This window comes from Emydura macquarii, unplaced genomic scaffold (genome assembly GCF_026122565.2).
Source record: "Emydura macquarii macquarii isolate MOO-44397 ecotype Brisbane River unplaced genomic scaffold, CSIRO-AGI_Emac_v2 contig_1254, whole genome shotgun sequence".
Classification (NCBI taxonomy): Eukaryota; Metazoa; Chordata; order Testudines; family Chelidae; genus Emydura; species Emydura macquarii.
The window spans coordinates 2513604-2635499 of NW_027131391.1; the positions used below are offsets into that span (position 1 = coordinate 2513604).

Sequence of the window (121896 nt, forward strand, 5' to 3'; positions counted from 1 at the left end):
GCCCTACAAAGCCTCCAGGAGTCCCACTAGCTGGAACAGCAAGCCTTGCTGACCTGGCAGGCAGACCAGCAGAGTCCTACAGGACTTCATTAAGGAACAGGCTGGGGTCCAACAACAGCTCATCCAGAGACTGGTGAGTTCTGGGGATGGCACCTGGGACTAGGGCTGTGCAAGATGGGCCTGGGCAATGATCAAGACGCGTTCCTGGGAACCTTCAAACGGGTCGCCCTGGGGGACAGCTGGGATAAGGCGACCAGGGCCTTGCGACGGGCTCCCTATTTGGCCGGGGAGGCCCAGGTCGCCTATATGGCCTTGTGTGATGGACAGCCCCGGGACTATGAGGCTGTAAGGTGGCCATTTTGGACCGGGTCAGGCTGTCCATGGAGAGGTACCAACAGAAACTTCAGGCAGCGAGGTGGATGGGGAATCTGCCACCACAGGCAGTTGCCCAGAGATTGAAGGAATGGGCCACTTGGTGGGTGCAGCCCTCCACCCAGTCAGTTGTTGAGATTATGGACACAGTAGTCCTAGAACAGTTTTTGCAAGGACTCCTGGACAATGTACAGGTATGGGTGCAGAGGCAACAGCCCAATACTGTGGAGGCAGCCGTATGCCTAACAGAGGAGTTTATGGAGGCGGATACTCCCAAGAGGGCGGGCCAGCCTGAGAGAGGTCCCAAGGCAGTAGCGAGGCCCAGAGAACCCCTATCTTGGAAGACCCTGAAGAAGAAAGGGGGGAGGGGGAGACAGTCGGGGAGCCTCTGCAGGGCCTCAGGTGTTTGTCTGTTGGCAATGTGGCCAATCAGGACATAAGCAGCAGGACTGTCCACAGATGGATTGTGGGTTGGACAAGTTTTGCAGCTGGAGTAGGATAATGGGAAGGAGGGAGGCAAGGAATGTGCCCACCATCCCTGTGAGAGTGGGGAGAAAGTCCCAGAGTGGCCTAGTGAACACAGGTCCACCCACACCTTGGTCCGGAAGGGCCTGGTAAAGCCTCGGTGGATGATCCCTGGGACGGGGTTGACTGTGGAGTGCATCCACAGCGACACAAAACAGTACCTGTTGGCCCAGGTGTCCCTGGAGGTTAGGGGCCAGTGTCAATGGAAGCAGGTAGCGGTAGTGGAGTGATTGCCCTTCCCCATGGTGCTGGGCACAGATTGGGAGCCCTCCAGAATAAGCTGGGTGGGGGGAACCTAGAGTGCCCACTGGGGGAAACTCCAAGAGTTTTCTCTAGAGAGGGGTTAACATTCCCTCGGGTGGGAAGGTCCGTAAAAACCAGACACCCCTAGACAACAACTGAGACAGGAGGGAGAGGAAGGCCCCGCCGAGCTTGAGCGGGAGGAAAAGGGGCCTAGAACAAAGGAGAACTGGAGACCCAGACACAGGAGTGGTAGGCATATGGGAACCCTGGACGCTGATGGAAACCGTGCCGGGACCAGACCACTCTGGGTCCAACAGAACTGGTGTCCGGGGGGCCAGGGTTTAAAGGGCCCCCGGAAATACCCACATTCCTAAAATGCCTGGCCAAGCCAGAGCCCCAGCGAAGGGGCTTGGAGAGGCAGGGAAAGGAGCATCCCAGGACAGAAGCTGGGTGCTGGATTTGTGGGGACCTGGAGCATCTAGGAGCACTGTACCTGTACTGAGAAGATGAAGGGGGATCCCAACAGCCCGAGAGCTCCGGTGGCCATGTGAAGGAGGGAGAAGCCCCCGGTTGGGATCCCCTCGTTGGAAGAGAAAGGAGGGGATGGAGAAACCTGATGGTTTTATGAGGGGGGGAGGTGTGTGACAGGGTGCTGGGGGGGGTTAACCCCCTTGTCATCCCCCTGCCACACTAGCATAGCTAGCAGAAGGGCAGAAGAGCAGCTAGCTGTGTTGGGGTTGATTGCTTGACAGGAGGCAGCTGGGCAGAGGTGCAGCTTTCCAGGGGAGTAATTAGCCCACGAGCGGCAGCTGTCTAAGAAGCTCTAGAAGGCTTATAAACCAGGCCAGTGGGTTTGGGAAGAAAGAGAGGGAACAGGAATCAGGTGAGAGACAGAGGGATTGCCTGTCTCCATGGCTCTGAGCAGCCCTGGTGAGGACTGACGTAGCCAGGGCACTGTAGGGTGGTAGGTACTTCTGATGCACGCCGTAAATAAACCATGGGTGACTGCAAGTCTAAGGGTCCTCCCCTCCTTTTTGGGCCGGGGGAGGAAGAGGGAGGCGGCAGCACGGAAACCATTACACAAATAAATAGAACTTCAAATGTTTGACATTTTAAACATCTCATGATTTTTAAGCCAATCTCGTTAAATTTTATTCTCTACCTCATGAATTGTGAATGTTCATTTGGGGCTGGCAATATCTAAAATCCTACACCTATTTAAAATGGCACCCTCGTGTAACTACCCAACTTCTGCCATGAGCAACACATAATTGAGGGTGTTTTGCATTGTGATGGGGGATGAGTTAAAGGGAACAATCAACCTCCATCTGGAGGTATGTCTCTAGTATAGAAAAATGCAATGTCAGCATATCTAGAAATAATCAGTTATCTGAGCCAGCCAGTTCCTCACACTCCTATAAATCTTCAACACTCATTACCACCCTACCAATATAGGGTCATCATTACATTTTCTAGAAAAGGTTTGGCATTTGGTGCTCAGAAGTTGTGGTGTGGGGGTCCATATAAATAGACAGGATGAGATGGACAAGTTTTCTCCAACCCTGTTGTTGCAACAGCAAGTGGCCGATATATAATTTACCTGCCAAATTCTTGAGACTGAGATAAGTGTAAGAGGAGTCACTGTGTGAAATGCAGCACTGGGTGAAAACTTTGCCACATGTGTGCATCACAGAGCGAGAAAAGCCTTCATTGGCTTTGGGTTAGATTCTGGATCCACCCCTATATCCTGGCTTTGAAATGAATCTGGTGCACAGCATAGATTCTTGATCTGGATTTTCCATCCTAACTGGGTTGTACTGTGAGCACTGGGTTCCTTGCAGAGGATGGTTCTCTTTGGTTGCCTTTCACTGAGACACAGGCAGCCATCAGTGCTGATGTGCAAAAGCACATACTGAAATGTGTGAAAAAGTGAGCTCTGCCAGGACAGAAGGAAAGTGAAATCAGATATCCCCTGTGGTATAAGAGCAGAAGTTTTCAAACTGTAGGACACCCTCCCAGGGGGACGCGAAGGAACATTTGCACAGGGTAGTGGCGACACCAGGCGGATCAGGTCAGCCCCGTGCAGGCGGGCTCACAAAGAGAGTGCCACCTCCACCCCATAACTCACCTCAGTGGGCCACTCAGCCTGTGGGTCAGTACAGACCACCCACCTCCACACCCAGCGATGGCTGTGACCCTCAGAGACCATCGCATGTGCCTTCCCCCACCCTGAAAACCCAAGGGGGGAGGGGCAGATATTAGGGGGTGCAACTAAAAATTGTACTCAAAGGAGGGGCTCAGCTCAAAAATTTTAAAAACCATTGTAGCAGAGAGAAGAAACTAGATCTGGGGCTTCAGTTGACTTGAAGGAAGCTGGTCATATTTGGAGATATTAGGGTCAAATTCATCCCTGGTAAAGGCACTGGATTTTACCGAGGATGAATGTGGCCCTTCAAGCAACTCAGATGTGGTGCTCAGTCACATAGCATCAACTGTTAGAGTTTCACAAGGTACTGTGGAGGCTCCAGCTTAGGTGGCATGGGCTAGATGCCTTGGATCTTTCACCCCCCAATTACCTCTCTTTGGGAGAGGACATCTAGTGTGTCCATCACTGGAGACCCTGGTCTAGGACCAGCCACCAGCAGCAGGAATCATCCCAAGTGCCACTCAAACTCCATCCCCTGGGGGGCTGCTGGTGGAGTCAGTCAAGCAAAGGCAACAAGACTTTTTTAGTTTGTTCCTATCCTTGTGAAGTGCAAAGCTAGAAAAGTGACAGCTATTTCCAGCCCCTTTGACTCAAGTGCAAACACATCTTGAAAAAAACTGATAATATTAAACACACAAAAAGCCCACAAACCCTCAGAAATGGGTCAGCTGCCTCTGGAGCTCTCTGTCTCCTTCAATTTAATTACAGCAGATGCCCCCAGAAAACTGTTTCCTCTGCACCGGACCCAATTGGGTTCTGGCATGTGTCCCCAAGAGCTGTCCAACCGACTCTGCAGCAAGGAAAGGTGAAGCTGCATTCACATACTGCACCCTACTTTCTTCCCCAGGTTCTCATTTGTTGTGGTCAGTAGGATGTTGCAACTGGAATTTGATCAAAGTTGGAACAGACAGATGGGCAGCTCTGTCAGAGAGGGTCAGCCATGAAATTTAGATCTGTGCACCCCAACTAGTCAGTGATTGGCATGCTCTTGGCACCAACCTGACACCAGCACAAGCTGAGACCCTCCAGCGGCCAATCAGAGTCCCATCCCTACACAGCCAATCCACTGCAGCGCCCCTCCTGCCTACCAAAGGTTGCTGCTGCCATGCCAAATCTCATGTAGCGAACAGATTATATAAGGTCACCCCAGGATGCCTGTCCTTGTGCCATTACCCCCAGAGCTGCCTGAATGATGGATGCATGGGCAAATGGTTTTCATTGCCTTCATTAGGGAGAGAAGCAGTGTTGTGTGGAAGGAATCGCTGATGCTGGGCTGCAGCGGCTTGACACAGAGCTGCTAAGAGAGGACTGTCCAGCTTTCAGTGATAGCAGGGGACCCATTCTGCCCTGCATTAGGACCCCCTCCTAGTATCCATATGGGAATTTATGGGAGGAAAAACAGAGGGCAAAAATCTGTGAATTCCCTGCTTCAGAAGACTAAGCCCCTTAACTCCAACCCAAACATGATGGAGAAGGGACATGCTGGTCTATCTATATATCTTAAATACTTATATGGCCTCCCCATTAGCACAATATCCAAGCATCTCATGATCAGAGTATCCTTTAATGTATTTACCCTCACAACATCCTGTGAGGTATGGAAGTGCTATTATCCCCATTTTACATATAGGGAACTGAGGCACAGAGACACGAAGGGCAATGTCTAAATCCTAGGTGCCCTGCCATCCAGTGGAATTCACAGCCCTGAGTTAGGCACCCTGGCTCCCCATGCATTGTATGGGGAGAGCTAGGTGTCTAAGCAAGGGATTCTCAGAAGTCAGCAAGCTGAGTGGTGAGCCACCTAAGCTAGCCTGGAGTAACATGCAGAGGAAAGAGGTAGGATCCAAGGCCCAGATCCACAAAAGCACTTAGGCACCTAACTCACATTGATCTGGGCCTTTGGTGCCTGACTGAGTGGCTGGAGGGAGCTGCCTGTCTCTGTTTGGGATTCTCTTCCATGAACCCTCTCCTGGAGTAGTGGTTCTGTGAATGTCAGTGCCATAAATGTAAGGTTTAGTTGCCTAAAGAAGCAGTTAGGCACCTAAGTGATTTGCCCAGGGTCATACAGGAAGTCTGGGGTGGAGCAGGGAACTGAACCCTAGGCTTCCAGGCTAGCACCCTAAACACTGGACCATTCTTCCTCTCTAGGTTGGGGAGCTCATCCCTCCTGAAAATAATTGGTAACTTAACAACTTGCCCTTGATTTAAGAATCTCAACCTGTTACCATGGCAGATATCTCTGTTTTCTGCCTTGAACCAATGGGTGATACGTTGATGCCAAGGAGTTCTGCATCAGGGGACCTCATACAAAAGCTATCTTCCTGGACAGGCAGACAGTGCTTCTTTGGAATCTGTTCCCATGAGTTATCTCTTGAAGTAAAGCCTTAAGCCTTCTTCATAGGACAGTTAATCAGCTTTAGCAATTGCATCTGCACTGCTCTGGTATCCATTTAGCACTGACCAAGATCTCAGGGTCCTGTCCCACCAGCAAGCATTGAGCCCAGGGCTATCTGAGAAGCTTGTTCAAGAAGGGAATTTCTGATGACATTACAGCATGCTGGGTCTGTGGGAATCCTCCCAGTAGCATCACTGAAGTGCTGTACCCCAACCTTACAGATAGCAAGAGGTAAAAGGGCTCCAATTTCTGATGGAGGCTGTGGAGAGGAGCAATGTTGGAAGTCCACATAATTAATAGCTAGGATTTATCTTCAGAGCCATGAACAAAGATAAACTAATTAATTCTTCTAACACCACTGTGACTTACTTACTTACTGCCTGCGACGCCAGTGGCGCATAGGGCAGCAACAAAGTCCTTCCACTTCTGCCGGTCGCAGGCCAGAGCGCCTATTGTTCCCCAGGTGTGGTGGTGGTCTTTTAATTCTTGTTCTACCGTTCGGCGCCAGGTTGTCTTTGGTCTTCCTCTCTTTCTCTTCCCGTCTGGTTTCCAGTGGAGTGCAATTTTGATAATGGATCCGTCCTCTCTTCGTAGCACATGACCTATCCATCGCCAGCATCTTTTCATAATTATAGTGGCCATGTCTTCTTGTTTGCACTGAGACAGTAGATCTTCGTTGGAAATTTTATTTGGCCAAAATATCCTGATTATTCTTCTGAGATTCTTGGTATGGAATGTGGACAGCTTAGTAAGATCCCGTTGTGTCATGCACCAGCATTCTGCTCCGTAGAGAAGCACTGGGAGAACACAGCTGTTGTATAGTTTCAGCTTGGTGCGCACGCTGTACTTCGAGGATTTCCAGATGTTGTTCATGCTGATGAAGGCATTCCGTGCTTTACTCAGTCTATTCTGAATGTCTTGCTTACCTCCGCCATCTGGGGTGATGATGCTGCCCAAGTATACAAATCTGTCAGTAAAGGGAAGATCGTTGTTATTGATCTTGATGGGGATTTGTGTTGTGGTGTTCAAGGTCATGACTTCTGACTTCTTCTGGCTTATCTTAAGGCCAACTTGTGAACTGTACTGGTTTAATTTGTCTGTTTTGTCTTGCATATGCCAATGAGTGTGAGAAAGAAGTGCCAAGTCATCGGCAAAATCCAGATCTTCAAGTGTGGAGAAGAGCGTCCATCTGATGCCGGTATGCCCCTCCTCAGTCGTGCGTCGCATCACCCAGTCAATGACAAGATTGAAGAGCAGTGGCGACATTACGCAGCCTTGACGGACTCCGGTCTTAACTTCAAACCATATGTCGCTTCCTCCGACACAGCAGCTGTAGTTTTTGTAGAAGCTCCTGATGAGCTCCACCATGTGATGCGGTATTCCATAGGCCCTCAGAATCTGCCATAATCTGTCTCTGTCTACACTATCGAAGGCCTTTTCAAAGTCTACAAAGTTCACGTGGAGTTGTCGTTGCCATTCTGCACTCTGTTCTATGATGTTACGCAGAGCAAAAATCTGTTCTGTACAACTCCTGCCTTTTCTGAAACCTGCCTGCTCCTTTCTCAGCGTTTCATTAACTGCTGTTGATAATCTACCTATGATGACTTTGGCGAGGATCTTGCTGGGTATTGACAGAAAGGTGATTCCATGCCAGTTGTTGCAGTCACTGAGTGTGCCCTTCTTTGGGATCTTGATGATCACCCCTTTGGTCCAATCCTCCGGTACGCAGGCTTCTGTCCAAACTGTTCTGAAAAGTGGTTCCAGTATTCCAGCTGCTGTCTCTGGGTCTGTTTTGAAAAGTTCTGCATTCAAGTTGTCCTTTCCTGGGGCTTTGTTGTTCTTCAGTTTCTTGATTACTGATATAATTTCTTCTTTGGTAGGTGAATCGATGTTGATATCTAAATCTGTCTCCCTTCCTGATATGTTAGCACCTTCTTCCGATGATTCTCTGTTGAGTATTTCTTTGAAGTGTTCAGCCCAGCGTGCGTCTTGTTCCGCTTGTGTTGTGAGGAGTTTTCCTTGCTTGTCCTTGATGGGTGGGCTGACTGTGGAATGGTACTTGCCGCACACTTGCTTAGTAATTCTGTACAATTGTCCTTGTTCTCCTCGAGCTGCAGCACTTTCTGCCTCTTTTGCGAGGTCGTCGACAAAAGCACGGCGGTCAGCGCGCACCATTCTGGTAAACACCACTGTGAGGCAGGTATTAAATATACAGTGTATGTACATAGGCTAAACTGTAGACCTGATAAGTTGCAAAATTCCCATATTGGGAACCATGATCAATCCTACACTATTGCAAGTATCCTAGCCTTTGCCCTAAGTGAATTAACTAGTTGGGAAACAACTATGAAGAAGAGCAGCTTGAGGCTGCAAATGAGAAGTGTGCTGCCCCTCCATTCCTGCTTAAATCTCTCACTATGAAATAGTTGTTCTATGCTTAATAGAAATTAAGGCTATCCAAGAGGGTGCTTTATGTCCCTTCAATATATACCAATGAGTAAAGTATTACTATTATTCCTATTTTACGCATGGAGAAACATGAGGCTCCACAGTTTAGGCTCAAATTGTCAAAGTGGTCTCTAATTTTGAAAGTCTCAATTATTGAAAGCCCAATTTTAAACAGCCTGAAACTGATATTCACAGATGCTGAGCACATATACCATTCCCTTGAACTGGCATTTAGGATGCTCAGTCCTGTTAAAATAAATGGTAACTTTTGAATCTTTTGGCCAAAGTGGTGAGCCCGAGACCACATTTTAAGTCAGTGAAAGCAGAAATAGAAACGCGAGCCCTGACTCCCAGCCCCCTACTCTAACCACTAGGCCATGGCCTCTTAAATAAACCTTGCACATGGCAAGATAAAAGAGAAAGGCTTTGAGGACGCTCTGATCAACATCTTTGGCAGATCCAGCAGATAAACCAATAAGTACAGGCCCTTAGCAGTCTAGGCAGATGCTCTCTCTGCTCTGTCACTATAACAGAAAGGGGGCAAAGGAAAAATGGGTGTTGTGCCTGTTTTAAAAAAGAAATCATAAGACATCACATCCCCTTACACCTAAAGAAGATTCCTGTTAATTAGTGACTAGCTTGAAAGAATAATGAGGCAGTGAGCTGATTAGCAGGAGCTGCTTTTATTACTAAATGTAAAGGTCAGGACAGAGTTGTTATTGATCTAAGGACCCTGAACTCAATGGAACAGGGTGAGTGGGGAGAGATGGGGAAGGAAGAATGGAGAGAAAGGGAATGGAGAGAAAGAGACCAGAAGGACTTCCCAGCCCTTAAAATGAAAGGGTCTGTGCAGAAGCCAATGTGCCTGAAGAATGTGCTCTTCTGTCTTAGTGACCTTGCAAAATGAGAAACAGAACAAAAAGCTTCAGGCAACAGCAGACGGAGGCTTTAAAAGGCAGTTTTAATTTTAGCCAGATTGGTTTATATGTTCAGTCATGCGGTTATTTTGGGATAAAATATACTTACAGTGGAACAATATGAAGGAGTTAGTCTCCCCCCGCCTCTCTCCCCCCCAACATACCTGGGACTTAAAATGATAACAGGGCCTGCAAATCCAAGCTAATTCTTCCCACCCTGGAAGCACACCCTCAGCCTACTGAGGTGACAGCAGCCCTTACTGGTACAAGAAAAAATTCCATTCTCCACCTTCTGCTCTCTCAATGTTAATACTATACTGCACTGCACTCAGAACACACCCTTAATTCAAGGATCTCAAAGCCCTTGACAATCTTTAATTAAGCCTCACAATATCCCTTTGAGGCAGACAAGTTTTCTTAGCTCAACTGTGAACATGGAAAACGGAGACATAAAGATGTGCGTCCCAGCAAGACAGTGATAAAGCTAGGAGCAGAACTTAGATCTCCTGTTCCTAGTCCTGTGCTGTACCCATTATACTTGCTACCATTTCCTTTTTCAGCCCTATTCTGCTGTTATGAGGAAGATGTGCATTATGTTACACCACACTGCAACCCTTCTGGGATTCTTTTCTCCTTGAACTGCCAGCTCATCCCATGCTGATGAGTGCTGCCTCTGACCTTTTTGGGCTGGGTAGCTCAAAAGGGTCCAGATACAGCTGACAGGAATATCACACAGGTGAGGAATCTGGTATTGATCCCCAAGCTGATCTCTCCCCTCCCACCTCACAACAAGCTCAGAAGCAATCGATTGGACAGAGAGAGGAATGCATTGCTGGGCAGGATGGGCATACTGATTGGAGGGGCAGACGAATTAGAAATACCAATCTGAAAATCCCAGACAGAGCCTAGCTGCTATTTTCAACAGCTGTCCTGGACCAGTCACTTACCTGACACTGGCCTGGTCTACACTACAGAGTTAGGTTGACGTAAGGCAGCTTACACTGACCTAACTCTGTCAACGTCTACACTAAAATGTCACTCCCGCTGATGTAACTTGCCCACTACACCGACTTATCTTCACGTTCACAAGAGGTGTAAAGTCAATGTTGATGTAGTTAGGTCAATACAGTGTCAGTGTAGATACTGCACTACTTACATCGACTGTTGCTGCCTTTCAGAAGTCGTCTCACAATGCCCCACACTGACAGCATTCCTGGTAGGATGCACACCACCGCCACAAAGAGAGTACTATGGACATGCAAAAGCAATTTAATTAGTGTGGTGCTGTTCGTTGACGTACCACAAGTCAACATAATTTTGTAGTATAGGCATACCTTAGGCCTTGTCTACATTAGAACTTTCTTCAGCAGTCAAATTTATGGCACTATAGGGCAGGAATAATCCACACCCCTGAGTGACATAAATTATACCGGCCTCCCGCTGACATAGCTACCACCTCTCATGGGAGGTGGAGTAATTAAACCAACGGGAGAGCTTTCTTCCGTCGGCTTAAAGCGTCTTCACCAGAAGCTCTATAGCAATGCAGCTGCTTCAGTGCAGCTATGCCGCTGTAGCACTTCTAGTGTATATGTAGCATTAATCTACAGAACCAAACTGGCTGAGTCAGATCACATTTTAACACCATTTGATCTTACATTATGACCATGTATGTTAAAGACTTATATAAAAGGACAAAGCTCTAATACAGCTTGGTGACATGGTTATTACATGGTTTAGTTCTAACTATACAGGGAAGGTCAAATTGCATTATAACAAGGACGTTACAACCTGACTCCTAAACCAATAACTTTGGCTCCGTAGATGGGAGCCAGGAGATGTTATGAGGGATGCACAGAACAGATACTGTCATCTCAAAGCTGCTCCAGTTCTGCCTTCTTCCTCTCACTATGTCACTGTGTGATATTCCCAGCTCTGCCTCTAAGGGCTAGTTTACACTTAAAACTTACAGTGGCACAGCTGTTTCAGTACAGCTGTGCCACTCTAAGAGCACTCGTGTAGTCGCATTATGTCGACGGGAGAGAGCTCTCCCGCTGACATGATAAAACCACCTAAACGAGTGGCAGTAGTTATGTCAGCGGGAGAATGTCTCCCGCCGACACAACGCTGTCCACACAAGCGCTTATGTGGTTCAGGGGGGTGTTTTTTTCACACCTCTGAGTGACAAAAATTTTGCTGGCATGAGTGCTAGTGTAGACAAGACCTAACTCACTGTGGACAACTCACTTAGCCTTTTTGTGCTTCAGTTTCCTCATCTATAATGTGGATGCTTAGCTGCCTCAGAGAGGTGTGACGATTCATTAACTAATGTTTAGAAAGTGCCTGGAGTTGAAAGGAACTCATTTCTAATCCTGGCACTGAAACTGACCCTTTCTGGAACTCAAACAAGTCACTTATAGTCTCTGTGTACCTCAGTTTTTCCTTCTATAAATGAGGACAAGAATAACAGAGCTGAGCTAATAATGTGGAAAACATTCACAAATATTTATTCAAATTTGAGTGAATTTTGATTTAGCCATATTCACATCTCTTCACATTTATTGCCAATGAATACTTTACCACCACAAATCCTCATGAAAAATGGATTTTTAATAGTATATTTACTCATAAATTTCACATTTTGCACTGGTTTGGTTAGTTACATATGTCATCCAGTCAGGGAACAGAAACAATACCACAAGACTTGTGGAAACAGACCACAGAGCACAAATTGCAAATTTTGAGTTGAAAGTATTTCACAATTCACAAACCACACTGAGACCAGGAATTTTTCCACTGAAGACATTTGTCAATAATTTCAAGTAGCAAATACACTTGCTAATTCTGAGATCGGTTTGTGAATAGAGAAAAAGTATAAATTCAACACATAAATTGTTCATTACAATTTATTCACACAGCTCTTCCTAATACAAATCAAATCCAACCCTTTACCTCCTAAACAAGGATGGCCTGAGGAGTAATTAGGTCTATCTGTAAAGCTTCCTGAAGATGAAAAGTGATATATAAACCAGGGATCGGGTCCTAGATCTTGCAGTCAGCTGTGAAAGGTTAGATCATGAATGCAACTGGTAACACCACACTCAGAACTAGTTGGGTCTATTTGGAGGTGAGCTTTTCTTGAGAACCCCTGCTGGACTGAAGTTGGGGAGTTAAGAGACTTCAGCCTCCCCTATTCACTTTTTCAACATCCAGGCAAATGCCATAAAGACTCATTTTTAGTGTCCCTAAATGCAGGCTGATATGGTATTGAGTCACAAGAAGGTCAGAGCCAGTTTGCATCGGCCCATCCTCCTGAGGCCCTGAGCAGACACAGTGAAAAGGTGAAGCGCGTTATGTCAACTCCTGCAGGCCTGGCTGAGGGCCTAGGCTGCTAAGCACCAATGTTCTGACTGCCTGTCTCTGGAGTGGAACTGCATAAAAGGTCAAGGATGACAGAGGATGCTAGAGCTCCATCCCACAAGCACACTCATCCTCTGCCTGCTTCCATCCTCGCTCTGCATTTCAGGGAGTTTCAGAATTAGAAAGGGAAGGCCAATGGAGTCCAGGATACTCTGAGATATGTTTAATAGATTTAGATACTTTGGCGGAAGATCACTGGGCTTTAGATAGAATATATCTAACTGCTGTCCTGGGAGAAGCCCTGATGCTCGCTTATGGGAAACAGCTCTGGGACCTGCTACAGTAACTCTGAAACACTCCTCCTGCTACTCCCCAGAGCATGTAGATTTATATCAGCCACTTCTACCACACTCTGTATTATTCATGAGATAGAATCAAAATACAGATTACAACTGTATATTGATTCCATCTGTATATTGAAGACATTCAGCATGATGACCTTTCCCAACTAACCAGAGTTCTCAAAGTGCTTTACAAAACATTTACAATGTGCTTAATAGGCAGGACAGAGAGGGCACACTGTTGTCCCCCAACTGCCTTATCAGTGGGTGACTCCACTCCACTTTGAGGAGACACCCCACCCCAGAATAACTTGTCTCCTCTAGAATCTCTTTTAAGGTCTCCCTCTGCAAGGCACCCCATACCCACTGACACAGCAACTCTCTGGATTTCGACTTTATTCTGAATTTCTTTCCTGCTGAAGTTTTCTATCTTTGACTTCCCTTTCTGAGCAGACACCTCTCTCCTCATAGCTTGTTATCCCATCCTTCATCTGTGTCCACAATGGTGCATGAATTCACCAGTTAGTGAAGTGTTTGTTGAACTTGACTTTGAAAAGCAAACAGTGGTGAACAACTATCTTCAAGGTCAACATGCCCAACTACATTGGTACCTGGATTTGAAGTTATATAGAAAACATGGCAACTGTAAATGTTCCTGTGAAGAGGGAGCAGATATTGCCATGGCACAGACATACCAAATCTAAGAGGATCCATCTTAGCCCTATCAGCAGGTTCAGTGGAGGTTTGTAGCATCTTCACACATTCACAGGAATTACATTATGGCCTACAAGGAGCATTCTCTCCTGATTAGAAGTGGACTGGAAATCAGGACTCCTTGCTTCTATTTCTGGCTATCTCACAGACTTGTATGCAAGTTATTTAGCTTTTCTCTGACTCAGTTTCCCTCTCTGCAAAATGGAGATCACACGTACCTCACAAAGATACTAAGTGGCTTCCTAATTCATTATTTCTTGTAAAGTGCTTTGAGATACTCAGATAAATGGCACTATATAAGGACAACATTTCATTATCATCAGAAAAAATGTGATGCTCAAAGCTATAGGGTGAAGGGGTGTAAATTGGATTAATAAAGGAAGTCTGGTTGCAACCTAAACTATGAAGAGATTATCAGTCCCTCCATAATCATGACAAAGTGATGAAAAAATGAACAGAGCCCAATGCAGCCAGGCCAGGGTTGTTCTGCCAGTGACTTTTTCTTGGATCACAGATGCTGATCGCAATGTTATGTTGATGGGGGTGCTGTGCAATGAACATACTACATACTATCATGGTTTCCCTCAGAGATTTCTTACACTGAACTCTCCTGTTCAAAGCAAGTTCAGTCCCCTGTCAAGCCTGGCCAGAGTCAGAAAGCATGTTCTAACATGGACATTAATTGCAGATGGAACAGGGATGGCTCAGGGCTGTTCTGTGTATCTCTACGTCAGCAACAGTGAAGCACAAGTGACATTCAACAGGAAATGTAGCAGGACAAGGCTCTCTCTAAACACTTTTTCCTCTTTGCTTTCTATGTCTCTCGTAATCAGCCTTCTGGACTGAAAACAGAAGCGTTCACTATGCACAGGATCCAGCCCTGAGTATGCACAGTGAACATGTCCTATTAAATTACAGGCAGAACACACTCAGTGGTGCAGTTTATCAGAGTCCCAGCTGTGTCTCTGCAGAAAGTATGGGGAATGAGGGGGGTATGGGTGAAAACAACCTGCGTCTGCAGATTACAGTCAGAAAGCTGGACACAGGGCTCCAGTTAGGGCTGTATAAATAAGATGTATCCTGGGGCCTTCTGCATCAGGGGAGGGGCACATCAGGATCCCAGTCTATAGGCAGCGAACACACAAGTCTTGGTTTATCTAAAGCAGGAACCTGGCTGAGAATACCGGAGACCTTGATGAGATCTAAAAGTGGAGATGACAGATCAATATCACTTGGGAGCTCCCTGTACCTAGAGGTGGGGTGGGTTGCAGACACGGTGAATTTCTCTGAGAGCCCAGGAGATGGGAAGACTAGGTGATATTGTCTGGGTACTGAAACATGAGGTAATGCAGCAAAGACGTGCTCAACACATTCCCTCTCATGAGGGAAGCAGGCTCTATCCATGACAGTGTCAGGGCAAGATAATGCACTCTCATCAGTCCCATCACCTGCAGAGGGCAAAGGTGAAGGCTCTCAATAAACCCATATTGGACTCCATGCTCCACTCAATCCTATACACATCACAATCGGTAACTGCCATAAAATCATGGCCCAAAAACATGTGATGCCAGGTGGAGAGGAGAGGAGTGAAGAAAGAAAAAGCAGATCAAGGGAGCTGGCATCCATTTCAGAGGGCAGGAGTTTATCATCCCGGACAGTATTTCCACTGGGTTTATCACTGTTCTGTCTGTCTAGAATTCAGGTCATTAACAGAGATGTTTCCACATTGAATTAGCAATGAGCTCAGCTGAAGGCCTGAGACCTAAGTACAGTATCTTCAAAGAGGCTATGATGGGGTCAGAGGCACAGTTAACATGAGAACTGTGACCCCTCCCATTAGCTTTAATAGGTACCAGGGTAAAGCTTGCAGGATCCATCTTTCACAGTCTTTAATACCACCTCAAACTAGTTATGTTTGTATTAATCATATGGAGAGTGTGTAATAGCGAAAGCAACAGAACAGAGAGGCCCAAAGGCTGCATGCAGGGGACGGCACGACGAGGGCAATGGATAGGGGTGACTCATATGCAATGTCCTGTGGAGTCATCTCACTCCTCAGGCTTTTATGAAAATTCCAGGCTTTGTGCAATCCAATCTGGACTTAGTGAGGAGGGAGTGAATGGCAGAGAAGCATCCTTTTGTGTCTGCAGATCAGTAGCACAAGCATAGACAAGCAAATTTTGAAGTGTAAATGAGTTTCCCCACAGGTCCTGGCAGACAGGGGAAATTGAAGCCACAGGACACTGCCTTCCTCCCACTCCTCTTGCTCAGCCAATAGTCTCTCTCAAAAGGGAGCAGTAAGCTTCTCTTGTATGGAACCACCAGGATGCACAGCAGGCAGCCTGGGAAACGGAGGAAACAGGAAAGAAATGGGAATCATTTTGCTTGACTACCAGATGGGTGCCACTGACCATCAAACCGAAGACTGAAATTTAGGGCTGAAGCTGAAACATCTTGTGTAATTGAGTTCCAAAGACTAGTCACAGAGTTTAAGGGCAAAAGGAACCACCAAATCATCTAGGCAGGCCACCTGTATGTACCACAGGCCACTGACCACCACCCAGCCACTCCCACATCATGCCAACAACCAGAATTAGACTGAAGTATTACAATACACAGAAGACAAACTATTATGTGCCATAGGCAGAGAACAGGAGGGACTGAGGTATTGACAGCAGTTGGAAATAGAGCTGGTTGGAGCTGGAACCTGAGAATGGGATGGGTCTAGATATAGTTTATGAACAAGGGACCCTCTTGCTCACTGTGCTAACTGGAGTGTCTTGTTACTTTATGTTCTTGTTCTCATTCAGTTAAATTCAAAGACCAATTAGATTGTGGAAAGCATAACAAGTGGGACCTTGGAAATGGAGCTTGGGAGCTCTACAGGCCCAAACAAATATAAGTTGGGGAACTGGTCGGGATCCCTTCAAAGCCAAATCCTCTCCCTGTCATCCAAACAGGAATTACAAACAGATGGCACATCTCTCTTTGGTTCTTTGTCATCAGTATAACCTGCAATGACAATGTCTCCTCCTCTGCCCCAGCAAATTGGTGACAGCACTATAGCAATGTTTGGCTCCTGCAATAAAAGCCTGGTACCTCTCAATCTGCTTTGAATAATGAATCCTTTAGCAGGTTTAATACAAAACAGTGCAAAATAAAGGAAAGCCACAGAAAAGCCAATCACACTTCATCCATCAACAGGACCAGGGAATTCCCTGTCCAACACCATCCACATCCACCCATTGCTCAATGCCATGGAGCACCCCACTCAGCTCTTACCTTTCATGACTATAGAATTCCCCACTCAGTGCCATTCACACTATGGCCATTGTCTGGAGACACAGAGCAACTGGACTAGTGCAATCCATGCCCAGTGCCCATCACTCACGGTCACAGAACTCCCTGCTAAGCACCATTCATAACCCATGCCTATTGCTTGAGGCCACTGAGCTCCTTACCCTATACCACCCATACATGCCTGTGACTTGGAACTAAAGAGCTCCCTGCTCAGGACCACCCATCTTGCACTGGTTGCCACAGTGCTCTCTGCCTGGCCCCATGCACTTCAACACAGGGAGCACAATAGAGTTCACACTAAGGCTCTTTCCCGGACAGTGGGATCAGTTTCTATGCCTTGGACATATATCTCTATTTGAGACCCCTTTGGCTTTTCACTGCCTTCTTCTCAAACTGGTGTCAGCAGCATGGCCGAACGAGGCATATGGTTCCCATGATAGAGCAAAACAGCAGAAGAATTACCCTCATCAAATCCAAACTGCTCCAAGTCCCAGGCTTCTGGGCAGTCTCCTACTCCTTCAGAAATTCTTCCACTAACCACCCACTGTGCATTAGGAACTTTACTTACATGTTGGAAAACAGAGATTAGGAAAACTTGATTTACATAAATCCCTGTAGTTTCCCAGAGTGAGGGCACAAAAGTTCTGAAGTTCCAAGGATCAGTTCCCACCATGTGTTTGTGACCTCCAGTAGCTGCCTGAACTGTTACCAGGAAAAGAGCTGAGGTCTGCCATAGCTTTCATCTTTATCAGAAAATAAGTGGACAGGCGAGAAATCCATGCCAAATCATGGATGGGACCAGATCCGAGGAGAGTGGGGGCCTCCCCATCCAAAGCCAGAAACATTTTCAGCTTTTATTTTTTGCACTAGAACCAGACAAGCTGTCATGAAATCACGTATCAAAAATGAAACGAACTTCTCTAGAGGAAAGAACTTACTTGCTAAGGGCTTGCTCATTCTTTCCTTCCTGCTTCTCAACATTTCCTTTGTCCTGATGCTTTTCTTTGAGCTTTTTCAAGCCTAGTGTTTTCTCTACATTCACACTTCTCTCCATTTTCATGCCTTTATCGTCACAATTTATTTTCCTTCCTGATTCGTCTTCTCTCCCTTCCTTTTTTCCCCTTCAGTATTCCTTCCCCCCACCCCAGCCTCCCATCACCATCTCTCACCTGGTGCTCTTATTCCCTTGTTCCACTCTACTCCATTTTTCACCCAAGGTCCTCACACCCCACCCCATGGCTCCTCTGGGCTGGGAGAGGTCGCACCTCCCCTTCCATACAGGGGTGACAAGAGTCTTCCTGAAGGTGAATGGGCAACAGTGGCTAAGGTTCCATGGGCAAGCTGAGAGCTATATCCTTGGAGGGGCCCTAGTGCAGATCTAAGCCTCTCACCGTGGAGAAGGGCCTATGTCTGAGGGGCAGAGCTCGGAGGGCCCCCCACCAGCACGGCAGGGGCCAGGCTTGGCAAAGGGGCTCCAAAAAGAAGATGAGAGAGAGACAGAGGCCGAAGAGGGCAGGGATGGGTAGGGTGAGGGGGGCAGGGGTAGATGAGGACAGAGGCCAACCGAGGACCATGGGGGCAGATGAGGACAAAGGAGGAGGCAAGGACGGGGGGATGACGAGATGGGACAGGACCCCAGCCCACTCCTCAAAGCAACGGACCAGCTTTGCCCCGGCCGGAGAGGGACGGGGCTGAGGGCGGCGGCGGGAGCCGGCCCGGGACCACGGGAGGCGCGGCGCTCTGCTGCCACCCCGTGGGGCTAACGCTGCGGGTGGGTCCGACTCCTCAGGCGGGAGCGGGAAGGCAGCGGCCGTGCTGTGAGGCCCTGCCCGGAGCGGTGACGGGGTGGGGGAAGGGGGACATAATCCGCGGGCAAGTGTCCCTGCGCTACCAGCTGCCACTCCCGCCGGCCGCGGGACACTTCGCGCATGCTCCTCTGGCCGGCCGCGGGAAGAGGGCAGCAACGGGCGGCGAGGATAACGAACGCCTCCGACCGAGAGGAGGGGGAGGGGGAAGGGGAGGAGGAGTATAAGCGCGCGCCCCGCCTCAGTCCGAGCCTTGGTTGGGCACGGTACGAGAACGAGCGCGCACTCAGGCAACGCACCCATAGGTCGCGCTGCTGTGGGATGTTTCTTGTGCCTCTGTTCCGCCCCTGCTGAATGTCTATTGGCTGTAATGCCCCGAGACGACACTCCCATTGGTTGAGCTGGGCGGGAGGGGGCCGGGTCGGACTCGGCTTCCGCTGAGGTGAGGAGGGAGGGATCCCGGCGCGCGGCCGCCTGTCTCGGAGACGATGGTGCGGTTCAAGCACAGGTAAGACTGAGCGCTCTGCTCCGCGCGGCCGCCCCCTCCCCCTCCCAGCTCTAAGGCGGTGCCTTGCGTTGTAGGTACCTGCTGTGTGAGATCCTTTCCGAAGATCCCCGCTGCCGGCAGTGCATCGATGAGCGGGCGGTGGGCGCCGCGGCGAAGGATGCCGTTGCCCGGGCCCACGGGGACTACGGGCTGGCCTGTTGCTCCATCTCCTTCACAGGTCTCCACCTGCCTCCGCCTTCGCGCCAGCGCCGACCCCCGCGCCGGGCCGGACACCGTTTCTGAGAGTTTTGCGCGGGCAATGGAGCCGGGGTGGGGGGCTGCCCGTACATTACAGGGTGCGGGTGGAGGGTCCTTCGTTTTGCGTGTTTGTGTCAGTGTTCCAAGCGGTGGGGGCCTTCTCATTTCTGGACACCCCCGTTGTGGTAGCCGGGGTCTCCGACGATCCGGTATGGGCCTTAGCCCCCACGTCTCAAAGCACTGCCCAGGGCTAGAAAGAGATTAAAGTGCGGTCCTTTTGCTCTTGGCAGTTTTCCCGCTATACCATCCTCTGATGAAAGTGTAAAGCGTTGTCTTCCCCCTCCTCCTGACTGGAGGTGAGAGGCTATCAAGTGATGAAGGTTGGGGAAAATCAGCAGACCCCTTTGCAATGCCTGGTCTCCTACAGCCTTTCATTCTCTGGGTGCATCGCTGCAAAGCCAGCAACTATGTAGTTAGTTCTGTAGAACGTATGAGTCTTTACTTCTATGTAAGCTGCCTGGAAACTTGGCAATGTAAGAGACACGGTTCTGTAAATAATCCAGAATTCCCAAAATACAATCTAATGTTCAAGGGGGCAATGAAAGATAAATTGTTTTAATCAGCTGTTTTGTGTGCCCAGTGAAATACCTCAATGCCTATACAGGCATAGTTCTCTTGCGATGTCGAAAGGACTTCTACAGGCTCCTCTGGTCAGCTCTTCCCTTTGTCACATATTTAGAGAACAGGAACCAGCGTTATTCCTGTTGCTTCAACACAATACATGTTGGAGGTAAGGTTTTTAAAAGCTTTTCTGTGGGGGCCTGTGGCACTTCTTACTAATTCCTCCTTGTGTAGTGAGATCTTGACCTTCCTACTCTTGTAACTATTAGAAAGGAGGGAAGATGAAGCCCCTGTGATTCCTCATTAAATGGAAGGTAATCCAGAAGCCAAGCTCTTCTTTGTTCTGCTGTGAACTCTTACCAGCTCACGTAGTTTGGTGGGGGAGGGGGGGTTTCCCCATTATGTTGAGTTGTTCACTGCTCTATTTTCCATTATACTGCTATCTCTTTAAAAAAAAAGCCCTTCTAATATGTAGGTATGACTTTATTCCCCACCTTCTAAGAATTCACCACTTACAGCAAAGAGCTGGTCCCCCCCCCTCACAATTTGGTACTCTGCCCTCAAAGAGCAGTTTTGATCACCTCTCAAGTGGAGTAAAGTGGCAGTTATTTGAGCTGCAAGCTGGGGCAAATGAGTCTCTGTCAAGAAGTTTCAAACCGAGAGGGAAGGCTCTGGGATAGTAAGAGTCCTTTTCTTGCTGTTCAACACAATTTATGTTTAATAACATTATAGCCTGTAATGATCTTATGCTCCTACTTCCTAGATGAGTAGGGGGGAATACATTGTAGCAGCATTAAAATGGACTCTTGCCCTGCTTTGTTGCATTTAATTTGCTTCAGCCCTCAGCTAATACACAAACTTGTTCCCTCAACAGGGACAATAAGAACCTGTCAGAAGTTCCTAGTCCAGTACAATAGGAAACAGCTGCTACTATTATTGCACAACTGCACCAATGAAGGTAAGTAGCTGCTCCATTCATGCCTTCTAAAAGGGGCCTTCTGACACATGACTTTGCAAGACTTGTGTTGCATGATGCATTTGTCATTTCTCTCCTGTCAGTCTGGTTATTTGGTAGAGCTGTGCTCCTCTGTTGATGATGTGGTTATATGAACTTCTTTGTACTGCCCTTGGTGTGAAGGCATGTTGAATAGTGATATTTTTCATTGTGTGCCTTACCCTCATTGTTGCAGAGGAAAGACAGTCCATCCAGAAGTCAGTGTTAAGCTGTTCCCTTAAGGAAGTGGAGGAGGAGCAGTCTCCAAGTGGGGATGAAGAAGACGACTGTCCAGAAGCAGACTGAACATAAACCTAAAACTAATGCAGTGCCTTCTGAGAGACAATCTGATAACTTCCAGTTAAAAGAGGGCCTGGGCTTTCTGCCCTGTGCTGAGCAAATAAGGATCAAGGCATCCCTTACCCCAAATTTTTTAAACACTTACTTGATTTTGTGGAAATTAAAGCAAAGGGTAAAACATGTTGCTTTCTTGTAAGTCATTGTTCAGGAGCCTTAAAACTCAAATACTACAGCACTATTTAGTGAAACTATTTAAGCAGTAGCCTGACTCTTTTCAAGCCAGAAGGGAGAAAGGGAGTGGTGACTTTCAACTGGTTGTAGGGCACAAGAAGTTAGCTGGCGTTTTAAGGTGAGGGGAGACATAAGCAAACTAATCAGATAAGATTTATTTTTATTTGGAGAAGGATGGAGCAGTAGTTTTAGAACATAGATCCAATAACTTTTGTAGGTTAAGCTCCTCCTATCTCATGGATTGGTCTATGTGCATATCCTCCTACCACTAGGTCAGCACTAAAAGTGACAGGGAGTTGCTATTTTATTATAATAAAGATTCAGCTGATTTAGTATCAGGATATTTCTTTTAGGATGGCTAAACATGTTGCCCTGCATGAGTGATCTGTAGTTAACCTGCTTGACAGTTTAAAAAAAAAAAAAAAAAAAGGAGCTTGAGCAGCTGCCCTACTTCCCTAAACAAAATACCAAGACCTACACCTTTGGGTTTTGATTAAAATGTGGGTATAATGTATTGATTCATGTGGAGTAAACTGAGACAGGAAAGGTGCACCATTTCTACTTGGAGAATAAGGGGCGCCCCTGTGCTTTTTCAGTATCTATGGAATCCCACTCTTAGTAAGGGTTAGAGTGGGGAATACTCAAGTTAGAGGACAGTCAGGGAAGAACAGGAGTTGATGTAAAAGGAAAATTTTTATGCTTAAAGCAGAAAAATTGAGAAGTTCCAACTTCAAAGAAATTTGTGTTTAGTAGCTATGAAACATTACTCCACCCTTCAGCCACTAATACAGTAAGCTATTGATGCTCACCTGAAAATAGTGATAATTGTACTAGCCCCAGAAAGAATTATGTTCATATCTATAGTAGTAATTAACATAATAGCTTTTGCTGGTTGAAAATGTTTCTAGTATATGTTGCTGAGTAAAAGATCCACTGCCAAAGCTTTTTTTTTTTTTATTATTAAAGATAGATCTAGCTACTGTTCTGTTAAATAAAGTGGATAGCAAAGGAAGGGTGTGGGTTTGACCTGTGCTGCTTCATAAAGACCTGAAATGTTATTGGAAAAGACTTCTTTTAGCAGCAGAAAAATAGATGGGAAGATGGATATGATATTAAAGAACTACTAAATAGGAGATAGACTAGTTCTTATTTAGATTGTTTGATATGGTGTCAGGTGTTAGAATGTCTTTCTAGCATATTAAGAATCCAACATCTTCACTTCTTCTTAAGGTGAGAACTCACTGCATAGTGAATCTTCCCTTTTTCTTTTGGATATGCTGGAAGACTTGACTGTCCTGAGAGTTAAGGAATTTAAAAACAAAACAGCAAGGGGCACAGCCCCATTCTTCCCCTTTACCAACTACCTGTAAAGGAAGTCTTCCCCTTCCTGTAGTGTAGAAAAGTTTATAGTAAGGTTTGATTTGGAAAGTCGAACAGATGGGGTAGAGTATAGCAGAGGATGGACACCCCTCCCCAAAAGCACTATAGTTCCAGTTGTGCATATGATTTATTGCCACTGGTTACCTTTGCTGGTGCATTACACCTACTGTTCGTTTTATTTAATGAAAATCCACATCACTGAACTCAGCTTCAAAAATTAAACCACAGGCAGTGCAGAATGAGACCACTCCAAAAAAAAAAGTGGGGGGAGGAGAAAAAGAATGCAGAAAGATTTGTTTATAAGTAAGCTGAGCCTTCAACAATCCAATTTACATCCTAGCACCAAGCAGAATGACACCCCTCTCCTGAAAGGACAGTACATCCTGGTTCCCTGCTGCAGACTTAACATTTCTGCAGATTTTTTACATCTTACATATTGCTCTGATTCAAATGCAGCTGATCTCAAGACCCACCCAGCCTACTTAAAGAGCTGTAAGGTGGAATGTTTACTCCAGCTCATGCAGGCAAAGAAATTCACTTTGTAGCCTCTGCCAACTAAAAGATCAGTCTTACCACCTCCATATTAACACAACAGCTGTATAGTACACAGTAGTTAAGCTAAGTCATTTGTTCTGAAATGCAGGGAGTCCAGTATGTATTGTAATGTGAGTTACGTAAGGAAGTGCTACTTCATTCCCACCCTAGGTCTACTCCTTAGCCACCAGAAGGAATTAGTAACTGCTATTCCTGTTGTTTTAAAGAGTAAGAACCTTCCTTACTCTCATCTGGAACCAGCAATCTTTGCTATTGCCAGTTTCCAGCAGCAGGCAAACTGCAGTTGCTAAGAAAAAAGATGTTGCAGCTTTCCAGCGAACTGCATCTACTGCCAGATCTGGTGTGCTGGTTTCCTCTCTAGACACACTGATAGGGGGAGTAGAGGTTCGGTGCGTTTTGAGAAAGGCACCACATTGCAACAGACTGGCGGTGCCTTAGACAACAGTGAACACATTCAAACTGCTGATTGGGCCAAATAAATTGGACTTGGCACAGACTAGAAACTTTGGCTAAAGCTTGCCAGGTTCAGTTTCTCAATACTTTAATTTTGGTATAAACCAATTGAATGCGCTAGAAGAAGGTGGAAATCCATGGTTTTCTCCCTCACGGCCTAGCAACATGGATTTAGTCTATTCAAGCTCAAATACTTAACCTATAGCAGCAAAACAAAGCAAATGAAAACCAGAAGACAACTTTCTTGAACAGCAGCATCACTTTGTGTGGACAACTGAGGTGCTAAACAGCAGCTTCTGCTTCTGTTTCTTTCTTTTCTTGCCTCCCTTTTCCTCTGTAAAGAAAAGATATTTATAATTTTTTTTGTCTTAGATTAAGCCATGTATTCTCCCAGCTACAGTGATCTTCCCATTTAATGCCATACAATGCTATGGCATTTAGGACTGTTAAATACATTAAGCCCTTATGGCAGCTACAGAGAAAGCTGTCCAAGGGTGAAACATGAAATCTGATGGACTGTGTTGAATCGCTAGAGAGTCTGAAATAGCCAAGCAGTATGAACTGTTCTTACTGTGGTCATTTTAGTAGCTCTGAACTAGGATGCTGGCAGATATTGGGTAGCAAGTGGTGGAGTAGTTCACCTCCAAAGAAGGGGTCACTTTAACCCCCATTCATAAGGGTTAGAAATAAAAGTACATCTCCTTCTCACTGCCAAAAAAACACTTCAGTTATCCATATGAGTCTGCAATACACTGCAAGTTTGGTGGCAGCATGAAACTGAGCTTAAGAACAAGGACTAGTGTATCAATTGATGCACATGGATTTAAATCCAAACATCGATTTGAATTCGTTTGAAACTTCTACATGTCTATAGTTGGCTGCAGAATTCATCACTGGAGTACCAGATGCCACAAAACTCTGGGGTGAGCTAGGTCCACCTCACCACAGAACACAAATCCTTGCACATAGGGAGAAGTCAACAGAAGATGCTAGAATATCCAAGATGCAATTGTATGCTGTACCTTGGAGGTCCAACTCAGGTGCACCCCAGCGAAAGAGGGCAAAGGTGGCTTAAAGCGTGGCACCTTCTATAAGCCTTATGCAGTGCCAGCAGTAGGGGAAACTCACCCAGCCATCAAGGGGGCTTTTATGGTCCCTGTACATGGGGAGTGAGGACTCCCCTCCTAGTGTCCAGGAGCTTGCATGGTAGTTGGCAGACTTTTAGGCAGCTTTGTGCTTACCAGAGAGGGGGTCAGATGTGGACGGCTTGTCTAATTTTAGAAAGGCTGCCTCAATAGCTTGGCTAAAGGAATTCTGGAAGCTGGGCACAGGTATACGTTCAGAGTTGTCACTCTCTCCATCACTATCCACTGGAACAGGAGGTGCTAAGGTATTCTGATCTGGAAGAGACAATTTCTAGAAATACCAAAGTCGATAAAAGAGCTCTTGTACAACCTCAGCAACACAACTATTCTATCCAAAAGCCATTGTACCAGAAATTATGCAATATAATCACTGAAGACAGGGTTTCAATAGAGCCTGAATATGGTTAAAAGGGTTTCCTTACCTCTTGTGTTTGAGGCAGCTTTAGGCCACATGTCTGGCTTTGCTTTTCCAACTCTCAACATCTATGGAAAAAAAAAAAAATGTATGCTTAAGATAGCAGACCAAGACTTATCTGTTAGCATCTCCTCCCATACCTCCACTCCAGAAGTGAAAAGGAAATCCAGGCAGTTTGTGGAATACAACTTTCAAGCCAGAACACTGGACTTTGCCTGGTATTATGGCTGTTTTGCCAAACATTCTCTCTGCTTAACCAAAGGATCACCATTTTAGCAGCCACAAGGACTTTGTTTTGTGGTCTTAGACTTCAGACCAGTGAGGAGACAGCAAGGAGGATAGTCAGATGGGTGTTACATTTGCTACTTTAAAGAGGATTTACCTGTGCAAAGGAGGGGAAGGGAGACTCTTCTTCCAGGCTCCCAATACAGGGTGATGGGCTAGCCAGGCTGGCAGCATTTGACAAGGGAGTTGAGAAAGACTCTGGAGAGACAAGATTCAGTCAATTAACAGGAGAGCTAAATTATGTTAGCAAAATTTCACATTTGCTGAACTGAGGAGAAAAATGTTGAAGCCAGCCAAGTCAAATGCATTATAACCTATCATTTTCAGCTTTCATCTCAACACATCTTGCCTATAGATCAGTTTCCCCCTCTGCTATTTAGGATCTTATACAGACTGTCCCAAGATGTTTTTATACAAGGACATTTACTAGAAAGCAGGTGACCAGGAACTGTCCCTGAATGTTGAAAAGGAGGCACACCTAAGGTGGTGGAGTCACTGAACTTGATCCTTCACAGGAGTAACTCAGGAAAGCATATATATTCAGTGCTAATGGCAGCATTTCAGGTCATGATACACAAAAGAAAAACAAACAGTGGTTCACCTGTAGCAAAATTATACAGTTTCAACCTTCCCAGCTCTCCTTGGGAGTGGGGTGGGTCCACTTCAGGGAAGTAGGCATTCCTTTTCCTCCAATACAAGGCTTCTTGTAAGTGGTGGCTGCAGTGCAAACCTCAGATCCAGGATACAGACAAGATATAGTTGAAGATAGGCAACACCTATGAGGATGTACTTTAGTCCTCTATTTCAAGGTGTTAAACTTTTGGATTTCACCACTAATACAGAAATGTGGCATGGCCAGCAGTGGAAGTCTAGCTTGATGTTCTGAGTCGGAAAGCCCTAGGGAGGGACTGCATCAATCCATCCATGCATTCTCCCAGCTGCTTACCTGTTTGAGACACAAGGCTGCTGCCAAGAAAAGACAAAGAGGAGCTCTGGTTATCACTGCTGGTGAATTCTCCTGTGCAGGCGCTGAAGGCAGGGAACTGCTGCAGGTTCTCTAAAGCAATGTGGACCTCTGGATCTAGAGAGAAGGCCAGAGATAAAAGGTTTTAAGAAGAACATGGCTTAATAGGGGATAAAGTGCACTAGTATGCAAATGTCAAGTTGTTTCAGGGGCTGTGGGAGTGGTCTACTTGGAAGAGAAAGAAACAATATTGCCACTGCCATTTCTGAGAAATGCCCAAATAGAAACCTTGCTGCTGAGCAGAGGTAATCCTATACAGATGTTTGTTCCTTCTTCACCTTCCTACTTGAAGGGATTAATTTGGATTTAGAAACAATCCTGGGAGCTACCTCAATACAGTAGATCCTTTCCATGGCCAGCCCCCATCACGTTCCTCAGCTTCAATGTGTTGGGCATGGTACAAAAGTGTTAAGTGTGTTTAAACAGAAACTGCACACCTTTGAGCCAGCTAATGCAACTCTTCTCACCATATAAGGAAAGGGTACTAGAGTTCTACTGCAAGCCCACTTTATGGCAAGGTTACAAGTGAACCACTGATTTCTGCAATACATATTACTCATGGCTGGCCCAAACTTTACCCCAATATATTAACCCCTAATCCTCAAACTCACACCTTACCAGCATTTGAAGAGAAGCAGAAACCTGTCAGTTGTGTCTAAGTGAGACTTACACTTGCCCTGCTTCTTATTCTCCTCCATCTCAATTCTGCGTTCCCGACGCCGCTCATCACGAGCTTTCTTCTGCCGCAGGCGTTTCCTCTTTTCAATATCATCTAAGAGTTGAAAAAGAAAAGGATACCAGGTTTAAAAAAAAAAAATCCATAAAAAAAAAAAAAAAAAAAAAAACACACACACACACACACACACACACACAGCTTTTTCCAGCTCTGGAGAAACTTAGTTGATTAACTTATCTAAGCAAGTTAGTGCATTGTCCATGTTCCTTTGGAAATCCACCCTTCCCACCCTAGTCCATGTGTCTACCTTAAATATTTGTCTAATCCACACAAATAGAAACTCACCTGTGGCAAGCAAGTTAGAGGAGTTCCCTAGCCTCAGAGCAAACTAGTTTTAGCCAGGATCATCCTAAACTAGTGTGACTGAGAAACAGGATAATTTTTATATTCCTGTCATCCATTTGCCCTTCTAGCCACAGAAACAGACACCCCTTCTTCCAAGCTTTTCATGGTATGGCATCATCCCTACTGGGAAAAGGAATACAAGCACTAACCAGAAAATGTCTCTAGGGTCTCCTTGGATATGATAGGTGGCTTGAGAGCTAGTTCACAGATGCTGAACTCACAGGTGAGAGGCAAGTGACACAGGTAACGATGGCGCTGTCGCACATCCTGAAAGGAGGGAGAGAGATTAAATATCTAATTGCAGCAGAACCCATAGGCCTTCAGGTAAGTCTCTCCCACTATGATATGTCATCCTAAAAAGCAGGTGACTTATTACATTCACCCACCAGCCACTGTTTCCAAGACAGGGTCCTAGAATTTCCAACTATGCCAAATGCTCCCCATTCATCTGTTCTCAGAAAGAGGAAACAGAAGCAATACCAATAAACCCAGTCAATTCAGGAGAATTGATACTGCAGGTACTGCTACTTCCAAAGGTGTCCTACAAGAATTAAGTGGATCCCAACTGTACCCCCTGCCTAGAAGAGTACTTCAGCAAGTACTAGAAAGTGCTTGACAACCCCTCTAGTTACATTTCCTAGTATCTTACCCACCATCAGCCCTCAACTGCCCTGCCTGAGAAAGGGGCCATGATTGCTAATACAAGGGAAAGCTGGAACAATTACCTCTGTCATAGAGTAGCCAGTTATCTCTACCACAGCTGCAGTGATCTTGTCTGGACTGTTCTCCAGGCTGCCATACTCACGAACAAGACAGCGAACATTCACAGGGTGAAGATACATACACTGTCCATCTTCCGCTACAAGGGACAAGATTCATTTCAGTTCCCACTCACCCGTCACTCTCCTAGAACCATTGATTTCTCAAAGCTATTCACCCCCATCCCAGAATCTCAAGCATTAATGGTAAGAAAGTTCAGATTCTCTTGTGAAGGCGTTCTGTTTCATAGGGGTTAATTATCAAGCTCATGAATCTAGTGAAGCAACAAATGCCTCCTGTGACTTTTTTGGTGAACATTCGCCTCTCCCTCCACAGACTCCATCGCACTAACCTTGATAGAAATAGTAAAAAGGAGAGTTGTTGCTCAAACGTCCACTGCTGGCTGTAACTTTAAATTCCTGGTAGCCACTTTCAGTTGGCCTCTCTTTTGTAGTGTTCTCATCTGTTACCCCCCCAGAGTCCACCTCAGGTACCTCCTCTTCAGCTTCAAGGGGAAGAGGAAAGGAGCTTCCAGAATTAGAATGGGCTTCCGCCATCTCTTCATCAAATGAAGAAAGATGTTCCAGAGCACCCTGTTACAGAAGTTTAAAAAAAAAAAGTCAGTATCCAACTCTCATCATCCCATTCAGAACCCCCTAAATCTCTGGTACACAAATGCTCTTAGAAGGCTAGATATCCTCAGTGCCTGCTCATCCTAACTCCACCTCCTCACTGCAGTGTAAGTACAATTAGGGTCTGTCCTGGAGCAAGAAAGCAGAGGACCAAAAAACCCACCTCTCTCTCCTGGGAAGCTGCAGACTCCACAGGGTTCTCCATCAGGACTAGTTCTTCTACAGCTGCTGTGACTCCTGTGACATCACTGTTGCTACTCTGGTCAGATAGAGACAGAGCCTTCTCTCGCTCCTACAGGCCATGCCAAAGAACACATTTTAGCTTCTTATTTAGTTCAGGAGACTAACACTATAAGTTTTTCTATTCCCTCACCTTGTGTCTCAGACTGCCACAGATCAAGATTCCCTCTATAACAGAAGTGGTCATTGGGTAAGGGAGGGATACCAGTTTACTTGCAAGTGTGGCCTTTGCAGCCATCTGCCACATACTGGTTTGATACACACAATATCCTACAGGTTTGTTAGGTGTTTTACAGAGAAAAGCATCATTAGCCCAAGAATTAGCTATTCCTGGGACAAGGAAAGCCAAGCTTCACTAATAGTAGGCTTCCACACCACTTTCTCTACAGTTCAGACACCATTCAGAGGCTGGTGGCATTCCAGATGGCAGAGTTCTGTCAAAGATAGTGATTCTTACTCATTTCAATGTTCATATTACTATTATCATCACCAATATCAAACTCCTTGCCAGTATTTAGTGCCCCAAGGGAAGAATAATATTTGAGATTTTAACTATTCTCTTGCTTAAGCATCACTAGTTGCAGATACTGAATCACATCTCCATAAATAAGCTCAATATTGAAAAAGGATTCTCATCTCCCAAAAAAGTGAAATTGTGGATGCTTTGCCTCCATTTAAAAACATAAGCATCAAATAACTATTAACATCCACTACAACTGGGATCCTCACCTTCAGTTCCTGGATGGCTGCCTCAATAAAGCAAACCTCAGGGGTGTGCTTTTCCTCCTCATGCTGTTGTAGTAATGCTGCTTTCTCTTCCAAGATTACCCACTGCAGCACCTGCTCCCTGGATGCCAGCAGCAGCTTGGAGAATTGGCTGTGCTGCTCATCTGGCCAGGGAAAGAACATCAAGATGACAACCTTTGTAAGCACCAGGTGCAGCAAGCTCCAATTTCAAACTTAGCCATTTCTATTAAAATCTCATCTACTCCCTCTTTGTGGGGAAGTCTACTAGAAAGACTAGATCTCTGCATAAGCAATGTTGTTGGTGAGAAGTTAACATGACAGGAGGTAACTTCATATCTTGCTATGAGGCATTTATGATAAGCGTTACAGTCTCCATACATTCAGCTAAAATTTCTGCACTAGATATTTGTTTTTAGTGACTTCATCACATCAAATACTTGTAGGGTGAGATTCTGCACATTTATAGAACCTACGAAGAGGTTTTTTTGGTTAAAAGCAGGGGCTTTTGTCTCTAAAAAAGGTTTTCATCCTAGGTGAAAATAAACCATAAAGCAGTAGTGATAATATGAAGAATCTTGTCACTGGTCCCACAAGTTGTATCACTGTCCTACCCATTAGTGTTATAAGCATAGGACACTATATAGATAACTGTATGAAGCTCATGATCAAGCCTCAAATAGGAAACAGGTTCCCAAATATCTAAAAATTCTCCTATTACCCACCAGGAGATTCCACTAGCAAAAATCATGCATATACTGCTGCACACACAGCATTGCTGAAATAATCTAGCATGAACTACAGAATAAGTCAAGTCTAAAATAATTCGCTCTGCTGCTGAGCCATGGGTTGAGGAGGAAGAAAAAAGATGGGGAATAAAGAATGACCAACCAAAGGAAGCGAGATCTACAGTGATGAGCTAATAGTTATGAAACACACAACAGTACATTATTCTGGGATGGCAGGGTCTTGCAGCATAGCAACTAGAAGGGGAGAAATACAATGTCCTGATGGAAGTTTCAGGGAAGGAAGTTATGGGTTAGGAGACAGCATGTTAGTCATTTGAGATGTGGTAGTTAACTTGATTGGTATTGGTATCTGAAAACTACAAAACCTTTAAGGACTAGGTTTGAGTTATCTGCCATGTATAAATTCACCCAAAGTGAGGTTTCCCATAGCAACCAGCTTCCACATTCAAGTTTTAGTCAGACATGCAGCCAACGTTCCAAGAGCCAGTCTTCATGAGTACTCACCTCCAAGGTGAATGGGTTGCTCTACGTTCATCCACTTGGATTTGGGCAATGCTACCAAAACACTTTTCTCCCTTCTCATTAACTGCATTGTAATGGTGTCACCAATTGCATACTGGTGTGTTTCCATAGCAACAACACTGCAATACAGGAACAGGCTAAGTAGCAAGAATTAACTTAACAGAAAGATGAAGGGATTTGAATTGGCTTCAAGTCTTACCTCTTGAGATCCTTCTTGTGAATAGACCCATAACAGATGGGACATTTGCTCCAGGTCTTCTCACTCAGTGAAAGATAGTGCAGAATGCATGCCCAGCAGAAGATATGCCCACAACGCGTGATCTTGGCTGCAGTAGGTGGATACAGGCATATTGGGCAGGAGGGCACTTCATGGCTACAAATTCGCTGGATGACCATAAGAGAAGCATAATACAAATAAGTTATTAAAGCTAGAGACTATAAATTGAGGTATTTGGGAATTTGTTGCAAAGTTGTCACTTTCTCTAGAAGGTACAAATATTTGGCCAAGGCAGACTGGGACATTTTCAACAAGGCAGGGAGAATAGATTCCTTCATTCACCAAGAAATCAGATGGTTTAGCAGGAACAATTTTTAAAGTGTGCATATGGCAGTCTGTAGCGTCATCTACAAGGTATTACTGTCAGACTCTTGATTTGCTTCCTTTTTCAAATATTCATTGGCCCCCCATCTCCAGGATTACTAGCACTGTAATGTGAATGCAACTAATCTTGCAGCAGATAACAGTGGACTTTAGTGTCACCTTATTGACTTTACACCCTAATTACATCACTTCTCTGCATCTCCTCTGATTAGACATTTAGGACCCATACTTTTACACATTATTAATAAATTAGACATGCTTCTTTAGTAGTGTATATGTAATCTGTTTAAGACTACTGGTGTGCACATGCATGAGTTTCCCAAAGAGGCATCAAGCTCAGGATAACAGTAAACATACCTCCCTCCCAAATGCATGCTCTGCATCATAGATGGAGTATCTTGAGAGAGCTAGTTTGTAGATCTGGTTGGAATCCAGGGATAATTCAAGTAAAGATTTGTTGTGAGGCAAAAGATGGTTGCCCATGCACAGGGTAAGAGTCTCCCCCCCTCAACAAAAAAAAACAAAAAACACAAAAAAAAACCCACACACACACACACACACACCCCCCACACACACACACATTCTACACAGCACACTTCTGTCAACTCCATCCCTGTGACCTTGTCAGGAGGCTGACAACATTTCTGCATAAGACTATGGAAAGTGTCAAAGTAACACTTAATATTCCTAATCAACTTCCATCTATAAAGCAAGGAGGAAGATCTCTTCCTCCTAACAAACTTTGGCAATCTTACTCTGTACTTGACCAGCTTATTTCAAAAATAATTCCCTGTCAGATCCCCCTTTGTCACAGTACTGGGGAGGAATGAGACTTAATGGCCGCTAAACTCACATTATATCCAAAGCAACCAGAGCATTAGATAGGAAGATAAATAAGTTTTTAAAACCCATCCCATCACTACTGACCACTTGCTCCACAAAGTCCCAGTTGACCAAGGTATCTGGGTCAGCAAAGTGCACTGTGTAGTCCTGCTCCTCAGACACCACAAACTGGCAGCTGAATGGAAGACATAAAGGCATCATAACTGATAAGTCACCTATTTCAACATGTAGCAGCCCTGAGGCTCTTAATTCAAGGAGTCCAAGTCAGTCCTGTCCTTAAAGGCAGTACCCAAGAATGCTCAGTACAGCCACCTGATGGATAAGTGGAAAGACTTGGCATCTAGCTGACTGTAGCCAGCATTTACATCAGTGAACCGAACAGGGCTAAATTCAGCCCCAGCACATTCCTTGGACACACTTTCTCCTTGCAGTTTTGCTATTCTGCCTGGAGTTCTTGTCTGAAGATAGATTAAACAAAAGGGAACAACTTATGCAGAGAACAGAGACAGTTCCTGCCTTGTTCTGTCTATTTCAGCAGTTTCCTTTATGGGGAAGTCACATACTATTCAGAAAAGTGCCATAAGTCTGTGTGAGCATAAAGTCAATTCACATTTTACCATAGTTCATAAAAAAGTTAGCATCAATACTTTTAGCCATACTTTTCATGGTCTTAAAGGTGGTGATCAATACAGAAAATGTTGAACCTTCCTCAAATTACAGAGGTAATTAATACATTAGCTTGAAAAAGATGAGTTCATCTGCTAAATTACTTTGATTACTGATGCATTTCAAAGTGTAAATTAAAATTATACAAGTCACCTTTAAAGACAAGGATGAGTAACTTTAATTTCTGTTTAAAAACAATGAACTCTGCACATAAGGACTTAAAAGTTGAGACTTGCTTTGATCCCAAAAGGGACACCTTCTAAAATCAACTGTACAAAGATGAATTGAGTTTATTTTGTTTACACCACATTACTTAAGTAATTCACATTTCCTTTCTAACTCAAGTGGCAAAAGGGACTACAGGTCTTCCTGGACCCATGAGAGGATATTAAATTTTGCAGGTGGTGCTTGAGTATTTGGACAGAAGAGTGTGTTAGCCTTTCCTTCCTTCCCACTTAGCTCATTTAACTGCATTTCCTTTGTTTTCTCTCAGGTACAAACATCTCCTTTTATAAGCAGGAGAAGAACATACCTCACCTTTCTATATACACTCAAGGTAATCCTTGCACTAATACTGTGGAGGCAGAACCAGTGGAGCAGAAGTTCAGTAATCAATACCAAAAAAAGAAAAAAATTCACTACATACATTCAGTGTAATTAGATACATAATTCCCTTTGTAGGTGACAGATGAGTCAGGGAATACGTATTCCCTTAAATCTCACTTGTATAAGTGTCAGGGAACCTGCTGATCTTCCACTCACTTGGCCTGTAGAAAGAGCTCCTTGTTGAAGGGTTTGTGTCCCCATTTGTTCCTTTTCCCCCAGTTGCTGTGTCCATTCCCATCTAAGTGACCTGCTTGGCCACGGGGTTCAAAGGTGAAGTTCAATAAGTGATTCAGATTAATCTTCTTGGAACCGGAGAATTGGGCAGGGCTGAATTCTGCCCGTTGAGCCTCTGCTACCTAAAAACAAACCAAAAAACCCCACGACAACAATTCTGATTAGGATTCACTGGAAGCTAGTATACACAGTACAACCTATCACCCGAAGCGTTCCCCTTCAATGGTATACAGGAAAATGCACTACCACTACCTATTCACCTTCTCCCATTCCAGGTCTGAATATCAAATACTGCAGCATTAGAAATGAATAAAGTTGAAAGTTAGACTGAATAATCTTTTTCCCATTGTCCAAATAGAAGTGTAAAAGCAACCTATGTAGTGAAAAGTGAAAGCTTTCTTCATTTTTAAAACTAGTAGTTTAGGATTAGAGACATGGGTAAACAAAACTTTACTTTTAAAATGACAATATCCCTTTAAAGAGCCAGCATTGCCAGCTTTAGGATCATTCCAGAGGCCTCATGATTTTAGATTAATTTCCATATAGTTGAAATGGACAGAAATATAATTAGCAATTTAATCAACAAGTAATATGGTCATATATGCCAAGGAGGGGACCATACTATGGATGGCTTGTTTATATCAGCATGAGAGGATTCCTGGTCTGCCTTTGTTCCTCACTTAGATCACATCAAGGCTAGTTAGATTACTTTGCTAAACATTCCATAATGTGGGATTCAGAATACCCAATGGTTGGACACAAATACGTCCCAGACTTACGAACTGAAAACTATCACTAGAAATTATTTTCATGAAGGACCCGTGTTTCACAATATGTACGTGGCACGTCTATGCACCCATTCCTCAGACTATACTTCTGTTAGTTTTACTGTTCTTGTTATTGAAAGTCTCAGACCAGAGAACATCCTCTTCTTAGAGGTTACAGAGAGTTATTCTGATCTCACTCAACCTGGCATCTCAGTGATGTTACCACCTCAGGAGTCTTTCCCTTCCCAGCCCAGGAAGGGAACAAAGGAGACCCAACTAGTAGGTCAGAGGGTTCCTCTTGTCTGCAAAGTCTCTTTTCATAGGACATAGCATCACAATTCTCACCTCATCTCGTCTTCCACCATTACAAGAACTAAAAAGTTTGCCGCTGCCACCAGTGCCCCCTCTCTGAGGGGGCATCTTGTTAAAAGCTTTGCTTTTCTGTGAATTGCAGCGACGGGACTGGCTGGAAAAGTTCTCATTTTTTGAATATGAAGTTTCTCTTTTACGATTGTAACGTTGTTTGGATCCACTTGCGTTCTTTCCATCTGAAAAAAAAAAAAAAAGTCACACTCAGACAAGCTCACTGAGATAGCCACTAGAAAAGCAGTGGCAGTATCAAGTCATTTATGCCTTAAGACAGAACAGCATTTGGCCTGGAGTATTTTTATACCTGCCTACAGCAAGACAATATATCCAGAACTCCAAGGCTTCCTCTAACTATACCACCAAACCCACAGCAAAACACTTTTCAGGCACATTAGGAACTTATGCAGTTAACGAAGGAAGAGACTTCTTCGCTGTCTTGAAATAAGATGCAGCTAAGTTAGAAAAAACCTGGATGATAAAAGCTATCATGGATAGTTTTATGGAGAATCAGCTCCTTAATCAGCATTTACTGAAACTTACACCAAATCCACCACTATTAGAGCTTATACCAAGCAGAGGATTAGAGACAAAGTAGGTGTGTAGCTGAACTGGAGATACTACTACATTATCCTCCTTGAATCATTCACATAAACCAGTTTCAGGCCAGGACCAAAACCAAACCATTAGTAGCGTGTGTTTAATTAGAACAATTGTACAGCAAGTAATCAAGATTGATTTTTCTGGCTTCTGGTGTTTTTCCAAACCAGTCAATAGCTATCAGTTGGCTTTTTATTCTGGGAACACACAGGCCTGATCTACACTACAGAGTTAGGTCAATGCATGGCATCTTACATTACGACAGCTAACTATGCAAGTGTCTATACTAAACTTTCACTCCCTCTGATGCCACTATGCTGATTTATACACCTCCACGAGAGGCAGAGTCAATGTTGATGTGGTTAGGTTGATGCAGCATCACTGTAGACACTGCATTGCTTACGTTGACTGTTACTGGCTTTCAGAAGCTGCCCTGCACTGACAGAACCATTGGTACATGCACGGCTGGTGAGGCTGCACACTGCCAACACAAAAAATGTAGCATGGACCTGTAAAGAAATTTAATTGTGGCAGCTGTATGTAGTGTAGATATGCCCTTAGTTGATTCCACATTCTAGACATACACAAAAACTCACCTAAAGGTACTACCCCACCTGCATTTACCTGCCTCTAGATCTTCCACATTGCTCTATTATGCTGACTTTAACAAAAAACAACTATTCTCTGTATTTCCTTTTCTCCTTTGTACTTTCTTCCAAACTGCTCCCTATGCTTATGGCAGTACAATGCATCAGGTTCTCTTCTTAAAAACCCATTTCTTCCACAAAGGCCCACAAAACGTCAATCCACCTTCACACACCATTACCACCTTTGGTCTCCCAGTGCGTTTATCTAATCTGTGTTTGTCAATAAACTCCCAAATCCTGGAGGCAGGGATTGTTTGCCTGGTGAGTGCTGAGCACACTGTTAGCATTTTAACAAATAAAGCACTAGCAGCAAGCACAAAGTTATTGCTCTTTTCATGTGCCATTAGTTACTCCCAAGTTACAGGCATCAGGAGCAATCCAACTATACATTTATAGCAACTGAATGATCTCATTCATGTCTAGTCTTCACACTTTTCACTGAAAGTCATTTCTACTTCCTGAACCCCACCAAAATGTGTTTAGGCAGAAGTAAAAAGGGCTGTGCGCACACCTACACGACTGAGTATCCAGATATTTTTTAAAAGTGTAACGAAAGCAAACATATTGTATCTTAGACCAATTAAAGCTTCCACCTCTTGGCAGAAAGAAAATGCACAGAGATAGAAAGCTGTGGCCACCACACTTGAGTTGTGAGGGAAAACAAGTTTAGAGGGCTACCACACCAGTTTTCACAGTTCAACTTCCACTGGAGTCACAACTAAAACCCCACACAATTCCGACAACTTTAAATGTGCCTGTGATTTCCTAGGAGTAGTAATCTTACAATAGAAGATCTTCATCTCAAAATGGTTCAGTTAAAACTAAAGCCAAAAAACTTTCAGGTTACATTAATGCATTACAGCCCTTCTATTTCTCTAGTCTATCATTACTTGCAGAAGTGACAAGGAAGCTTTCAAGAGACATACAGCCACTCTGCCATTGTTTACTGACAGAACTGGTTATGTACTTGGCCTAATGGCATAGCCAAATTCAGAATTACTGATAGTAGGAACTGTTTTTTTGAGTTTACAGTATCACTGCTGCACAATTCAAAGACATGCTGCACTTGCAGTGCACATAGGAGAGACTGCAAGTCAGCCTGACACCTTATGGATACAGTGTTATCTGGAAAAGCACACACAAGTTGCAGCTAAATCAGGGTGTAACCAGGCCTGGACTATGGTAATTTAAAAAGACTTTTCTGAGTTTAGAGAAGAAGCTATAATTTACACCACGGAGACTTGGATATAGTCTCTGGGCAAAATTAAAATTCATTCTAAGAGACAAGGAATGGTTGTTGGGAGGATTAGGGTTAGCCCTTTTCATTGACCAAACTTTTTCAATCCATGAGCACCAGGTAACAGAGCAATGGGTCAAAATAACTGTACACCCCAGTCTCTTTAAATTGGGTCAGATTACTTCTGGTCAGGTGGGGCAATAATCTTCTCCTGCAGTTGACAGCAAGGAAATTCTACACTTTAGTACAGCTAAAAAATTAAAGCCATTATGAACACTAAGTTGTCAGTCAACTCTTACCAGAACATTCCTATCACATTACATCCCCTCAATTTGGCTCTCATCCATGGGTTTTTAGGCGTTTCCCTTTCCTCATTATAGAGGATTATTGCCTCACACCTTATGGGAAAGGAATCCCTAGTCTGTGCCCCCCCTTTTTTTTTTAAACCAAGGATCTCAAGGTGTATAGTCTCCAGACACCTTTTCTCCCCAACTTCACTGGTTGAAGGCAGTTTCCCCTCTTCAAAATGATCTGCATGAAAATTCCCACATCCAAAAGCCATCAGGGCTGTAGTAAAAGAGAAGAGTCAGATTTAAGCCAGAAAACAGTACACATGTCTAATCTTGCACGCCGCAAAAGCTCATCTTAGAAAGGATTACCTATTTCCCTACAATTACAGGAAGAGGGCTTTTCTTCCTTCTGATTGTTCTGGCAAGCAGCATGTCAGAAAGAAGCCTCTGCTGTCCAGTATCATCCTTCTTCTCTGGGATGCCTCAGTTATGGATTTCAAGTTACTTTGAACTGCCTCCTGGGACCTCTCCTACCCAAGGTATTATCCAGCTGTATTTTGTACTTAGCCCAAAATTCATTCCCTGTCCTAGGGGAAGGGGAGAACAAGAATTCCTGTTCCTCCTGCCACCCAAGTTATTTTTAAAGCACATATATACAACTGTTTCCCAACAGACCTTCGCTGCTGGTTGTCAAGCAAACATTCTCACTTCAGTGACCCTGCTGTTTGTTCTAGTCTAAATGATTAGGCTTTCAAAAGTATGCATCTTCTCTAGCAGAAGATGCCTTATCCACATCAGAAGTTGTGAGAAAGTTCTATTTTCTACCCAGTTTCTGAACTGTTCACAGCAAATGATATTTTCAGAAGTGCCTAGATGATTTAAGAGCTTAATTTCCCACTGAAAGTCAATGGGATCTAAGCTCCTATATCAATTAAAATTTTCCAGTGGCCTACTTGGCATCCTTCCAGTTTCAAAGGGATGTCAGAACCATTTACTGATTTACAGCAACTAGAGTCACTAGATACAAAAGGAAGCAAGGGAGTGAGTTAACTGAGGCAATAGAATGGTACCTGAGTGTAATTTTTTTAATGTATATTCACAAGTTTCAGAAGTTAACAATTTGAATAAATAAATACTAAGTCTTTGGATGTCACACAATTGACCACAATTCAACTAAAACAGCTCAGTTTATGGCTTCTTGTGATATATAGTTTACTTTAGCTCTCCAGTCGGAGTATTCCAGCCTATACCTAATTACAAGCACTTAAAGTATAATTTTAATGAAATCCTTTCAGGCCTTGATACCTCAAAAAAAAAAAAAAAAAAAAAAAAAAAAAAAAAAAAAGGGTACAATCCCCAATGTTTCCTCTTTGCAATTATTTAGGAAACAGATTAGAAAGCTAAGTGTGAAACATTTAGATGTAAAAACAGACATTGGTATATTCTCTTTGTATTAAGAGTATGGCCTATATTTCACACTTTTGATATGAAGTTGATGGAGTCTTATGAGGCTCTGTTGCCTCCTTATTGCTTTTTGTAAAGATAGGCCTATGACTTCTGCCTAATTCTTTACACGATCCTCTCCAGAATCCCAGATTCAAACATATGATCTGCATTTTGGGTACATTAGCCTCCCTCTTCTGCAGCGTTGACAAGCTGGGCAATGTTCTGTTGAGGGATGGGAGGAACGGTCAGTCCAGATTCCTGCCCAATGCACTTTTCTCTAGGCTAAAGGATATCAAGAAAGCATGAGTTCCCCCCATCCATGGCTGTTTAAATTTCTCTGAACAGACATTGAGCAAAGCATCAGACCCCTACCATAGGAAGCAGGCAAGTATCACATCTGCCCCTCATTTTACAAATAAAGGTTTTACAACAAGGGTTGGGATCACTAGGTTATTATAGGAGGGGGTCACAAGCCGTTAGCCCCCCACGCATGCCAGGGCTCTGGCTGTCAGCAATCATGGGGTTGACAGCCTGAGCCCTTCAGAGCCGGGCAGCCAAAGAGCCGCTGACCAGGTGCCCAACTCTGAAAGTAGCGCCACCCCCAGCAGCAGCACAGAAGTAAGGGTGTCATGGCATAGGTGAAATATTTTCAAAGGGGGGTCCCGGCAAAAATTTTTTTTTGAAAACCCCCATTTTACAAGATCATTTTTGAAGAACTAGAATAGCACTTACATCTCATCCATTAAGCCACAGCACCTTTCAGAATAAATTTATCAAAATGTATGCATTTGGCTATTCGGTCAGAATAGAAAGATTTAGCTAATAGACCACCGTGTTCCCCTTCCCTCTAACATGGCCAGAATCCCAGAAATATTCAGTATCCCTTCTTCCCAGAGCTGGCGCACAGCAGATAACATTTATTCCTTTATCTCAAGTGGCAGAGGTCTGTGTGGGAAATCTAAAGGACCCAGCTACTGACTTATGCAGGGGCTGTTTGTAGAACTTGGTTTTTCAGTTCTTTTAAAGAACTCACATATTTGATTCACACAATGAGAAAAATCTTTAACAAGTTTTGTAGTTAAAACCCATCATAACAAAAATATGGTAGAAATAATACAGCAAATATATATGTATATGTTGCCTTTATTTGCTGTATTATTTCTACCAACTGCATCTGAAGAAGTGGGCTGAAGCCCACAAAAGCTTATGCCTGCTGAAATTAAATTTGTTAGTCTTTAAAGTGCTACAGAACTCTTGTTTTTTCTTTGAGGCTTATTTCATTTCACTGGTAGACTCACCAAGGTATAAATTGCCATTATGACAACATACTTTTTAATACTATAATTGAGACATCAAATCACCCAAGAGGAAGGAAATTGAGTACAGGCCATCATAGCACCATTGCAATTAGACTCAACTGTGCATAGTTCTGTATCAAAGGATCCTGCAATATCAAGTATTGTTGCAAACTTCAATAGTCACAAACAGTTAGGGCCAAACTGTCAAGAGTGTCAAGCTCCAGGAACTCTAACTGCCTCTGGATGGAGCTAGTACTACTCAAAATACTGTACTGCAACTGTACAAACATACAAGATAGTTTATAAACTATCAGTGAAAGCTATGTGCAATAGTCTAAACTGAAATATTATAACTGTAGATTCACACAAAACCTCTTTAACACTAGAGTGCAGGTGTGTCAAACATATGGCCTGCAAGATGGATCCAGCCTCCCCAATGCATCCTTATGGCCTGCATTAGAAACAGATTATGCAGAATACAAATTCATTTTAGAAAGCCTTCAAAATGTGATCCAAGTGTAAGCTAATAAGGGTTATCTTCCAAAAGCCTGAAACAATGGCTCTAGAAGCATGAATACTCCACCTCTTATCTCACTGTTATAGTGTTAACTATAAAGATCAGTTACAAAGTTACTTTACTAATACTCTTTTTAGCAAATGAAATGGGGAAAGGAATGGGAATGTTCCCCTTGGCAGAGAGAAGTAGGGATTGCTGCAGTGAAAGGAACCTAAGGGAAAGAGAACACAAACAGAAGAGGGAGAGAAACAGAAAGAACAGAGAAAAGAAACAAAAGGGCGGACATAAGAATCATCCTAATGATAAGCGTGTTCTCCCTTCCAAGGGATACTGAATAAGTAATTGTGATAAACAGATTCTCAATTTCTACTTTGAATTTTGATCCTATTATAAGCCTCCTGTCAACAATGAGCAGTCTGTTGGGGACTAAGTAATGTATGTAGTTCTATATTTATACCCTGTCCCATTAAACATGAGTGGAATTTAGCTCTCTCCATCAAACAAGTTTGACATCACTCATCTCATAGTTGAGGAAGGGAGGAGGATTTATTATTCCTGGATTTTGGAAGAGCATGGAACTTAACATTTAACTTTGGGCAAGTCCCAGCCTTTCCATCCATATTTAAGATATTGCCCCTACCTCAAAGAATATCAAGCTGTACTTTGTAAGTTGCTTCAACATCCTAAGGAAGAAAGACACTGCAGAAAGCTTAAACTGTAGTAAGGCCAGTAACTGATAGCATGCTTGTTTCTTTTTTTAAAACATCCATAGTGACCTTCCTGCTTATGAGAGGTTCAAGTGACTACATGGGAAAGAAAAACTGTCCATTCAGTTACAGCACAAATGAACGTGAGCAAGAACACTTCCTTGAACATCTTTCCCTCCCCCCAAATGTCTCAATGCTGACCTAGAGACCACCTGTAAGGGACATTAGGTCGTTAGGTTTCCAATCCTTATTCAGTGGTAATATGGTAGCAATGCATGCCAAGCATACAATTCTTGGCCTCTCCAAAACTATCAGAGGTGCCTAGTATGTGATGGGCGGGGAACTAGCATGTTAACCAACTCATTTCACAGTATCCCTGTAACCGGTCAGTGATCAATATCACCTGGGCTGCGGACCAACCTCTTGGACACACAATACCACTTCCGCATGCCGACCTCCCCTGAGTGTCGTTAACACTGCCCAGAAGCATGGAGCCCTCCGACAACTCCCCCGATACCGTGTCCCACAGCCTGGGAGCCCATCCCGTCCCTACCAAGCCTCGCTTAGCGCTATACGCCTGCCAGCTCCTTGGCTGGCCACTCAGCTACGTTATTACCCCAGCGCCCCTTCCCCCTGCCCTCCAGGGCCCCTCCCTTACCGCCTTTGGGCTTAGACTCCCCCCCGGCGGGCCCGGCCGAGGCGGAGCGGGTCTGTTGCCCTTTGCTGCCGGCCGAGGAGCCGGGGATACCGGAGCCGCAGGAGCTGCTCTTGTCCATGTCGGAGGCTGAGGCGGTGGCCGCGCTGGGCGAGCTCTGCAGCATCAACGAGCGCCCCGGCGGCGCTGGTGAGTGGGCGGCAACGGCTCTGAGCTGGGGCGCTGGACGGACGCTGGGGGAGGCGGCGGGGGCCCAGGCTCATGGCCCGCGATGGGGACCGGCGAGAGCGGCGCAGCACAAACTCGGCCTCCTTCATGGCGACATCTTCTCGCTGCTTCGCTCAAACGGAGGAGAACCGTGGAGAAGCTAGGCCGGGCCGGGCCGGGCCTGCGGGGCTCCGGGAGGGGAAAGGGGCGGCAAGAGGACGGGGAGCCCCGCGGGGCCCGGCACTGGCTGCGATGGGGGAGGAGGGTCGGCGCCGCTGCGCCTGCTGCAGCAGCTACCGCTGCTTCTCCCCTGTAATGGCGACGAGTCGCCTCGCCACAGCAAGAAAAGAACCCGGATGGAACCCTTTATATAGGGAGCCGGCTGCCCTAGGGTATGCTGGGAGTTGTAGTTCTCGTCTGGGTCTGGGCGGATTTGGTTTGCATTGACTGTCGTAAGGCATTATGGGAGTTGTGGTTCTCTGTATTTCATGCCCTTCGTTCTCAGCATTGTTTTGCATTACCAGCAGAGCACTGTGGGAATTGTAGTTCTCTTCACAGCTGAGTTGGTTTGGGGGCCACTTCATGCAACCCCGGGACTTTGTAAAGCAATTTTAAGGTCTTTCACATATAGATGAAGCCAAACTGTTTTAAACACATATTACCTCACCCACCTTGTCTCTCTAATGTCCTAGGAGTGACACGGCTACAATACTACACAGAAAAACACTATCAGTCTTGGCCCTGTGTGACTACAACATCAAAAACACCCAAACATTAATGTGGTTTTTGGGTTTTTTTGTTTTTTGACAGACAAGCTATACATGTTATTACTGTTGTTAATTGTTGGTTTATTATTTTATTTGTTAAACATCAACTATATACTTGGCACTTTTCACAACCCAAGGAGTTTATAGTAAAAAAACAAAAGCTTAAAAATATTGTCAAAGTATATAAAGCACAGAGTCACTGGACAATGCAGGGGGAATCAATCTAAGGTAGTCAGGAATCCGACCATACAAATCCATATTATGTATATTTATTAATGGTTGAAGTTAATGGGTGTACTTACCTGTTTAAGGTTAACTATGTACATAAATAGTACATAAATGGAATCAGGGCCAGAATTTTCTTCACCTTGCAGTTTTGAGCCCCCAGGCAGAAGCAGTATGTTAATCATGAAAGATGTAATGTATAAAAATAACAGCAGGGAGCTTTGTCTTTAAAAAGCATAAATATATAAAAATTCATCTGCTTTTATGTTTGCAAAAAGCCTTGATAAGCAGAGAAAACGAAAAGCTTTTTGTGGAAGCCCACAAGAAACAAAGCAAACACTTCCCTTCCCAACCCTCAAAAACATAGGAATTGACATACTGGATCAAACTTATAGTTCATTTAATCCAGTACACTGTTTCCAGCAGTAGTCAGGAATAGATGCTTCAGAGGAAAGTACCAGAAACTATTCAGCTGGCAAATGTGGGATACTTTGATTCCTAGCTTCTCCTGACCCCTGATATTTAGAGATTGGCTAAAATCCTGAAGTATGATCATTTAGATCCCTTTTAAACCTTTTTGGCAAGTATGTTATTGTAACTCTGGATATTCTTGTTATCCATATAAATGTCCAATCCCTCTTTGTATCTCGCCAAGTGATTAGCTTCAGTTGCATCCTATGGTAGTAAATTCCACAGATAATTATTCATGTATTGTGTAAAAAAGTATTTCCTCTGATTAATTTTGAATTTACCATGTTTCAGTTTCACTGACTCTCCTTGTTCAGGTATTATCAGACAGAGAGAATAGAAATTCTCAATCCACTTTCTTTGTACCATTCATTGTTTTGTATACTTTTATCATAGGCCTCTTGTTCTTCTCAAAAGTAAACTATACTAATCTTTTCAATCTCTCTTCATAAGAGAGTTTTCCATACCCCTAATCATTCTCATCACTTGTCTCTATGCTCCCTCTAATTCTACAATATCTTTTTTGAGATGGAGTGTTCAGTACTGAACTTTGTATTCCTGCTGAGGGTGAACCACTGATTTATTCAACTACATTATAATACTTTCTGTATCATTCTCCATCCCATTCCTTATACATCCTTACATTTCATTCAATTTTTTTACCACAGCTGTACATTGACCAGAGATCTCTGTTGAGCTGCTGACAGCAATAGCCAGATCCTTCTCTGGACCTGATCCATTTAATTTAAACTCTTTTAAGGTGTATGGATAGTTCCAATTATTCGCTCTAATATGCATTACTTCCTATTTATCAACATGAATTTCATCTGCCATTATGTTGGCCTTTCACCTTAGCTTCTTTCGGTCTTTGTGCCATTCCTCATAGTCCTCACTGGACATCACTAAATAAATTTGGTGTCATCTGCAAATTTTGCCACCTCACTGTTCATCCTTTTTTCCCATTCATATGCCTGTACTAGTATTTTAACACAGTGCAGACTGTAGTTGTTTCTATCTTGCTAATTGGTTATGTGCGCAGGATTGCCGGATGTCACAAAGATTCCATAAAATGCTGCCTCCCTTGAAGGATCCAGTATCTCATAAATCTGAGGCACTACGCCCCATAATAACCCTGAGGGTTGGGGAATGTTGGCTACTATCCCACACTTCTTGGAATCTGGAAGAACCTCAGCTTCGTTTTAGCATGTTAATTCTGCCACACACAACATAAATACTAAAAGTTTTTATAGGTCAACAAATTTTCTAGGTTGTTTGTTGACCAAGAGGTGGATGCCTAAATATTAAGGTGATAAATCAATCAGAAATGTACCACTAGCTATCCAGAAGCTTAGAAAGGTAAAACAAACTTAGTACAATATTACATTTATTCAGTAGGTTAATGTGTCTGGTCAAGGAGATCCAAAGGAAGAAATACATTTTTACTTTAGTATCTCCTTATCTTCATATTTATGAAGAAATCAGTTTTAACCTTCATATCTGTTTATCTGCTTCTCCCTCAAGTCTCTGTACTTTCCTCCATATTGACCCATATACATGGAATGCCCTCCAAGTTTGTCCACAAAGCCACCTTTCTCTTTTAAAGTAAGTATTTCTGTGAAGCCATGTAAACTTAGCTAAATCATTTATTTATTTAATAAGAGAACTATTCGTTTATGAGAAGGGGTTGATAGGGTGTAATCTGTAATCAGCTGTGAGCACTACTCACTAGGGCCCTGAGCCTACAAATTTCTGCATGAGCAGCCCTCTGCTCTCATGGAAGAGTTAAAGGGGCTCCAAAACAAAAAGTCAAAAGGTCATGCAAAATTAATTGAAGGACTAGAGCTTCATTTTATAGGCTGTATCCCTTTGTCTATCTTTTTCAGTTGTGATCCTGCAAGTTGTTCTACACGAGTAGATCCCTAAGCCAATATGGAACAACTTGTAGGATCAGAGTCCTTGGACTGGATGTATGTTAGGGAAGGAACTGTGTCTTTTTCTGGTTTCGGACTGTGTGTAACACATTATTTTGGGTGCTACCACAATCTAAATAATAATGTACAAAGTGTTGGGTATTTGATATTTTCTGTTTTAAACTACACAAATTCAAGTACCTAAAAAAAAAATCAATACAGAGATCAGACCAGAATGAAGTAATAACCCACACACTCACGTACCTGAAATTTGTAATGGCATGTTTAAATTTAAAATGTAGTAATGGGGAATGACTAACTCTGTTTCTGTTTAGCCAGAGCTTTCAGTCACATTCAAATATGTTTTAAAATCAGTTGTGGTTAAACTGGTTTATCAAGTTGCTTGACTAATATGTGACTATGACTATGGGCCAGATCCTTAAAGATATTTAGGTAAATAACTTCCATTGAAATCAATAGGAGTTAGATTCCTAAATACATTCATGGATCTGGGCCTTTATAACCAGGCATATTATGGTGTCTATGCATTGATACAAATGCCTATATTTGAAAAAAAATTAGCCTTACATGAGGCCAACTAAACTTTACTAATTAACACTTGTAAAATGCTAAGAGATTCTCAGCTGAAGAGTGCTATATGAGCTTTTGGAAAATAGTACCCTAAGACCTTGTCTACACTTGAAAGTTTTGTCAATGCAAGTTACAGCGATGGTCAAAAAACGCTGTAAATACAACGCTTGTGCCTGTCCACACAGCAATCATTGTGTTGCCGAAGAGCATCCACAGTTGGTGTTCTAGAATTGACAGTGAGAACAGTGCACTATGGGCAGCTATCCCACTGTGCAACTCACCACCTTGTGCCACTAGAAGTTGTGGGAAGTCAGAGAAGATCGCATTGCATCATGGGTGCATCCCATGATGCCGTGATTTGTCCTGTCATTTCATTGGTTTCCGACTCCATTTTGCAGCATTTTTCAATGGCCTCAGTTTCCTGAGCACCCACTATCTCTATCTGAAAGGATGGATCCTGCACTGTTCTCCACTGTTGTTGTCAATGTTCTGAACACATCACAGCTGGTCATGCAGTATATCATGAGCTCCCAATAGGAACTGGAATCCGAGACACCTAACCTGTTGTGTGCCATGCAAATGAACAACGGCAGATTACTGTTTGCATTCATGGAGCATCTGCACATGATGCACCGCTTTTGGACATGTGAAACAAACTCTAAGTGGTGGGATCGCATCATTATGCAGTTAGGTCTGGGATGATGAGCAGAGGCTGCAGAACTTTTGAATGCACAAAGCCACACTCATGGAACTCTATGCAGAGCTCATCCCTGCCCTGTGGCACAAGGACATCAGCATGAGAGCTGCCATCTCGGTGGAGAAGCACGTGGCAATCGCCATGTGGAAGCTGGCAACTCCAGACTGCTACTGGTCGGTTGCTAATTAGTTTGGAGTTGAGAAGTCCACGCCTGGAGCTGTCTTATTGCAAGTGTGCAGGGCCATTAATCGCATTCTGCTATGAGGGACTGTGAGTCTTGGAAGTGTGCGTGAAATAGTGGATAGCTTTGCAGCAATGGGATTCCCTAACTGTGGTGGGACGAGAGATGGCACACATATCCCAATTTTGTCCCCGGACCATTTTCTGACAGAGTACATCTATAGAAAGGTGTGCTTCTCTATGGTACAGCAGGCACTTGTGGATCACTGTAGGCATTTCACTGACATCAATGCAGGTTGGTCAGGGAAGATGCTTGACACACGCATCTTCAAGAACACTGGCCTGTACAGAAAGCCGCAAGCAGAGGCTCTTTCCAGACCAAAAGATTCCAATGGGGGATGTTGAACTGCCCATATGGAGCTATATGCCATATACACCCAGCCTACCCCTTACGAACTCATGAAGCCTTATATGGGCAACATGGACAGCAGTAAGGAGTGCTTCAATAACAGGTTGAGCAGTAGAATGTGCATTTGGCGGATTAAAAGCTCACTGACAATGCTTTTATGGCAGGTTAGACCTAAATGAGGAAAATATTCCCAGAGTTATAGCTGTCTGCTGTGTGCGCCTTAATATTTGTGAAGATAAGAGTGAAAGGATTCCCCCTGGGTGAAGCGCCGAGGTGGATCGTCTTGTAACTGAATATGAACATCCAGATGTCAGGGCTATTGGAGAAGCACAACAAGTGGCCATTCGAATCAGGGAGGCCTGGAAGAACTATTTTGACAATGAGCACCAATGTCTTTGTAAACAGTGCTGTGCCATGCTATGACTGCTATCCAGCTTGCACTGTGTATCAATGTGAGGAGTAACCACCATGTGCAAGACACAATTAAAGATTGCTTGTTCTTCACAGAGTATGTCTTTATTAAATAACAATTATTCACAACACACACGAAAAGCTGAGCTGGAAGGGAGAAAGCAGAGAGCTGAGTTTACACCCAGCTATCATTCTGGAAGCTGTCTGAAGGGGTGGAGTGAATGGGGTACCGAGACAGGACAAGAGTTTGGTAGGAATGTGTGGGTGGAGTTTAGGAAGGGCATGGAAAGCAGTTCTGTATTGGCTGCAAGAGGGGGCATGAATTCAGTCTGCAGTATGACCTGCCTATACATTTTATGATTTTCAGACACAATGTGCCTCCATGCCCTTATTTCTTTTTTTCCCCACCTCTAAGGATGGGAGGAATTCTTGGAACATCTCCTCTTTGCTTCTTCATGGTCATTTTCTTATCAGCTGCAGGCACTTGGCAGGTGTAGAGGGGTTTCCCCTCAAGGGCACATGTATTGAAGTGCAATAAAAAACAGAAGCATTAACATACGTGCAATAATAGCACTGATGCATTACTGTAAAATACACCTCTTTCTCACTATCCCCTGACAAGTGCCCAGTTTGACGCTCAACCAGGGCATCATGAGTTGTGCCCAAGGGGAGGGGGCACTCAAACTGGGAAAAGGTTTTGGGTGATTGTTTGGGGTATTGATGCAGATAGATAGGGACAGAATTTCAAATTGTGCCCACATTTTTCACAGGCGGGGGCCACAAAAGCCGATATCTCATTCCTGAGAGTAAGCAGGGATGCTAGCTAGGGTGCATCCCCTCCATGCAAGCAGCTTCAGACCGGGTCCCTATGTTGCTCACCGGTGTGCTGCTTTGGTCCCTGCATTAGTGATTGCCAATTGGTGTGGGAAAGTTTCCTATAATGAGGGAAGAAACAAAGCAGCTCTGCCGAGGAATCTCCGGCAGAGGATTGATGAATACCTCCAGGAAAGTTTCCTAGAGATCTCTCTGGAGGATTCCCATAAAATCTCAGTGTGTATTAATACACTGTTCCGCATCACTTCATATCTGAACAGGAGAATGGGAAGCACATGCAAACACAACTACTCCTGTGCATTTCTATGCCTTCAACCAGCTGCACAATGCAATAAAGCAAAGAATAGCTGTACCTCATGTAACTGAGCAGCATCAGCTCAAGAAAATCACTTACCTGAGCTCCCCTCTCCCGCATCCTGCACACCAGAGCTGTAGGGATGGGACTGGCTCGAACCCTCTGGGGTTGAGAAGAGCTCCTGGCTCCCCATGTCAGCAAACAACCTGGTCCTCTGCTCCACATCATCCTCCAACTTGACCTCCTCATCCACAACTTCTCTGTCAGGACTGATTCCGGTGTCTGCTGCCTCTGGGCCCACACAGGTACCCATGGGTCTCTTGGCAATGGAGGTGGGGTTGCTGCTAAGGATGGCTTCCAGCTACTCATAGAAGCGGCAGGTCTTTGAGCTCTGCACCAGAGAGACAGTTACATGCTGTAGCCTTTTGGTACCCCTGCCACAGCTCCTTGATTTTTGCATGGCACTGCAGTGTGACCCATTCACAGCCCTTCTCTGCCATTAAACAAGAAATTTGACCATATGTATCAAAGTTCCTTCGGCTGCAGCAGAGCTGGGACTGCACAGCCACCTCCCCCCAAATGCCAATCAGCTCCAGAAGCTCCAGGGTGCTCCAAGCAGGAGAGCATTTGGTTTATGGTGCCATCATGGTCAGCTAGGAAGATGTGATGTGAGCTCTCCAAGTCCACTCCAACCAAGCAGGAAGTGGAATTTAAATAATTACCGGGACTTCAAAGGGAGAGAGGTGGATGGCTGCAGGGCAGCAGAGTTCAAACTCATGGCCAGAGTGATCAGGCCGGGCATTGTGGGACAATTCCCGGAGGCCATTTCCCTGGACATACGGAAGCGTGGTGTCTACACTGACCTTTCGTCTCTACTGTAGACCAGGCCTAAGGGCTGCTTTGCCTCTATTTATTGTGGACCGGCTTGTGCAGCTGTTACTCACATGCTGGGTTCACTGATGGGGATGGGGTTGCAGGATCAGATGTTACACTGGAAATGAGCGCCTGAGAGACCAGTGCCGATGTCAGGGTTTCCTCAGGGAGTAAGATCACGGAGGGAGACGCGAGCGGCGACGGCCGGTGGGTTGGGGACGCGCTGCGGCCGCATTTCTCTGGTAAGAGGGAACGTGCCATGTGGTACCTGACAGCCAGGCCCCTGTTTCCTTGGTAACCCCAGGCCCCAGCAGCAGTTCGGCGGCCCCACTAAGGTTGGTCGCATCATGGTAAATGCCAGCCGCGGGGCCACTCAGAACCACGCGCTTTATTTACCGCTTTCCAGCGAGGACTCCCCATTGGCGGGGACTGAAACGTCACGTGACTGGGCGCGGCTTTGCGAGTGCAAAGAACGTTTACGCCGCTGCCGAAGATGGCGGCCTCCATTGGCGCGGTCGTCGGTAGGGCTTTGTGCTGCCGCCACCGCTGCCGCCATGGGGCGTTGCTGTTTATACGGCGGGGGCTCTTCAGTGGGTCGCGGTGTCTCGCCGCGGAGGGGGAGACGCACTTCGGATTCCAGACCGTGCCGGAGACGGAGAAAGGGGAGAAAGGTAAGGGGAGCAAGGGGGACTGGTGTGGGGGGAGCAAGGCTGGGAGCGGGAGACTCTGTGAGTCTGGGGAGGGGGAGAACCGGGCAACTGAGAGCTCGAGGGAGAGAAAATGAGACGGGCTCTGGACCGTCATGTACCCCAGTGACTGGTGTAGTGAAGAGCCAACGTGGTGCGATTAGTGTGAAACAAAACGGATTGAAGAGACCTGGGTTCTGTTTCTAGCTGTGTCGCTGACCTCCCATGAGACCCCCGGGGCAAGTCACTTGCTCTCTCCATGCATTGTTTCTTCTCTCTGGCTGGTCTTTTTATATTGAAAGCTCTTTGTGGTAGGGAGCGTTTTTTACTCTCTACTTGCACAGTGCTTAGCACAGTGCGTCTCTGATCTTGGTTGGAACCTGAAGTAGCTACACTCATACACATAATCGCATAGCTAAATCTATAATAAATGGGTGCATTGCGTAGCTCAAGGATTAGCTGATGGAGGAAGCTGACTGTGGGATGAGCATGTCCTAGCAAGTTGAAGCTTATCTGGCTGTGTTCAGGTAATTCAAATACTGTATAAGTGCAATTTGTTTGAAAAATTATTATGTTCACATGGTGTTTTCTAGATTGTGACTGTAGTGAAATGTAGGAATGTTGTTGGAAGTAACAGCATGTAACAAAATATAAACTTTGTGAAATATGATAATTTAATGAGATCAAAAAACAAGATTCTTGCCTGAGACTTAAAAAAAAAAAAAAAAACTTTAAGAGGCTATATGTTAATATAACCTAGAAAAGAGACAGTGAATACACAGAAGTTAACTTAAGTGGCATGCTATCCCATGTCATCCTAAAGGAACATATATTATATTATAATGTAATTTTATTTCAGTCTACCATGTATTTGAAAGTGTGGCCAAGAAGTATGATATAATGAATGATTCAATGAGTCTGGGGGTTCATCGGTTCTGGAAGGATATCCTGCTACATCAAATGAACCCTTACCCAGGAACCCAGCTGCTAGATGTTGCTGGAGGGACAGGTACACTCCATTTTGTTTCCAGTACTACTATTAAAGTTAAGATTCTGGCATGGATATTTTTAGTAAAACTCAGGGACAGGTTGTGGACAATTAAAAAACGAAAATTCATGGAAACCCACAACCTGTCCCTACTTTGTCTGTTCCCCCTCCCCCAAGATATTTTTAGTAAGAGTGCTGCCAGGGTCTGCAGCTGCTCCAGCACTGCTGCTGCTGCCCCAGAGGCTGACCAAAACCCACCGCTGTTCTGGCGGGGCTGGGGGCTGACAGTTGCTCTGACCTGCCCTAGAAGAAGTCACAGAAGTCCTGGAAAGTCACGGAGTCCATGACCTCCGTGACAGAATTGTATCCTTAACTACTATTAAGGAATACTGTTTGCTGGAGCAATGGTTCATTAATGGAGAGCAGAAATTCATCTACCTATAGATGAAAATGGAAAGTAAGTGCAGTATAGACAATAGAAATCATATCTGCACTTATTACAACACTGACATGACATTAGAGAAAGCACTGTCTTTAGTGCACTGTATTTAGTGGCTAAATAAAGGGCCTAAAGTCAGGAATACTGAGTTGAATTCTTTACTCTGCCACGGACTCATTTTGACTTTAAGCAAGTCATTTAACTGCTCTGTGCCTTCATTTCCTTGTCTTTAGAAGGAGGATAACTTCTATTCCTCAAAGGGAAGGACTGAGTCTTTGTTTCCTATGTTTTTGAAGCACTTGAGATCCTTGAATAAAGGTGCTATAGAAGTGCAAAGTATTACACTTATAGAAACTCTGTTTCAACTAACAATAATGGGGGAAACAGACTTGTTAATTTTTCATCTAAAAAATAAAGCTAGGAAGCATGTTAGCTGCATTTTACTTAAATGTTCAAAGTCCTAACTTCCTGTTGGATATTTAATTTTTATAATATCAGAAAATATTCCACATTTTCCATCTCCCTTTTAAAACCGATACAGGTGACATCGCCTTTCGGTTTATCAATTATATTCGTTCGCAGTGGGAGCACCAAATCAAACAGAAACTGAAATCCCATCAGAATTTATCTTGGCATGAAATATCTAAGAGTTACCAGGAGGAGGAACTTAAATTGCCAGGAGGATCCCAAGTGGTGGTCTGTGACATTAACAAGGAAATGTTAAAGGTTGGAAAGCAGAAAGCACAACATCTTGGCTACTCTGAAGGTAAGTTTTGCATTATATCACTTCTGTAGTGGGTCTCTGACCAGAGGAAGATGGTGAGTGATAGGTTTGTTTGGTTTTTTTTAATCTAAGCTTCTATCATGTAGCAATGGTCCAAAACTCTACTTGTTTATTTGCCTGGAGCAAGTAACTTTTCTGATGGGCAAATATCAGGTGTGGGTTTTTTATCCTCAGCAATATGACAAGAGTGGGTAAATAAGCTTTTGTACATGAGCTGGCCAATTGTCATGACAGTTTTACAACTATGAGTTATGCAGTCTAGAGAAGCACAGTGAGCCTCTTTAATACTTGTATCCCTTTGAAAATATAAGTCTGGGGCTTAATCTGAAGTCCAGTGTTCTGATCTGAAGAAGAATCAGCCAGTGAGTAAAATGCTATTCTCTGTTACACCAGTGCAACCACTGCGTAGTCAGGCTGCATAGGTATGAAATAGGATAGAGTTTGGCCCTAAGAATACGACTACACCACAGATCTCATAAGGGATACCTTAAGAATCGAGGCAGCAATGAAAAATGTCATGATAGTTTAAAAAAAAACAAAAAAAACAAATCCAAGCTTAGAGATGATAAAACCATAATACCTTCCACAGATAATGGGCTTGGAGAATAGTGCATGGAGAATCTGAATCATATTAAATATTAGTTTGCAGGTTGATGAACTAATTCAGTGATACCTAGAAATCCTTTTGTGCACCACAGTGCTCCTTTCAGTAAGAATTAATTTAAGAATTAAGATTCAGAAAAAATAAAGTGTGCTTGATGCACAGTATTTGTAGGATAGTTGTTTGCCCTCTTCCACTTTAATTATAGAAACATTCCTTATTTAAGATTTACTGTATGCATTTAAATGTGGTGTATCTTATTTAAGACTTTCAGTTTTAAATTGACTTTTTTAAAACACTGTTTAATACCAGCCCCTTGTTTCAGATTAACTAAAGATTTATCAACAGTAAATGGAAAATATAGTCAGGCTCAACATTTTAAGTACCTTTTGAAACTTTTAAAACTTGACTGGAAAAATAAACAGAATTTCAACTCCATCATTTAATCTTGAGGAACTTTTGGGGGAGCAGTTATAATTTTAGTGTTACATATCCAAAACCAACTACTGTACCCGGATGTCTGTGTTACTGATTACTGCATTGGTGTAAATAGTGCTTAGAGAAACAACTGTTAGGGAAACAGATCAACATTTCTCAAGCAGAGAAAAAAATTAGCAAGGTAAAAATCCCTCTCTCCCCCACACCAGGCTTCTTCAAAGGAATTGCAAATATTGGTGAGCATTTAAAGATAATTTAATATTTCTTCTTTTTTAAGCTGGAGAAGAAAATGTGCTATAGTAAGGCCAAATAATGATGTAAAGCAGTGGTTCTCAACCTGCAGCCCAATCAGCACACGGCGAGAACCACTGATACAAAGGAATCGCATAGAGGGCTCTTGTTTTGTGTTGATGTAACACTGAATGATTTTAATTTGAGTTTTTTTTTTCCCTCCCTCCCTCAGTAGTTGGTAAAGTAAGCAGATGATTTCTGGTAGAAGTAATTTGGTCAGCAAGGCTAATGTGTGAAATAGAAAGTATTAGAAGCTAAATAAGATCATTTTTGCTTTCAAATGTTTGTTTTCTCATATCAGTTTCAGATTCTTGATTTCTTTGTTCCCCTTCTCCCTCCCCCTGATTTCATGCCTTCTTCCAGAAGGGGGAGCTCAAAGGTCAAGCACTGGGTTGTCTGGCCTCTAAGATGTAGCCCACCACCTATGTTTTTACTATAATAATCTTTTACTCTCCAGTGCTGATAAATAGAGAGACAATAACCAGTGTAATACACAAAAATATTTATTTCTTTGTTTGAAACTTTTTATTAAATGTCTGCATTTCATAAAACCCATATAAAGCTCAATGATTCCCATCTGTGGATGCTACAGGACATTTGCTCCTGCCAGTATTAATTCTTTTTTTAAAATGTACATGACTCCAAGATGATTTAATTCCATTCTATAGTTCTTTCTTCTGTAGTCATATAGGATTCATAACCACAATTTACCTTCTGTCATGAATTTCATTCTGACAAAAATACAGAGGGGTACATTTTCAAAGAGTTTTTGCAATGAGTTGTACGGCTCACAAAACAATCTCCAAGAGTGACTGTAATAGTGAGAGTTGCAAAAAAGGAATCCTTACATTAAAACACATAAGGGGTAACCAAGTAACTGTTGCTCTCCACTGCCATGTAAAAGACTTAGGTTCAGTCTTACTCTCCCAATCTAGAGTACTGTGGGTACAGCATGCCCAGCTCCAGTAGGGGAAGAAGTCTGACTGATCAAGGAACAACTTTGTTGGACATCTTCCTTGTCTGAATGGGAATTGCCATGATGCAGGACCTTGAAGGGTAGCGGGTGTCCTCTCCCACCAAAAAGAAAATTCACAGTGTGATTTAAAAATACATATATTGCCTTTTCCAAAACAGAGTGAGGATCTAGTCTTAAAATATTCTGGGATGTGTTGTTGAGCAGCTCCTGGTATGTGTATGCTTGGGTGTGTTTTGTTTTTTTTTAAGGCTTATCCTGGGTGGTTGGGAATGCTGAAGAGCTGCCCTTCAGTGACAACAAGTTTGATGTTTATACAATTGCCTTTGGAATACGGAATGTAACTCATATTGACCAGGTGAGCAGGGGCAGCATGTCCTGGGATATACAGGTTTACAGTTCTCCTGGGCTTTTTGGGCACCAAGAAAAGAAGAAACACTCCTCTGTGAGGGAACACATTTCAACTTCTCACATGTAAAAGAAGGTGGGATGTAACCCAAAAGTTCACTTGAATGAAAAAAAAAAAATGGAGGTTAATAAATATCCTGCCCTTCTAGGAGTTTCATAAGGGTACTGATTTTTACATGGTGATGAGCATCGTATAAATCAGGGGTTCTCAAACCTGAAGGGGTTGCAAGGTTATTATGGGAGGGTCGCGAGCTGTCAGCCCGTGTATGGCTGACAGCCAGAGCCTTTCAGAGCTGGGTTGCTGGAGAGCAGCAGCTGCTGGCTTGGTGCTCGGCTCTGAAGGCAGCACTACCTGCAGCAGCAGCACAGAAATAAGGGTGGCATGGTATGGGGGGGTCATCAGAGCCTGAAATATTTTCAAAGGGGGACCAACAAAAAAAGTTTGAGAATCCCTGGTGCAAATACTTGCATAGTCTGGGAAACTCTGGGTAATCCTTTACAAATATTTTCTTCTAATTTTTAAACACTCTAGCAAGTAATATTACCTGTTCTAATTGGCACCTGGTATTCTGAGATTGATTAGTTGTAACTGTTCTCCTTGAGACAATATTCTTGAGCAAACTTTTTTTTAAAGGGAGCATCTCTTCACAAACTGGTAACTGTGTAATGTTCCATGCTCTGAGAAGTGCTTTGCATCCCTTAAAGTGTAATTACTTGTTTACAGAACTGATGAAAGTCTTTCTGATTCATTTAGGTAGCTAGAATTGGCTGTCAACTTCTTTTTGCTTTGTTCATGTAGGGTTATCTTCCCCATCTTCAGGAAGAAGGTGGAAGTAGCTTGAAATCTTACTATGAATCTTTGGATACTAGTTAAAAGGCTGAAATACCTAATATTTAATACCATCCTGAAGTTGGCTAATCTCTTTTCTCTCAAAAGCAACAGATATAATTTTAAAATATAATAATGTGCAGCTATGTTGAGCCTCTCTGGCCTAACATGAGTGGGTTGAGTTTAGCCTGATAGAAAGGGACTTATTATGTGAGGCGGTTGCATAATTAAAAACATATTTGTAATTTGAGGCCCACAGTGGCGAGGTGGGTGGGATTATGGTCCAAGTCCAAATGTTTGAAGTTCCAGATGAAAATCCCAGGACACTGGTGACTTTAACCAGAACACATTTTTTCTTCCACTTGGATTGTGCCCAACCCAAGGAGGTGGAGCATCCACATTTCAACTCCTCATGAGATGTTAATAAGCAGAGTGCTGTCCTACGAACAGTGTTCATTCACTTTTGATCTCTCACAGGCACTTCAGGAGGCATATCGTGTGCTGAAACCAGGAGGAAGGTTTCTGTGTCTGGAATTCAGTCAAGTCAACAACCCCCTTATTTCCAGGTTGGAATATGACAATTTATTTTTCTCTCTATTTTTATCTCATACACAAGAGGGTTTTTCTTGTGGTGTTTACACTGGGCTGGGACAAGATGTGGAAGAAGAGTCCTAAGCCTTTGAAACACTATCAAACAATTAAATCCAAACTCTGTAGACATCCATAGCAAAGGTGATATGGAGCTCAATTTCTCCTTAAGAAAAAGTTAGTCCTAGTTGGCTTTCTTTGGGTCTGCAGGTTAATCTGCACTTTTTGTCTCTCTGGGCAGGCTCTATGACTTGTACAGCTTCCAGGTTATCCCTGTTCTGGGTGAGATTATTGCTGGAGATTGGAAATCCTACCAGTACCTTGTGGAGAGCATCCGACGCTTTCCAGCCCAGGTAAGAAAGTGCTCTGCTTGAATAGTTAGTGTACAAACTGTCACTTTGGGGCAGCTGGATTTTGGGCGAAGAGACTGGTTCTTTAAGAAAGCATATGCTAGTTTACTTCTGCTAATTGCAGTTCCTCTGCCACAAGACAACTAAAGGGGATAGGAGAAAGGTCTGTAAAATCATGAATGGTGTGGAGAAAGTGAATCAGGAATATTATTTATCCCTTCACATAAACACAAGAACCAGGGGTCACTAAACAAAATTAATAGACAGCAGGCTTAAAACAAACATAAGGAAGTACTTGTTCACAAAATGCACCGTCAACTTGTGGAAATCATTGCTAGAGGATGTTGCAAAGGCCAAAAGTATAACTGGGCTTTTTTTTAAAAGTAGATATATCCAACAATGGCTATTAGCAAAAATGATTACATATGCAACCCTATGCTCTGGATGGCCTTGCCAGAAACTGGAACTGGATGACAGGAAATGGATCACCCCATTCATTAATTGCTGTGTTCTGTTCATTCCCTCTGAAGCATCTGGCACCAGCCACTGTCAGAAGACAAGATGCTGAGCTAAATGGACCATTGGTTTGATCTAGTATGGCCATTCTTATGATCTTAATTATTATATTTCAGGAAGAGTTCAAGGCAATGATTGAAGATGCAGGTTTTCTGAAGGTGGAATATCGGAATCTAACATCAGGCATTGTAGCCATTCACTCAGGTTTCAAACTTTGACCTTCCTACTTTGCAAAGCTCTTGAAGGATAAAGAATATTTCCCCTGAGGAAGCTAAAAGCTATGTGACTCCAAAAACTTCAGTAGCAGGATAGACTGCAGGGTTGGGGAAGACTTGGTTCCTCTGCAGAATCTAAAGCTTCAGATCTTGAGTTTCTGTAAAGTTAAAATTGTATTCTTGAAAGCAGGTCAGGACTTGGCATCTCTCTTAAGCATTTGTGTAAGTGTGGGTCAGGTGATTCTTTGATGCCGGGCATGTGCTCACTCTGAACTAATTAGTGCTTTCCCAAAGACAAAGTAACTTTTGTATTGGACAATTTTTTTGGTACATGTAATTCTCTTCTGAAACATTGAAGATATGATAAAAATTATGCTCATTGCTCTAAGCTTGACAGCATGTACATCATACACCAGTAATAACAGGTGTGTGTGAAGGTAGATATGGATCAACTAGCCTTGACACAAGATATCCCCCTCTAGTGTACTGAAGTAGTAACTCCACTTCAGTGTGGGTATAGAAAGGGATTGGGGGGGGGGGTTGACATCTAAAATATGCTGATGGGACATGTAGGGTTTGTGTGTATTTATTTAAAAGATTTTATTAAATTTTACATATCAGTCTCACTTGTTTGTGGTAAATATGACTTCCACCTGGGAGCATTCTTATGCAAAAGAAGTTACTAATAATGTAGTTCCTTGATGATGGGATAAAGTTCTGAAAGGGTGGCTGTACAGTTTCTTCCTCACTCCCTATGTTGTGTTGAGAGAAACAGTCCTATAAGGGTGGCTTTACCTCAGAAAAAAGTGAAATATCTACCTCTCAACTTACATCATGTCTTCAAAATCTTCCTGCTAGTTTACCTCACTTTCCCTTCAAGGCTGCAGAAGTTTCCTTGGATTTGGGTAAAGAATGTGGAAAAACTAAGTTCTTATTGTATTAAAAAATCTTCTCTATTTATCCCTGCTGTGAGTTGCAGTCTGTTTACCAAAGTTTAAAATGAGTCTAGTTCAACTTGATTCTTATTAGTAGACCTCTAGAAGGCAAATCTGTAATTTGTGCTTCTATACCAGAATGAAAGGAAGTGTGGGACTGAGGTGGGATAAGTACCACAGGAGAAAAACAGCTACAGAGTTGTCTAGCTCAGACTACATCTACATGACTTATCAGGCTTGGTACATAGAAGTTAATTATTGTACCCTGCTGCCACCTTGCTACCTGTGTTTTATACTACTTTAGGTATTGCATCTAGGCTTCTTGTGTAATTTATAAAATCTGACTTCATAGGTCCTTTGATGGATCACAATCAGCTTTTGGTGAATCATCTAATGTAGGATTACCCCATAATTCATTACCTTTTGAAAGTGGTTTATGCTACCACAGGACACTTAAGACACTGTCTGGCATCCAATTGACAGCATTGAATTACCTCAATGGGAATCTAGATCAGAACCCCACATCACACATGAAGAGATTTTAGTCTTCCCCTCCAAAAAAGTAAAGGCAACATTTTCAAACAACTATTAAGTTGTTCACTGTTCTAGTTATGAATCTTGCTTTAGTGTTAGCATAAGGCCCTTGAACATTACTTTTATGCTAATGCAGAAGAGCAGCAGCAAGCCTCCTATATAGCTCAGTAGTGCTACTGTCCTCTCAAGTGTAATTGTTGTACTCCTATTTCAAAGGGGGAGGTAGCAACCCCTGCTGTATCAAGGCTGTAAAACCAAATCAGACATCAACTGCTGAAAGTACTACCCTTTTAGGTAGTAGGGCAGGAAAAGGTAAAGTAAGGCATACCTTCTCCAAAAGCTGCTATAACTTTCAAGTGTAGTAAGAATGTAATGTAGCAGAGACATGATAGCTGAAGTGCCTTTGTACTCAAGCTGGTAAACTTCCTTAAGTTTTGCAAGCTGGGCTTTTAAACTGAGCCTTTGAAAGGATATAGTCCACAGCTCAAAGCCATTGCCAGCCCCTGAGAAGTGCTTAAACATCAAGAAATCAAAGCTTCAAGTACTGCAGTAACTACTTATTCTCCCCACTAACATCCTTAGAACTGGTTCTGCTTATTGGGACTATAGCAGCCTCTGCCAGTACAACCCTAAATCTATGTAATACTTAATATAACAAGAGTATCATAGTAACTTTTCGTAAGTGAAATAGAAATGGCTTAAGATTCATTGTTCTACTACTGGACAATATTAATTACAAATAGGTTCTATAAAATAGAGAAGGCACCTGTGCAGCTTTGGAGCAGAAATACATAGAGCTATTCCCTCACCTAAAGACTTTGTCTACAGGTAATAAGACAAGCCCTATGAACTTCAGAATGGACAAAAGTGTATGCTAAACTCACAGAAAGTGCAGCTCAAACTTAACTTTACTAAAGGCAGTTGTACTTGTCTATGCCAGCGGTGAACTTTTCAATACTAGCAACTTTAACCTTAGATCAAGTGGTGGGTTAGAGAAAAAACAACTCACCTTATGAAATACTTCACTTGTTTCCATGAAAAGACCTTAGTACAAGAATCAGAGGGATAAGTGGGCTAGATGACTATAAAACTATTAGAATAAACTCTTAAAGGGTGAGTGTATCCAACAGTTTTATTAGAAAAGGGAATCAGGTTTTTGGAAAGAAAATAAATACAAGACAGACTTTTTTGCTATTTTTTATAGCCACAATGAAAACAAACTGATACAGAGCAGTCCCTGTCCATTACCACCACCACAAAAGGCTTGAAGATCAAGGTGTGTTCCCTGGGGAAGGCTTAAGATTTCAGTCTCTATTTGGAGTTAGTGTGCAGTCCTGTAACTGGATGCAAGCTTGGATAGCACAATCTGTGCTCTAACCAGATTTGAAGAGGAGAATAGCAACTTGGCCTAGGTAGAAATAGATGAAGTGCTTAGTCTCATGAGTCACATAGCTGCCAAAGTTCCTTCCCACAATGCAGTGCCAAGTGGGGTTGTACTTCTTGTCAAACTCCTGGAAAAAAACAACAAACACTATTAACACAGAACTGCCTTTTAGTCAATAAAAGTCCACCATTTTTTTTTTAAACTGCCAGGAACGTTCTTGCCTTATTCTCAATTACATTTTTGTATTGTGTTCAAACACTGGGGAGGGAGGGGGAGGAAGAGTAAGAACAACCTCTACTTAGCTCTGTACTAAGACCAGAGCTTTAATAATGGAGAGGTGGAATCACTGATTTACCTTTATTTCTTAACTGCTGGTTACTAGACTCAGATAACTGAAGGCACTGTCTCATTAGGTAGCTGCAGGAAGATAGGTAGTGTTTTATTGCTGACAGTCTGTATCCCCTGTATTCACCCCTTTTGCCAGACAAATTTTGTATAAAGCACAGTGTAAGGTATCGTGAAAAAACTCACTTGTCACTTGAAAACCGGACACATTACTGTCCTGGTAAAATGTGTGTAGCAACATTATGTAAAGAGAAGATTCCACTTCCAGCATGTTCTGGAGGGTGGTCACAAACAAGTTCTGTAGAGACATAAGTCTAGCCAATGCCTCAGGCAGGTGTCAAGGAGCTTAAATCCACCACCACCTGATTAAGTGGCCACTCTTCAGCAGAAGTGTGGGCAAAACATTTTTTAAAAGTCTATATTTGACAAAGAAGCAGCTTAAGGTTTCTGGCCACACATCAACTGGAGATGATTCTTTCACAAGAGAAAGGGCTGTAAGGGCAGCCACCCCAAATCTCTCCCTTACTCTCTATCCATGGCATCGTCAACTGCTGAGGAATAAAGCACTAGAGTGAGGCGGGGGGAAGGGGGAGAAGAGACAGGGACAGAGGACACATGCATGTAAAATCCTGACACAGGTTCAGCATGCAAGAAAGACTGCTGGAACTTGTGTTGACAGAGACCTTTGCTTTGTATTCACTTAATTTAAACTAAGTGTAGTTCCATTTTACCTTTTTTTATTTCCTTGTAACCAATCTGGACTTATACTTGTAGTCACTTAAAATCCTTTATAGTTAATACATTTGTTTTGTTGTTTTAGCTAAACCAGTGCATTTGGATTGAAGTGTTTGGGGAAACTCCATTTGGGATAAGATCTGTGCATATCATTTTATATGAATAAAGGATAGACTTGATATGAGCTTGTACTGCCCAGCACCCTCCTGGACAATACAAGACGCAAACTTCTGGGGGAAAAGGCTGGGACTGCGAGTTTGCTGGTGTTGCCCTGCAGTGTAATTCATGAGTAACTAGCCATAGCACTCACACAGTATAGCTGGGAATGATTTACATGCTCTCACTGCAAAGCTAGGTAAATGGCACCCCAGCTTATGGCATTTGAGGGGACATAGCTATCCATCAATCCAGACTGCACCTGGGTAATGTCACAACTGCCCACCTACCAAGTCTTGCAGGAGTCAGGCCAGTTTACTAGGCATGAGCATTCTCCCCTTCCACCCAAGGATCTAACATATCCTAGTAGATCCTTAGCACAATAGCTTTCAAGCTGTGGTTTCTCGACCATCAATAGGACAAAGCCCTTGCTAGTGATCTGCAAAAGTATTTAGAAAGCCAAGGGATTGAGTATGGAAGAGGAGTGAGATAGGATCTCACAAACTGGTACACAGAATGACAGTGCAGAGAGTAATCCATTATTAGGAGGAGTTCCAGTGAGTCCATTATGCTAGTTAAGTAAAGATACCGATCTGCCAGAAGCATGGCCTAGTGAACTGATCCATAGAGAGCAAGATAAAAGTATAACAAGCCATAATACTCTATTATTATAGAAGAAAAGCCTCACTTCATTTAATAGGCCAAATTTGTTCATAATTGAGTTGCGTTTCAGTTAGACACTTTAGCTAGCAAAGCCTGAAGAGTCAGACTAGTGTGAGGAATAGAAAAAAAAAGTCAGACTTGTTAAAAAGTGCTTTATACAAACATCAATGCCCAACAGTTCTGAAATTTAGAGCTTTGGGCCAAGCAAAAGTGTCCAGCTGTTTATATTTGATTACATTTGGCTAATAATTTCTATTTTCAATACATCTCATCACATCCTCTCTCCCCTGCCATCAGGAAGTTAGTGAAGTTTAACAAGAGATATTGTTTTGTAGTGAATTAAACTGATGTTTCTGTTTCCGTAATTTTATTTTAAGTGCTGCATTCCCTGTAGGGAAGAAAATCTATACTTGTTTCTATATCTCAAGTAAAAGTGGGGTTTTTTGTTTTGTTTTTTTAAATAAAAAAAAAAGTTTGCTATTCTCACTGGAAATGGCAAAAAGTTGAACCAACTCAAAAAACAGTTTTTTACAATAAGGAGAGCATTGGCCTGACATCAGGTTTTATAGGTTGTCAATGACTGCTGCTTATAAACCTGTTCCACTCAACCATCTCAATTCAACCCTCCCACTCTTGTGGCAGGCCAGCCTTTTCCATTAGCACTGCCAATTCAGCAAACTGCACAAGTATGTAAAATGGTAGACTGTAGTTTCCTCCCCCAGCTTTTCTCAGTTGGCAATATCCATGTGCAGCTTCTCCCAACAGTTCCCCTGCTGTTAGAACATGCATAGGGCTAGGCTATGGGAAAAAAAATAGCCAAAGAAGAGAAGTTACCAAACCAGATAACAGTTGCTATGCATGACACAGATCTTCACAGGAATTATATAAACTAAATTTCTTTGAGAATGAAGGCCTTTGTAGACTTCAGTTGAGCTGAGCTACTAATAAGGCTTCATCTTTTCCTCTAGAGTTCCCTTCTGGCAGCACTCTCCTCCCACTAGGTTCTTAAACATGCACATCCAGCAATAGAGGGAAAGGACTATTAGAACAGACATTTACCTTCTTTATATGAGCTGCAATGTCCTTCTCAATGTTATACTTCTCCAGGGCCTGAGTGGCACACTCCACGGAATCTTGCTGCATCTCTTCAGACATATCCGCATTCTTGATCACTGCCTTTCGATCACACATGGTTACCTAGAAGCACCAGAAAAAGGGGAATTTGAAATGGCAGTAGAAGCATCCACCATCAAAACTCCCACAGTCAATTTAATAGGCTTGGTTTTCCACAATGCATGATTTTTATGGTGACTATCTAGAAGCATAAGAACATTGGCCCAGCTTTAATGCAAAGCATATCTCCTCCAGGCAAGATAGTCAGCTCCACAGTCAGTGACAGAAGTTACATGGGTCGTGAAGTGAACTGGATGTAGTTTTTCAGCTGTAGTACTTTCAGACCAGTTACTTCAGCTGAAACAGAGGAAGAAAAGCACAGTTGGGAGCATTTTCAGTTACATTAATCATGATTTCTTTCCCAAGAAAGAATTGGTAGAATCACTTTTTGACTTTTCAGCTAAAATTAACCTTATCAGTTTAAACTGATGCAGTCTGTGTAGCCAGTACCATCAGGGGCTGGACTCCACCTAGTAGCTCTTAATCATAAGATATTTGAGTGCAAATAGAGTCCCTGACCCTGATCTAAATAGTTTAAAATCCTATACATTTTCAGGAAGTGAAATTTAAAGCTTGGAATACTTTTAGTGACACTAGAGACGCTATACAATTTTATGGAAATCCCTGGCACAGATGAGCTGTGGAGTGGCACAAGTCTACGTACTCCCAGATATGCTGGCTCTTTGGGAGTGTCCCTTGATAGTCTTGCCATGCGTCCTCATTCTCATTTCCAAGACAAATCTTAGTGCGTGCGTGTATGTGTGTGGGTGGGTGACAGCACCGAAGCAGCCAGAATATTTCAATCGGCACCTCCTCTTGCCCAACTGGGGGTCCCCCAGCAACTTTCCCCCTCACCCAATCGGTAGTTTTCCCCACCTCCGCCCAGCCAGGGCACCCTCCCCCCCGCCAAGGGCACCATCGCCCAATCGGTTGTTCCCCCCGCCCCTTATACATACAGAATCAGGGCATCCTTCCCCCTCGCCCAATAGCTCCCCGGCCCCCACACACAGCCGGGGGCAGGGCTCGCTCGTTCGCACGCACGCACTCAGGGCGCCTTCCTCCAACCCGCTCTTCCCTCCCCTAACGGTACAATGGGCCTCTGCCTTCTCCCCCCTGAGGGCCGCCCGGCCCCCTCGGACAGGTCCTAGGGCCCCTGCCTCGGTCGGGAACTCACCGTGTGCTGGGCGGGTCCGAGCGCGGAGGGAAGGGATGGGGCGGGCAGGCAGCTTATTACCGACCAGCTCTCGCTCGGACAGCTCTGCGATGTGACTAAACAGCGCGCGGCGCCGCCCCGCAGCCTAATGCTGCTAGCCACGCCCCCTCCGAGCAAGACACGCCCGCGCGCACCAATCATTGGACTTTGCAACAATCTCAGGCGCACTTCATTGGTCGACAGGTACTGCCTCCCGCAGCTTCTTACTGTTGCGTTTTGTTTCAGCCCGGCATGCACCGCGCTGGCGTCTGTTCCCATAGCGACAGGATACACGCTGCTGGGCCCGGGCTCCAGGCATGCGCTCGAGACTGGAAGCTGCGCCGCTAAGGGTACCAGAGATAAGGTCCTTCCCGTCCCAAAAGGCTCCTTGCCGTAGCGCCTCTTCCGATAAAAGGGATGGGGGAATCCCATTGACGGGGCTATGGAGACCGTGCCCGAGGACAGGATTTCCCCATCCCTCCCCGTTCCCAGAGGCATGGAGGCGGCTAGGCTCCAATCCCCGCAAGGATACAAGGACACAGGAATACAGAGGCCTCCCGGGGACTGGCATATGGGGCTCCATCTCCTCAGGAACAGGCATTCAGGGTGCTGGCCCCTTCCTTGGAAAAGGGTGCTGCCAATTAGGAGTGGTATTTATGTTTAGGAGCGCCTCGCGACCCCATCTCAGGTTGTGCTAGGCCCTGTGCACACACAAAGTGAGAAATAGCCCCAGGCCCTCTTAGAGCTTAGGGTCTTAGGCCTTGTCTACACTAGCACTTACGCCAGCAAAACTTTTGTCACTCAGCCACAGTAGCTTTATCAGCGGGAGAGTGTCTCCCGTCCACACAGTGCTGTCCGCACAAGTGCTTATGCTGACAAAATTTGTTACTCGGGGGGTGGTTTTTTTCACACCTGAGGAACAAACGTTTTGCTGGCATAAATGCTAGTGTAGACAAGGCCTTAGACATGATAAACAAAGGGTGGGAAGGGAAACATGCAGCAGGTCTAATAGGAGAGCCAGGTCTCGGCATAGCAAAGGGCTTTGCAAGGACTCTGTGCCTTCGATCATCATCTCATGCAATTGTGGTGGGAATCAGATCTATCTCTTCTGGACAGACCCAACAGTATTCAGGAATCAGTTCCCTTCCTCCAGAAGTCATTAGAGAATGAAAGCTAATTTGCAGCAGGGATAAAGTTCAATAGGTAGTAGAAAAGAATAGACCATGGAAAGCTTTTAAGCTTTACCTCATTCTCTGGAAGGTGGTTAATGCATCTGCTGGATCAGTCTTAATGATTGAGAAAATACCCAGAACCGAATGTGGGGAATTTCTGTAATATTTTTATGAAAAAATGTGTGACTCCATTTCCTGATTCACTTTGTATTGTCACCTACAGGATATGAGGGGATTAATTTATTTCTTGGAGGAAGGATCTGGATAATAATCATGTATAGTTGGCATGTCTGGGTTGGTATGAATTAATTATCAAGGCTTGTCCACATATGAATTAAGTTGCTTTGGAGATACAATGAAAGACTAAGGTCTAGACATTAATTTCTAATCACTGGCAGATAATGTGACTCAGAACATATGAAAACAGTGTGACTGCAGCTTGAAACAAATACAGGAGATAAAAACAGAAAGGAGCATTATGATCATTTGGTCTGATCTCCTGCATAATATAGGCCAAAGAAACTCATCCAGTAATCTCTGCATCAAGACCATAACATCTGTTTGAACTATAGCATATCTTTTTAGAAAGATATCCAGTCCTGATGTAAAGACTCAAGCTATGGAGAATCCACCACATCCCTAGGTAAGTTGTTCCAATGGTTAATTACCTTCAGTGTTACATATTTGCACTTTATTTCTAGTCTGAATTTGTCTAACTTCAGCTTCCAACCATTGAATCTCATGCATTTATGAGAGAAAGAGCCATCTATCAGAAATCTTTTCCCCAAGTAGGTACTTGTAGCCTGTGATCAAGTCACCTTCTCTTTAACCTTCTCTTTAATAAACATAATAGATCAAACTTCAGTGTCTCACTATAAGGCATGTTTTCCAGACCTCAGATCATTCTTGTAGCTCTTTTCTGTACTCTTTCCAATTTTTCAATATATTTTTTGAAGTGTGGGCACCAGACCTGGACTCAGTATGCCAGTAATGGTCATACTAAATCTGTGTACAGAGATATTATTACCTTCCTACTTCTACTTGATTTTTCCCTGATTATACATTCAAGGACAGTATTTTCCCTCTGAGGCACAGCGTCCCACTGGGAGCTCATATTCAGTTGGTCCTAAGTCCTTTCCATTGTCACTGCATTCTAGGATACAGTTCTCCATCTTGTAATTATGATCTAAATTTTTTGTTCCTAGATGTATGAGCTTGTATTGGATTTTATCACTTTACCAAGCAATTTAATCAACCTATGTAAGTGACCTGTCTCTATCATTATTTACCACTCCAGCAATATGCGTGTCATCCTCAAATTTCACCAGGAATTATTTTATTACTCTACATTATTGATAAAGACATTTAACATCTATGGGCATAGAATAAATTACTTCAGGACCCCACTATAAATACGCCCATTGGATTACAATTCTTAATTATGATTTTTGCAATCTCCATATTAACCAATTCTTAAGCCTTTTAATATGGGCTACCTAGATTTTGTATAGTGCTAATTTTTTTATTAGAATGTCATGCAGGTAACAGTTATCTTTATCAACCGAATTTGTAATCTAATTAAAATTATAACAAGTTTGTTTACAAAATCCTATTTTCCATAAAAATGCTATGTCCTCTAAGTCTTTACTGATTGCATCCCAAATCAGCCTTTCCATGATTTTGCCCAGGGTTGATGTCAGATTAATCAGCCTATAGTTACCTAAGTCAACGTATTTACCTCTTTTAAATATTATGATTAGTTTTGCTTTTTTCTAGTCCTCTGGAACATTAGTATCTCAAGATTTGTTAAAATCAACAACTGTGCTTCAGAATGCTCATCAGTCAGTTCTTTTAATACTCTTGGGTGCAAGCTTTCTGAAAAATTTATTGAATTTTCATGTCTTTTGTACATCAGAATTGTCACTTTACCATGCTTATCTAGTACTGGATCTATGCCATTGTTAGGATTTAATTTGTTCCTGATATATGTAAAGATTTCTTCTCACTGTCCTTAATCTTAATTTACTTAATCTACTTGCCCTCCCCATTGTTGTTTCTTACCCTTGGATGTATATATATATATATACCTCGTATCTCTGATTTCCATTTCATGCATCTGACGAAGTGGGTTGCAGCCCATGAAAGTTTATGCCTGCAGAAATTTGTTAGTCTTTAAACTGCTACAGGACTCTCTTTGTTTTTTTCTTAATCTTAGTGTCCATTGGTATTTCATTCACAACTTTAGTCTACCTTACTAATTGTCTGTATTTCCTAAATATTTGTTTGTAGTCATTGCTATCTGCTTCCACATTTTTCCATTTGTTATAGCTTGATTTTTTTTAAATTATTGCTGCCTATGACAATCAGAGTCAAGACACCCCCAGGAGAGAACAGTGGGTCCAAATCCCAGAGAATAAGCAATTGAATCAACTGGTTGTATACAATGTTATTTATAAAAATATATGTCAAGTAAGGTCTTTTATGAAAGCTTGAATTGTTCTGAATTTGATGGTCATTAGGAGAAATGTATACAGGTTATGAATGGACGCATGCATATATGTGTAGAACGTAATTGCAACTAGGATGCAATCATGGCTTCATGTCACAACAGGGGATGAAATAATCCATCAGGGAGGACCACCTCCCAAGCTAGTTATTTACACAAAACACCTGACATTATACAACCAAGGGAAAGACAAAGGTGGACCATTAAAGTTTATGGTATTGAAACTGAAAAGAATACCAAGGGTATGTTCTACACTTAAAATGCTATAGCTGCACTGCTGCAGCTGCGCCACTATAGTGCTTCAGTGTAGACACTACCCTATGCCAGCGGGAGGGGTTCCACTTCTCCAAGAGGTGGTAGCTACATCAACAGAATCTGCTGACCTACCACTGTCTACACTGAGGGTTAGGTTGGCTTAACTATGTTGCTCAGGGGTGTGTGGATTTTTCACACCCCAAATGAAGTAGTTAAACTGACTTAATTTTCTAATGTAGACCAGGCCCCAGTCTTGGAAAACTAGGCTTAGTCTACACTAGAAAATTAAGTTGGTTTAACTATGTCACTCAGGGGTGTGAAAAATCATATCCCACAAGAGGCACAGTAGCTAAGCCGACCTAACCCCCCATGTAGACTGTGCTAGGTTGATGGAAGAATTCTTCCATCAATTTAGCTACCCCCTCACAGGGAGGTGGATTAACTTCAGTGACAGGAGAACCGCATCATTAGCATAGGTAATGTCTACTACAGTGAAGCACTATAGCAGCACAGAAATAGGAGAAGTGGGTTAATTTTTCAAAGAGCTTTGTATTCAGGTCATCAATTCAACAGGTCAGCTGCAGATTAGAACGTGATTAATTCACACTAATGGCAGAGAGATCCACTGAAAATTACTGAATTTTGTGAATTAGTAGGTAAGAACATAAACAATAATAAAGGATAGATATATCACAAAATGTGCTTAGTTCATTTATTTTGACAATGGCAGTTTGGTTTTAATTATGTACGCCATAATACTCTAGTAAATGTTCAGTTGAGTGGTTTGTAAAACTAATTAAATCTTAGTAATGTGACAGCTCATTATAACTGCTGCATTTAAATCTTTGCTAAGAGGTGAGGAGAGCTGGACCTTTTTTGGCAATTCAGCAAAGTGCAGATTAGTGAGGTTCAACCATTGTTACATTTGTTATCTTTTGAATTGGCTGATACAAGTGCATTTGGGAAAGAGCTACTGAACATAGGCAATGATCACTGATTGGAACTTTATCAAATTACAACAGATACATCATAAGATTTAATAAGGTCTTTCCTCTTGGAAGCAGAAATGCTGGGAGTCAATGAGTTTTCCAAGTCATATCTGCAGACTCAATGGGCCTTATTCTCCATTCACACCATTTGTAGCTTTCTACACCCACTTTTTTAACATTGGGCCAGATCCACACCTGGAGTACTATGGAGGTACACTAGGGATGGAGTGATTGTGTGAGTGGAGAATTTTGATTTGGTAGCATTTTACCCTCCATTGCATAAGTGTAAATGCCTACACAAGGTGCAAGGCAGTGTATAGTCAGGCACAAGAGGTTCAGGACATTCAGGACAGTGGTTCCCAAACTATGGGGCATGCCCCGAAGGAATGTACAGGAGGGCATGGCGGGAGAGTCACCCAGTCCCACGCTGCCCCCAGCTGTACTCCAGCCTTGCCTATAGCGCCAGCTGCAGTTCCAGCTTCAGCTCCCAGCTGCAGTTCTGGACCCAGCTGCAGCTCCAACTGCAGCCCTGCTCCTGGCCCTCGCCACAGCTCCACTCCCAACTATGGCTCCGGCCACAGCCCTCAGCTCCTAGTCCCAACTGTGGCCCTGCTCCAGGCCGCAGCTCTGGCCCCAGCCTCGGCTCTGCTTCCAGCCCTGGAGGGTGAGGAAGCAGATAGATTCCATTACTGGGAAGGGGCAGTGTGACAGAAAAAGTTTGGGGACCACTGATATGGGATAAGGTTCCAGATAAGCCTCTGCACTTTTGGAAATGTATCTGATACAGGCCTGAGGTTCACCTATTCATAGGTGGGATTTCATGCCAAACTGCACAGGGGCTTCTCCTTCCTGTCTGATCTCTTGGCACATGTCTAGTAGTTCCATCTTTGCTGTTGGCACATGAAGGGAGTATCTCTGCCAGGCTCAAGACTTCCAGCTTTACCTTGTTAGTTCCACTCTCCCTGGGGCACTCTCTGCTTAGGCTTCCAACAACAGCTAGTGTTACTGGTGAGACTCCCATGGTAGGAATCTCTTTGTTCCCAGATCTGAGCCCTGTCCTGGCTTGTCTGTGTCTGATGGGGAGATAGCATAGGACAGCATGTGAGAGAGGCCTTTGAAATGTTCATCACGCGGACTGGATTGGGGGGGCCATTTATTATGTTATTTAACATCAACAGATCAGAATAATAATAATTCATGTGAGATATGCCGTGTCAGGTACTGTTAGAAAGGCTATAAGATGCTAAGTAAGATGATAATGTTTATGTTCATGTGTTATGTGTGTAATGGAAGTTATGGATATGGTTGATATATCTGTATTTCAAATTGTGCTGTCTGGGACACACCCCAGACAGGATGGCTGCAGAACAATAGCCTGCTTAATGGACCATTAAAGAAATTCACAGGTACAATGGCCCCAGGGGGAGAAGCCAAGGATATACCTGATGAGTTGCCAGGACTTGCTCATGTGACTCTGGACTCCATCTTATTCCTGTAAATTTCCACAAGCAGCATGGCAAAGGCCAAAGGTTTATTATAAAAAGAAAGAAACAAACTATAAGAGAAATATTAAATGATCAAAGCAATCACATACATACAAATAATTGGAAAGTCCATATATATCAGGTTTCTAGTAGAATTGTGGAGTTTGCAGGCTTGTATAGTCCCTTTGGTGTACATCCAGTACCTGGATGGGTCTCAGTCCTTTGTTTCACAGCTTCAGTTGCAGATGACTTGGTCCGGAGGTAGATAGGTGACTGGAAGCTGAACAGGATTGAAGACAAAATGGATTTCAAGGCTTCTGCCTCAAACATCCTCTGGCCCCTGCCATGCTGCTTGTGGAATTTTACGGGAACCAAAATGGAGTCCAGAGTCACATGGGCAAGTCCTGGTGACTCATCAGGTATATCCCTAGCTTCTCCCCCTGGGCCCCTTGCACCTGGGAATGTCTTAATGGGCCATTAAGCAGGCTATTGTTCTGCAGTCATCCTGTCTGGGGTGTGTCCCAGACAGCACAATTTGAAATACAGATATCAAAAACAGATTTCAAAGAGAAACTGCTGAGCTTGAAATCATCTGCAAACTTGACACAATCAAACTGGATCTGAATCAGGACTTGGAATGGTTATCTCATTACAAGAAGTAATTGCCACTGATCACACATCTCACCTCCTAATCAATGGTTGTGAATAGGCCTCAACTACTCTAACTGAATGGGCTCAGAAACCCATGGAATGACGGGATGGAAATCACTGCATCATGGGACTTTGAGCCTGCACTCATGACGCACTGCGATCCTCTCCGCCTTCCCACCTAGTGGAACAAGGTGGCGAGTTGCACAGTGGGATAGCTGCCCACAGTGCACAGCTCTCACTGTCAATGATAGACCACCGACCGGATGTATATGGACTTTCAAATCATTTTTATGTATCTGATTGCTTTAATCCTTTAACATTTCTCTTATTATTTATTCCTTTCTTTTTATAGTAAACCTTTTGTTTTAGTTACTAAAAGATTGGCTGACAGCGTGGTATTTTGGGTAAGATCCAGACTTATATTGATCTGGTACTGTGGCTGACCCTTTAGGGTCAGAGGGAACCTTTTTAATAAAGAGCATAGAGTTTAAATAACTGGTCTTTTTACTGGACCTAGTGGTTGATTGGGAGCCAGAGACTGAAATGCAGTAAAGGGGGCTGTGTGTATTTGTATACTGGCTTCTTGATAGCCAGTGTGGAGGATCAGAAGCACAGTTTGCGGCTGGTTGGGAAGTCTGACTTCAGTGTCACCCACCAGTGTTGGGAGAATCTGCTCTCCTTCTGCAGCCTGCCCTGACCTTGGCATTTTCAGGTGGCTACCTTGGGCACAGACGGGTCAGTCGGTGTTCTGAACACATCACGGCTGGTCATGAAGTATATCATGACTTCCCAATTGGAACTGGAATCCGAGGCGCCTGACCTGCTGTGTGCCATGCAAACGAACAACGTTGGATTACTGTTTGCATTCACAGAGCATATGCACACGGTGCACCGCTGCTTTTGGGCGCATGAAACAAGCACTGCGTGATGGGATCACATCATTATGCAGGTCTGGGATGATGAGCAGTGGCTGCAGAATTTTCAAATACGCAAAGCCACCTTCATGGAACTCTCTGCGGAGCTCTCCTCTACTCTGAAGCGCAGACACCAGAATGAGAACTGCCCTCTCAGTGGAGAAGCATGTGGCAATCACCATGTGGAAGCTGGCAACTCCAGACTGCTACCAGTCGGTCACTAATCAGTTTAGAGCCGAGAAGTCCACCACTGGAGCTGTGTTATCACAAGTGGTACAGGGCCATTAATCACATTGTGCTACGTAGGACTGTGACTCTGGGCAATGTGCGTGAAATAGTGGATGCTTTGCAGTGATGGGATTCCCTAACTGTAACAGGGCGATAGATGGCACATATATCCCAGTTTTGTCCCCGGATCACCTTGCGATGGAGTACATCAATAGAAAGGGGTACTTCTCTATGGTACTGCAGGCGCTTGTGGATCATGGTGGGCATTTCACTGACAGCAATGTTGGTTGGTCAGGAAAGGAGCATAACACATGCATCTTCAGGAACACTGGCCTGTACAGAAAGCAGCAAGCAGGGACTTTCTTTCCAGACCAAAAGATTCCAATGGGGGAGGTTGAAATACCCTTAGTGATCTTGGGAGATCCAGCCTACACCTTACTGCCATGGCTAATGAAGGCTTATATGGGCAACATGGATAGCAGCAAGGAGCGCTTCTATAACAGGCTGACCAGGTGCTGAATGACCATTGAATGTGCGTTTGGCAGATTAAAAGCTCACTGGTGATGCCTTTATGGCAAGTTAGACCTACATGAGGAAAATATTCCTGGTGTTATAGCCGCCTGCTGTGTGCTCCATAATATTTGTGAAGCTAAGAGTGAAAAATTTCCCCTTGGGTGGTGCGCAGAGGTGGATTGCCTTGCAGCCTGAATATGAACAACCAGATGTCAGAACTATTAGAGGGGCACAACAGGTGGCCATTCGACTCAGGGAGGCCTTGAGGAACTATTTTGACTATGAGCACCAATAAGGTGTCTTTGTAAACAACATTGTGCCATGCTATGACTGCTATCCAGCTTGCACTGTGTATCAATTTGAGGTGCAACCACCATGTGCAAGAGACAAATAAAGACTGATTATCCTTCACAGAGTATGTCTTTATTAAATAACAGTTATTCACAACACACACGAAAAGCTGGGTTGGAGGGGAGAAAGCAGCAAAGGGCAGTGTGAGCTACAACAGCTGGGTGTAAGTCATTCTGGAAGCTGTCTGAAGAGGTGGAGTGAATGGGGTGTCGATACAGGCCAGGAGTTTTGTAGGAATGTGTGGGTGGAGTTTGAGGAGGGCATGGAAAGCAGTTCTGTATTGGCTGCAAGTGGGCAGGGGATGGTGGTGGTGGCAGTGAAAGTGCATGAATTCAGTCTGCAGTGTTATGAGTGACTTTAGCAGCTCGGTTTACTCCCCCATGGCTTTCATCATGCACTCCTAAGCTGCTATCACTTGCTTCTGGTTTTCCCTCCTCTCCTGCCTATCGGTTTTCTGATTTTCAGACACAATGTGTCTCCATGCTCTTATTTCTTTTTTTTCCGCCTCAGAGGACTGGAGGAGTTCTTGGAACATCTCCTCTTTGCTTCTCTGTGATCGTTTTCTTACCAGCTGCAGGCACTTGGCAGGTGTGGAGGGGTTTCCCCTCAAGGACGCATCTGTAGAAGCACAATAAACAATGAACAGAAGCATTATTGTGAGTGCAATAACAGCATTGATCCATTACTGTAAAACACACCTCTTTCTCACTGTCCTCTGGCAAGGGCACAGGTTGATGGTCAACCAGGGCATAGTGAGTTGTGCCTGGGGGAGGGGACACTCAAGCTGGGGAAAAGGTTCTTGGGGGGTTGTTGTTTGGGGTATCGATGCAAGTGGAGAGGGACAAAATTTCAAATTGTGCCACAATTATCCACAGGCGGGGACCACAGAAGCTAATATTTCATTCCTGAGAGTAAGCAGGGATGCTAGGGTGCATCTCCTGTGTGTGAGCAGCTTCAGAGTGTGTCCCTGTGCGGCTCACCTGTGTGCCACTTTGGTCCCTGCACAAGTGATTGCTGATTGGCACGGGAAAGTTTGCTACAACGGGGAAGAAACAAAGCAACTCTGCTGAGGAATCTCTAGCAGAGGGTTGGTGAGTACCTCCAGGAAAATTTCCTAGAGATCTCTCTGAGGATTCCTGTGAAATCTCGGTGTGCATTAAAACACTTTTCAGTAGCATTGCCTCGCTGAGTAGGGGAATGGGAAGCACATGCAAACACTAAATTCTTGTGATTTTCTATCCCTTCAATACAAGAAAGCAAAGAACAGCTGTACCTCATATAACTGAGCAGCATCAGCTCAAAATAATCACTTACCTGAGCTCCCCTCTCCTGCATCTTGCACGCTAGAGTGGTAGGGCTGGGACTGGCTCGAACCTTCCTGGGCAGAGAAGAGGTCCTGGCTCCCCATGTCAGCAAACGACATAGTCCCCTGCTGTGCATCATCCTCCAACTCAACCTAGTCCATGACTTCTTTGTTGGGGTTGACTCCGGTTTCCGCTGCTTCTGAACCCAGGGAGGTATCCATGGGTCTCTTGGTGGTGGAGGTGGGATCACTATTGAGATGGCTTCTATCTCTTTATAGAAGCAGCAGGTCTTTGGCTCTGCACCAGAGCGACAGTTTGACTCCCTAGCCTTTTGGTACCCTGCCGCAGATTCTTGATTTTAGCATGGCACTGCAGCGTGTCCTGTTCATAGCCCTTCTCCGCCATGAAACAAGATAGTTCCTTCAGCTGGACTGAACCTGGGACTGCATAACCTCCTTTCCCCAAATGCCAATCAGATCCAGAAGCTCCTGTGTGCTCCAAGTGGGAGAGCTTTTGGTGTATGGAGCTAACATGGTCAGTTCGAAAGATGAGATGTTATCTCTCCATGCCGACCAAGCAGGAAGTGGAATTTCAAAAATTCCTGGGACTTTTAAGGGGGACGTGCAAATAGTTACAGGGCAGTGGAGTTCAAATTGATGGGCAGAGTGGTCAAAATGGTCATTGTGGAACACGTCCTTGAGGCTATTTACCGCGATGTTACCAAAAGCGATGTCTACACTGACGCTTTGTTGCTACAATTTGGCGCAAAAAGCTCTAGGTCTCTCATCGACGTGGTCTTATTTTGTCACAAAATAAGGGGAGTTGGGTTGGCAGGGGGTAATTGTGGTGTGCACATAACCACTGTTTTGGCACAAAAAGCTGACTTTGGTCGACAGAAGTCTCTAATGTAGACCACACCTCGGTCTAAAAGCTTTTTCTCGGTTTTTCTCAGGGCTATGATCCCAGTCTCGGTCTGACTGTGTGTAGGTGGCATTTTTGCCCATACTTTCTGGTGTTTTCTCCTACTTCTCTCAAAAACACAGACACACACAGCTCCATTAATCAATGCCCTATCTCCTGCATTTGCTATATCATTCCCTGAATCCCCGGAAAACCCCTCAGCCCACATGGCATAGCTTCTGCTCAGCCTTGCCATGGAGGTCTGTGTTTGGGGGGTGGCCTCTTTTATTTTGGCTATTACTAAACAAAAGGGAATTTAACTGCTCCTTCATTTAGTCTGAATGTGGGGGGGGGGTATCTTATTCCCGCTAGTTTCAATGGTGTTTAACCCAGCCCATGACAATACAATATGAAGTTGAGTAAATAGAGTAAAGATGGTATTGCATAAGAAAATATATTTAGATCAAAGAACATATGATATAGTTAAAGTGTGGACTATGGCTAGGGTACTAGCTAGGGAATAAAGTAAACCTGGATTTAGTTCCTAGTTCTGTCACTAACTGGCTGTGTGATGATGGGCAAGTTACTTCATCTGTCTGTTCCTCAGTTTCCCCAGCTGTAAAATGGAGGAAATTTTAATCTCCTTTGTAAAGCACTTTGAGATCGCTAGATAAAAAGATTTATATAAGTGCTGTGTATCATTACAAGGAGATGGGGTAGCTAGAGTAGAAATGATGTCATGCAGAAGAGTAATATGGAGGGAGACTGAAAAGACTGGGACTGTTAGGGAGACAATTAGGGATTGTTAGGGATATGACGGAGCTATACAAAACAATGCATAGTATAATGAAGGCAAACTGGGTTCTCTTTTCTGCTCATGTTCATAATATTAAAAACTAACAAACTTCTTCATAATTCCTCCTGCCAATCTGTCACAACCTTGCCCTGGAGGGACCTCATCTAGGTGAGAGGGGAACTTGTAATGCTGATGTTGTAGAGGGCTGAAATGAAAGTTACAAAACAGTGATTTGAGAATTAATCCATTGCAGGCAAGCAGCCTGAGGAATGAGTTAATCAGGTAGAGGATGACTGTAAACCAGAAAAAGGGGTTGTTTGTATACGTGGAAACTGCAAATGCTCAGCCCTGTAATAAAGACCTGTTAAGTTTTATTTCTCTAACTTGTGGCCCCAGCACTTTGGGATCCTATTCCCAATAGCGAACAACAATCACCAACTGCATGGGAATTTTTTGATCCCTGTTTGTCACCATCCTCACAGTTGTAGGCCAGGCCCTACTTTTAGATTGAATAGTTGGGTCCATTTTGAAATTTCACATGATCTGATTGGAGGAGGGGGGCAGGTGGAGTAGGGTACTCTTAAACATGCAGGAGGCAGCTGGGATGTAGAGGAGGAGTTTGCCCTGGAGCAGGAATTGATAGGACCTCATAATATTCCCCACAAGTTCCAGTGTAGATTACTATAAAGGCGTAATTTAATTGTAATATAGAAGTATTCTCAATCTTCAAGTCACTTCACAACCATGACTGTACCAAACCATACCACAACACTGAGAGGTAGGTAAGTACAGGTAAATGCCATTTGTACAAAGATGCCAGGAGATACCAAAAAATTTTGTAAAATCAGGGGTTTTGTAAAATGGTAGGAAAGTACAAAAGCCTTCTCTTAGGATAGGGAACGTGAAGGCATTTTACATTAAGCATAGTTTCATAAAGTTAGATATAGTAAAATTGAAGTTTACATGTAATGAAACCAATCCATGACCATATAGAGCTTCACGGTTGACCTGCTACACACTCTGTCATCTGGGACTTAATGACAGCAGCAGTTAAAGATCTCCAAGCCTTCCAGCTAAAGAGGAATCTGGTTCTATCTAGTAGAGGGCAGTGATTATACACATGTAAATAAACGTTACCCTTCATAGCAAGCCAATTACAATATTATTATGCACATTACATTATACAGAAAGAGTAACTGAGGTCACAGAAGTAAAAGGCCTAATTCTGCTACTCTTGCTCATGTAGAGTAGTATCTTACTACATAAGCACCTCTACTAAAATTTATAGAACTATTTGTATAGTTAGTTACTAATTAATATGAGAAAGAATGGCAGAATCAGATCTTACCTAGCTTGCTAAGGTCATACACTGGGGCTTGGTCTATGCTAGTAACTTATGTTGGTACAACTACGTTGCCCAGGGTATGTCTTCACTGACTGCCACCGTTAGATCAATTTATCTGGATCCATTGAGCGGAAGTGAAGACCTGCTCAATCGATCTGGAAGTTGATTTAATAAAACCACCTCCAAAAAAGAGTAACGCTGCATCAATGGATATGTATTTCCCGTCTGCGCAGTGTAGTGGAGACGGCATGCTGAACAGAATTTAGAAAGTCAATGTAAGTTATGCAAGATACTCTACGTAGCTTGTGTAACTCCTGTCGACTGCCACCAGGCCCCAGTTATACTGACCTAACTCCCACTGTGGACAGTGCTATGTTGATGGGAGGGCTTCTCCTTTTGACATAGCTACCGCCTTTTGGGGAGGTAGATTACCTATGCCTACTGGAGAAGCATTCCCATTGGCATAAATAGCACTTTCACTCTGCTGCACCCTGAGTCTGCAGTAGAGCTGGGAGTTGAAATAGGATTCAGGAGTATAGACTAGGCCAGGTTGTTTTTCAAACTGTACATTAAAATTTTTGCAAAACTAATAGTTTAAAAATCACTTTTCTGTCTGATGTTTGTTGAAATTGAAAGATGGCATCTTTAAAACTGAAAAGGGGAAATATTTGTTTTCACATAATGCATAATTTCCACGTGGAACTTATTGCCTCCAGATATCCTTGAAGCCAAGACCTTGACAGGATTTAAAAAAAAAAAAAAGACATGTATATAGGTGACAAGAACATCCAAAGTCACAAACATAGGATTTTTTTTTAACATTCGAAATGGATGTAAACCCTAACTTTTTAGGACAAAAAAAACCAGCGTCTACCTGATGGGGATTAAGAAACTTTCCATGTGTGCAGGTTATTTCATAACTAATTACACCAGGGTTTCTTGCACTTTGCTTCTCTATGGTACTGGCATATGGTACTGGCCACTGCTGGAGATAGGGTACAGACTAGAGGGCCCAATGGTCTGATCTGCTGTGGCACTTTCTATGTTCGTAAGTAACACCAAGGATTCACATATATAAAATGTTATAAGCACATAGATGTTTGCAGGATCAGGGACTGCGGTTATGGGGAAAGTGAATTTCTATTTTTGTTTGTTTGCACTCTTTGTTTCTTTGTCAGTATTTTGTGTGGAGTCAGTTTCCTTCTGATTTTTCCCATTTGTGTCTTTCATAGAGCATGGGAAAGAAAATATATATTTTTAATGTGATTGCTAAATCACAAACATTTACGTTTGGAATGGTTGGTGTCTTTTTAAGCAAAGAGGGAAATGAAATGAGCACTAGCCCACTCAAATATATAAGGGAATCAGAAGGGCCAGGTCAGAGTGAGATAAAAGAAATGCAGGCGAAAGCAGACAAACGAGCCCCAAGGCCTATCATTAGGCACACGCACACAACTGGGGACCAGAGCAGGGAGAGTGATATGTGCCAGAGGAAGGCCTGAGGAAGCTATCTCAAACCAGAGTGAAACCCGCGCCCGGTGCGCCCTGAAAATGAAAGGCCCTGATGAGACTGACACCCACCAGCGCCATGCCTGAACCGGAGGCAGAACCCCAGCGCAATCGCAGTACGTAGGTTTGGTGTAAGAGCTACGCCTCCGGGAGAACTGCGGGCATGCACAGTGCGCGGGCGCAGAGTATGACGCATGCGCAACGAAAGCTATGTGCGGTTGCCGGCGCCTCCTCCCCTTTAAGCGGGTTGTTTAGTGTCCTCCGTCACGTAGTGACAGAGCTTTCGGTGCGGTGTCGGGTGTGTGTGTGTGTGTGTGTGTGTGTGTGTGGCTGACTGGGCGCGGGCCGCTGGTTCCTTTCCTGCCCGGCGCGCGCGGGGCGGTGAGGATGTCTGGCTGGGACCGGGAGATGGGCTTCGGGCCCGGGGGCTCGGGCCGGGGCGGCGCGGGGGACGGGCGGATCTACGTGGGGAACCTGCCGGCGGACGTGCGGGAGAAGGACCTGGAGGAGCTTTTCTACAAGTACGGCCGCATCCGAGACATCGAGCTCAAGAGCAAGCGCGGCCTGGTGCCCTTCGCCTTCGTGCGCTTCGAGGACCCGCGGTGAGCGGGACGGGGGAGAGGGCCCGCGGGGGAGAGCCAGCCCGGCCGGCGGCGGGTGGAACGCCTCGCCTGGGGCACGGAGCCCTGGAGACGGCCCGCGCGGGCAGATACAGCCGCTCCCCGGCCCGGAGCCTCGGCCCCTCGACGGGAAATTCCTCTGCACCAGAGTCCGGGCCCGCATCCCCCGCTTCCCGAGGGAGGACCTGCTGCGCCTCGCCGCCCCGCCCCGGCCTGGCCGGCCGCCTCTCCCTCGGGGAAAGTGCCTCCCGGCCTGTTTTCTCCTCCGGGGCAAAGCCGACCATAGGCACAGCCCTCGCCTCTCCCATTCCTCATGCATCCTTCCTGCCCCCCGTGCGTCCCCTTCCCCGCCAGTCTCCGTCTGTACCAAGGAATCGCCCACTTCCCCCAGAAATCTTCCCTAGGAAGAAGTGACAGTGACACGCACAACTCTCTGAATGGGGACCTGCTCTCCCCCCTCCAAACTGAAGGAACTCTGCCTAAGTGACACTCTTACATCACCCTTAAAAGAAAAACCCAACGAGGCCCTGTCAGTCTGTTCTGATACTTCCCAAGTCGTCTTCCCTTTTATTAATTAAAATTCGCAGATTTTCCATTTCTATTCCAAGATGCTGCAGTTCAGTGTGTAATGTCACAATCTTATCTGCATAGAAGCAGTTGTAATATTAGAGACCTCAAGGTTTGAGCTTGCAGGAGAGAAGAACTGATTCACTTTGGCCGTGTAAATTGTCATGTGTGTCTGAGAGAAAACTTTAAACCGGGCATGGCTGTAGCCCTCAAGAAGGAATACTGCTTTGCACCATACAATTAATAAACAAATAATGGACAAATGGGTGGGAAGAAAACAGGCTCATTATTGTCTTCTGTAGTGAGTTAAGCTGACTGCAGCTGTCTAGATAACTCTCCTCTGAATTCTCCCTATCTAACCTTTTTAAAGTAGCATCAGAAGGGCTTTGTCAAATCTGGGCAATGTTTTTACTGGGTTTTAGTAGCAGCAGTTATGAACAATTTGTAATGTACACATAGTCCTACACTGTGAATTTCTCTTCATCTAACTATACCCATACAGGAGCTATTATCATTTTTGTCTCTTACCATTTAAAAAAAAATCATCATTCTAGTTGATACGTGAGCACAACTCAAAAACTCAAACAGATGCTTTCCCACAGCAATTGTAACTAACCACCTCCATCCCTGATAACCATGCAGGTATATAGATTGGTTTCTAATATGTGCATACTGTGCCTAAGGCAGAGTTATTACTGGGGAAATTTATCTGAATTTCTTAATATTGTATTTAAAATATCACCCATGATAGTGAATAACAAATGTTTGCATTCATTATTTTTAAATCCGGGTTTAGAGAGATATTGTAGATGCCACCTCAGACATTAGAGGCATGATATCATATAACCATTTTTTGTCTTAGCAGAGACACTTCATCATAGATACCTGATTTGTCAGTGATAGGGAAAGCAACATCTCTTTGGCAGGTACAACAGTTCTTTTCAGAGAAAAGAAAAACATTTAACTGAGAAACACTTAATTTTTTTGGCTCTTTTAATGTAGATTAACAGTGGGAGGACTCAGAGTCCGAACTTTGTGACCACACATTTCTTCATGAGCCAGTGTGTTCTGGACCACTGGTGGGTTCAGACCCAGTTTGGGAATCACGCTTCTAAAATAAGCCCCTGTAACACTCGGGCAATCTAAGAGGAAGGGGTGTTCTATATCTAGGTTAGTGGATAGATTATTTTGTTTACAGGTATTTTTTGATGGCTCACAGGAGTTTAAATCTGTAGTCTCTCCTGCATTTAAAAAAAACATAAATAACCCTGTCTTCCATCCCCTATGACACTGAAAAGAGAAAGCCACACCTTGATAAGGATGAGCACAATGACTACGGCTTCTAGGCACTATGGTAATACAAATAGCAATTAATTACAATGGATGCAAAACTTCTCAGGGTGAGGATGCTCTGCTAATGCTCTGCATTCTCACTTACGATCTTCCAGTGTTATTTCTACTTTATACAAAGCTTTTTAAAATGTATTTTAGGAGGGGTTTGCACACTTGTGAAATTCAGCTTGTAAGGTCTGAATTTTGAAAAGATTTACGTTTAAACATGCACATTTATTCTGTGATTGCATATAGCTTTGTAACAAGTCTCAGGGTTTAGGTTTGAGTTCATGCCCTTTTGCATGCATTAGCACTGACTTGCTGGGATGGAAAGTAAGGTTAGGTCTAGGCTTTAATACAACATCAGAACTCCCTCAGGAAAACAAATATCCCTTGTATATAATTATGCAAGCCAAAATACAGTAATGAGGCAGTTGCTAATAAATGGGTTATTAGTGAAGATAAAGTATTTGCCCTTGCTGCCTGCTAGATTATGAAAGAACTTGTTCCATGTGGATCAGAGCTCAATCAAAATGCAGCATTTCTGAGAAACTAAGTGAAAAATGGCCCCTGCTTCCAAGCATAGTGGAGAGGCTGAACCTGTTGGTGAATGCAAGACAAACAGTGTGACTTTCTCTTGTGTTCTTTCCAGTGAACATGGCTGTCACCTGAAATACATGGTGCACAGCAACCTAAGAACTTGGAAAAAGCTTCTAACAGTTTACAGATATGACAATGGAGCAAGTCACTGATCACTGATGAACCATTTCAAACTCAGTCCTAAATATCCTCAAGTATTTTTGCAGTTAATTTAAAACAGCAATATTTCTAACACGCTTGATGGCCCACTGAGACGATAGGAACCACTGACTGAGCATCATTAATCACTGATTCATGTTATTTGTTTGCAGAGATGCAGAAGATGCAGTTTATGGGAGAAATGGTTATGATTATGGTCAATGCCGACTGCGTGTTGAGTTCCCCAGAGCCTCCCGAGGTCGGGGTGGAGGTTTTGGTGGGGGGCTGCGTGGGAGGAATGGCCCTCCGTCACGACGTTCTGAATTTCGAGTCCTTGTTTCAGGTATGTTACCTTCCACACTTCAATCTGGCTAGGACTTATCCTAATGCTGAGCCTCAATGTACTGTATCCTTGTCTTGGGGAGAAGGAGCTTCTCATACCACTGCAATAGTTTAAGGTTTTTCCTGTAACACACAACCTCTTCCTGTAAAGGAGTATCCCAGTGCAGGAGCGGACAACAAGCCCTTTCCAGTTTGACTCATGGAGTCATCTTCTTGTTGCCTTTTGGAGCTCATCTTGGTGAATGGCGAGGAGAAATGTCTTCATACAGGTCCAGCTGTGAACTCAGCCTTGGATTCTGAAATGTACCAGCATTGTGTGAGTGGGCTGGTGGGTAGAGGGAGGGAGAACTTGGGCACCATTCTTGCATGATGAAAACAGTTGGGCAGTAGATGGAATAGTTCCTAACATTCATCATAATTAGAAAGGATTTGTTAGATATATCCTATGATGTGGTATGCTCTGACAGGTGTTGACATTTTGTTCATACATAAACTGTGGTATATGTCTGAGCAGCTCCATGTGATCTGCTGATTATGGGAAACGACCAAGGCACCTTGGAAGGGAGCCTCCTCAATCAACCAATGGATTCCTGAGGTGGGACTTCTTACAAAAGAAACAAATACACAAACTGAAAAGGCCATTCAAGTAGTGAAGTGACACTGGGCATGTAGGTGGAGGGGGCCCTTTGTGGGAGAGAAATGAAAGTATGGTTGGAAGTTCTGCAATGCATATCAAATCCCAGGAGGAAATTCAGTACTCCCTGACAGCGGATGCTTGGAACAGTCTGTAAAAAAAAAAAAAAAAAAAAAAAAAAATCAAACCTAATGTCTCTCCCAAAAACATGCTGATCTCCATGCATCACCTTAAAATACCCACATCTCCATTTCTCTGCATGCTCCTGTGACTTTATGGCTAAAAAAATAAAATGTTCCCTGTAAGGAATAAGGAAGCCACGCTACTTTAGCAATAACATATCTTCAGCATTGCAGCAGGATCTGAACATTATCCATTGAAACCAGGAGTACATCTCCTCTTCAGGAGCCTGGGAGGGCTGGGGGAGAATAACTGAAAATCATCTGATTTTTTTGACATGATCATGAAAACCTGCATTGCTAGAAGGTGTTGTGAAGCCTTCTTGAAAACTGCCAGGACCAGCAGTACACTAGAGTCTCCAGCGTGTTGTGGGGCAGGGAAACTCAACCCTTTGCCTTCCTTATAGGTAAACATGCTGATAATTACCAGCTAAACACGTGGTTTTGCTCATTGCCAGAGGATGAGCTGTTGGAATCTCAGGACCCAAATTAATACAACTGATATGAATGGGACAAGCCAATCTTGGATGGGGAACTGAGCTTGAGGAACCTTGAGGAAAAAAAAAAAAAAGTAAAGTCCTACTTTGAGAGCAAAATCTTCATTACAGACCTACACGGTTTGAGGGGTAGTTCAGAGTTACTTTGCAACAGCACAAATAGCAGATTCCTCTGAAATCCCAGCAATCTGAATTCCAGAGGCCCAGAGACTATCTTACAGGAGGCCCAAATTTTGTACCTTCCACGGAGGGCTCAGCTGCTGGTTTTCTGGAATGGAGCTTAGTACTATTTTTTGGATTCCTCTGTTCTTATTGCAGTTTTGATCCCCTGGAAAAGTCACAAAGCACGTGGAAGTGATGGAGCCCTTGGAATGGCAGGGTCAGCATCCCTGGGACATCCTGAATAGATGGCCTTTTCGTTTACATGGTGTCTTATGTTTTATGTTCTCCATGCTCAGGGCTTCCTCCATCAGGCAGCTGGCAGGACCTGAAGGATCATATGCGTGAAGCTGGTGATGTTTGTTATGCAGATGTACAGAAAGATGGAATGGGTGTAGTTGAGTTTCTCCGTAAGGAAGACATGGAATATGCACTGCGTAAACTGGATGACACCAAATTCCGCTCTCATGAGGTGGGTTCCTGCCTTCAGGGGAAGAACATGTGCGTGCAAAGTCATGGAGGAGCATACACTTTTTTCCCCCTGTCATGCTGCTCTCAGAAGGCATAAGAACAGAACCTAGTGATAACATTGGAGTTGGTGGTTAATAATAACCTGTTACAATAATATAAACGGTCTTTCCTACCTTTTGTGACACACTCCACTGTGGCTTGGGGTGTTAGGGTCTTGGCTCAGTGAGTGAAGTAACTAATATTTTATATTTTTAAAATATATAACATTTGGAAAGGGCATGGCCCAGACAAGCCTGTTTGTCATAGCTGAGAGCTGTTCTGTTGGCTGCACCCTTCATTTCCTGGAAGCCAAGAATTTGGACTGCTTGCCTCTGACTTCTACAGGGTAAGCTGGCTTGCTGTGGCATTCTCGCTTTGCCACAGCAGCTCACAGCCTTCTCCTTTCAACTAAGCTAGGTCATGTTGCCTCTGGCATCTGCAGGCTGTCAGCAAACTACAACATTCTCCCAAAGGACAAGCTGATGAGCAGCTGTGTTGGTTGCTATAGCTGTATTTCCCCATGCCCCAGCATGGAGCCTCTTCCTCTGGTGGTCTCCTTGTGTCTGAGCCAGTATACCACAGCTTTTTCATTCTTGGAGCTGTGCTACTTCACTGCAACCACCTTCCAGTGGCTGAGCTGTTCTGCTCCAACCATCCCCTCTGGCAGTTGAAGGCTGCGTGTGCTTGGTGTGGAGATTTCCTTACAGAACTTGAGGTGCTGATACATGATCGTGACCTGAGAGTTCGGCTTCTCCTTACTGTGCTAAAAGACAATACTAGTCTCTGTAGCTACTTCCCTCCAGCAGTTAAGGATGGAGTCAAACCATTGGGACCTTCATCCTCTATCTGTACTGGTTGCCACAGCCTCTTCCTTTTTGGTTGGATGTGGGAGGAACTTGTCCGTGGTCCTCTTCTGGTGCTGAGCCTCTGCCCTTGCAGATGATGATGGCTAACAAGGTATTTCTCACCAGTACATGCACAATATTGATTTGTAACATCCCCCTTCAAGGCATCAAGTGCCAGTGCAGAGTTTGACCCAAGCAGCAGTAGATGGATTTATACTGCCCTCTTTGTGGAAATGCCAGGTTTTGGTTATTTATGCTTTGGTCTTAAGCTCCATTTGGTGTTATTCATATTAGTGGAGGACTGTTAATCAGGATGCAATGTAAATGTTTGGGTTTTCTTCTTTGTTTAAATTTCAGGGTGAAACTTCCTATATCAGAGTCTGTCCTGAAAGAAGTACCAGCTATGGCTACTCGCGGTCCCGTTCTGGTTCAAGGGGTCGTGATTCTCCATACCAAAGCAGGGGATCACCACGCTACTCCTCCCCCTTCAGGCCATACTGATTGCATCCAACAGGGACTTTTTAAAAAATGTGAACTGAGCCTCTTTTTTTGCTCGGAATTTACATTCCAAAACTGATGGATATAGTCTTTCGTAGGAGCTCTTTGTTTTTCCTTTTTATTCAATAAAAATCTTTTTTTAATGACTTACAGTTTTTACTAGGGAAATATTAGTAATGACATGGTTTGAACCTCTGCAGTTCAATTTTGTGTTTGGTTTTGGAAAATGTCAGTGTACTTTTTTCCTCCTTAACTGAGGAAAAATAAGCTTGAGCATTAGTGCAGTATCTGTTGGTGGCTTGTCTGCAGGATGGTGATAAAAAGCAATGGAGTGACTGTATGGCTCAGCCTGTTGTGTAGAAATATATTTAAATGTTTTAGTAACTTACAAGTGGTGGTTGTTTTTTGTACAATTAGAGGAAGATCTTTGCATTAAGAGGTGGGAGCAGGTGCAAGCAAGTCTGAGGTCACAGGCTGCTAGGTGCTTAGATATTTACTAAGAGAGGGGTTCTCCCTTCTTGCAGCATCAGAACAGTGCACTTCAGAATAGCAGGTGGAAGAGGGCTGACCTGCCTGAGGGCATTTTCACATAGGGAATGGCATTAATCTTAATAAGCTGGCTTTCCCTGCTTTCCAATATCTAAGTCAGAAAAAAGGGAAAATTAAAATTGTGCTACTATAGTGCTTTTTTCAGGTAGAGATCTCAAAGTGCTCTAGGCATTTATCAAGCAGCTTTATGCCTATGCATAAGTACTGTTTGTTTTATAAATGCCTAAAATTACAATGCAGCCAGAGTGACTTATGTGAAGTCAGTCACTGGTAGGACAAATAGAGTCCAGAAGCCATGCTGCTCATGGCTGTTCTACTAAAATTTCCCTCATAATAATACTTAGAGTACTTTTCATCAGTAGATCTCAAAGAGGCAGCTACTGTCATTCCCATTATGCAAGATTGCATATGTGAGGCAAAGAGAGGTGAAGTGATTTGCCCAACATCATCCAGCAGGGTAGTAGCAGAGGTGGGAATAGAACCCAGGTCTAATGAATCCCAGGCCAGTGTTCTAGCCATTAGCACACTGCTTCTCCCAGTAGAGGTTTTTCTTGGAACTCATTGCTCATTGTGTTTATCTGGGCTACAGGAGCTTGATAAAACAGATTTTAGAAAATTAAGTAGACTGAGGTGTGACCAAAAAAGTTACTGTGCATCTTTATTTCACTCCTGCCTGCTGAACAAATCTAGCTTACATGTAGTGGAGTTAATTAAAATAAGAGTCTTGCTGTCTCAGCCTGTGATAGGAAGGTTTAGCTATGCTAGAGAATTTCAGCAGTGCACGCAGTTACACTGCTTAACAGCTTTTGTATCCCCTCCCATAGAGCTTTTTAGAGGTGGATAATCACTGGCAGCACTACTCCCCTTCACTTGCCTTGAGCAAAGCCCATCCTGTTTGCATCCTGCACCAGGTCATCATGCTACCAGTTGGGCAGAAAGCAGTGTTACTTGAGAAAAGGCAACTAGTTCTCTGAATACACTTTCATAATGACCCTAGAATCCTCCCACTAACCTCTTTGGGCAAGGATCTCCACCCTAAAGCAGTCATTTCACTTAAACAAGCATGTTTCAAATATGAATTTAGGTACCTAATTTACAGGCAGAAAACTGGACAGAATGCACTGTATATGGATGTAGAACAAAACATCACTGACCTAGAGGTAGTTGGTAGAAGCAAAAGAGTATAGATTGCAGCATCTAATAAATCAAGTGCTTTCTTAGTCAGTAGGGTAAAGTGAGGTCCTCCTTCTACTGTATTTAGCAGTTTATATAGTGTTCTCTTACGTAGGACTTTGGGTCAATACCAGATCACTGAGCAACAAGGTGGGAGAAACTCAAAATGAATCTAGGCAGATCCTGCAACATTCTACGCATTCTGCCTAAATAACTTGACAGGAAAGTAAAATAGCATCAGCTTTCCACCCTTTCCCCCCAACCAGCAGCAGGGTTGATGTAGGCAGCTATTGTGTCTAGTGCTAACTATGCATGATATTTTCAAGGTTGACACTTGGTGAGCCTCCCCACATACAGACTAAGCAGAGGCACTGAGGCCAAATTTCTAGGCTTGTAAAGGGGCCATAGCCTTCCACCTGCATGTATACTGGAAAAATACACCAAACCTTTAATTTCAAAGTAATCTTACAGAAGAAAAAGTCAAATGATGTGAGGATGTTATTTGTGGATTAGACACTTGCATCAAGATACTCCACAGCCATGGTTGCATAAACACTAACTGTCACAGATGACTTAAAAGCTGATGTGGCATTCCAGACCTGGACTTTCACTCAGAGGCTTGCAGAAAAGTATCTCGCTCCTCTAGCTTCGGTAAAGGGATGTTACCTAATAGCAAACAAAAACAATGATAGTATGAGACTGACTACTCATTATATAATCAATCCTACCACTCAACATACACTTGCCCATGTGGCTTACTTTAAAAAACTTACAGTTGACTAGCTTTCCCCCCTGCAAACAGGCTCCACTTTAATTTACAGATATTTTACTTATTCCAAAAGATAAGTATGTGCAATAATATTAGGATAGGATAAAACCCATTAGTTGCTACACTTCTATTGGTCAAGTAATAAAGAGCAAGACACCAGTGTTTCTCCCTTGGTGGCAAAAGCTGTCATTGCCCTGTCAGTATTCTTCTGCAACTGGCCAGTATATATGGAAGTGAATTCAACTGTGGCAGGTTTCAGCTCAAGTCACCTACAGGGGCTTTATCAAGTCCAAATTAATTATGTTTAAGAAGGTTGTACCTGGAGGGGCTATGAAATATTCCTCAACTGTTTCTTGGGCATTTTGCAGCAGTTCCTCAGTGCAATTGCCTTCTGTGATGTTATCTTCTCTGAGATACAGACACCTGAGGAGCACAGGAGACCAATAGCAATTATTTCTGAGACTACCTTCTTTGCCAACTAAGTACAGGAGCATCTGGTACTGGATATAAAGTCATGCCCCTTGAGCCAAGGGGAGATTGCCTGGTTCTAAAACAATTAACGTTCATCCTCTAAACTTGTTCCAGTTCAAAATGCTATTACCGTACCTTACATAGCTCTTACTTAAAGCCACTGGCAGGTGGGTGAGCAACCTCAACTTTCCTCCTACCTGTCCTATAGCTCAGTTAGCTGGTCAGGCTCCACATACAAACGAGGTGTTGTAAACTACAGTGAAAACTTGGGATATTTCCCAATGTCCTCAAATCAGCAGGACCTTCAGTACTGATCTGCACATGGACATGAGGACAGAAGCGCTGCATTGAACTTACTGCTCAAGATTATTGGCACTACTTCGTAAAAAGCTGAATGAAACAAATCTTATATGAAAGTGTACAGTCAAGCTTAACCCACTAAAACTGCAGAAGAAGTGACGACAATACAAAGTAGGAAGTGTGTATCAAGAGCAGCATGTATAAACACATTTTGAAGTGACTGAGGATCTTGTTCCAGGGCATTTGGGGGATAGCACGTTACCTGACATGAAGGATCAGCACAAGATACATTAAGGAATTGGAGTTCATCTTTGTCATGCTTCTGTGCCTAGTTCAGGGACACTACAGACACTTTTCTGATGTAGAACAAAAGATAGGTTTTTGTGGAAAAGGGGCAAGTTGCATAGCTGGGATGATTAGTGAAAAAAGTGCTTCTGTTGAGACTGTGGATGTAAACAACTTGGTAAGTTAACAGAATAACAGGTCACTAACCATGATTTGTTACCTGTCTTCTAGTACTGAATCCATTGGCTCTACCCCTTCTGTGTTTACAGCATGTAGTTGATCAGCAAATTGGATTGCTTTCTCCAGCCGCTGTACACCCTCCCAGTTGCGGAAGTCAACTAGTGCCAGACGCTCCAAGTGATCAAGCACCTCCACAGTTACTTTTTTCTGCAAAAAGAAGGAAACAAAGTCACATATCTAGGTCTTGGGAGGAGACTACTGCCTACTGGTGAGTTGGTGTGGGCAGAGATGAGTAAGCTACAAATATTGCTGCTAAAATTCTTTAGAGTAAAAGCTTTTCTTCAAGAAATAACATGTTGTTTATTATATTGGAGCATTTTGATTTCTTTTGCTGTATTTTATATTTTCTCACCTTTTTAGTGAAACAGATTAGAAGCTCCTGGGACGCACACTGCCGAATGGATACAGCAGTGTAGCACATGAGTGCCCAGCTGCTTGTATGAACCAGCATTCCCACTATCTTTCCCCTACTCATTTGGTAGCAGAGGTAAGTCAAAAGAGCTGCTACTCTTATAACAAATATATACAACTCCACAAGGTAGCTGGCTAGAGGAGCTAAGAATACATTACCTCAGCCATTGATCTTCTCTCCATAGACTCAGCAATATGGGGCAGATCCTCAATTTGGGTAAACTATCATAGTTCTGTTGACTTCAGTAGAGCCTGACAATTTATAGCAGCTGAAGATGTGCCTCTGTAAATTGAGTGACTTATGAACTATCAACATGCTATCACGAGAACACTTGATCTAGACAAGTGCTGACCCAGGACACCCGAGGTTTAGTGTAATGATTTTCATTTTAATTTGAAAATTAATGGCAAGTTATTTTGTATAGCTCTGTCTTCCAAGTTCTAATCTGCACTAACATGGCAGCACTGTTGGGTGTAGGGTTTAGAGAAATTGTCTTGAGTTTTGATTAGGAAGGCTGTCATTAATTTTACCATTTCCTCTCAAATTTGCAGTTACTATCTAACAAAAGAAAGTTACATCGGCGAAGTCTGTGTTTAAATGTTTTGCTGAATTCACCATACCTGAGGGAGTGGTCTTTGTTCCACATGCTGCCATGTTGGATTCTGGAAGACCTAAAGTTGAAAAGATGGGCAGCGATAAATATGCAACAAGTTGAATATTCAGGGTGAATAATCTCATATCATAGACACACAGTCTTAAATACTCATAAATGGATTCTTCTTTTTTTTAAGGAGAAAATTAGCCCTAGAGAGAATGAAACCAAACCCACATGTACCAAGAAATAAAGTTGAAAGATTAATTCATCACCACTGCAACAAAACAAAATATATTTTGCAGTTCTGTAGCACTTTCAGGGCATCTCTGAATGCTTTAAGGACAAAGAAGCCTACTGAAGTTGTGATTTGCCAAAGGTCACACAAGACTGTGTTACAGAAACCAGGAGCCTAACTCCCAGACTTAAACTTTAAATATTAAACTATACTTGCAGCCTGAAACTTGCTAGCTGATTTAGAACTCAAATTCATCTTACACCTGATTATTAATGCAATGTAAAAAGTGAATTATATTTTGTAATCTATTGTTCTGCAGCTTTTAACTTTACTAATAAAAAGTTTTGAAAATTAGATGCAGTAGAAACTGGCTTCTAGTTGCAGTCTCCTTGCTGTATGGCCATGCAGCGAGACGCTAAGCGTAGCCCGTTGAACGGATCCGGATTCCTGGAGGTAGCTTTGGGATTAGCGCCAGTCCCCAGAGCGGGTAGTGACCTGGACAGTCAGTGTTCCGTAGCCTGCTGCCCCGTTACTAGGCTCCCGCTTGCAACTATCAGCGTCTCACCGCTACCCTACAGGCGTGTCTCGCGGCTCCTGCCACCGCCCGTGGCGAGGGGAGGACGGAGGCAGTCAGTCGATGGACACATCCCCTCCGTGACAGGATCCCCCATTCTCCGGCCTTGCTGGGGGGGAGGGGGGCTGATGTCCCCTCCCCACGTGCCTCGACAGAAAGCCCCCAACGGATGATGATCCCGGGACGGTGCGTGACGCCGCCGACTAGCGAGGGAGCGGACCCCGACCCCTCCTGTGGGGTTCGGGGGAGTCGGGTCTCACCCGGCCCTTCCGCCGTGGGTCCCCCGCCGCTTCCTGCCAGCCGCGGCCACCGCCCGGGGCAGCCCGCGCGAAGCGGCTTCCTAGGGAAAAGCGGCACCGGTTCGAGGAGGCGCCTCCCGAGGCAGCAGCGCCCCCGAGATAGCGGCCGACCCGCAGCACCCACATCTTCCTCAGCGCGCGCACTTCCGCATCGAGGGGGAGGGGACTGAAAGGGCAGCTCCTCGGAAGTGCGTCATCCTACGTGACCCGGAAATACGTCAGTTGGGATGGGAACGCTTGGCCGGCCCGGCTTCCCTTAGCAGCGGGTGGGGGCTTCGCGGCTGGGGAAGGGCGCGCGGGGCCCGGTCGGTTGGTCGCTTCCCCGGCTCCGTCATGAACAGCGTGGGCGAGGCCTGCACGGAGCTGAAGCGCGAGTACGACCAGTGCTTCAACCGCTGGTTCGCTGAGAAGTTCCTGAAGGGGGACAACGCGGGGGACCCATGCGTGCAGCTCTTCAAGCGCTACCAGCTCTGCGTGCAGGTGCGCGGGCCGCGGGCCGGCGCCGCGGAGAGAAGGGGGGCGAGCGACTGTGGGAGGGTCCCTGGTCTCGGGCTTCCTCTTCCATCACTGGTCTGGGGGGAAGGGGCCCGGTCAGGGTGACCCTCCCAGCTTCCTCTGCACCCCCAAGCCCTGCATTGGTGCACTGAGCAGGGCTGCCAAGGCTTGGTTACTTAGGGCGTGACTGGGGCAGTCAGTGCTGAGTACAACAGACCGAGGGGAGGGGGTAGAGACCTGTGTTTCACTCCCAGCTCTGCCACAGACTCGATGTGTTACCCTGGTGAAATCGCTTAGCAAAACCAGGGCTCGGATAAACGATCTGTAAAATGGGGGTGAACTTACCTGCCTCAGAAGGGTAGTGGTGGGCAGATAAATTCCTTAGTATTTTGACATCTAGATATTGGAGTAGGTCTAAGTGTCTATTGTGTCATTCTGGAGATGCGGGGGAGGGATCATATATGGTGAGAAGTTTAATATCTCATTAAAATGTTATTAATTTGCAAGCCTTCTTGGGGACAAGAGTCTGTCTGTGAGACTTGGCTCATTCTCTTCAAAACTTCCCTTCTTCATTTGAGACCCACATTAATTTGAGAGATTTGATGTTATAGAGACTCTATTCATGATCTCTGTGGTGTGTGTATCCTATTTTCTTACTGTTAGTTACTGATAGAATATCTTTCCCTCAGTCATACAGTATTAAATTCTCAAACATTAGTGATAACCTTTTTCCCCTCTCCTTGTCTCTTATTCAGGGGAATTTAATTCTCAGTCTCTTAGTATGCCATATTCTGTGGTCCACGCATCCTTTACTTGTCTTTCTTTGTATGTTCTCTAGTATTTTGTTGTCTTTCATTAACAAGAGGAGGAAATATTTTAGTTTAACTGGGTTGTTCTTCATAGAGAGCCCAGTATAATGAGGATAACTTTATTGGCAGTGCAGTGATGTTAAGACGCTGCTACAATTTGAGTGCCCTATGTAACTTTATATAGTGGGTTATTTTGAGTGCTAGGTATGTCTAGGATTGTGTGGGTATTGGGGGCAGTTGAGTGGCTGAAACTTCATAAAAGAATGAACTTATCAGAGCTGTCTAAAGAGGCATTATTCATTTCTCTTTTCTTACAGGAATACACTAAATCTATACAGCATTACATTGCTTGTCTCATAGTATTGGCTCATATACAGGGCCCAGATCTTGCAGGCTACTGCAAGTAGATGAATACCTGTGCTCTGAGCCTCATTGATTTACTTGGGTTCCATGCAGGCATAATGTCTGACCACATGATCAGTTTATGGGTTCAGGGCCTAACTTGTTACTCCCTTGACCTTCATTCTTGAAATTGAAGTCTAATTATTTGATATATTTCTGGGTCTCCTTTGTTAAAAACTGCAACAATATTTGGCTTTTTTGTTCAGTTGCAAAGTATTCTGTCCGTTACAAATCATCAAAAATTACAATTGGTGGTACCTTCTTTTGTTGTTTGAAAATCTTTGGATGCTCTCTTCTTTTTTATTTGAGACATTTACTGTTACCAAACTTATGAATTCCAGTTGAGTTTTTGTTTTGCTGTCCTCATAGATTTGTTCATAATATGCATTCTCTTCTTCCTTATAGCTAAGAAACATTTTATTGATTGCTTTATATTTAATATTCCTATGTTTTCATCATAACCCTTAATCATTCTTCAAGTATATGTGGATAAATATCTTATGTTCTTTCACTCTCCTGGCTACCATGAGTTCATGCTGTTTTTTGTTTAAATTTTTTTAAGGTATGTAATTTAACCCCTTTCTTTTTTTCCTTCTCTAAACTCATTTAATTTGTGGCCCGTTGCCTCTGCTTTCAAATCTGTTGCCCTTTGACTGGGTACTAAGAGGAAAGGATCTCTCCCTCATTGCATTCGCAGTGTTCTAAAACAAATTATCCTGAACAACGTTGAAAAAAAGATACACAATCAATTTTAGAATAAAGTTGTTTCAGCATTAGGTACAATACTTAAGTAGCTAAGATTGCTGACTGGCTACTTTCTTGATCCTCTTCTCATTAGTAAATGCTTTTAGTACTTTCTGAACTTTCATTGACTCATTTGTATTACACACACACACACTCTTGTGAGGTCCATAAGACATTCAGATATGTTAAGGGCTATTTTCATCATTGTCCTTTTTAATTGTTCTCCATGTCCAGCGAAGATAGGACAAGTAGTAAAGGCACAACCTGCAGCAATGTAGATTTAGATTAGATATTAGGAAAAACTTTAACTATAAGGGGCAGTTAAACTCTGGAATAGGCTTCCAAGGAATGTTGTGGAAGTGCCATCATTGGAGGTTTTTAAAAATAGGTAGCACAAACATTTGTCAGGGGTGGTCTAGGTTTATTTGGTCCTACCACAGTGCAAGGTGCTGGATTTGATGACTGAGTCCCTTCCAGTCCTACATTTCTATGATATAAAACTGCATCTATACATTCCTTAATCTTTCCTATAAGGCTTAATTGCAATCACCTTTACTTATGGTTTTACTCCATATAATACCATTTTTAACATGAATACTTCCTTCCTCCTTCTTCCATATCCCTTCTTCATAAAGCTTTACAGACTATTATTGACATTCCAGTTGGAAGAATAAGCAGTGAGTGCTGTTAATCATCCTGTCCATTTCCTTCATGATGCATTATTCCATGAAGCCTTTCTCTGTTGCCTTGTTTCTTCTGCTTACAGCATTGACACTTAAAGGTTCCTCTAGCTTCTCTTTCACTCACCATACCAGGTGTAATTTCTCCATCATATAGATAAGTGTTGGTGTAGGCCTTGGATAAGTTTATCTGATAGAGTCTTGACTACAGTTCATACTATGGTCACAGTATCTCTTTGAGCATGTCTGATGGTATGGTTTGATAGAAACTGTATTAGCAACCTTGATTGGGCTTGACATGTTCACTGCCTGATATAATTTTTCACATAGCACCATGTCACGGGGTATGTCCTTCCTGTCCCCATGTAAGGTGGGTTGGGGAGTATTGTGACCTTGTGGTTAGTGTTTGCCTAACTGTCTTTGACCTCAAGATGGGGTAGCCCCATGGCCAGAGTCAGTATGGCCCATGGCCAGAGTCGGAGGGCCACCACTAGGGGGGTGACAGCCAGGAGACCTGGCCCCTTCCTACTCCACCGGGTCCCAGCCCAGGGCTCTGGTAGTGGCAAGGTTGCTCACCTCTGAGTCAGCAGGGAATCTGTCTGCAACACTCTGACTTTTCCCAGAAGTCATGGATGTTTCCCCTCTTCCTGGGCTGCTTCCTATGCTGTCTCCTGGCATGGTGGCATGCAGGTCATTGGATTTTCAGACTCCAGTCAAGGGTCTGGACACACTGGGTGTCCTGCCTGATTCTCTGGGTCTCTGGTGGCCTCAGGCAAAGGCTGTAGTGGTTCCTGGGTTGGCGCCTCCAGCATATGTCCTCCTCAGTGGACACCCTAGAATGAGCTGGGCTTCTCCCTTTTATACTGGGGCTGCAATTGGAGCATGCCCAGCACAGCCTGGGGGTGGTGGGAGACATCTGCCACCCACAGTGAGCTGTTAACCCTTTCTGAGTTACTGTGGGGTACATCCCCATTGTTGCACCACAAAACATTATTAAAACAAGGTTGCTTCTTTTTCTTCCTAGAAAGCTATTAAGGAGAAAGACATACCCATCGAAGGGCTGGAATTCATGGGTCCCAGCAAAGGAAAAGCTGAAAACTCCTCCTGACTTTGTTTGGGCATATTGTGCCATTAAAATGACTTTTTGGACTTGGAGAAAGAACCTCACAAGGACTAGAGGACTGCTGAAGATTGCCTTGGATTAGCTGTTCTTTCTGCGAAACGAGTCTCTTCTGCAGTTTCTTTCAACTAGGTTGTGTGGCAATTACTGTTTCATCTTAAATGAATGTTGGTGGTTTGACATCATGCAGTGTGTGAAAAGCCTTTTTATCAATCGATGAGCATGAGTGAATGTACTCTGAACGGGAATATTTATTGGAAGGGGTTTAAACATTAGTTGGTCTATGATTAGTTTCTATTGCTTTTATTTATATAATGCTAGACAATTTTAAATGATGAAATTAATGTGAAAAAGATTGATTTACTTACTTTTGGGTGTATGCTGATGGATTTTGTTGGGATAAGGTTGGTTCCAGTTTTCCTGAAAACTGATGTGCTACAATTTTGTTTGGATACACAAGGTGTTTTAATATAGAATGTACATCAGTCAAGAAAAGTAATGCTTGACTAAAGACACCTGTCCACTTAAACCTGCCTCTGTTCTCTAAGATGGGCAAGGGCCAGCCTGTTACAGAAGTGAACAGGAGCAACTGATTTCACAAGGTACTTTCAGCAGCCTCAGGCAGTCCCTGCAGATAGACTGATGCAAGGCACTGAAACTGTTGAACTTAATGTGCTACACTACTGAATGGCTGTTGCCCCATAAAGTTTCAACAGCAATTCAGTTATACTTCAGTTGTCCTTATCCAACAGGCATCCCGCACAAATACACTCCATAGATTAGCCTCAAAAACATTGTTATATATAGATTTAAGGTGGATATTTGAATTAGACAAGGGGTTCCTGCCTTATGACATCCTAAAACAGTACCCAAATGTCAGTTGGAAATTTGTCTTCCTGCTTTGTAATAAGAAATCTGAAAGGAGAGGGAGAAATACAACTTTAGTTTTCATGCAGGGGGGAATCTAGTAGTGTCCAGAACCAAAATTTAGCTATCTGAAGTCTGATTTCAAGTGTTGTTGAAATTTGATTTAGTAACAGCTGGAGTAGTGTAGTATGCAAAGTAGAGACGTAAGCTTTTTTTCCAATTTTCTTTACATGAAGGCTCTAGCCTTTTTCCTTACAGCAATGAATCTTGCCCTATAGAGACTTCATAGTGGAAAAACTTTTCCATAATGAGGCTCCTGGTTTTTACTCAAGTCGACCTGAAGTCTATGAAGAACAAAGCTTCCTCCTGAAGTCCCTCTGCAACTCTTCAAGAATGGAGGTTTGTATCTGCAGCCCTTAATGTAACTGGAGAAAGCAGGTGTGGGGAACTCAGAACAGCAGTCAGTTCCCCCTGCTCCAGTGTTGCTAAAGTTTGCAAAAGATGAAAATCCCCCCTGAGCCTTATGAAGGAGTTCAAGAACCCCATCATGAGCATAGGGAACAGGTAAAGGAGTGAGGGAAAGGAGTCTCCTCCACTGCTGTTGCTTCTCCTCTCCACCCCCTCCTCCCACGTTAAAATCTCTTGCCAGTCTTTTGGACCATATGAGGGTTTCAGTTCTTTGGAAATGAGTTAGTCAGTAGGATAAGAGGTGTATTACTAGGCATCTTCTAGGCTCTAAAGGAAGAAAAACCTTGATCTTAATTAAACTTTTTGTAAGAGTTGGGACTTCATTACAGACCAGAGGAGGATTGCAGCTATAGAGCACTGATGCAGAGGTGCTTAGCATGAGACTTTGGCCAGCAGATGAAAACAGACTTATCTCCTGGATTTTCTAGGGTCCGTAGTGTGCCTACAATTATAGGTCAAGCTAAAGTTTGCAGAAACTGAGTTCCTCTCTACCAGTCCTTGCAATTAAAAAAAAAAAAACCAACAAACACATTAAAGAAATTCCCATATGTAACTTCAGTAAGTTAATATTTCAGGTATTTAAGGGCTGTAAGTACATATTAAAAAGAAACCAGAAAATACAGTTAAGGTTGCAGCTCTCAAACAAAGTGCCTGATCTACCTTAACTCTGCTCCATAGTGATGCTCTGAGAATAGTGAACTCCTGGGAGTGTATACATTCTGAAGTTTCATTATTCCAGTGACCATAAAATATAGAATGCCTTAAGGGGGTTGTGTGGTTCTATGGCCAGAGATAGCACACAGAAACCCCTTATTCCCCCTGTCTTCAGGAAGGGCCTGATCCTTCTAGCTACTGGGATCGTTCAGCTTCCTACAACAACTTAGATGGAATCAGTATGATCCCATACAGTGCTAACAGCCTGGTCAGTGTTGTTAAAAACAGCACTAGCTTATCTTTATATTTAAGCCTCACCCCCCTAGACTGAGTGCTAACATGAAAGCAAAATTAGTATTGTAAAAAAGTCACCCATATATACATTGGGTACTTATATAAAACAAATTATAAAGCCAGTGTGTTTTGGAGCACTCAATGCAGAGAAAGGGAGATGGTAGGCTGGCATCTTTTGGGGCAGAGTTAATGGTTGTTGGGAACCCTGTTTGCAGTGTAAGTAGAGTGACCATCTGTTCCAATTTTATAGGGACAGTCCTGATATTTGGAGCTTTTTCTTATATATGCACCTATTACCCCTTGCCCTGATTTTTCACATTTGCTATTTGTTAACATTCTTTAAGGATAACACACACTCCAGTCACTCTCTACAGCTTGCACTTCACCTCAGTGAAGTTTTTTTGGGTGGGAGGTAGTTATGATAGTGTGTTAGAATATTACTATCAACTCTGAAAAACAGCTTCATCAGCTAATATTCTTAAGCCAGAAAGTGCCTTCTACTGAGCTTTAATGTAGGGAAAAGCTTGCTTTAGCAACCACATGTATTCTGCTAAGATGCTGTGTAGGCTGTAATAATTGGGATGAAATAAATACTGTGAAATGGGGGGAAATGTTTTCTAATGTTCACTTCAGAAATGTTCTTGCATTGGCTGATCATCTGTCACTCACTCCAGCTAGAGTGCTATAAATACCACTGGCAAGAAGATAGGTAACCATGGAATAGCTGAGGCTCTTTAGAGAAGGGTAGCATTGATCCCTGCACAGTATAAAATAGCTTTTCTCCATTACCATATTAGTGGGGAAAATATGCTTACTTCTGTAGACTATTGTAAAACTAAGTTAACTTACTCATGGTGAGGATAAAACCTTCAGTCCCTGCACAACTTAAGAGTTTGTGGCCCCTAATATTATGTTCTATATATAGTCAGTTGCCTTCCAAAGTCTGTAGCTAGCATACCCCTGGCTTCTGCTTGACATGTTAGTTTTCTAAAGGAGTAATGGTAAAATAAGACTGCTAAAGTGATGTGTCAATGTAGGAACCTAGTAAAAAACCAGCTGTTGCTCCATTGTATTATCTCTGTAATACTACTACTCACTTAACTAAGCTTTTGGTTTTTTTAAATTTACCACAATTAAGGGATGGGATCTATTCATGGAAAGCATAGGGTCAAGGAGGATTCAGTTTTAGCTGAACTGAGTTATGTTTGTTGAGCTAGAGCATTGATTCTTGTTAATTAGTACAATGAAGTCAAAGTTCTATCTTTTCAGTCTCTGTAGGATAACCATTATTTATGGTGAAATATGAAAACGCTCCTGCTTCAGAACATATCAGTTAATTGGTTAGAATTAGAAGGAAACTTCTTGCAGAGGTGTGTCACTGCTTAGTTTTTATGAATTTGCAGTGCCCCACTCCTAATTGGGCATGTTAGGCCTTAACTTATGCAATAACATGTAACAAAGCAGTATTAATGGATTATACAGCCACTTGGTAAAATTGCACAGGGGAAACAGAAGGTACAAGAAGTACTGTCATGGGGTGTGGAACAGGGCAAATTCTTCAGGATGCTGCTAAAGCAGAACTTTGCTTTGCCACAATATCGGGGCACCACAACTTGGGGAAGACAGTGATGTAAACTAGTAGACATCTTATCAGGACTAGTTTTGCTTATGAATGAGTTAGTGTTCCATAGTTATCCATTTTGTGCATCTTCCTCTGAAACACTATGTAGTGGGAGTCAGGTGACACTGGATTAGATGGACCACTGCCCTGATCTGTATGACAGTTCCCATTAAACAACCTCAGTTTAATAGCTTGCAAGAATCTTATCCTAGTACTTACTAATTTCAACATTAACAGTTTAGGGAGAAGACTAATTAGGGCTCACCTTCAGAATATGAAAGTGGATATGTTACTTTAGATCCAATCCTATTGGTTGCATAAGAGTCATTTTTAGTATGTATTAGCCACTCCTACCTCTAGAAAGGCTGCTTAAAGTAGATAGGCAGCAATTAAATCCCTCTCCTACTACACTATTGCCTACAAAAGCCCCCCCCAATTTGTTAAACTCCCTATAAATAATATTAGAAAAGACTAGATCAAGGATTTCTAGTTCTTTACAAGAGACCACACATGGTAGGTAAGGATTTATTTATTTTAAGTGACTTCCCCTTCAAATACAGGATTAGAGGTCAGAACACCATTTATAACTTGACCGTAAAAGGAATGTGGAATATTGTTAGACTGAGGATCCCATACAATGTTCTGGTCCAAATACCATGGTCCACATTGCAGCTGTGGTCCCTGTGTTCAATGATCATCTTCATAGCCAGTTGGGAGAGGATTAACATGAGGGTTGTGAAACAGAGTTTTGTTCCCATCTCCCCATGGGAAGGGCTGTTGAAAGAAGAAATTAAGATTGCTTGGTAACTGCTTGACAAATCTGCTAAGGCACAAGAAATCAACTTCTGTAACAAACATAACTTTTGAGTCTGTACATATTACAGAATTTGGAAGTCTTCTGGAGTAAGCTGAATTTACACCACAATTTTCTTGAATACTTTGATAAAAATCTACAATTCTAAAGATGACAAATCCAGTTAGTACTGCGTCTCTTGCAATGTGTACAAGTGACTGTAATAAGTAGACACAAGTGGACACAATTTGGGGAAGACAGGGTGATCTCAACCTCTGACAACTGTTTGTGACCTGTTGGGCTAAGAACCCATGCTCCAGTTTCTTCCACCCTCTCATTCATGACAGCTTTCTTTTGATCTACATGAAGACAAGCTAAGGGGAAAACTAGTGAGGACCAAAACTTTGATGACAAAGTTTCTCACACTCAGGCATGAGTTTATTTTAAGAGGGAAAGACAACTCCGTATCTGCATATAAATACCTCAGCTGCAAAGCTCTCACCCTGCCTCAACAGAAGTGAGCTCTTGATTCATGGCACTACAAATACATAGATATTTCCCTTCAGTCAATTCCACTACCTATCACTTATACCTACTGCAAGAAACAATACAGGCTACAGTAATCTTGGAATAAATAATTCAGTGATTGGAGATAAGAACACCTTTAAAAGGCACTGTTGCACATACCTTGGTCCTGATGCGGAGGTGAGGATAAGGAACAAACTCTGGTCTTTCATGCGTATGCTGCATCTTTAAGTAGCAGTTCAGCATGCATACACCAACACCAGGAAGAGCAACCACAAAAGTCAGGATCTTCCATGTGCGAGCTAATGAAGGAAATAATATACTGTGAAGAGGGTCAACAATACGGCTACTCAAAACTGAGTATTTCCATGTGGTGGTAAATTGGTATTTCAAAATTTGTTTTGAATTAGAATGAAAACAAAATTTAGCCTGAAATTACAGAGAAGTGATAATCGCAGATAATTTGAGATTTGTTTGAACACAATTTTTCAAAGTTTGTTTTCAATGTTTATGAAAGCAGTAGTGACATGATTTCACATGATATAGTATTTCATTTGTCATGTCTGTAATACCACACTGTATTCAAAATTTCTATTTTGAAACATTTTTTCCCAAAACAAAAATTGTATTGAAAACATTGAGGGTAAGTTTCAAACTTTGTTCAGTTTCATGAAAGTTAGTTTAATCAGTGTTTTGACAAAACTTTGAATTAATATTTTCTGATCAGCTCTAGTTAACAACTTCTGAGACAGTAGAAGGCATCTTATATACCTTAACTCCATGAATATTTCCAACATTTGTGTTGTGCTAAGTCAGCTGACAAGCACTCTAGACCACTATCTTTTAATACAGTAGTTTTCAAACAGGACTATCACTGGTCTACAAACACTTTATCAGCAAATAGATGCACTTAGAGAACTATGCAGAATATGGCTAAGGAGGAATGGATTTGGTTCTATGGTGCATTGCATTCTCAATGTCTGCACAAAAGTTAATCCATATGGGTTAATATCTGGTGTGAGTAGCCTCTTGACTCTCTTTTTCTATCCCCACGGCTATATATGGCACCTTATAAATACGTGCCACAAACCCAGAAGTCCATATGTATTAAGGCCTGTCTATGCTAGGGGCATTTGCACCAGAGTGACTACACCAAGCCGTGCAAACCCTTGCACCAGGCAATACTTCCTCTGGTACCCTAAGAGTTTGCACGGAGGTAAGTACCTCATTGCAGGGTCCCTAAGGGCGACAGTCCTTCGGACCAATGAGGAACACGCCTGTGATTTCTTTCAATTACCGTGGCAGCAAGACGGAAGCGGCATTTTCAAAGACCCCTCCCCCCAGCCCAGACGGAGGGAGACGCATAGCCTTAGGGAGGGGCAGGAAAGAGGCATCCAGGCCCCGTCCCGCACACACGGGGGAAAGCCCCCGGCTCAAGGATAGGGGCTCGAATAGTAGTTGCAGCCTCAAGCCCGTTCCGCTGTTTCGTCAGGCCGGGGCTGGGGCCGGGTCCCCCTGGCAGGAGCGAGGGGAGGCGGCACTGAAGGCAAGGGAGGAAGGGAAATCCTGCAGCGCTGCCTGCGCGGCGCCCTGGGGTAACCGGGCACAGCCCAGCCGCTGAGGGGCTTAGCCTAAGGGCGCTTCGCTCAGCACAAGGTCACCCCGTCATCGCTGGCCCGGCCCGGCCGCGGTTCCCCGGTTACCTGATCCGGCCTCCTGATGAGCCACGTCCGACATGAACCGCCCCAACGGGGACCGGGGACTGTTGGCGAGGAGCAGGCGGGAGACTCTGGCAAACGCCGCCATCTCTGCAGCCCAGAGAGCTCTGGTCGCGGTGGCCGGGGGATCACGTACTAGCTTCGCCGTCACCGGAACAAGCAATAAGCAGACGGGAAATGGACAGTCGGGAAGACGGCGGCCTACGTGGGACACACCGGCTCACTATGCGCATGTGCTCCAATCCGGGCACCATCAACTACCTCTGGATTGGCGGACCTATATGCGGATTGACCACGAGTCCGACTCGTACTGAGCATGCGCCCTTTAGTCCGAACGCGTTCTACTTCGAGACTGACATTGAACATTACACCCTGCCGCGCGGTCCAAGTCCGCCTGACTTACTGCGCATGCGCTAATGGGAGGGACGTCATTGATCACGTGGTTCCTTTTGGCGCCTACCTGTGTGTGGCAGCTAATCAGCGGCCATTTTGGACGTCAAGCTGAGACATCCCGGGTGCCCGAAGGAAACCCGGTGAGAGCGCCCTGCGCTGCCCGGGGCACTGCGCTAGCATCAGGCCGCGGCCTGTGCTGTGGAGCGCCATGGCTGGAACGGGCGGGGGTCGTGGAGCGCAGGGAAGGTGGCTCCGGGCAGCGGGGGGATGTTCTAGAGCGGCAGGCTGGGGGTTCTAGAGCAGCGGGGCTTGGGCGGAAGGTGCTGGGCAGTGAAAGGGGCTGCGGGGGGAGGGGGCGTTCTGGAGCAGCAGGTAGCAGTGAGGCGGGGGCTCCAGAAGAGCACTGCCGGGTCTGGAGGAGCAGGGCAGGAGGAGGAGGTGACTCTGGGAACTGCAGGTATCCGTAGGGGGCGATGGATGGAGAGGCGGCAGCAAAGCAAATCCCCTGAGGTTAGCAGCCCTGCACAGCATCCTGAATGGGCCCGTGGGGTTGCTCCGAGAGCCCTCGGAGGGATGGGGCGGGGCGGGGCGGGGCAGGGCAAATCAAAAACTCTTCTTTGCTGGGAGTGGCTAGAAAGTGGGAACTTCTTTGAAGCCCCAGTGATGATAGAAACACTGGTTTTACTCAGACGAGTTAAATAGGGAGTGATGGGGTTTTCCTGACATGATGAACTGGAAGCGGGGCAGGAAATCAAACCAAGATGGACTGCAGAAAAAGCCTTGCTATGAAGGTGGAACTGTGGTCTGTTCAAGCCTCTCTGGAAGAGTAGGAGAAAATCTTGCTGCCCTGGTTCTAGCTCAGTGAAAGAGCTTATAATGCCCCAGCTCTGTGTGAGCTGCTTCTGCATTCAAACTGGCTGCTGCATTTGCCTCTGTGGCCACTGCCCTGCCAGGCCCTAACTCCTCACTTTGGGATGTAAAGAATGCTCTGACCACCATGACAATAAAAGCACATTATGCTTAATTAAACACACACTTATAATTCCCACTGCTTTATTTCTAATATCGGTTCATCTGCTAGTTCTAATAGAATAAATTTAAAGTCTAAAAGTAAGTATACAGTCTCTTTTGCACCTTGTACAGCTAGACAGAACTAAAGAAGTGGTTCTCATCTTTGGAGTGGACATGGATCATGAAACTTTTCTGGGTTTTCTGAGAAATTTTCTACATACTCTGTGTTTTTGTTTAAAGAAAATTCTAGCCCCTGTGGTTGCAAAGAAAATTCATTGAATGCAAATAGCTGTAGAACTTAAGTCTAATAAATATATAGGACTGGGGCCTTATATTTTAGGACAGTCATTTGCAGTCACTTCCCTGCTTGGTCAGTGTTTCTCCCAGGCCACCCTTCCTAGAGAGCTTGCTTCACTATGTAGTCTCTACCACAGCTTCCTGAGTACTGCCTCCTCTTCCCTTCCGCTGCTTGTTCCTTGTATACTGAAAGCACTTGATTCATCTCAGGTGGGTCTTATCTTATAATAAGGGTTTTCTTAACCCCAGGCTCTCCAACCTATAGGGCATGCCACCCAACCACAGGCCCTATATGGCACTTTTTTAAGTATAGCATTTAGGGTTGTTGGTTTATTGACTGAAAGCCCAAAGGATTTTGGGATAGGGGCTCACAAGAGAAAAAAGTCACAAGAAGGCAAAGAGGGAAACTGTCTTCTACCTTCTGCTGTTTTAGAATTAAATTTAAAAGAGAAAACCCATTCTTTTTCTACTCTTGAATGAATCATTAATTCTTTGTACTACATTCTGAGGCCAAATTAAGCCCTGTTGTAAGTGAATTCAGCTTCCATTGAAGTCAAAGGATGTTGTGCCTGCTTCTTAATGGCTGAAGTTGGCCCCAACACAGTTTTGTGTGCTTAACCAGCACAGTTCCTGTTCTCTTCTCATAGCCCCAGTTTATTGGAGTCTGACGGATGCACATGTGACCTCAGGGAGAAACCATGTAAACAGAGGATTCCTGTGCTAGGTTGTACAGGTAGCAGCAGAGAACAGGGAAAGTAGAGAGGTTGGGGAGTTCTAACAAAAGACAGAAGCAAGGTTTGCTCTGTGTATGAATGATAGAGAAGGAACCAGATTTTCCATACATCCTGATAGTTTAAAAGAAAAAAAAAAAGGGATGCTCACTTCTTAAGAGGAAAAGAAGTGCTGCTTTCTGCTGAAGGAAGTCTGTGAGAAATGATGGGGTGCAGAAAGAAAGAACAATGAGGGCCCAAATACCCAGGCAAATCTGCTCGTCAAGATTATTTTATTACACAGCCCTTCCTCAGCTGTGTTGTCACACCCCATTCATGATGTTTCAAAGTATGTTGTATTCCCCTGCTTTATACACATTTGTACACTAAGGACTTGGGCCCTGATTCAACAAAGCACTTGTGCACATACTTAAATTGGGATGGGATTATTATGTGCTTCGATTCTTTCCTGAACTGTGGCCTGGATATTGCAGCTTCTCCATATACAGCGCTCCCATTTGGAGTTCAGCATGCGGCAGGCTTGCAGGGTCAGGCCCTAATAAGAGGCATTTGAAATTAATGTCTTTATGAACAGAAGGTACATATTGTATAGTGTTTAAATGAATAGACCAAGATTAATGCTTTATTACTGATATAATCAAAATACCATTTGTGTGACAAGTTCCATATAGACAAATACACTCCCATATTTACAGCAAGAGAAGAGAGATGTAAAGAAGTAACGGACATCTACCCTTTCAAACCATACCCTGGCTAACATCAGCACTGGCCACACCAACCAGTTGAGCAAAGAAAATGGAGAAAACAGAAAAGGAGACTTAGCTAAACCCAACAGCAAGTTGCTCCACCATGATCAGAGGAAAAGCATAAGGAAGGACCACATGAGAAGCATAAGGTGGGAATATTCAAAGTAGCTGTATGAGCCAAAGTTTGAAGATCTTAGTGCTCGGGGTAGAGTCCTAGACAATCTCACCACAAATTCAACAACATGTTAATGTGCTCAGGTTTCAGTAATATATGTTGTATCCTGATTAGACTGACATCTAGAGTTGAGATCATACCTCTCCACTTTTAAGAAACATCTGAATGTTTTTCTGTTTCAAAGCTGGTTTTTTGTATCATGGACACTTTTGGCCTTAAGGGTAGAACTTTCCTTTTTCCCTCCCTCTCATACCACTCCCAATGTTTGTAGAGTTTTAGTTTAAAGAGTTTTTAAAACGTAGTTATGTTTTCTAATGCTTTTACTGATATACATCAATCCTTGGCAAGGGGAAAGTGTCACTTTGTTAATAGAATGTAATGAATCATTGTTCATTATTATTGATACTTTCCTCCATTAATCATAATTTTTTACCAGACTGTGGGGTTCACATTTTCTTTAGGTGACACTTTCAATCACTTGTCATTAGCTGGGTTGAATACCTCAAGTAATCGCTCATGGAATAAGAACTCTTTCACTTCCGTATCAGTGGGTCATACCTGGCCCACATTTGTAATGACCATAAATTGTTAACATTTGACAACTGTTGGGTAGCCTGTGTGACGTGTTTGGTGGGTTACGGTTCACTATCTAGTGAACAGGTATCTGCCCCACAAAAATTAACCTGCTCTTGGCACTGATAGTCCTTGGCACTTTTATTAATCTAGCAGATTAGGAGTCTCAAGGGACAAGGAAACTCATCTCTTCTCTAATGCTGAAAGTGATCTGTCCTGACAAACTTGCACAACCTACAAAACACCTTCTACCTGCAAAACCTGCACAAGCTAGGGGAAGAACTTAAAAAGGGAAGCAGTGTAGCTCACTGGTAGGCAGAGAGGGGAGGTAAGCTGACCTGTACTCCTGGAAAGGAGCACCATAGGAGCTCTTGCTGCTTAAGGCTGGGTGATGTTGACTTGAACAAGCCTGCAAAGGTGGGACTGGTGACTTTTGAAGGTCAGAAACATTTTTGTGTTCAGTTTTTTATTTTACTCTGTGGGAAGAGCAGGTACAGGTAGAAAGTGATCCTAGGAGGCAGCTGCATAGCACCCTAAGATCCAGGGTTTAGCTGCCTACCATTGGGCCCTGGATCAGAGCCTTATGGAAAGGATGGACCAGGACTCCTTTACCAACCCCTAAAGATGGGACAAGGACAGAAGTCTATTCCTTGGTGGGGAATCAAGTTGGGAAATACCCTGGAAGCACAAAGGTCTTGGCCTCAAAACCTCGACCCAAGGCGAAAGCCCTGAATCCCTTGTTGACTTCTCAACACTTCCACATTATTGGACTCTGTGTACTATGAAAGGGATAAATTTGAATGTGTGACCTGGCTGGAGATGGAGTCACTAAAATGACGGCCTACTACAGGGCACAGATATTGTGAGAAAGGGGAATGCCTCAGAGGAAGACAACCTGTCAGACCCCTGTCTGACCACTAGGCAGCACTGGCAGTGAATATTTCCCTTCACATCCTCATTCCGTAACCTTCTGCTTGTTAAGCTAAATTGAACTCTTGAGGCTGTCATAATAAGACATGTTCTCTGATTCTTTAATCATTCTGGTTGCTCTTCTCTGAAGTCACTGGAAACCTACCAGTATAAAATCCCTTGTAAATGAGAGCTTAGAAAAGAGAGACAACTAAGTGGGGTCTATAAAATCATGAATGATGTGGGAAAAGTGAATAAGGAAGCATTATTTATCTCTTGTGCATAACAAAAGAACCAGGAATCATCCAATGAAATTAATCGGCAGCAGGTTTAAAACTAACATAAAGAAGTACTTTTTCACACAACGCACAGTCAACCTGTGGAACTTGTTTCCAGGAATCAAAAGTATAATTGGGTTTTAAAAAGAACTAGTTAAGTTCATGGAGGATAGGTCTATGAGTGACTATTAGCCAAGCTGGTCAGGGATGCAACCCCATGCTCTGGGTGTCCCTAAACCTCTGTGAGAAGCTGAGACTGGATAGCAGGGTCACTCCATAATTGCCCTAATCTGTTCATTCCCTTTGAAGCGTCTAACACTGGCCACTATTGGAAGACAGGATGCTGGACTAGATAGCCCACTGGTCTGACCTTGGATGGCCATTATACAGCAGATCTGGACCTAAATTCCTGAACTTGGAAGAGCATTTTGAGCATTATGGTTGGATTAAAGGTGCTATAGTTGCGTAAGCCATTATTATTAGCAGCATAGTGATTGTGCCTCATATTGCATGACTTCCTCAAAGGCACAGTGCAGAGAATCTGTAGACAAGGAGTTCAAGCTCTGCTATTGATTCCCTAGAGAATCTCAGAGAAATGTGGTATATGAGCCACCATTTGGATTCCCTAGCACGCTTATGACCCTGTAGAAGACACTTAGGCCAGTATTTTTAAAAGTGGCCTGCTTTTGGGTTCTTCCATTTCTTGGGCATCCAAAGTAAGATCTTGGGTCTGATTTGGAAGCTACTGGGAGCTTCTCAGCACCTCTGGAAGTCCATCCATAAGGCCAACATTTTCAGAAGGGCTCACTGCTCAGAAATTGGATCAGTTTTTCAAAAGAGTCCAACAATTCAGACGCATGCTGGGTGCTGAGCTCTCAAAAATCTGACCCGAAGTATCACAATGGGAGGTGCTGCATGCTGAGCACTTTTGAAAATCTGGCCTGAGTTGTGGATACTGAGTTCATGAAAATATGGCCATGAGCTCTTTCAATAATCTAGCTTTAAGTACATTTGTCATCCAAATGTTGAGTAACTCAGCATCAAAGAACACCTTTGAAAATGTTGGCTTTGATCTTTCTGTGTCTTTTTTTCCCTACCTGTAAGTGGGGATAATGATACTTCCATACCTCAGTGTTCCAAAAACACTTAGAAATCCTTAGATGGAAGACACTGTACAAGTACAAAGTAGTATTATCAGGGTGTAGTATGTCAGTGTTCCACATGGTGGCAAGCTATGCCTTCAGTGGGAATTTTGGAACTCACAGATGGCACTCTGAGATTTTCAAAGTGGCAATCTCAGTTTTGTGCATTTTCAAGTTTGGAGAGAAATGACCAGACCTGCAGAAAAGCAACATGTCCAAAGTCCGCTACGGGAGTGGGAACTGACCTGACAAATGCAGAGACGGTACTATAGTGATTGTGACGTTTGAAGCTTAGGCACAGAGTTTCAGGGAGCTCTTCATCTCTCTACAGCTCAGAAAAATGACTGATCAGAAATAAACATTCTGTCATCTCCAGATTCTTTGTCTGTCTCTTCACAAGGGCATTGTCAGCTTTTATGTTAAGGCAGGAGAGGAAAATGGGGAGTGCACAAAGCCATTGTCCCTTCTCTCAGGAATGATCTGGAAGTACTATGCAAATCTTATTTGAAGACCCTGGGAACTGGGGGAGGAGTTTAGTTGCAAACTCTGGAGGAGGGGGAGGGAGCTCTGCATGCATCTCTGGTCACACACTCCTCCAGCCCAGTGCAAATAGCTAAGAAGAGTGGTTTTTTAGACTGGCTGAAGAAACATTTCATGCATTGTGTATACATGGGAGGGTTTCTTCTTATTCCCATGTGTAACTGTCCTGTGTGTTTCTCAGCCTGCTGCCTCTTTTTCTTGCATGAGAATCTGGGGGAGTCTAAGAGGCATTGTAAAAGTTGTTAAATCTGCACACTGCAGTGCCCCCTCCCCAGTCTCCCTTCTTTCGACTTGTCTGTACTGAAGGTCACCTGAAAGTCTCCCACCACTCACTCACAGTGGTGCAGTTCCTATCATGTTCGCAGCTGTGGAATGGACAACTTGATGATTACCTGTTCTGTTCATTCCCTCTGAAGCACCTGGCATTGGCCATTGTCAGAAGACAGGATCCTGGACTAGATGGATCATTGCTTTGACCCAGTATGGCTGTTCTTATGCTAATATAGATTGGCTGCTGGCATTTATATACCACTACATATAGACAGTCTCAGTAAGCAAATTGTTAAGCTGTTCAGGAGCAATGGGGTAAAACAGTTTTATACTTCTCAAACTATAGCCAATTCTTTAAAAGCCCTCCCTTATCAGGGGCAATGACAGAGTCCAATACCTGCTTTATGAAACCCTGGCCTACAGTCTGCCCTGGCTCGGCTCAGCTCGGCTCCGGGCTCTCTGTCACCTGTTTTGTATTAAGACAGGGTCACACTAGCTGCCAGTTTCCTGGAAACTGTGTTGGGTCCTTCTCAGGCTTCATGTGAAGGGAAATATCCAAGACATGCAGATACATGGGTGAGTTGGGGTATAGGGGATACAGAGTGCAGATTCAATTTGCACATTTTCACACAAACAAGCCCACATCAAGGCATCCATGGACACTCTTTTCTGCCTGACTTTCTGATGCTTATTTTCCCTTCTAGAAGTGGCAACAGCTGCACTGTTTGCTTTGTGAATTTTTTTTTTATCAAAAAAATGTAAAAATGACCTTCAAACGAGGACAAAGCAGTAAACCCCAGCACCATTTGCTCACTCCTGGGCCTCAGGAGGAGATTGTGCTTTTTTGAAATCATACACACATACCCGCTGACACTCATAGACAAACTACTAAGCCTGATTCTCCACGACCCTGCACTTTATGTAGCTATTTAAGCCTGTCCAATGCAAGTGCACAATGTTACCATGTTTTACAACTACTTTGCACAGGTGTAAATGACTATATATTGCAAGTGAGTGAAACAGGTCCTCTATCTGTCTGGCACAGATGTGCGGGGCCAGATTCTCATCTCAGTTACACCAGTGTAATTCCAAAGTGACTCCACTGACTTCAATGAACTTACTCTGGATTTTCACTGTGTAACTAAAAGCAGAATGTAGCCCATTCACATGCTTTCTCACACACATGCTCCCATGCTTTCACACCTGCACACCCCCACACATACACACATACTTTTCCAAATACACTCTAACTGCACATGCACACCCACCCAAGAATACACACACTCCCCTCACATAAGCACTCACTTTTCTTCACATACACATTCTCTCTCTCACCCACACATCCATTCTCTTTCTCACACACACACACATTTTAAAAAGCTCTTGTTTTCAGAAAGGTTTTATTTATAGGCCCTGCCTCGTTGTGAATGTGAAAGAGAGAAAGACCCTCTGAGGGCTCCTTTCATGTGTAAATCAGCCCAGGCTGGGAGCATTGGGGTCATCGAGAGGAGGATTTCACTCTTAATTACTCTGAGAGAAAGCAGGCAGGAGGCTTTCTCAAGCTAATAGGGTTGTTCTCTACTAGGGAAAGCAGCTTGAGACACCCAAGTTTCTCTTGTATCAGAACCTTGGGAGGGTGTTTCTGCAGAGGCCCCTTCTTCCTCCTCCAGCTGAACTGCTGTATGTATGACACTGCCAACTGGGAGGGAACAAGATCAGCTTCCAAACTGGGTTTCTTCCCATGGGGAAAGGTTATGCTCGTTCTCAAAAACAGAGCAGGTGCTCCCTGGGACCACAGGATGAATCAGCTTGAGTTAGTTTTATGTATTTATTTAATATGAGTTTTGTTTTAAAAGTCAGGTTAACTCATTCACTTATACCTGCTCGATTTACTTTGCCATATATAGCCTTCCATTTGAGGGCCCAAAGCACTTCATAGGATATTAAGCTTCCCAGTCCCCCTGTGAGGCAGAGGAATGTTTTTTGTACACGTAGACAGGTGCATGTAGTAGACAGAGCATGGGACTCAGGAGGCAAGGATTAGAGTCCCAGCTCAGCCACAAACCTTAGGCAAGAGAATTAAACGACCCTGTACTTCAATTCCCCACCTGTAAAATGGGGATAATACTTCCTACCTGACAAAGATGTTGTGAGGATAAAAATCCACTGAACACTATGAGGTTCCTGGATTCTGTGGGTATAGGACCCTGTAAGTACCTGAGTGGATGCTGGTAAAGAGGAAGTGTGGGCTTAAGTGGAATTCTCAGAATGCAATGGAGGTACTTTGCTCCCCCTACCCCTTTGCAGATTGAGAACCGAGGCACAGAGAGGCTACATGACTATCCTAAGGTAACACAACAAATCAAAGCACAGAACAAAGCCTAGGTATTCTGATTTCCACCCCCTCTCTCCTGTCTTTGACATCCTAGAAATAAATTTAAAAAATATAAGGCTGGGCTAAATTTTTTGGACACACTCTTTTTGCTTACATGAGCAGTGCCCTTGAATTCAATGGGTTTCTTTCACTATGTCACAGATTCTCAGGCCAGTAACTGTAAAGAATCCCTTTTGTCTGGCTTTCCTGTAAGGAAATTCAGGGGTTGGATTATCCCAGCAATCACAAGTGCAGCTCTTTATAAAGTTGATGGTACTCTCCTTGCACATTCCTTTGCTGGTATCTCTGTAAAAGCCACTCAGTGGTAACGCTTTGCCTTCCTTCAATACCTTCCCTCAGAGTCCCTCAAAGTTTGTTACAGGCATTAATGAACTAAGGCTCATAACATTCCTGTGACACCCTTCTCTCTTTCACAGACAGGGACGTGAGGCAGAGAACCTGTGGCGGAGCCGGGAATAGAACCCAGATCTCCTGCCACCTGATCCCATCCCAGAATCACAAGACTTTCTTCTTCAACCATGCATTGATTTGAGGGGCACCTCTGAACAGCGGTTGCATCAGAGAGAGATTAGATGTGTCGTCCAGCACAAAATCCCCCAAACATATCTTTTCCTTCATCAGTTTCAGAGTCAGACTGCCCCCCTCTCATCTGCATCCTGTTGTTCAGGTGGCCTCCACCTTTCTAGACTAGAAATAAATACTTCGGGGGATGAAAATCAGCCTGCTCAGAATATTCATGGAATAGCCCCAGGGAAGCCCTTTTACAGCGGATTTGAAATTGCAGCAACTAAAGTGACTGGGAAGGGTTGGGCTGTTTTGTCTGGGAGCACCTGTTTGAGGAAGCAGTCCCAGCGAGCAGTAGTGATGGAAGCCATCAGCAGATGAAGTCAGCAGTCTGAAGGGTTTGAAGAGGTCACAGGGAAATGAATGGGTCATTTCTCTTGCAAATGAAGAGCTGCAGCTTGGAGCAGCCTTAGCAGAGACCAGCATGTGGGCACTGGCAGTTCCTTTTATGAACTGATGGAAATGGGGACTGAAAGGACTTTCCTGATGGAGTTCTTTCACAGCCTTTGTTATATCCCCCCACTCCCTGCACTGGGGATGTGTATGGAATGAGAGTTCTCCTCCATAGCAGAGCTGAGCCAAGGGAATGCAGGGGTTAGAACTACACAGAAAACATCTGGCTTTGTGGCATTCTTCATTAGATTTCCACAAGGAGTATCTTGTCTTTATGTTGTAGAACACACATTTCTGATTCTTTCAGATGTGCCTTTCCCTTAACCTGCATTCTAGTGTGAGTTAACTGAAGGGCTAGATGTAAAATGTACATAATCAAAGGAATTGACACCTACCTTATTTTGACTCCGTTAGTAAGTTGCTGGGGCAAATCACGTAACCTCTATGGCTCTATTTTCTCATCAATAAAATGGGGATAATAGTACTTGACTCACTTTTCTAAAGCGCTTTGAGATTCTTGGGTGAAAGATGCTGTATAAATGTACAGTATTCGTATTAGTCAAACACTTAAGTATGATAGACGTGTCTGTTTGGGACTAGTTATTTTTCCTACTCTCCCACAAACTGCTAATTTAGGACAAAGATATTTCAAATGTGCACTTCCACCTCCCATTACTTGCTCCTTCAGTTTCTCTTATTGATCACAATGGAACCATTTTTGGTATGTGACATTATACAGGCAGGTTATGATGCCACATAAAAGTTTGAAATAGGCAACAATGATTTCAAACAAGAGAACTTACTTTAAATGACACAGGCCCAATTCTGAGTTATGTGCATCTGTATGCCATCTCTCCTTGTGCACAAAAGATGTAAATGGGGTGGTGGATGGAAATAGCTACTGAGGAGTCCCCTGGTATGAGGGAACTTCCCTCTTGGAGTAGAACGGTGGAAATAGCTCTGCACTACTCCTTTCCCCTTGCAGCTCCTGGCTTAAGGGCTTGCCAGATCTGTGGTCAGATTAGGGAGAAGTGTGTCGGGGTGGGGTGGTTGGCAAGGTCAAAGTGAACTATGCTCTGGCTCTTCCTGGTTGCTGTAATGGCCTATATGGGACCATGGTAGGCAGCCAAAAGTTAGAGCATTCCCTGGGCAGCTCTAACTTACACCACGGACTGGAATAGTCTTCAGCTGCCTTATAATCCAGGGGCCTGCAAAAATGGCATAAAGCTACCTTGGCCATCCCATTCTGATATTTGCTGAACCTGGCTCAGAATGGGGGGCAACAAAGACAGAGGGCCTGATTCTCCACAATGTCACGCCTTGTGCCGTCATTTACACTTTTGAAAGTGGCTATAAAGTGCCACAAAAGCAGAATGGTAGCATTTCACACTCATTTTGCGTCTGTGCAAATGAGTAAGGGTGCAAGGCACAGGAGATGTAGGCCCAGGGAGAGTGAGAATGATGGACACATGCACAGAGAAATCAGGTAGCAGTTTTAGGAAGGAAATTAGAAAACAAGTGGCAAGGCAAATGGTCTGATGTTTAGATTTTATTTTTTAATCTTCACTACATGTGAAAGATTGTTTTTAATGGCTTCTGTCTCCCTTTTCTTTTAAATACCTCAGAAGGGCTGTCCACCCTTCAAAATCTGTTATGAGATGCTTTTACTGTGTGAGATGGAGCAGAGCCACAATCAGTAAGTTGCAGAAAAAAGACACAGAATCACAATACTACTTCAAGGGAAAGCCTGTTCTTTCTTTCCTAGAAACACTCCCCAGGTTTTCCTTAGTATGTGTAACATGAGCCCAAGGAGAAGAAACCTCATGGTTGGATCATTCTGAAGACCTGGGGAGAGTTGCAAGTTAAGGTTCAGCTTGCAGATGGAGGCATGAGTCCAGGGCACTAGTTTGACAGCAGACATGGGCACACAGGAATGCAGTCTCTGGGAATCACAGAAGCATGCTGAGTTACTGTGAGTTTAAGGAGCTAGTCCATCTGTGTGCACAGGAGACTGCCTACCTGGTATTGTTAAGACGTAAAGGAGGCTTGCAAATAATCACAGAACACTGGAGCATGCAGGGCAACGGGGACAGAAAGAGAAAAGAAATGTAGGCATTTATAAATAGCTTTTTATTATAAAGACAAAAGGTTCAGACTTTACTGTCCAGTTATATGCTAGGACTCAACGGCTAAGTGATAACATGTGGAATGTGGTGTATGGGTTTATCCAGAAGACAGGTAAAAATCTCTTGCAAAACATAGAACTCAATCCTATCTGGAATGTGGCTAACAGGAACTCTTAATGGGGAAAGCACTCTGAGTCTCTGACTTAGAGTCAAAATGTGTATTTGTACATATACTATGACACAAAGAACTTTGCCTCTGGATTATTTGGGAAGGTAATATGGTTCATATCAAGGGAGGGTGTGTGTGACATAGTTGATATTAGAGAAATATAATGATCCCATAGATTGTGAGTGATTGTACACTACTGGGAGGAAGTATGTATCTGACGGATTATAAAATAGAGAGAATGTGGGATCCAGACAAGCCAGGAGGTGTATGGAGGAGAGGAGATCTTTAGCGAAACATACAGGAGACAGTCTTTCCTCTAAAGCTCCCATGGCACCAGTATTCTGAAATAAAGGGGGGTAGGTTCTCATCTGACATAGGCAAGAGATTAAATGTCATCTAAAAGAGACAAGATCGTTTCTGGGGATGGAAGTCTCCAAAGGTTATATCATTGATCTCTGAAATAGGCAAGAAATAACTTCCCTAAAATACGCAATCCATGAAATCCTCTGAAACACACAGAATGTTTTTATCTTCTGCAATTTCAAACAGCAGAATCAAGACGCTTTAGAGTAGCTTGGGTTGGCTTAGAAGATGATTGCATATGTTCATGTTCCATGTGGCTTGCTAACATTCTGAAGGAAAAAGGCCGTTTAAATCTCCCAAAAATAATAATTAAGGGCCAAATCTTGTTCCCTGTTGAGTCAATGAGCACTTTGCTGTTGACTTCGCTGTGAATAAGATCAGGCCTAAGTCAGGGAAGTATTTGTTAATACAGTGGAAAATTTGTTAGGGGATGAATTAACATTGTTGAACAAGGACCTCGGGGTGAGATGGACTAGGTAGAGACTGAAAATGGACAGGACAGTGCAGTTGCTGCTTCAGTCATGGACCTTTAACTTTGTTTCATTTAGGTTTGTTTTTCTGTTACTGAAAATGAGCAAATCTTCTTTCTCCGCTGCAGGGATAACTCGGAATCAAAACATTTGGGGTTTTTTATGTGCTAGGTCTCTGACACAGGACATGGAAGGAGCCTTAATTTTATGTGAAGGGTAGGAACATCTTTTAGCTTCCCCTTCTGAGACTTTTCTGCCCAGGACTTTTTCCGATCTCTCCCAACTAACTGGACTGTTTTTTGTTTTTCTCTCCCCCACCCTCCCTTAAAATATTCTGGTTATTTACTTTCCTCTCCCTGATGGAGAGTCTCTTTGTCCATGAGACCTGGGAGTTCCTCCCCCGTGAAGCCACCTAGCTGATCCCAGAAAGCCTGATTGGCACTTTCAGGTCTTATCCTCGGGGGGACCAGCAAGGGTGGGTCCCATCTTTATCTTCTCTAATCTGATGAGGGCTTGTCTTCACTTGAAAGTGATTTTGGATTATGAAAGGGTATGAATTTAAAGCACAGAAGCTATTCTGGTTAAATGCCTTGCATAGACAGGCTAAGATTGAACTAAAATGTGTGTCTTCTCTCTAAGTCCTGCACCAGAAACATGTTGTTCTGCCTTCTGTTTTTCTGATTCGTTGTGAGATCCATACTTCCTGTGAGCTAGATTCCCAGGATCCTGGTGTAATACAACTCTGATAGACACTGGAATTGATCAGATTTTGGCCTGTAAATTATTTGGAAGAGGTTGGGATCTTTTGCAACTGGAAAGTGCCAACCCCCCTGTGATGGGGTATTTACCACACAGGGCCTGAGCAGGTAAAATAGGCCAGGTAGCCTTATAGGCTGCACCTGGAGGGGAGCCAGGGCCTGATGAGGCCTAATGGGTGGTGAAGCCCATCTGAGGGAGGAGCGGGGGTAGGCCTATAAAGAAAGGAAGTTTGTGGTTGGAGGAGGGCAGTAGGAAGGTACTGGGTAGTTTGTGCAGGCTAGGTGTAACGTTAAGTCCTGTGATCCTACTATAGACTCTGGTAAGAAGCTGAGAGGGCTGAAGTAGCCATGGAGAGAGGAGGACGCCTCAGAGGTGGGCCAGAAAATAGGGCAGAAAGATAGGAAAGGGTCTAGGGAAACAGCAACAGGGTTGGGGTTTGCACAGACTGTGGTTGCTGGATGTAAGGTCCCTTGACTGGAAACTGAAGTCGTGGGCAGGCCTGGGTTCTTCTACTGGCCCCTGGCAAGTGGTCCAGACTTGATGGAAGATCAGAAGACTGCAGTACCGTGGAAGGGAGGGGGAGGACTATAGTGCCCTCACTGGAGAGCTGGGTCATGAAGAAGGAGCACCCTGAATCTAGAGTGAGGGGGAGAGAGAGTTGTTGTAGGTGAGCAACCAAATAGAGGCAGTTGGGAGGGCACCAGACCAGCAGAGAGTTAATCCCCAGATGTAGCCATAAAGGGGCAACAGTGGTGAGTGAACCCAATTACAGGTGCTACCAGAAAAAAATAAAATCCTTTGTGGTGAAATTAAATCTAGACTTTTGTGTAAAGGAGAGTTGGGTCAAAGTGGAGAATGATGTTTAATCCCAAGAAGCTTGCTTAGTTCATGCTGTCCCTCTGGATACCATGTTTGTGTCTGAGCAAGAGTTGACTGAGGATCCTAGCTGCACTCAGAATATGACGATTCAGGGCAGGTAGAGTATTTGGGGGTGGGTGAGGTGTTCACTGGAGACTTGAGTTGCTATGTCTAAATCCCCCAGCTGAGCCAAAACACTTGCACCTTCTATACATTAGGAAACTGAACCACTGATGACAAGGGCTTCAGGAACAAGTCAGCTTTTTAGTGTGGGAGGCCTTAGATGAGATCTCTATGAAACCTTCACTTAGAATGACTTTCTTCTTGAGGAAAGTGACTTCCTTATAAAGTCTCTCAGGAGATGTAAATGGTTAAAGAAAGAAAGGCCCTTCGTGCATGTGTTAATGACAGTGTATCTAGCTACATGGCCGCCTCGTTATAACGCCTCAGCACCTCACAATCATCAATGGATTGTATTCTCACAATGTCCCTGTAGGTGAGGGAAATATTATCCCCAATTTACAGATGGGGAACTGAGACACACGGTAGATTTAATGACTTGCCCAGAACTTCTGACTGAGCTGGGGATTCAGCCCAGCTTTCTCTGGACCAATTTCCCACCCCATTTACTTTGGTGCTTTTCCTAGTGAAAAGGTGGGAAATAGATTAGGATAATTCTGACTTTTTTTTTTTTATTTTTTTTTTTAAGGTGCTCCATGACTGAAAAGAGACAGCTAATGAATCTCAGTAGTGAATTAAAATAAGACCGACAACCCTCTTCCTCTACATTCTGGAGATGTGCCTCTTCAGAAATGAAGCTTCTTGTCTTGTTTGTCTCAGAGTTTAAATCCCATCTTGTATTAATCCTCTTTCTGGATAAGGAGTGTTTTTTCTTCTTCGCCCTGAGCTCCTTTCCACACTAGAACAGGCTTCAGACAAAAGAACCTTCAAGAGCTTGTCCCCCGCATTTGTGGAATTCCTATTTTAGTAGTTAGCTCTCAAAACCCAAGAAAATTACATACATCTAAGTGAGAGCCCCCAACCCTCCTGGGGAAACAGTTCTAGCAATAACTGGGCCAAATTCTGAAGTCCTTACTCAGTGTTTATTCTATCCTTACTCAGCCAAAACTTCAGTTGCCTTCAATAAAAGTTTTGACTAAAAACTTCAAGACTTAAGGAGAGGGATTCTTTTTATTTGAGAAACTCATTAAAACTCTTGTAAAACTATGCTGTGGTCTCTGGGGCAGAGGGTAGTCCTGTACAAGTTGTACTATGTACTAAACCAGTGGTTTCAACCTTTTTTTCATTTGTGTAACCTTACAAAATGTCAAAGGGAGGTGCGTGCCCCTTTGGAAGTTTTAGACATAGTCTGTGGACCCCCCTGGGGTCTGCAGACCACAGGTTGAAAATCACTGTGCTGAAGCCATAGCACAATCTATATAGAATAGCTCTCAGAAAAGGAAAATCCTGTCCACATTGGTCAGGGAAATTGTGCTGGAATGTGTTGAAACACTGATGGTGCTAGTTTGGTTTAATCATAACATGGCCAGGTCGTCTTGGCTGGTGGCTAATACAGTGGCTTAGGATTCAGATCAGGCTTCTAATGCTAGATTTTTCAAAGGCCCAAATAGCAATTGGGCACCTAACTCCCATTGACTTTCACTGCATCCAGCTGCCTCTTGTGCCTTTGAAAATCTCTCCCTGTGTGATTATGGGCAAGTAACTTAGTGTGGGAT

General features: G+C 43.8%; 8 protein-coding genes and 3 long non-coding RNA genes across 12 annotated transcripts; 7 read left to right on the forward strand and 4 right to left on the reverse strand.

Moving 5' to 3' along the window:
* The first annotated feature begins 18988 nt into the window (after positions 1–18988).
* POP5 (POP5 homolog, ribonuclease P/MRP subunit) lies at positions 18989–22116 on the forward strand. 2 transcript variants are annotated; one of them, XM_067550089.1, is made up of 5 exons: positions 18989–19131; positions 19206–19348; positions 20009–20158; positions 20864–20947; positions 21180–22116. In XM_067550089.1, exons 1-5 carry the CDS (start codon positions 19112–19114, stop codon positions 21287–21289), a joined length of 507 nt encoding a protein of 168 aa, XP_067406190.1. In that variant the 5' UTR covers positions 18989–19111; the 3' UTR covers positions 21290–22116. The 2 variants fall into 2 exon arrangements, with proteins under 2 accessions (XP_067406190.1, XP_067406191.1); XM_067550090.1 differs by having other exon boundaries at positions 20108–20158.
* A 239-nt stretch (positions 22117–22355) lies between these two features.
* On the reverse strand, positions 22356–43515 carry RNF10 (ring finger protein 10). The gene is made up of 17 exons (XM_067550088.1): positions 42982–43515; positions 35561–35763; positions 34371–34570; positions 33027–33117; positions 31698–31882; positions 31481–31617; positions 30213–30373; positions 29407–29535; positions 28964–29204; positions 28578–28711; positions 28002–28119; positions 27442–27543; positions 26694–26828; positions 25845–25945; positions 25470–25530; positions 25144–25302; positions 22356–24236 (listed from the first exon to the last, which is right to left on the reverse strand). The coding sequence occupies exons 1-17, from the start codon at positions 43142–43144 to the stop codon at positions 24160–24162; spliced, it is 2397 nt and encodes a 798-aa protein (XP_067406189.1). The 5' UTR covers positions 43145–43515; the 3' UTR covers positions 22356–24159.
* Positions 43516–51276: 7761 nt separating this feature from the next.
* Positions 51277–60168, forward strand: COQ5 (coenzyme Q5, methyltransferase). The gene is made up of 7 exons (XM_067550091.1): positions 51277–51516; positions 52391–52540; positions 53500–53724; positions 56297–56403; positions 57760–57848; positions 58112–58223; positions 58853–60168. Exons 1-7 carry the CDS (start codon positions 51339–51341, stop codon positions 58952–58954), a joined length of 963 nt encoding a protein of 320 aa, XP_067406192.1. The 5' UTR covers positions 51277–51338; the 3' UTR covers positions 58955–60168.
* A 1366-nt stretch (positions 60169–61534) lies between these two features.
* Positions 61535–66197, reverse strand: DYNLL1 (dynein light chain LC8-type 1). The gene is made up of 3 exons (XM_067550283.1): positions 66051–66197; positions 64763–64900; positions 61535–61931 (listed from the first exon to the last, which is right to left on the reverse strand). The coding sequence occupies exons 2-3, from the start codon at positions 64892–64894 to the stop codon at positions 61794–61796; spliced, it is 270 nt and encodes an 89-aa protein (XP_067406384.1). The 5' UTR covers positions 64895–64900; positions 66051–66197; the 3' UTR covers positions 61535–61793.
* A 15102-nt stretch (positions 66198–81299) lies between these two features.
* On the forward strand, positions 81300–88052 carry SRSF9 (serine and arginine rich splicing factor 9). The gene is made up of 4 exons (XM_067550092.1): positions 81300–81587; positions 84416–84585; positions 86353–86525; positions 87766–88052. Exons 1-4 carry the CDS (start codon positions 81373–81375, stop codon positions 87907–87909), a joined length of 702 nt encoding a protein of 233 aa, XP_067406193.1. The 5' UTR covers positions 81300–81372; the 3' UTR covers positions 87910–88052.
* A 286-nt stretch (positions 88053–88338) lies between these two features.
* On the reverse strand, positions 88339–93973 carry GATC (glutamyl-tRNA amidotransferase subunit C). The gene is made up of 5 exons (XM_067550093.1): positions 93770–93973; positions 92726–92776; positions 91674–91840; positions 90717–90820; positions 88339–90294 (listed from the first exon to the last, which is right to left on the reverse strand). Exons 1-5 carry the CDS (start codon positions 93932–93934, stop codon positions 90236–90238), a joined length of 546 nt encoding a protein of 181 aa, XP_067406194.1. The 5' UTR covers positions 93935–93973; the 3' UTR covers positions 88339–90235.
* Positions 90365–93283, forward strand: LOC137154441 (uncharacterized). Its single transcript, XR_010920212.1, has 3 exons — positions 90365–91901; positions 92054–92180; positions 92657–93283. It is a non-coding gene; the product is annotated as an uncharacterized lncRNA (long non-coding RNA).
* Positions 93974–93998: 25 nt separating the features above from the next.
* Positions 93999–100966, forward strand: TRIAP1 (TP53 regulated inhibitor of apoptosis 1). Its single transcript, XM_067550096.1, has 2 exons — positions 93999–94288; positions 97963–100966. Exons 1-2 carry the CDS (start codon positions 94142–94144, stop codon positions 98044–98046), a joined length of 231 nt encoding a protein of 76 aa, XP_067406197.1. The 5' UTR covers positions 93999–94141; the 3' UTR covers positions 98047–100966.
* A 1509-nt stretch (positions 100967–102475) lies between these two features.
* COX6A1 (cytochrome c oxidase subunit 6A1) lies at positions 102476–105238 on the reverse strand. The gene is made up of 3 exons (XM_067550095.1): positions 104984–105238; positions 103443–103582; positions 102476–102736 (listed from the first exon to the last, which is right to left on the reverse strand). Exons 1-3 carry the CDS (start codon positions 105084–105086, stop codon positions 102650–102652), a joined length of 330 nt encoding a protein of 109 aa, XP_067406196.1. The 5' UTR covers positions 105087–105238; the 3' UTR covers positions 102476–102649.
* A 5-nt stretch (positions 105239–105243) lies between these two features.
* On the forward strand, positions 105244–115795 carry LOC137154442 (uncharacterized). The gene is made up of 3 exons (XR_010920213.1): positions 105244–105531; positions 108126–108325; positions 114875–115795. It is a non-coding gene; the product is annotated as an uncharacterized lncRNA (long non-coding RNA).
* Positions 115796–120128: 4333 nt separating this feature from the next.
* Positions 120129–121664, forward strand: LOC137154443 (uncharacterized). Its single transcript, XR_010920214.1, has 2 exons — positions 120129–120278; positions 120870–121664. It is a non-coding gene; the product is annotated as an uncharacterized lncRNA (long non-coding RNA).
* The last annotated feature ends 232 nt before the right edge of the window (positions 121665–121896 follow it).

Coding starts and splice junctions, on each gene's coding strand:
- SRSF9 (XM_067550092.1), top strand. CDS start 81,373: ATGTCTGGCTGGGACCGGGAGATGGGCTTCGGGCCCGGGGGCTCGGGC. Junction 84,586..86,352: donor ATTTCGAGTCCTTGTTTCAG/GTATGTTACCTT, acceptor CTCCATGCTCAG/GGCTTCCTCCATCAGGCAGC. Junction 86,526..87,765: donor CCAAATTCCGCTCTCATGAG/GTGGGTTCCTGC, acceptor TTTAAATTTCAG/GGTGAAACTTCCTATATCAG.
- RNF10 (XM_067550088.1), bottom strand. CDS start 43,144: ATGCTGCAGAGCTCGCCCAGCGCGGCCACCGCCTCAGCCTCCGACATG. Junction 35,764..42,981: donor GGAGTCTAAGCCCAAAGGCG/GTAAGGGAGGGG, acceptor TTTTTTTTTCAG/ATGGAAAGAACGCAAGTGGA. Junction 29,536..30,212: donor CAGCCATCCAGGAACTGAAG/GTGAGGATCCCA, acceptor CATGGCCTGTAG/GAGCGAGAGAAGGCTCTGTC.
- POP5 (XM_067550089.1), top strand. CDS start 19,112: ATGGTGCGGTTCAAGCACAG. Junction 19,132..19,205: donor ATGGTGCGGTTCAAGCACAG/GTAAGACTGAGC, acceptor CTTGCGTTGTAG/GTACCTGCTGTGTGAGATCC. Junction 19,349..20,008: donor TTGCTCCATCTCCTTCACAG/GTCTCCACCTGC, acceptor TTGTGTGCCCAG/TGAAATACCTCAATGCCTAT.
- DYNLL1 (XM_067550283.1), bottom strand. CDS start 64,894: ATGTGTGATCGAAAGGCAGTGATCAAGAATGCGGATATGTCTGAAGAG. Junction 61,932..64,762: donor TTGCAGCTCATATAAAGAAG/GTAAATGTCTGT, acceptor GTTTTTTTCCAG/GAGTTTGACAAGAAGTACAA.
- COQ5 (XM_067550091.1), top strand. CDS start 51,339: ATGGCGGCCTCCATTGGCGCGGTCGTCGGTAGGGCTTTGTGCTGCCGC. Junction 56,404..57,759: donor ATGTAACTCATATTGACCAG/GTGAGCAGGGGC, acceptor GATCTCTCACAG/GCACTTCAGGAGGCATATCG. Junction 58,224..58,852: donor TCCGACGCTTTCCAGCCCAG/GTAAGAAAGTGC, acceptor ATTATATTTCAG/GAAGAGTTCAAGGCAATGAT.
- COX6A1 (XM_067550095.1), bottom strand. CDS start 105,086: ATGGCGGCGTTTGCCAGAGTCTCCCGCCTGCTCCTCGCCAACAGTCCC. Junction 103,583..104,983: donor TCATCAGGAGGCCGGATCAG/GTAACCGGGGAA, acceptor TTCCTTCATTAG/CTCGCACATGGAAGATCCTG. Junction 102,737..103,442: donor ACCTCCGCATCAGGACCAAG/GTATGTGCAACA, acceptor TTCTTTCAACAG/CCCTTCCCATGGGGAGATGG.
- TRIAP1 (XM_067550096.1), top strand. CDS start 94,142: ATGAACAGCGTGGGCGAGGCCTGCACGGAGCTGAAGCGCGAGTACGAC. Junction 94,289..97,962: donor GCTACCAGCTCTGCGTGCAG/GTGCGCGGGCCG, acceptor TTTTCTTCCTAG/AAAGCTATTAAGGAGAAAGA.
- GATC (XM_067550093.1), bottom strand. CDS start 93,934: ATGTGGGTGCTGCGGGTCGGCCGCTATCTCGGGGGCGCTGCTGCCTCG. Junction 92,777..93,769: donor ACCCACGGCGGAAGGGCCGG/GTGAGACCCGAC, acceptor TTTCAACTTTAG/GTCTTCCAGAATCCAACATG. Junction 91,841..92,725: donor AACAAAGACCACTCCCTCAG/GTATGGTGAATT, acceptor TTCTTTTTGCAG/AAAAAAGTAACTGTGGAGGT.